Source organism: Balaenoptera physalus (genome assembly GCF_965194825.1).
Source record: "Balaenoptera physalus genome assembly, chromosome: 2".
NCBI lineage: Eukaryota > Metazoa > Chordata > Mammalia > Artiodactyla > Balaenopteridae > Balaenoptera > Balaenoptera physalus.
In genome coordinates this window covers 141,061,835-141,202,999 of record NC_138883.1, presented here as the reverse complement: position 1 = coordinate 141,202,999, position 141,165 = coordinate 141,061,835, and the positions used below count along the sequence as shown (strand labels likewise).

At 45.7% G+C, this 141,165-nt stretch overlaps 4 protein-coding genes and 1 long non-coding RNA gene across 22 annotated transcripts; 2 read left to right on the top strand and 3 right to left on the bottom strand.

Annotated features, from left to right (window-relative positions):
* Positions 1-3,317: 3,317 nt before the first annotated feature.
* AEN (apoptosis enhancing nuclease) lies at positions 3,318-14,505 on the bottom strand. Of its 5 annotated transcripts, none has more exons than XM_082449933.1 (5): positions 14,358-14,445; positions 11,557-11,705; positions 8,620-9,196; positions 6,012-6,212; positions 3,318-5,422 (listed from the first exon to the last, which is right to left on the bottom strand). In XM_082449933.1, the coding sequence occupies exons 3-5, from the start codon at positions 9,130-9,132 to the stop codon at positions 5,186-5,188; spliced, it is 951 nt and encodes a 316-aa protein (XP_082306059.1). In that variant the 5' UTR covers positions 9,133-9,196; positions 11,557-11,705; positions 14,358-14,445; the 3' UTR covers positions 3,318-5,185. The 5 variants fall into 5 exon arrangements, with proteins under 5 accessions (XP_082306059.1, XP_082306060.1, XP_082306058.1 ...); XM_082449934.1 differs by lacking the exon at positions 14,358-14,445 and adding an exon at positions 14,069-14,154; XM_082449932.1 differs by lacking the exon at positions 11,557-11,705 and having other exon boundaries at positions 14,358-14,505.
* A 44,877-nt stretch (positions 14,506-59,382) lies between these two features.
* On the bottom strand, positions 59,383-62,151 carry LOC309655591. Its single transcript, XR_014260903.1, has 2 exons — positions 62,022-62,151; positions 59,383-60,988 (listed from the first exon to the last, which is right to left on the bottom strand). It is a non-coding gene; the product is annotated as an uncharacterized lncRNA (long non-coding RNA).
* On the top strand, positions 62,081-123,840 carry DET1 (DET1 partner of COP1 E3 ubiquitin ligase). 13 transcript variants are annotated; one of them, XR_014260898.1, is made up of 7 exons: positions 62,104-62,224; positions 68,666-69,758; positions 72,537-72,724; positions 79,698-79,889; positions 94,768-94,916; positions 95,559-95,921; positions 97,898-98,018. XR_014260898.1 is itself a non-coding variant. In XM_082450925.1 (6 exons), exons 2-5 carry the CDS (start codon positions 68,676-68,678, stop codon positions 94,895-94,897), a joined length of 1,593 nt encoding a protein of 530 aa, XP_082307051.1. In that variant the 5' UTR covers positions 62,104-62,224; positions 68,666-68,675; the 3' UTR covers positions 94,898-94,916; positions 95,559-97,888. The 13 variants fall into 13 exon arrangements, 11 of the variants coding, with proteins under 11 accessions (XP_082307047.1, XP_082307051.1, XP_082307046.1 ...); XR_014260899.1 differs by lacking the exon at positions 97,898-98,018 and having other exon boundaries at positions 95,559-95,719; positions 95,821-96,892; XM_082450925.1 differs by lacking the exon at positions 97,898-98,018 and having other exon boundaries at positions 95,559-97,888.
* MRPS11 (mitochondrial ribosomal protein S11) lies at positions 111,533-122,084 on the bottom strand. Of its 2 annotated transcripts, XM_082450947.1 has the most exons (6): positions 121,754-122,084; positions 121,493-121,621; positions 116,254-116,352; positions 113,999-114,128; positions 112,710-112,775; positions 111,533-111,945 (listed from the first exon to the last, which is right to left on the bottom strand). In XM_082450947.1, exons 1-6 carry the CDS (start codon positions 121,816-121,818, stop codon positions 111,838-111,840), a joined length of 597 nt encoding a protein of 198 aa, XP_082307073.1. In that variant the 5' UTR covers positions 121,819-122,084; the 3' UTR covers positions 111,533-111,837. The 2 variants fall into 2 exon arrangements, with proteins under 2 accessions (XP_082307073.1, XP_082307074.1); XM_082450948.1 differs by lacking the exon at positions 112,710-112,775 and having other exon boundaries at positions 121,754-122,065.
* Positions 122,163-132,879, top strand: MRPL46 (mitochondrial ribosomal protein L46). The gene is made up of 4 exons (XM_082450946.1): positions 122,163-122,434; positions 123,786-123,975; positions 124,734-124,907; positions 132,514-132,879. Exons 1-4 carry the CDS (start codon positions 122,207-122,209, stop codon positions 132,762-132,764), a joined length of 843 nt encoding a protein of 280 aa, XP_082307072.1. The 5' UTR covers positions 122,163-122,206; the 3' UTR covers positions 132,765-132,879.
* The last annotated feature ends 8,286 nt before the right edge of the window (positions 132,880-141,165 follow it).

Below are 141,165 nucleotides of genomic sequence, written 5' to 3'. Positions count from 1 at the left end.
CCAAGTGACATCCAGCTTCATTGAACAGACCTCAAAAAGAAAACCAGATACTGAAGTATGTTTAAAGGATAAGTCATTGTTCCTGTTTGTCGTTCAACTGGTGGGAAGTTGAGTTAGAAAAGGTTATTTGGGGTTCCCATTCTGAATGAGCTACTTTTTCTTGAATTCAGGCTGTCTGGGAATTTTTTGTTTCTCAAACGCATAAAGGATTGTCACCCTCATTTAGGGGGAGATGAAGCAAAATTCCCATTACTTTAAATGAACATGCATTGAAAAAGTAACCCCCCAAAGATCCAATTGGAGGTTTCTGTTTCTACAGTCCCCGTAGGACCCCATGCACCCTCTGGTGATCGGCCCACATCAACATCCCCACTACAGGCCTCACCCCCTCTCTTCCACTGGCCACCTCAGGACTCAGACAGAACACGTACTCGCCCCTGCGATTCTTTTCCCCACGGGTCCTAAACCTGCTCCGTGGTCAACTCCAAACCTGCATCTTCCAGTCTTCTCTGCATTTCTCCTTTTCTACCCACACCCTACCCCAGTCCTCACCTGCCCTACCTCCATCTTCATGCCCTGCTCTAAATTATCCTTCAAATCTTACCAGATTAAGTTCTCCAAAACTGAATCTCTTACACTGTCATGGCACTTTGCTCAAGAACCTACAGTGATTTCCTGCTGTCCAAAAAAAAAATCAAACCTCAATCCCACGCAGTCCCCAAGACCCTCTTACATCTGTCCCACCTGCCTTTCCAATCTCATCTTGCACCACTATCCAATCTAAGACTCTTTTTTAGGTTTTGACCTAAATCCATGGCCTTCCGTGTATTCACACATTGACTCCTTCAGAAGAGATCAGTCATTCCTTAATTCATTCATCACGTGCTAGGCCCTAGGGTTAGCAGGGGTATAATCAGGTCTGCGCCTTCAGGTCAAGGAGATGTACAGTCGTGCTACAAGGTCAGCCCCTCTCCCACACCTTCAGTTAGCACCCCCTTCTCACCTCCTTCCCACACACTGGCTTTTTCTCTGTCCCCAGAGCCTGGGCATTTGCTGTGCCAGTCTGGAAAGCTCTTCCTCCAGGTTATCTATCCAGTTTTCTTCCTTTCCCTCAGGTCTCCCACCAAGGCCTTCCTTGGCCTCTATTTAAAACTACACCCTCATCCCCTTCCCAGGTTTCTTCTATAAGAATTGATGCCATCTGAGATACCACAAATTGTACTTGTTCACTTACTGTTCCCCCTCCCACTTGCCTGGTTCGCTGTGGGGGTCCCCCAGCACCTGGAACCCTGCCTGGATCACACTGAATTTTTTCAAATGTATTGTGTGCTCTGAGGTTGGACACAAGCATTGGTGAGTAACAGCCTAGGGGAGGAATCCCTGACCCCAGCCAGGGGGATGGGCTGGGGATTTCCTAGTGGGGATGCTTCCCAGGTTTAACTGGTGTCACTCATTGGCCAGACCAATCCACAAATTTCCTTGGGTCAGGAGGAAAGTGAGTCATTCAGGGCAAACCTCAGCCTTACAAGACACGCGTCCTGCCAGTTGGCACCTGCAGTGCCTTTGGCAGGTTCGAAGGCTGCCACTGTATGGCCTTCTCTGAACCCCCAGCACAGGACACAGGCTGAGTGGATGAATCATAACAGTGGGTCAGATACCTCTCCCTACAGGCAACCTGCCCTTTGGAATCCAGCTCAACTGTCTCCAACCTCAGCTGGTCACGTACCCCTAAAATGTGTATGTGAATTTCTAAATTATATACCACAGATGGAAACACCTCAGTCAAATATCAGCAATTTAAGGTGGTTCAGCTTAAAACATGTCAAACTGTGCTATGGAATACTGTTTTTTTCTTTTTTGGCTGTGTCGGGTCTTAGTTGCAGCACACGGGATCTTAGATGAGGTGTGCGGGCTCAGTAGTTGCGGCGCACGGGCTTAGTTGCCCTGCGGCATGTGGGATCTTAGTTCCCCAACCAGGGATTGAACCCGTGTCCCCTGCATTGGAAGGAGGATTCTTAACCACTGGACCACCAGAGAAGTCCCTGGGATACATTTTTTAAAACACAGACATAAAAAAGAATGAGTTAAAAATAAACTATATACCAATAAATACATGAAAAAGATACTCAACATTACTAATCATCAGGGAAATGCAAATCAAAACCACAACAAGGTATCACCTCACACCTGTCAGGATGACTATTATCAAAAACACCACAAGTAACAAGTGTTGGTGAGGATATGGAGAAATTAGAACCCTTGTGCACTGTTGGTGGGAATGTAAAATGGTGCAGCCACTGTGTAAAACAGTATAGAGATTCCTCAAAAAAATGAAACACAGGGAATTCCCTGGCGGTCCAGTGGTTAGGACTTGAGCTTTCACTGCTGTGGGCCAGGGTTCAATTCCTGATCGGGGGAAACTAAGATCCTGCAAGCCACGGCGTGGCCAAAAATAAATAAACAAACACAATTACCATGGTCCAGCAATCCCACTTCTGGGTGTATACCCAAAAGAATCGAAAGCAGGGTCCTGGAGAGACATAGTAGCATTACTCACAATAACCAAGAGGGAGAAGTAACCCAAACGTCTGTTGATGTATGGATGGATGGATGAACAAAAGGTGTCATATACATCCAAATGAATTACTATTTAGCCTTAAAATGGAAGGAAATTCTGACACATACTACAACTTCAGGGACAAACTCTGAGGACATTATGTTAAGTGAACTAAGCCAGACACAAAAAGGCAAGTACTGTAGGATTCCACTTACGTGAGGTACCTAATCAAATTCATAAAAACAGAAAGAACAGTAGTTGCCAGGCGTTGGAAGGAGGAGGGAATGAGGAGCTATTGTTTAATGAGTATAGAGTTTCAGTTTTGCAAGATAATACAGTTCTGGAGACGGGTTGCACAACAATGTGAATATATTTAACACTACTTAACTCTACCCTTAAAAATGGCTAAGATGGTAAATTTTATATTGTGTATTTTATATTTAAAACCAAAAAAAGTTTTTAAAAATAAAAAAAGTGAGTACATACCTTCAAAGAGAAACAAGTTTAATAAACTTGTGCTCTATACTAGGGCAGTTATAAAATTTTCAAAAATAAACTATAGTGGGAAGCAGCTGCATAGCACAGGGAGATCAGCTCGGTGCTTTGTGACCACCTAGAGGGGTGGGATAGGGAGGATGGGAGGGAGACGCGAGAGGGAGGAGATATGGGGCTATATGTATATGTATAGCTGATTCACTTTGTTATAAAGCAGAAACTAACACACCACTGTAAAGCAATTATACTCCAATAAAGATGTTAAAAAAAAATAAAAAATAAAGGAAAAAAAATAATAAACTATATAAATTCTGTAGTATTTTCTTGCTACATCCCAAAGCATCATCTTGAAAGCCGCCCACCTCAAAGGTCAAAGCACCCAGCAAGACTCAGCGCCCCAGCATCTCCACAATCCCTCCCCCAAGCAACCCTCCCACCCTAGCTAAAGAATTCAAAGAAAAGGCCGCTTTACCCACTTTTCAATTGAGTTTTTTTCCAGGTTTTACAACAAAGCTGATTTTAAACCCAGTACATCTCCCCACTGCTAGCAGCTCCATCCTTCCTCAACCCACAGACCAAAGAACCAAAGCTACTTCTCAACTGAGAGTGTGGCTTCAGCTACAGACATTTAAGGAACCCAGAACAAAGTCCTGGAGCCAGGCCAGGTGTGGTCAGTGACTCAGCCAGCTCCCAGAACAATCTGCGGCCCTGCTTTCGCAGTTGCGTGGTTTCAGTGTCTCTCCCTTCCTGGCCCTGCTGCTTTGCTCAGACTGACGTGAAATCCACACATCACGGGGAACCGTGAGAGCCCGGAACCTCTGAGTTGTCCTCAGAGGCCTGTGACCCACCTGCTGGAACAGCCACGAGGACAGTCCTGTCTGGGTCAAAGCCACTCAACGCAAGGGCGTGTTCAGGTGTTACCCGGAAAGCCCAACACTGATCCTTAAAACACAGCCGCTCGCACTGACCTCGGCTTACTAGGCGCCAGGCACTGGGCCAAGCACTCAGCACTTCATCCTCCTAACAACCCTGTGAGGTAGTGGTGTCATTATCCCCATTTTACAGACAAGGGAACAGACTCAAGAGTGAAGTCACACACTTGCCTAAGTCTCAAAGCTATTGAGTGATGAGCAAAGATGGGGCTCAAAGGTTCTGTGTGACCTGAGCTCTGGGTTACCCCAATACCCCCAAACTGCCCCTTAGGAAACAAGGAAAGAGGGGTAGGGGATGAATCCCGACACAGAACATTTTTAGAAATCTGGAGAAAACCCAACCACCACAGTGATTGGGGGCACCCACCCGAGTGCAACAGCTGCACAGCTGTCAATGCCCGGCCCGGCCCCAGGGGACCCGCCCTCTGCTCCCCTACAGACCCGTAGCCTTGCTCTCAATAAATAAAGATCCCTGTGGGCAATTCTGCACAGGGGTCCCAGAATTCAAACCGCTGTCTTGTTTCTCAGACTTTTGCTTAAGAGAGCCTAGCGCTGGGTGGGCAGGAGGAATGCCTGGCTTGGGTCAAAATACATATGCCAGTCTCCACCCAAAGCCTATCTGCCTTCCCTCCTCCCAGAATAGTGCCTGGTGACTTCTGGTGGTGAGCAAGTGAGGACCCAGCTCCCCACGAGCTGTGGTCTCTGCTATTCCACTGTAGCCTGGCAGCTCCTACGATGGCTACAGCCACAGTTCCAGTTCTGAGAGAAAGGGACAAAATGACCCTTGAGTGGCCTTAACTCTGTAGCTTCAGGGCGTAGTTATTCTCCTGAAAATGACTGTGGAGGAAGAGGTAGATGGTGACAACAGGAAGAGAGCTTTACCCCAGGGCACTGGGGCGAGACAAGGGAATTCTTGAATAGGGACACCCACACCCCCCGCCCCCAAGCAGGGAGAGATCATCCCTTTAGAGAGCACAGCCTGGGGGTGGGAAGTCTGCCGCGCATCCCCTACTCCTGCTGGGCTCTGGCAGCTAGCCCACCTGCCATTTTCATGGTGCCTATAAAGTGCCATCAGCAAAACCACAGAATCGGGGACTGTGCTGTGGGCAGATGGTCCCAACACTTTAGGCCCTGGGGGACACTGGTGGCATCTGGCCCCAGCCACTCCTGGTCCCCGCTCCCCAGTGGAGCTTCTCCTGCCTCACTCCGTTCTGCCCGGTGCCTCCCCTGTTCCTCTGCTGGCGCCCTGGGCCGGGTCCTCCGGCCAGTACTGGTCCTCCATGTACTGCTCCATGTCTGTGCTGCTGTCGGGCTCTCTGTCCTCAGGGTGGGGTTGGAGGCTGCTGGCCTCCTGCTGTTCCCACTGCACCTCCACCAGCCGGTAGAGCTCCATGGCCGTCACGGCGTCTTCCACCGACGAGTGCCCGTGCTGGCCCACCTGCGGACAAGAGCCCACGCATCACTGTCCGCAGTCCTGGTGGGGGCCCAGCGGCCCGGGCTGGGTCCTGGCCCAGAGACGCATACTCTCAGAATGCGGGTGTACAGCCTGGTACAGTGGGAAGGGCATGGGTCCTAGTCACACAGACAAACGCTAGAATCCCAGCTGTACCACAAGCCTAGTTTCTTGAAGCCCGTTTCCTCAAATAGAAAACCTGGTTAAAAATCCCTGCTTCAAAGGCTTGAGGAGCAGATGGAATTATGAATGTGAAGCACAGCAGGAGCAAGAGCGATCAGCTGCCCCTGACCGAAGGCTGCAGGAGATGGGGTTCTACATGCAAGCGTGGGGACAGAGCCAGGAACTGGGTGGGAGACAGATCTGAACGACAGCAGCCCGGGAGGGTGTGGCTGGCTGTCACAAAGCGCCGGGGAAGGAGGGCGGTGGAGAGAAAACACCCAGGGCTGTGTGGACACGCGGGAGCCCCAGGACTGGGACTGGCATGCTGGAGGCACAGCCCCCGGCCTGTCCGTGGCCAGGCCAGCATGGAGGCCAGGCCCTCTCGCTCCCCCAGCCCCCCTGCACCATGCACCTGGATCTTCTTGTGCAGCAGCTGCAGGGCCAGGTCCTTGAGAGAGACGCGGGTCCGGGCGTGGAGGCTGGGCTGGCTGAGGAGGCTGGGGACATAAGTGGTGTCCCGGGTCTGGCCCCGAGGGTGGATGTACTTGAGGGCCTGGAAGTCATTGTGCAGGGCGTGCCCCACCAACACCTTGCCCTTCAGGAGCTTGAGGATCTGTGAGCAGAGGAGGAGTCGGGAAGGCCCCACTGTCAGGCGGGCACAAGACACATCCTGACACCCTGACCAGTGGGTGCGGGGACCCCTCTGGAGTGAGGCAGCGCAGAGGGGCGACCACGGGCTCCACTGTCAACCAAGTTGCCCCGAGTTTGAATCCAGACCATCTACTCACTACTTGCTATAATCAGGGGGCCACTTAAGCTTCCCCCACACCTGCAAAACAGGAAAGCTGGCGACGGCATTGGTGGGGTGGTAGTGAGCATTAAGGGGCTCTTGGACGGGTAAGTGACCCGATACAAGCACTCTTTCCTGCCAGCACAGGCTCTTCTCTCTCAGCCCGGAAGACCTCGCCAGCCCCCCGGCACCCGCCCCCCACCAACTCCTCTCAGGCAGGTCTCAGCTTACACATCAGGAGGCCTCCCCCAACGCCATCAGGACCCCTACTGTTCTCTCCTTCGGGGGATTCACCACATTTTCTAAGCACACATTCAGCTCTGCGTGGCCTGTCCGGCTGCCCCCACTGTGAGCTCATGGTAACACGCAGGGACCATGTCTGCCTGGACTAGTGATGCTCTGTGACAGCTCAGCACACGGGAGGGGGTCAGGGTGAAGTCCCAGAACTGTGCCAGGCACTGGAGACGTATCACCAACGGCAGCTTGTACAGCATTAATGAACGGTCCTTATCTTCAGGATTCTGTCCCTTTGCCCCTCTGCTGTACAGGACTCCCGCTTCTCACCCTCGAAACATGCTCTCTGGCTCAGCTCTGACCACCTACACAATGCGCGCCTCTCTTTCCTGCCTCCCGCCCTCCTCAGGCCCTAGGGAGGCCACGGGCATCTCCTTATCACCCGCCACCAGCCTCCCACAGCTGCCTCTGCTGGCGACATGTGGTTTATCGCTAAACTCAGCCTTCACGGCGTATGGATAAGGTGCATTTAGACTTTAGTGGTAGGGACGGGCCACACCACTCTAGTCACCACCCCCCCATAACACACACACACACACACACACACACACACACACACACACACACACACGCCACGCGGTGGGAAGGCACCCAGCACACTCCACACTGGCTCAGAGTCCAGGCAGATCCAATGTGGTCCAGCTCTTGGCAGGCTGAGGGAAGCACGGGGGAGCTGGAGGGCTCACCACCTACCTCCCTTCCTGCTGCTTCTATTCCTGATCAACCTGCTTGATAAATAACCTTTTGAAAGAAATCCTTAGGGTGTATCTTATGTGAAAAAGGAAGACACAAGATGACTAATATCAGTATTTCCTAAATGCACCTTATCTCAAGAATAAACCAGAAATGTTAAGTAGTTCTGCTACAACGCTTGGTTTGAAAATGCAAAATGTTCCAACACGGTTGATATATTAGGATGTGACTTGAGAATAATGCAAATTTCGCCCTTGAGAAACAGAAGGGTGAAAGTGAATGCGGAAACCTCACCTAGCTGAGCAGAGCCACTGGGGAATCCAGAAAGCGCTCACGCCTTGCAAGCCTACCAGCCAGTGCAGTTCACCAGCGTGCTGCCTGCACCTGGCTTCCCACCTCCTGACTTCGGGTAACTCCCTCAGCCCCTCCCACAGCGCAAGCCGCCACCCGCCCCCCCCCCACCGCAACACCCACTTCCCCGAGCGCTCCAGGTCTTTTCAAGGCAAAGTGCCGTACTTACGCATTTCTCAACCACTGAACCTGTGCAAAACTGTGCTCCCACTGTTATAAGGTTTCTATCTTTTTATTTTTGGGGTGTCATTAATGAAGTTTTTTGGGCATTGTGTCCCTAACCCCTTTTTCCCCATCAGCTCTGGGGTTTTTATCGTGCAAGTTTACACAGCATGACGGGTTTTTAGGAACGCACACACCAGAGCCCTCCCAAGGCCTAGAGACCTGCAGGATCAGAATCTCTACGGAGGGATCTGAGGACAAGGATCCAAGATCGTTAACAAGGATTTAGGTGTTTCCTATGCTCGAGGACGTTTGGGAATTCCTGTCATGTCAGTGTGGTCCCAACACTAATTTTTTTCAAAGCAATGAAAAACTAACATTAAAAAAAAAATACCAAAACATTTAACACCTGAAGGTGACAGCACTGTGGGCCTTACAAATTTTACTCAGACACATAGTGCTTTTATAACAGAAAAGAAGCCGTTTCGCATCTTACAGTTGGCGCGGCCTCTCCACAAACACTATCACGTGGGACACCCCAGCACCCCTTCCACGCAGGTAGGGCAGGATTTCTATTCACCCTTTTCTATGGAGAGGAAACCCAAATGTTTGGAGAAGTTAAGTAACTTCCCCAAGGTCTCTCGCTTCTAGTGGCTAAGTGTTGACTCAGACCCGGGGCTGCTCTTCCCAGCCCATCACACTGACCCCAAGCCCCCAGCCCTGCCCTCACCTCTTTCTGGGCCACCTGGAAGGGGATGGCCTTGCGCATGTGCTGCCTGGTAATGCCGCTCCAGCGAGTGCGGTAGTCCACGATGGGCATCTCAGGCTGGATGTACTTGTCGTAGAGGACCTCACCGTAGTAACTCACCACGGAGCAGCGGGCCAGCTCACTCACCCGCCCTCGGGGTCCCGTGCCCACCATCTCACAGTCGATAGCCACGCACTTGCTGGGCAAGGGCCCAGCAGATTCTCTGGGGGTGGGCTTTCTGCTGCATGGGGCACCTCCAGATTCAGCCCTTGGACGCTGCCCCACACTACTGGCGGCTTCGGTGCCTGGGGAGGATCCTGGCTCCGGGGGTGTGCTCCGCAACCCATGCTCCTGCAGCAAGGCCTTCCGGGCCAGGAACCGCTGGTGCTGTCGGCTCTTCCTCTTGTGTTTCCTCCGAAGCACATCCTTGGCATTCAGGCTGGCCAGGGAAGGGCACAGGCACTGGGCAGACTCTGGAGCTTCCCGGGCCACCATCCCAATCAGCTCACCGCTCAGGGCAAGGGAGGTCTGGGAGGTAATCTGCCTACAGGGCAGCAGCCTGGGGAGAGAACACATACGGCAGAGGGGCTGAGTGAGGAGTGTCCCAGGCCAGCCCTGCCCCTCCATCCCTCTCTTCCTCCCTCCCTGCAGTGCTCTACTGCCAGGCTGCCCCAGAGCCCTACACTTTGTCTCAGCATCCCAGATGGAGTCAAGGACCTATTTCAATAATAATTGCACTCATACAATTGATACCACCTGCAAAGCCACTGTTTTAAGTACTTTACATGGAATTACTCAATCTCCCCAACAACTTGAACAAAGCATTATTATCCTCATATTACAGGTACAAAAACTGAGGCATAGAGGTTAAGTAACTTGCCCAATTAATACATAGACAAAGGCTGATGTGAACCCAGAATCCATGCTCTCAACCTCCAAGCCATAGCTTACCTCCAATACCATTAGCATCAAAACATTTTAGAGGTATGGCTACGAGAAAATAAAGGTTACAGAAACGGCATATATATGATATCTTATTTTAAAAAAACAAAAACAAAAACTTTATGAAATGTGAACGCAAGACGCACAGCAAAACCTGGAGAAAATATTTCACAGGAAGCCCACAATAGTTGTATTTTTGGTATGTGTTAACTAAAATGATGTAATCTAGTAAATGACTTTCTTCTAATTCACTCATCACAACACTGTCTACAAACATTTAAATACAGTTGGACATGTAGTTTAATCACTGAAGCCTCCAGGCACTGGTGTGCTGGTAAACCAGCTCAACTCTAAAAGAGAAAGAGAAAAAGCCCTGACCTATAGTGCTGCAGATTCCTGTGGTACCTCCCACAAGCTCTCCATCCCTGAACGCTGGGTTGTAAAGAGATGCTGTCACACACCACTGTCATAGGAAATATTTGTTGCTCACATGGGTTTGCAAATCCCATGCAATAAGGATGGCATCTTCCCAACAGTGAAGGATGTAGCTTGGAAAACCTCATCTTGTTTGCTGTACTAAGTCAGCCAGTATGTTTTGAACACACCAGAAAACCAGCGCTTTGAAGTAGACAGAGCAGGGGCTAACTCAGCTCTGTATAAGTTACCTAACCACTGAGCTTCAGGTTCTTTGCATGTAAAATGGCCCTACTACCCTTCCCGTGTGAAGAGGAAAAGGCACAATCCATGTGTGCTAGGATCTGCATATATTTTTTAAAATTATTATTCTTTATTTTTTAAAATTCTATTGAAGTATAGTTTATTTACAATGCTGTTAATTTCTGCTGTACAGCAAAGGGACTCAGTTACACGTATATATATTCTTTTTCACAGTCTTTTCCATTATGGTTTATCACAGGATACTGAATATAGTTCCCTGTGCCATACAGTAGGACCTTGTTGTTCATCCATCCTATACATAATAGTTTGCATCTACTAATCCCAAACTCCTAATCCTTCCCTTCCCCACCCTATTATTATTAAGAATACTAATTATTAAAAAAAAAAGAATACTAATTATTACAGTCATTTGGTTCATTGATCTCTCTTTAGTCAAGACTATATACCTTGATGTAGCCTTTAAAATCCTTATAGATGACCAATTTTAGTTGCATCTGTATTCATGAAAATGCTATTTCCTAGTACATCTGGGTAAAATTTAGCTGCTCATCCTTAACTCCTGAATCAACTATTCTTAATAGGAACAAAGGGATTTTCTGTGGAGTCAGCAGTGTCATGTCCCAAGTTTCCCTTGGTTAGTGTATATTTGGATTGTGGCCAAATCCCCATTAAACTGCATATATTATATGCTCCCTGCATATATATACATATATATATATATATATATATTTAAAGGACTTTATCTTTTTATTGTTTGCCTTTTATTTATTTATTTATTTTGGCTGAGCAGCATGCGGGATCTCAGTTCCCCAACCGGGGAGCAAACCCGTACACCCTGCATTGGAAGCATGAAGTCTTAACCACTGGACTGCCAGAGAAGTCCCTTTTGCCTTTTTAATAATTTGCTTTTTTATTTTATTTTACTTATTTATTCATTCATTCACTCATTTTTGGTCACGCGGCTTGCGGGACCTTAGTTCCCCAACCAGGGACTGAATCCGGGCCATCCATCCATCCATCCATCCATCCATTCATTCATTTATGGCCACCCGGCTTGCGGGATCTTAGTTCCCCAACCAGGGACTGAACCCAGGCCACGGCAGTGGAAGCGCCGAGTCCTAACCACTGGACCACCGGGGAATTCCCTCCTGGCGTGTATTATATGCTCCCTTTCCCCCAGAGGTGAAGACTCCTGCTCATGGTTGGTAACCAGTTCTTCCCAGGCCAGAGCTGCCTCAGCCTGGACTCCCAACCCACAGGCCTTCCTCCTGCCTCCCTTCCCACTCACATCCCCCCTACCCTTTCTACATCCTCCAGGAAGCCCTTCTGGAACAATCCTCCGGGTTGCACAGGCCAATGTCACACTGAGGCCTCTGGGGTCCCAACTGTGGCAAGAGCTGGGCAGAGAGTTACAAAGAAAGATCCTGGACTCCAAGAGTTGAGTCTCACTGCAGAGACAGAAACGGAGCAGAAGGTGTGTGAAGGGCTGCGTGAGAAGTGCCAGGGAAGCAGGACAGGCTGAAGAGGTTAAGTCTGCGTGAATGTGGAACAGTAGTCCTCCAGGTAGAAGGGAGAGGAATCAGTGGACATGTTAGGGGCAAAGGCCTGAAAAAAGTACCCCACCTTCAGCCTGATGCCATTTGGGCGTAAGGCACAAGGTAGGGCTGGCTGGAGGAACTGCCCCTGTCCGCTTTTTACCACTCCACCTTCTGTCTGCACTCTGGGAAGCCCATCACACTCTGGTGGCTTTTCCTACCCCAAGGTGGTGTCCCTATACTGGTCTCGGCGGGTCAAGCGAGGGAGCCCCAAAGGCACCTAGGGAGGTCACTGAAAGTGACCTTCTCAGGCACAGTAGCCCTGACCCCGGACAATTACAGTCTAACTGGGGAGCAAAGAAGTTCACCCCTCTCTGCTCTGGCAGCACAATCAGAGAATTTACTGCACTCTTCAAAGTCAATAGTTACATACAGCCTACCTCAGAGCACTCTGAAGGCAGGGAGAGAGCTTTGTTTGTCTCTGTCCCTTCCCCTACAGCCAGCCCGGGACCTGGCATGGAGCAGATCCTCTCCAGAAGCTGACACCAGGCCTGCTATCTGCCAGACTGTGGGGACTACAGAGCTGGAAGTGACCACATCCTCAGGGAACTCTGGTTTGGTCGGGAGAGAGATAGTCAGAAACTTACAAGAGTGTGCTCAGGATGGGAGCAATGGACAAAGGACCCATGCCTGAGTCACCAGGCCAGGTATTTAAAAAGCAGAAGCGCTAGGTTAGAAAAACCCTGGCAGTGGAGGGGACACTTTGAAGGGTTTCAGAAAGATCCACCAGGGAGCCCGGGAAGGGAAGGGCATCCAGACTGAAAAAAACACAGACACAAAGTCCAGGAGGCAAAGCACATCCATTGTGGGAAAGCAAGGAGTTTGGTGCAGCAATTGGAAAGCAAGGAGGTAAGGGGCGAGGAGATGGGTGCGGTGTGGACAGTGAGAAAGAACTGTTCCTGGAGAGTGGTAAAAGTTTGGGCTTAATCCAGAGGTGGATGGGAACCAATCTCCCTAGAGTTCTAGCGCGAGGGGGATCACAACTGCCATATAGGAAGAGACCTGGAGAACATACGAATCTGCGCAATAGCAGCAGAGACTAAGAGAAATGGGAGGGGAAATGAACTGCCATTTGGTGATGCCTGGGCCAGGGGGAGGCACGGTGACCCATCCTGCCTCACCCTCCCTCTGCTTGCTTATCCCTTCCCCAAGAAGTCTTCTCCTTTTTAAAAGGGCTCTTAACTGTAATCACCTTCTTCATATTGACAAGTCACATATTAAGGCTGACAAATACAGAACCTCAATTTGTCTCAGCCCAGTAATGGGGAGGCCTAAGAAGACAGAGACCCACTAATAACTGACTTTTGTAGGGGAGGAGGGCCCTTTCCCTTCTCTGAGACGGCTAAGGACCCTACAGGTCAGGAGCTGAGGCCAGGACAAGGGTCAGTGGCCTCCCTAACACTGTTGGCAAGGTTTCAAAGAAGCCAGAAATTAGGATCCCCGAGAAAAAAGGTCTCTGTGGCCCTGGCCCTGTGTTGCAAGAGATGAATGCAGTTCTCTGCATGCCCTGACCTAGCTGACACGTCAGAACCAACAATTAATCATCAAGGGCACACCTTCCTCATCCTGGGCTCCCACATGGAGCTCAGGGAAGCTCAGGAGAAGTTTTGTTCAAATAAAAGTATTTCAGTGAGGCAAACAAATCTCTCTCCAGCCCAGAACCAGCACTTTGAATCAGCAGCCACCAGGCCTTTGGGCAAAGGCCCAAAGGAACCTCAAAGTCAGAATCCCCAGTGGCCTCAGGGCCACCAACCTGCTGGCTGATCAGGAAGGTGGGCAGTTCTAGACCCCGCTCTGGCCCTAAAGAGCTAGATCAACTGGACCAAGGCACTGTCTCCTAACTTAAAACGAGGGTTTATGAAGTCCAGCACTGAACTAGGTTAGGGGCTTCCCCAACCTAGTCTGTTTAAACGTCTGTTTAAAAGGCTGATTTCCAGGCCTACTCCCCACACCTTCGTAACTGCCATTTGGGGAAACGTGGCCTGGAATCTGTATTTCAAAGAGTGCGCGGCCCCACCCCCTTGCCATGATACTAATAATCGCCCGAATTTGAGAAAAGCTGGCTCGATAAGATCCCCTGTGCTACTAAAAAGTTCACGAGACGAGAACAGTCAGAGGAGAGCCCTGCACTATCTCCCCCGGCGCCGGCGTTCCGAGGAGTGACGTGTGGGAGGCCCGGCCTCACCCAGGGAAGGACTGAGGCACTGGTCACTCACTGGTCGCGGCGGCCGGGCAGACACCCACCAGGCCGAGTCCCATCGTCCAGCGCCGCCCACTCAGGCCCGAGATCCGCGAGCAGGGCGGGATGGGGGCCAGGCGGCGCCCGGGGCCAGGCGGCGCCCGGGGCCAGGCCTGCACTTCGGAGAGCCCGGGAGCCGGCCCGACCCGGCCGGGCGTCCCCCGCCACAAGCCGGGGGCGGACACACCGCGCGGGGCCCTGCGGCCGGGGACACGTCGCGCCAGCCTACCCGACCCCGCGATCCCCAGCATGGTCCCCGAGATCACCTGAAAGCCCCGCGAGTCTTCTCACGCCAGCACGTGGCGTCCAGGGAACCTGCAGCTCCAACACGCCCGGGCAAGCCCTCCTCCGGCCGCCAGCCTGTTGGCTTGCTGAACCGCAGCGCCCGCCTAAGACCTCTTCTGATTGGCCGGGAGCCTGGCTCGCTGCGGGTTGGCGCTTGGGAGCGTAAGGGGCGGGGACTCCTAGAGGGGTGTGGTTTGTGCCCAAGGCTGGCCCAGCCCGCGGGAAATTTTAAAGCGGTTGGAGGGGATCGTGGCCTCCTATCGCCCACTTCTGCTCCCACTTTTGTCCAATCCATCCCGCTCCCTGGGTCGGGATGTGGGCTCCTATGAGCTCCGTGCCACTAAAGGCAGGCTGACTTACAGAGTACACACCCACATTTGCAGAATAGGAATAACCCCTACCCCCTCTGGTGTCGAGGGGTTTCGGTGAAATAATATACACGATGGCCACTAAAAATAAGATTTTTAAGTCAGGTTTGCTCCTTCGGCCCTACTTTTTCATTTATCCTTTTGCGATACTTTACTCATAAGTAATAAGTTCCTACTATGGGCTCGGCATTGGGATACACAGAATAAGAACAATCACTGGGGACTCTAGTTGCTCATGGTTTGGTGCAGTAACAGAGGTTAACAGATAACAGTGCAACGTGAATAATAAAAACAATAACAATGAGTTTGCATTTATTATGTGAGCATTAACAGTGTGCCAGGCAATACACCCCTTTAATCTGACGAACCCTTTGAGATTTGTACTATTATTTCTGTTTTACGATTAAGGAAATAGACATTTCAAGAAATTAAGGGAAAACAGCGAGGGTCCAAACAAAGACCAACGCAGTCAGATTCCTTCTAGCTCCATTGTGCAAGCAGCAGTGGCATCGCAAATGTACCCAGAAGGCCAGGGGTACATGTTCCAAAACTTGGCTCTTTCTGACCAGGGTACAGATTTGAGGGAAGCAGGACAAAGGAGAAGGCCACTAGAGGGATAAGGCTTTCCACTCAGATTCCTGAAGGCTTGGGGGAGCTGGAAGGAATTCAAGCCAGAGCTGGTTCACCAGCGGATTTGCGTTTGGGGAAGCTCACTCTGGCTGCAGCAGGAAAGGAATGGACCCGGCCTGGAGAAAGAGGCGTAGGTGTTGGGGTGATTGTGGACATTCAGGTGGAATAAGATCCCGGTGGCCAGAGTGGTAGAGAGGATAAAGAGCTTGGGACAGATTCCAGAACTCCTTCAGAGGCAACATTGAGAGGACAGAGAGCAGAAGGGAAGGGGATGCAGAGCAGCTGTTTTCAGACATGGAGACTTTGTCAGAGGCAACTCTCGGGGCAAGGAGGATTTTAAGAGAGTCAGTAACCGGATCCTCGACTCCCATGGGACTAGACCTGGGAATGGACCTGGAGTCCTTGGAGTCCAGCTTCCCTCTCCCTTTTTATAACCAGCTGTCTCCCACTTTACAAAGGAAAGTCACACACACACATTCTAAATCTTGCTCTGTGGTATTACCCTGGGAAATAAAAGTAGTCTTGGGAAAGAAGAAAAATAATGATAGGGATTGAGTAGGATAATCAAATAGTCAGCTTAGAAACCCCATTAGGGGACTGTAGATAGGGAACTTTAGGAGGTTTTGGGAGACCACAGTAAGATTAATGATCACTCAAGAAAGCAGGTTTACTTAACCACAAAACCAAGCAGGCTTGCCTGGCAACAAAACCATGTGACAGAAGCACGAGACATGCCCCAAAACAATAAAACAATGGTGGCATTAGACCCACATCCTGCCCAGTGAGCTCAGTATAGAAAGGTGCTCATTGTACAGAGACCTGAAATAATTTTTAAAGTCCTGGCTTGACTATGTAGGGACAAAAAACTCCCCTGCCCAACCTGGACGAGGAGTTGATGATGGAAGCATGACGTCTACTCAAGAATGAAAAAGAAAGTGGTCTTTTCCCCCTCCCCACTTTTCCTTTGATTATAAATCTAAGTTCCCACTAAGTTCTCGGGCATGGCACCCTCTTGCCCGCCCGCTTGTAAGCCTCACAAGCGTCCCATTCTAATAAATCACTTCTTATCTATCACTTTGCCTCTTGCTGAATTCTTTCTGCACTGAGACATAAAGGACCAGGCTTTTCGGAGCCCCCCCCGAAATGACACCTATCAGTTTCAATAAGACTGTTCTAAATATGCGTTATTATTGAGGACTGGGCAAGAAACCCTTCTACAAGTCTGGTGGGTTTCTGATTCTTTGCTTTCGCTATGATCCGAGGAGGGTTTAATTATGTTGCCAGCTAATGGGTCATTTAAAAAATTTTTTTGAGGCTAGATAATTATCAGGAATGAAAAGAACTGACATTGCCAGAGAAAACTGCTTCCACTTCTATCTGCTTTTTATGTGAACAATGTTTTTATCAGTGTTTACATCCATAAAAACAAAACAGAAGGCCCAACTCTTTCCCATTCTTGCAAAAAGTGATATTCATCCCCAGATTTATAAACTTAATGAAAAATAACTGGCTCCATCTATCTCCTAAAGAGACATGTTTCCAATGGCATTTCTAATTAAAACTCACTTTTTATGTGTAAAGATGATTGCTCATATAATGAAATGCTGTATATTTATCATGTGCTCACTTGTAATAGAAATAATAGCAACAATGTCTCAATCCAGAAGGAAAAAAAATAACACGTAGAACCTCATGGGTCGCAGGACATTTTTCTAGAGTTAACAAGTTCAAATTGATATACATAATTTTGTGACATAAAAGTATGATCAGGTTCTCCAGAAAATATTGCCAAGCATGAAAATAGATTATGCTAGGATAAATCTCCATAGTGGAAGTTGAATGGAAATGTAAGTTGAAGAAGAAAAAAGAATGTTGCATGTAATAAAAAACAAATCCAGATTTAGTAAGGAGAGACTTTATTTGAAAGGATTAGCCAGGTGGGTGTTTGGGAGGGGATATTTATTGCAATAGAGAAAATGCTCTGCTAGTTCTCAAGCGTAGGCAAAAAGGATTTTCCTTTATAGGGAGGAGTAAAGGGGGCTAGAAAGAACAGGATATGGGGGTGGCAGTGACCAGATCCCAGATCCTATTAGGTTAGTAGATTGATATGGTATTAGATATGGATATTGTTTTAACCTGAGGCCAGCCTATTCCCTGGAGAGGTCATTAAGGAGGGATTGTAAACTGGCTCTGGCTGAGGTTGAGTTCAGGGACCTAGGGGAAGAAAAGAAGCTTAACCAAAGTTTGGTTAATGAGCGTTTTATTCCAATTGATCCATGGGTCCAGCAGTTCAGCTAATCATCAATGAGGCAAAGAATGGGAATTTGGAGTGTCCGTGCCAGGACTTGTCATAGGTAAACAATGGGGGAATCCTGGAGTCTTATCAGTCATATGGGGCAGGGTGTTTCTTTGCAGTAACTAGTTTCTGGAACACAAAAGGATGGGAGAAATTTCTTCACCATTGCTGCTTTCCAGGAGCATAGGACTCAGATAAAATTTAACATTGATGGTAAGAGTTTTTTCATGTATTTTAAAAATGGTTAATGTTAGTATCAAATTGCTCTGCTATATATGTGTCCACTACATTCATTTACAGACACATTTTTTAAAAAGATGTCAATATTTACGATACATCATTTGTAACTATCACAACTTACGATAGAAAATATTATCAAGCAAAAAAGTTGAAGGTCCACAAGTATACAATATGGATGGCCCAGTACTGGCATCTTGACTGTGAATGGCAGTACCTCCAACCCCAACCTTTAGGGACTTCACCTTCCCATTCCTGAAATGAAACTATCTCCTCCTTCCACAAAGACTGGGGCTCCTCTATAACAGACCCTTTTGAGTTGGGGCTTGGGGGGGAAAGCCCATGATCCAAGCCCTGCCCCCAGGGACCCCACCCTATCCCCCCCAACCTTGTCAATCCAGAAGCACTTGAGACATCGGACTTGACCTGTGCTTTGTGCTTACAAATCATTATGCCACACTCGAAGCACCATTCTGCCTTCCTTGCATGCCTGTTTTGAGGACTATTCGGGATGCTACAGGGATCCCCATGTTGCTGGACCAGGTGCAGACCTGAAGGCGGGTGTCGATCTGGCCATTTTTTGTAGCAGCGATTCTCTAAGTGTGGTCCTAAACCAGCAGCCTAGGCATCACTTGGAAATTTGCTGGACCTACTGACTCAGAAATTCAGGGGTGGGTGGGGCCCAGCGATCTGTGTTTTAACAAGCAGATTAACAGCTTCGTCATGCACGCTCAAGTTTAAAATACGATGTGTTAGAGGGTATGAAGCGGACACAACCTGGGAGCCAATGTAAATAACTTATTTTATTCAAGCACATTCCCGCTCTACTAGCACTCTTGATCCAACAGTGACTTTGAACCTACCTGGACACAGCCTGTCACCAAGACAATTACGGTATTTTATACCTTCTCCCAACTCCTGAGATTTTCCGGGATTTTTAGAACCATGTCAAGTCTCACATGACTGACTTTTTGTGGAAAACTGGCAAGATTTGATCCAGGGGAATTTTATTCTCCACCGTTAACTTTTTCCATTCTACACTACAATTTCTTCACATATAAAATTAATCTGTAATTATTGCTCAATCTTGGCTGAACATTAGAATTGCCTGCGGAGCTTTAAAAAATATTGACACTTGGGTGACACCCCAAGATTCTGATGTAACAGGTCTGCAATGTGACCTGAATGTGGAGATTTTTAAAGCTTATCAGGTGATTCTAGCTTGCAGCCAAGATTGAGACTGGGCGCTAAGGCGCAGCTACCTACAGGATCCATCAGAGGGCGCTGCCTCCTTGCTCATCCCTGGAAACGCGCGCGCAGATCTGGCTGCTGGCTGCTGGCTGCCTAAACCCGGGGGGTTCCAGTTGAGGTAAGGGGACTCCAGATGCCTGACCCTTGGATCACCAACCATTTTTTGTTCTGAGACTCCTAGAAAGTTACCTTAAGAAGTAGTAAGCTGTCTATTTTGCCGAGTGACTTAGAGGTAAATCATACAACCTAAGTCTTGGTTTCTGCATTTTTAAAACGGAGAAGTGCGGGGAGGAAAGAAAAGGAGGGGGGTGAGGGCGGGGACACTTGGTCTATAATCATTCTTTAAATATATATTGAGCCTCCTGAAGTGGACAAGATACTGATCTGGGGAGGGGAAGGATAAACGTTTAAATGGGATAAAACTTCCATGCGATGTGGGAGACTAATAGAGAGATGGTGGTTCTCATTTGTTGCTACTTCAGGGAAGGGGACTTGTGGGTACCCCAGATGCTGGAAAAGAAAAACTATGAAAGAGGAGGCAAAAGAGACTACTGTTGAGTATTTACATATACCATTATATATTATTGGCACTTCTCTTAATTAACATATAATCTAGCAAGGTAGACGTGATCAATTCCATTTTACAATTAAAGAATCTGAGGCTCAGAGATGTTAAGTGACTGCCTCAAAGTCACACAGCTAGTAAGTGGTACAGCCAGGATTGGAACTGGGGTGTGTCTGACTTTGAAGCCAGGACTCCCTCCCCACCCCCCAGGGAGTGCCTTGCTCCCTCTATTTTGCACCTTGCTACATATCAACAGGGGCACTCTTGTCCATCTCTCCAATCAGGAGTGCACCCCACTACCCTCCCCAGATGCTTGTTTCACTGAGGCAGGATCTCTCTCCTTTCTGTCTCTATAGCAGCCCTGGATACTGAGGACTGCCTGGGAGAGATTTGACTCCCCTCCTCCCGTGTTCTCCACCTCTGCCCCCTTCCACCCAATCCAGGCCCCTTTCCTCCAGTGAAGGGCAGGCACCTGCTGAGTGACACCAATTTGCAGCCTTCTCAAGTGTGAATGAGATTTCTAACAGGACTGGCTGCCCACTGGTTTCAGGCAGGATTGGAGTAAAGAGAATTTAAGAGGCAGGAAATGGAGGAGAGAGCCAGTTTGGAGGAGCTGAGACACTGACAGCAGCAGCCTCTGGGTGGAAGTGAAGGGCTGATTGGTTCAGAGAGGTTGTGTCTTGCCGAAGGTCACACAGCTGGCAAGTGGCAGAGGCAGGGTGAGCTCAACCATGGTTGCATTTTTAGGGTTCCCCTAAAGGAGTACAACTCCCAACCCAATTTAAATTGGTAAGATATGTTAGTGTTCTAAAACAAACAAACAAACAAACACTTTCCCAGTCTTTTTTTTGCCTCCCGAGGCTGCTGACCAACACTTCCTTTCTGTGGCCCAAGGGCCCCAGGAGTGCCTCCTTCTCCAGGGTGGAGGAGGAGGGTGGGAATATACTTAGAAAGGACTGGGGAGGGCATTTGAGTTTGCTGCTTGAAAAATTTGTCCCACTGAGAGTCTCACCATTGGAACTTGGTGACCATCTGAGGGCAAGGTGTCCCCCACACGGAGGCATGGACAAAGGATGGGAAATGGTTTGTATGATCACTGCTTCTGCCATAGTGTGGGACTGGTTTCCAGGCTCAGTTGGGGGACTGGGCTTTCTCACCTCAGTTTTCCCTTGGTGACACCTCTGGGCCCAGCAGCACGGAGGCAGATTCTGGGGCCAAGAAAAAGTTCTATATGCACAAGTCCACTCTCTCCTCCCTGGGGTAGGCAAGGTGAGGACCGAGCCGGCCAGGGTCAGGCGTGTCCTCCAGGTGGCTGCCAGGGCACCAACATCACAGGCACCCTGGTCATGAGCACATGCCCCTTTGGGCCTGCACACGCTCTGGCTCTCTCCTGCCAGAGACAACCAGACGCCTGGGCCACTGCGGGGGGATTCTCTCTCCCTGCCCTTGTCAGTGTTGTGGAAGCAGCTCGCCGCTCCCGGAGGACTGAGACCCTGTCCATCCCTCCCACCCTCATGCTTCCCCGCCACACACACACACACACACACACACACACACACACTCACACACACACTATAGTCTGTCCTTGTTTCTGGAAGAGTCCGCCTGAGGTGTGCTGCCCAAGGGGGTGCTCAGGGTAGTTTCCAGAGGTGCTTTCTAGGAGACAGAGAAGGCACAGAAAGAACACACGGAGGGAGAGCCACAAAGGGCGCGGCCCGCCCCCAGCCCCAGCGCCCCGCCCCCGGCCCCGCCCCCCCGCCGCTGCGGCGGCCGGCACCATGCGGCAGACTGGGACTTGTTGTTGAGCGCAGGGAGACAACAACAAAATCACTAGTCTTCCAGATGGGGCTGGCTGGTCCACGGCCGCACCCGCCGCTCCGGCCAGGCGTTGGGTGACTTCGGACCCACCACGCGGTCAGCCAGCCCGACACTCCGACCGGGCCAGCTTGTGTCCCCGCCTCCACCCCCAAGGTCACCTCCTCCCACCAGCCCGCCACCCCTCCCCCACCCCAGAATTCTCCGGAGCCTCGGATGGGGATGGGGGGGTGGGGGATTGTTTTCTTATTTTCTTGTTTTTGGAGTGTTCCATTTTCTCTAATGAACGTATTTCCTTTAATAATAGGGGGATCTTATTTTTAAAGGGAGACAGCGGGCGGCTCATTTCTCTACCTTTTTCCGGGAATCACAAAGCGCTGTACTATCAGGGAGAAGGGAAAAGCGAAGAGCTCCAGGTCACGGTGACCCCTCTCTACCAGCCTCCCCCTTCCCATCTCCGCCCTAGTCCACGGTCAAGGCCCAGGGTGACAATGCACCCAGTGCTTACTGAGCCACGGCTCCGAGTGAAGGGGGGATGGGGGCTGGGCCTAGCAGAAAAGGCAGGAGAGGAAAAGGGACACCGGGTGTGGGCCGGGGGAGGGTGGAGTCCTGGTCCTGCGCCCCCGCCTCCACCCAGCCAGTCCCGGCACTGGGCTCCGGGCTGAATTTCCCCAGGCCTGGGCACTGATGGAGGAGAGGCCAGGCCCCCCGGCGCCTGACCGGCCTCTAATTGTGCTGCCAGGGCATATCCGCTTCATAATTAGCAAAAGCCACAATATCCTGGCGGCTAAGAGAGCACGGCCCTAATTGTATTTCTGCAGCAGCTGAAGGGTAATTACCCTTCCCTTTTGGTGCTGCTTTTAATTCTTTCTCTTTTTAATTACAACTCTTCCTCTGTAGCCCAGCCTGCCATCCTTGGGCTTGTTCTGTGCACCCGGAGTGGGGAAGGGCTGGCCCAGAGAAACTGAAGGTTAGAGGGGGGACATGGAGAAGACTGGCAGAACCGAGCTCGGAGGCCCAGCCCCTTCCAGCTCTCAGCTGGACGTAAGAGAGGGGTATACCTCCCCAGGAGGTTAAGACCCCTCCCATCTCTCCACTCCCCAGCGAGGTGCTAACTCTCCAACTCCAAGCTGCAGGGAGCTGAGGACTCCCACCCCCCCAGCTAACCCATCAAGGAAGAAAGAGGGGCTTGTTGCCTTTAATTTTTTGTAAAATGATAATGATAATAATAATAGGGACTTCCCTGGCGGTTCGGTGGTTAAGGCTCCGCACTTCCATTGCAGGGGGTGTGGGTTCAATCCCTGGTCAGGGAACTAAGATCTTGCACACTGCGTGGTGAAGCCAAAAAAAAAAAAAAAAAATAACAACCCCGTGTCTCTTTGGCACTGTTGAGAGAGGACTAGTTCATCATCCTTGGTGTATAGTTTCAGAGACAAGGGCCTGAGTGCTAATATCAGAGGGCAAGCCTAACCAAGGTGCAAGGTGTTCACTGGAGCGGCTAGAGCCCTAGTTGTTCCCAGGAAAAACAGGCCTTTCTCAGTGAGCTCTCAGGTAAACTTCAGGTGGTAATAGATAAGCTAATAGGTATTACAAAAAGAGTTTGGAGAGGCTCCTGACAGCCCTCTGGACACTGCCATGCAGGACTGTCCAATCCAGCCCATGTGAGCAACTCTGGCCCTAGAGCCACCAAGTGGCTGTCCTGCTATCAGCTCACCATGAGAGCAGGGACTGTTTTGCTGATGATTATTTTCCAGTGCCCGGCACAGCGCCTGACTCATAGTATACAAAACTGATTGGCAAAGAGGCAAAGTTCAGAAATGAGTATAATCATGAGGTGTGAACACAATAACTCCATTTTCATTGGCTTTTCCCTTGCAGGACTAATAAAGATGGACTTGAGCCTGACAGTGGCCCCAGTTTTCTAAAATTTTTTAACTCTGGACTCTGTCTGGGTTGGGGGAAGATGCAAGAAGTGAAAGAGGCTGCTGTAGCCTCAGAGAAATGTACCTTGAAAAATGACCTGCCCTTGAGCCCACCAACTCCCTCTCCCCACTTCTAGTTTCTTCCCTCTGAATTTAGAGCCATCCCCTTAGCAACGCTTGTTTCCATGGTTTCCTCCGTGACAAAGATCCCCAAACCCCTCCTCTCTTTTTCCTTCAGACAGTAAGGGGTGATAGGGATCCTCAGTGTGGCCACTTCCATGTAACCATGGAAACAATTAACTGAGCCTTCATTTATCTTTTGTGAAGACAGCTAGGGAATATGAAGCTTTTGGAAGAGATGGGTGGGGGAGGGTGAAGGGCTAGAGTTGCCACTGTCATAAAAAGGAAGTTGAGGGACTTGTCCTAACACGAGCCTGTAGAATTCAGTTCAAATATTTGCTGGGCCCCTACTTTAAGCATGACTAAGCTCCAGGGAATCAAAGGTGTACATGACATAGCCCCTAATATTGAAGGGCTTATACTCTGGTCATGGTCCCACTCAAACCCTGGCACAGATTGGGTCACTAAAGGAGGTGGCTCTTGATAGCACCATCGTGGTCAAGCATCTGTCCATTCCCAGCATGCCCTCCTGCCAAGAACAAGAAAAGATCGACCTAGGGGGCCTGTACTTACGTTAAGATTTCTCAGGCTGTTGTCAGACGGTTTCTGTCTTGCAAGGCAAGGAACTTTGATGCCCCCTTCCTTTTAGAGACGTGGAGACTAATGCCAGCATCCCTAAATAGGGCTGTTTGGTGGAGGGAGAAAGAAAATAATAGACCTGCCCAACTCCAGTGCCATGACAGACAGGGGTAATCTCCAGTTCCAGGGATCTCCACCACCTACCTGCCACAGCCTTCCTGGGAAGTTATGTCTTCTCTTACACCTAATTAGAAGGTCATTGTCTCCATCCATCCAGCTTTTCTATTTGTCATTGAAAATGCAGGCCAGAAGGGTAGCTGTGAAGAATTAAAATAGAAAAACAAAAAATAAAACTACCAGGGACACCAAAGTTGGACAGAATGAATCCAAAAGCTGAGATATCTGTTCATCATAAGTAACAAAGCTCTTCTCTCTTCTGACTTCCCATCGTCATCCTCCCAGATTTTCACCAAATCCCTAAGGGTGGGGACCAATTCTACACTTCTAAGGGAAATCAGAAAGATCCCTGGACCACTGGTGTGCTGATACCAATAATCTGCACTGACTTGGAAAGATGATAATAATATATTTTTAAATGAAAAAAAAGAGTCATAGAATAACGTGTAATCCAGCTGTGTTCAAGTAAGCTACAAATAACTGGGTAGTAAATTCATCATTGCAAGTCAAATGCAATCTGGATTAGTCAAAGCAAATAGCAGATCCTGGGTCTCAGAACTCTGAGTTCCATCCTTTGCTACTGGATGGTACTAAGGCAGATTCAATCATTCTGGGTACTCTGCTCACTTAGCTAGTCAGAAAAGGATAAATGGCATCCTCTGATTGGTTGACAAGGCAATACACACCAACCAATGAAAGAATGCTTCTTCCTTTCTGGCCAATAAGATCTCAGTTCTCTTCTTGAAAGGAAAGTAAAACCTTTGTCCATAAAGAAAATGAGCAGAAAGGGAATAATAATTTTAAAAAAAGAAAAAAGAAACCACTGTTGCTATGGGACATTATTGATGTGATCAATGATAGCTGCCCCAGAGAATTCATAAAGGAAGGCACTTCTTTGGGAAGAAAAGTACAAAAAGCAGACCAGCTGTCTAGTCTGGACTAAAAAGAAGTTTCTATAGTAACCTGTGAAGGAGAAGCATTTTAATGCAAATGTCCCCAAAACTATATCTAGCCAGCCCATGGAGGATAATTTTGGCCTTCAACTTAGTCTGAAATTATAATGATTTTTAAAAATTTTACATTAGCAATGAGTGAAGAAAAAGGTGAAAAGGAAAGATATGTGTGTTTGTGATGCAGGGCAACAAAGATAAAGATATAATAGTTACTGCCTGGAATAGAGATTTCCTCCATTCCTGGGTTGTCAAGTGATAGCTCAGTTTAAAACAAGGTTTTGTTGTGAAAAGAGAAAGTTCATGGCTCTTAAGAAGTGTTCTAGTTGAAGTAGTGCACAGAACACAGGTTGTTCTATTAACTTACTAGTGATTTCCGCTTAAATCATTCTGAGAATGTTACAGCTGCCTTTGGAAAATTATGGGTAAAATGATTTTCTATCCAGATACTACAGATGAATGCAGGCAGACAAGTCTGACAGGTGAAAAGTGGAATCAATGTCAATCCAGGGAAACGAAAAAGATCAGAGTATTAGAAGCTTCAAGTGCTGCATTCCCTAATTATGAAGGCAGAGCTGAAGAGGAAGAAAAGAGAATTTTGAGGAATCTGAGGCTGGTGATGCTAGTGGCTTTTGCTAAGGGAGTCCCGTTTCTACCTATCTGTGCTTTCTGTGTGGTCTGCGGGAAGAGGTGAAAAGAGGTGATGATCTAGAATTCACCCCTTCCAGCATGAGAGAGGTGCTGAGGGAGGGAGGAACCACTGCCAAACCCAGGAGAAAGCCTCTCTCTCTCCAGTTCATCCATGAGGAGCAAATGTGTCTTTCTCATTTAAAGGGGGAAAAGCAAAGCGTGCGGGGTGGGGGTAGGGGAAGCCCTTGCGTCTAAAGGACCACATGGAAAAAATAAAAGCCCTAATTGTAAATCCCGGAGAAAGGACAGAGTAGGATATGCTCACCTCTCTGAAGGGAGCAAGAGAGAGGGTGGGAAGGACTGCGGTGGTGGAAAGGTAGCTGCTTCGCCAGGCACCTTGACTTCAAAGGAAAAATTTGCCTTCCAGGATTTCCTCTTAACCCCCAGGGATTTTGCGGGGGCGGTTGTTGACTCACATCCACACGGGGGAAAGCTGGGGCTCCCCAGCAGATATTTTTAAGAATAAAGGTGCTCACGGATAATCAATGGCCAAAGCCCCTCCACTCACTGTAACCAAGGCAACAGGAGGCTGGGGCTGGTTGCCTGGTAACCACACTCTAGTGCCGGGGTCCTGTCCCCTTCTCCTCCTCCCCCACCTCTGTTAGCCCTTTTGTGATAACGTCTTCCCCTCTGCGGCTTTTTTGCTTCCTGGCAGAACAGTCATTCAGCTCCTCATACAAAGGGCACATTGGGCGCCTTTGGCTAAAAATGCAGACCTTGATGTTCAATTAGGACAGATTTCGTCTACACCGAGCTATGGCAACCCTGATAAAATGTGCTTTTTACCTCGACCTCAATATCTTCTCCCACATCCCACGCTTTTCCCTTCATTCACCGGCGTTAAGGCGTATGGAGATTGTGGGGAGAGAGGCAGGGCGGGGGTCGGGGTCGGGGGAAGCGGTAGAGAGAACATGACTTGGATGTGACGACCTTTCACAGTACACCAGTGCATGGGGTTCCCGGTAGAACCACTCTCCCGCTTGCGCGTAACTAAGCTCACCACTTACAGGCTCGCCTCTTTTCTCTTCGGCATCCTGCCTGCACTTAGCACCAAGTTATTCCAACTGCTCTTAGCGGAGGGGAGATAGAATGCCCTCCTAGAATCCGATTCCTAAGCTCCTGGAGAAACGGGGAAGATGAGTATCCCCACCCCCACCTCTTCCTCGGTGAACCCTGTCTCACCTCCTTGCCTCTCCGAGTGGGATCTGAGAGACTGCGAGCGGCGACGAGCTAGGAAGCGGAGTAGCCCGCGGGAACCCACCCTTGGGCGCAATTCGGCGGGGCGCTGTCCAGCGTCTGGTGCTGAAGCTGGAGCTTCGGACTCGCCGTGGAGGGGCTCTGGGGACCTTGAGCAGCTTGGTTCTAACCCCGAGGCAGGGAGCTGAAGTGCAGGCGCTCCGTCCACCGGGGTCAAAGGCGAGACTCGGACGTGTCTGCACCAGATGCTCTTTTTCAGCGGACCCGACTCCCTCCCGGGCTCAATCCCCCGCTCCTCTCCGTTTCCCTCCCCGGGTTAGTGGGATTATTTGCCGCAATCGCAGCGGGTACGAAGAGCCCTTTGCAGTGGGATGGCTACCCAGTTGCCTCCCGGCAGTCCTCCCATTTTCTCTTTCAGCACTGGGCTCTCTGGGAGTCTGCAGGCAAAGTCCCGGGACTCCCGGCGCTCAGATCTTGTGGCGGGCCATGGCGGGCAAGGCAGGGAGGAGAGGCCTGGAACACCTCACCCCGCCGCTTTTCTGCATGCAACAGGTCCGCTGCATCCGGAATCTGAAGGGCGAGCAGCGCTGGAGACCAGGCGGCGGCGCTGGGCTTGGGGAGGCTGGGTCCGGAGAGCGCCCACTCCAGAGGCTGTGGTGCTGCCCATGTCCGACGGGGTGCCGGACCGAGCCAGGAAAACGGCAAACCGGGTTTCGGCGTCGCCCTGAGAGTGGGTCCGAGAACTAGCTGTCCCCACAACTCGAGCTGGTCGAGCATCCCGTCAGGAGCGCTCGGGTGCCGGGCTTAGGAGCCGCTTCCCGCTTTCCAGGCGCCCTCACCGTCTTCCCTCCTCTTCGTGAATTTGGCGGCGGGCTCGACACCTTTAGCAGATGCCAAGCCCGACTGCCCCCTCCTCCGGCCTTCCGAAGCAGCCCCAGACTCAGCCTCGCGAACCTGACTCAGTTCCAGTCGGCTGTTCTTCCAATCCCGAGCCCTCGACCTGGGACAGAGAATCGGACGGGGGACCCTGGTCGGGACTTTACCTGGCATGGGTCTCCACGGTCAGGGAGAAAGACCGCTGCTCTCCACTTCTTTCTGTAAGAAAGCCCCTCAGCCACCACCCCGCCGCTGGCTCGTCCCTTCTCCCCCCAAGAGCTGCAGATCAGGGGCAAGGGGGAGGGGCGGAGAGGCGGTTGGGCTTTGAGGAAGATAATTTGTGAAGCATCCCTTGAATACTTGCCTCTCTCGGGTAATCAGTGCTGTCCGGAGCAGTGGCCGCTCCGCCAGGGCGAGAGGCAGGTCCAGAGTCCCGGCATGGTCCTCTCGGTGATGACACAAGTCGCTGCGGCTGCGGGGGCCGGTGAAGAAGAGCTGCTTTAAAGCGAGACCAACCCACAGGTGGCCTGTCAGGGCCGTGGACGTCCATGACGTCATCCAGAAGGCAGGCAGAGAAGGGAAGTGGAGGGGGGTCACGGCACTTCACATCAAAAGTCCCCTGTGGCCATAGCAACAGCTCGTGGAGGGCGGCGGTCCAGGAGCTCACCGCCTTTCCTGTCTCCTCCGGAGCGATTGGGCACCGGGATCCCGAGCCCCTCCGGGGTTGAATGCTGGAGTACGGTCCCGCATAAGTGCCCAAGCCAGCTTTACCCTCACGGGACAGGCACTAGAGCTAGACCCGGGTCCACCTGTCTGTCCTGGTCCTTGTCCCACTGCCCCAGCTGAGCAGGGCAGGAGAGGGGCCGTCGAACTCCAAGGATACTCCCAAAGGGCGATCCCGCAGAAAGCTTCATTTCCACAGGGACAATTCCTATAGCCCCACTTCCCCCAAATCGCCGCGCCTTGGCAGATCAGACCCAGGTCGCCTGACCACACGCAGACTACTTCTCCCTGAATTCAAGTATGCAAACGCTCACCCTTCTCACCAACTCTTCAGGCACGCGCATCCCTGCGCGAGCGCACCCAGGCAGCGCCGGCACAGAACCACCTGCCCCAATCCTCGCCTGTATACGTGGGTAAACCGAGACTCCAACCTTACCCTTTTGCTTCAGAAAACAGCCAAACCAACGGAGAAAAAACCATGGATCTAGGGTTCGCGAACCGGTGGTCGAGGGTGCCAGATGGGGCACAAAAGTGTTTACTGGGCTCTTATAGAATTTAAAAAATTTGAAGTACTTGTCTTCAAGATCGAAAATGTTTGTGCAGAAATCTGGGATTTCTGTGTCTCTTGAACATGGGAGCTGGCATTGTGCACGCCAAAAAACACTGACCCTATAGGAAAGGCTGGGGTCCCGTCCAACCTAGGCCCACCTCTCCTTTTTGTCAGTGTCACCAAGGCCATCTATAACCAACCTTATCTTTTTTTTTTTAGTAGTAGAGAGGAAAGTGAAATATTTTTGTCCCCACCTCACCTGCTCACTTCATTACTGTCATCTGTCAGGCCCTGCAGTCATGTGAGTTTTCTGCCCCCCTGTGTTTGACAAGAACTGATAATGGCTTCACTCAAGCTGAAATTTTTGCTTCACTACTGGCTGGCTGGTGCCCTGCAGGTCCAGACCTTTGACTGACACACAGACATCTGTGCTACCCACAACCAGACCACACAGAGCAGCATATTTCCTGCTAATAAGGCTGTTTTCCCCCCCTTCCATTTTCACATTTCAAACTATGCAGGTATTTGGAAACATTTTAAAAAATCATGTTTTTCATTGATCACCCAGATATTTACTCATACAGAACATTCTTTACATTTCTAAATCTAAGGACTAAAATATCTCATTAATAAAAATACAGAAAAATAAGGAGAAGAAAAAAACATTAATCACTCACCACCTAAACATAACAATGTTTTACATTTTCTGACTGGCAGTTTAAATGTAGCTGTAAAAAAAAAAAAAATTCTCGTGAACACAATCAACATACAAACAAACCAGCAAAACCCACCACCATCAACAACAGAGCCATATATCAATAGTTGTGTCTCAGGTATTCACACTTATACAGCCACACTTAATGGGACAGTCATTAAATGTGCATTTTGAATATATGCAACAGTTGGGAAGGAAGATTATCTTTTCTCTCCCTTAGCAGTAGAATTCCCCCTAAGGAGAAAGAGGTTTCTATTTATATGTACTTGCTCTCCTATCCAAGTGTCTGGAAATTTTAGTTGAAAGCCAAGGTAACTTTGTACTAGATCAACTCTAAATCTTGCCCAATATAGATTACTTTTAGCTTATTCAAGAAAATTAGGTCTGGGAAGAGATTCTGCATCTGTCTCTTGGTGGGAACCTGTTAGGTTTCTAGGTAGTACGTGGTGCCCTCCAACATCTCGTCATTTGGCCTGATTTTGCCCCTTCACCCAGCATATTTTTCTTAGCGCCATTCTCTTTGTGAATCATAGAACTCTAGGCTGTCAATGAATTGAGAGTAATAATATTAATTCTCTATTCATTACCTTTCTAAAATGCTTGAGAGTTCACCAAGCATTTCACATGGTGTATCTCTCTTGATTCTAGAAACTGCCCGTTTTATAGATGAAGAAGCAGAGGTCAAACTGCTTAATTCACCTTGAGTTATCAGTGCTCTTTCTGCTGGAAAGACCCAATTGTCTCCCTTATATGAATCATCAAAATTATTTATTCAGTGGTTAAGAGGATTAAACAGACAATTTACAAAAGTAGAAAAACAATGAATATACCAACATTTGGAAAAAATTTCTGCTTTATTTAATACAGAAATGTAAGTTTTTTTTCTTTGACCCCAAATTTATTCAATTTATTTGCACCTAAAATGGTAACCTTTCAGTGTTGTGTGTGTACGTGTGCACACACACATGCTCTCAAGTGGCAAGTACACATGTGTAACTATGTCCTGCTACTCCCTTCTGGCTTGCAGAGTTTCTGCTGAAAGATCAGCTGTTAGCCTTATGGGGATTCCCTTGTTGTTATTTGTTGTTTTTCCCTTGCTGCTTTTAATATGTTTTTCTTTGTATTTAATTTTTGATAGTTTGATTAATATGTGTCTTGGCGTGTTTCTCCTTGTTTATCCTGTATGGGACTCTCTGTGCTTCCTGGACTTGATTGACTATTTCCTTTCCCATATTAGGGAAGTTTTCAATTATAATCTCTTCAAATATTTTCTCAGTCCCTTTCTTTATCTCTTCTTCTTCTGGGACCCCTACAATTTGAATGTTGGTGCATTTAATGTTGTCCCAGAGGTCTCTGAGACTGTCGTCAATTCTTTTCATTCTTTTTTCTTTATTCTGCTCTGTGGTAGTTATTTCCACTATTTTATCTTCCAGGTCACTTCTTCTGCCTCAGTTACTCTGCTACTGATCCCTTCTAGAGAATTTTTAATTTCACTTATTGTGTTGTTCATCATTGTTTGTTTGCTCTTTAGTTCTTCTAGGTCCTTGTTAAACGTTTCTTGTATTTTCTCCATTCTATTTCCAAGATTTTGGATCATCTCTACTATCATTACTCTGATTTCTTTTTCAGGTAGACTGCCTATTTCCTCTTCATTTGTTTGGTCTGGTGGGTTTTTACCTTGCTCCCTCATCTGCTGTGTGTTTCTCTGTCTTCTCATTTTTCTAGCTTACTGTGTTTGGGGTCTCCTTTTCGCAGGCTGCAGGTTCGTAGTTACCGTTGTTTTTGGTGTCTGCCCCCAGTGGCTAAGGTTGGTTCAGTGGGTGGTGTAGGTTTCCTGGTGGAGGGGAATGGTGCCTGTGTTCTGGTGGCTGAGGCTGGATCTTGTCTTTCTGCTGGGCAGGACCGTGTCCAGTGGTGTGTTTTGGGGTGTCTGTGACCTTATTATGATTTTAGGCAGCCTCTGCTAATGGGTAGGGTTGTGTTCCTGTCTAGCTGGTTGTTTGGCATAGGGTGTCCAGCACTGTAGCTTGCTGGTCGTTGAGTGGAGCTGGGTCTTAGCATTGAGATGGAGATCTCTGGGAGAGCTTTTGCCATTTGATATTACATGGAGCCGTAGGGTCTCTGGTGGATGAGTGTCCTGAACTTGGCTCTCCCACCTCAGAGGCACAGGCCTGACACCTGGCCAGAGCACCAAGACCTTGTCAGCCACACGGTTGGTTAGTGGTCCTTGGGCAGCGGGGCCCTCCAGGCCTGTGGAGCTAGGTTCAGGCTCCAAACACCAGCAGAGCCTCCATGGTGGAGGCCGCCAACACCCCGAAAATCATTCTGAGGCTGCAGCTGCAAACTAACAACTGACAGTCCTCATTTAGACCTGCTGCCGGATCAGGGCTGGGGCTTCTAGAAATGTAAATTTTGACAATGTGGGATACCATTTTTCACATATGATGTTAACAAAAAATTAAAATGTCTACTTCTCAATGCTGGAGAGTGTATGGTGAAATAAGCACTAATAACTTGTGGAGATTTTAAGTTCGTTAAATTCATGGGAATGTAATTTTGCAACTTGTATCAAGATCCATAAACATATTCACTCCCTTTGGGCCAGGAATTTTTCTGTGGCTCTATTCTAATAAAATAATCTTAATTACAGGAAAATCTAAATGCATAACATTGTCCATTATAGCATTACATACTTTTTTAAATATGGCGGTGACATAGATATCCAACAATGGGAGACTGGCGCGTTGTCTATTGAATGGGTGGAATGTTCTACCAACTCTAAAAACCTATGTTAATGTTGAAACATAAGCAAAGAAAACACTCATGATATAATTTTAAGGAAGGAAATGAGTAGAATGTAGAATTGCCTTTACCATTATGATTAAACTCATGGCTTCATGCATTCAGAAAATACATGACAGAGTACATCAAAGTGTGATAAAGTTTCTGCTAAAGTGAAGAGATTGTAGGTGGCTTTTTTTCTTTTTTATCTAATTTTATTTATTTATTAAATTATTATTTTTTAATTTTTTTCTTTTTATCATGTTTTCCAAATTATCTGAAATGTGACTATGCAGTTTCTATAATTAACATGTAATATGATACAAATATAAGAGTAGGTGAAATTTATTAGGGATCTATTACTTCTCTAGCACTCTTCCAGACGGGCTTAACTGGGACAAATGTGGAGACTGTGTTTTAGACTCTATGTAGGTTACTTCAGACCTTGCCTGGGGTATTCAGTGACCACGAGATGGTTTGACCTTATCAGTAAAGAGCTGATACTAGACATTTGGTTGCTAGTAGACTCAGATGCATCATCAGCCGAGCTGGTTGGCCTCATCCTCCTTCCCAATAAGCTTGGTTCTGTTCCTAATATATACTTCCTGACCATGCGTCCTTCCAAACCTGAAGTAACAATGATGATGATGATGATAATTACATTTTCCGTACATTTTTAATAGTACTTCACATTTTTTAGTGCTCTCACATCCAATATTTTACATAAATTTATAACAGCTACTAATAAAAAAATAAACACTTAAATATTGCCATACTTAATTATCACAACAGCCCCGTTAGATTGAGTATTCTTTTCTCTAGCTTTGTTTAACATCTGTTTAAGTAACTTGCTAGAAACCACACAGCTGATAAGTGATGGCTCCATCCGGAATTTGACTTTTAGACACTCCCTCTTCACAGGAAATAGACATCTTCTCTATGGATAAAAATTCTTCTTTAGATTAAAATTTAACTGGAGGGCAGATTGGCAGCTTAGCTGACTTTAACTTCCATCACCACTAGCCAAATAAAGATAACCCTGGGTACTGCTAGATTCCTCAATATCCTCATCCATTTATTTCTTGGAATTTGGAAAACTTAGACCAGATGTCAAAAGATTATGGGAGGACTTCCCTGGCAACCCAGGGGTTAAGACTCTGCACTTACACTGCAGGGGGCGTGGGTTCCATCCCTGGTCTGGGAAGTTCTGCATTGCTGCACAGTGAGGCAAAAAAAAAAAAAAAAAAAAGATTATGGGAAGGTCAGGCATTCTGAAGGTGTTATTGAGTTTCCAGGTGGGTTAACATTTCAGAATGAAGCTTTTCAATCTTGTAATCTAATGAAATTAGATTACAGCTGCTGAGAGACTCACTTGCTATGGGTGGCTAAGAAGGCACCTGTCCCATGACAGCAACCACACATCTCAAATGTGGAATCAGAGAACAAGTACAGCAAACACAGTTATCTCACCTGCTATACACACGGTGGGTATCACAGCGAACTAAGGATCTCTCAGCTTTCATCCCAAATGAGTTGCATTTCTCAACCCTTTCTAGATTACCAAAAGAGTTTTAAATTTTAATTTCAAAGATTAGCCCAATACCTGGTGGGATGACATCATATCTAAAGATGAGAGATGACTGTTCTTTAAAGATAAAGTATAATATGGACAATGAACACTAGTTCTTTGAAAGGCAGTTCTAAAATTTAGACTATACTTACCTCTGGGAAATTAAAATCCAGTAATGGAGAATTATAAATATATAAAAGGTATAAATTATATAAATAAATATATGTTATAAATTTGATGGTTCAGCTAATCTGGGCAATTCTAAAAGTGACACAGGGTTATTATTGGATAATACAATACAAATACATTGTAAGGAATGGAAAATTCATCATTTTCCCCAAGTGTGGAAAACTGTGCAAGACCAGGATATTTTTTTTTAAGTTGAAAAGGAGATGATTATATATTTATACACCCATGTTTATAGTAGCATTATTCATAAAATCCAAGAGGTGGAAGCAACCCAAGTATCCATCAATAGATGAATGGATAAACAAAATGTGGCATATACATCAATGGAATATTATTCAGCCTTAAAAAGGAAGAAAATTCTGACATACGCTACAACATGGATAAACCTTGAGAACATTATCCTAAGTGTAATAAGCCAGTCATCAAATTCAAAAATAGTGGGACAATCGGTAAAACCTACAAATTAATATACTTAAAAATTTTAGGGCTTCCCTGGTGACGCAGTGGTTGAGAATCTGCCTGCTAATGCAGGGGACACGGGTTCGAGCCCTGGTCTGGGAAGATTCTTCCACATGCCACGGAGCAACTAGGCCTGTGAGCCACAACTACTGAGCCTGCACGTCTGGAGCCTGTGCTCCGCAACAAGAGAGGCCGCGATAGTGAGAGGCCCGCGCACCACGATGAAGAGTGGCCCCCGCTTGCCACAACTAGAGAAAGCCCTCACACAGAAACGAAGACCCAACACAGCCAAAAATAAATAAATAAATTAATTAATTAAAAAAAATTTTTTTAAGGTCTTGGGACTTCCCTGGTAGTCCAGTGGGTAAGACTCCATGCTCCCAATGCAGGCGGCCCAGGTTCACTCTCTGGTCGGGCGGGGAACTAGATCCCGCACGCATATGCCACAACTAAGAAGCCCACATACCACAACTAAAGATCCCACGTGATGCAACTAAGACCTGGCACAGCCTTAATAAATAAATAAATATCTATTAAAAAATAAAAAAGTTCTTAAAAAGGAGGAATAGAAACCATGATGAAAGAGTGGGCAATCTTTTTTGGGGGGGAGGGGCGATCATTTTTAAAATGAGCAAGTAGATTAGAGAGAAACAGAATTTGAAGAAATGGAACTTAGTGGGTAGGTAAAACAGCAGATTACTTTGAGCTGGAGAGAGAATTAGTGAACTGAATGATAGTGCTAAGAAATTATCTTGAATTTAGTAAAGAAATAAATTGATAGAAAATAGGAAAGATATATTAAGGGGCAAGAATGAATAAATGAGAAGGCCTAAGGTATTTCTATTAGCTATTCCAGGAGGAGAAAATAGAGAGGGAGGGAGAGGCAATATTAGAAGGGACAATAGCTAAGAATGCTCCAGAACTGATTAAAAAACCAAAAAAAATGACTCTTCAAGTTAAAGAAATCCACAAGTTCTGAGAAGAATAAATAAAAATAAATTCATACCCTGACACCTAATTGTGAAACTACAGAACATCAAACACAAAAATAAAATCATAAGGGTAATTAAAGATGAAAGACATTATTAATAAACAACAATATATGAATTTTTAAAATAAATTTATTTATTTATTTAGTTTTGGTTGCATTGGGTCTTCATTGCTGTGCGTGAGCTTTCTGTAGTTGCGGCAAGTGGGCTGTGGTGCGCGGGCTTCTCACTGTGGTGGTTTCTCTTGTTGTGGAGCACGGGCTCTAGGCGTTCAGGCTTCAGTAGTTGTGGCACGGGGGCTCAGTAGTGGCTCGCGGGCTCTAGAGTGCAGGCTCAGTAGTTGTGGCTCACGGGCTTGGTTGCTCCGTGGCATGTGGGATATTCCTGGATCAGGGCTTGAAGCTGTGTCCCCTGCATTGGCAGGCAGATTCTTAACCACTGTGCCACCAGGGAAGTCTCAACAATATATGAATTATTATTATTTTCAACTAGCTATAATTAAGGTCAAAAATGACATTTTCAAAGTGCTGCAGAAAAATAAATGTCATCCAGAATTCAGTACCCAACTAAACAATTATTCAAGAGTAAATTTGAAATAAAGACTATTTTAAAGAACCTAAAACTATAGAGTTTAAGTCTTTTTCACTGCAAGAGCCACAAAAGGATGGGCTTTGATAATGAAAATAATGAGTGTCAAAAGAAGGAATGAGATGAAAGTAGTAATAATTACAATAGAAATTAGAAAGTATGTTGGTAAATCCAACATTATAGCTGGCTATAAAAATACAGCAATAATAATTTGTAATTTGGAAGGGGTGGAACAAAAATATGAGAATAACTCTCAAGAAATTCTGAAGAATGAGTATCATACAGACCACATGAAAAATGGGAGGGTGGTTATAGAGTTTAAGAGTTCAGATTTCTTGTTTTATTTCAGTACATTTTATATTTATTAACTTCATATCGTACTACATCAGGTATAGATGTTAATGTATTAAGAAAATACTTTAAATTATAGAAATTATAAGTAACTTCCAAACTAGTAGAGGGAAAAGAAGGAATGAAGAAAACTAGATTGATCAAGTGGAAAGTTAGAAAGAAAAAGAAAAGAAGAAGAAAAAAACCAAGGTGAATAGAAAACAATAAATAAGATGGTAGAAATATACAGTGGAATATTACTCAGCCATAAAAAGGAACGAAATTGAGTCATCTGTTGAGACGTGGATGGATCTAGAGACTGTCATACAGAGTGAAGTAAGTCAGAAAGAGAAAAACAAATATCGTATATTAATGCATGTATGTGGAACCTAGAAAAATGGTACAGATGAGCCAGTTTGCAGGGCAGAAGTTGAGACACAGATGTAGAGAATGGACATATGGACACCAAGGGGGGAAAACTGCGGGTGGGGTGGGGATGGTGGTGTGCTGAATTGGGCGATTGGGATTGACATGTATACACTGATGTGTATAAAATTGATGCCTAATAAGAACCTGCAGTATAAAAAAACAAACAAAACAACTAATACTAAACTTTCATTGGGTTATTTGTATGGAAATATGTTAATATAAATGTTTCAGACATTACATGAAATTTCTAAAAATCTTATATTTGTATGTGTATGGAAATATGTATGGAAATATGTTAATATAAATGTTTCAGACATTACATGAAATTTCTAAAAAAAAAAAAAAAAGATGGTAGAAATAATTTTAATATTTCTAATCACAATAAGTCCGTGTACTATATCTTCCAGTTAAGAGACAGAAATTTTCAGATAGCTTTAAAAAAATCCAGCTATAACCAAATTTTAAGAGACATACATAATCACATAGATATAGAAACTTTGAATGTCAAGAGTTAAGAAAAAGTATATTTGGACAATACTAACCAAAACGAACCTGGTGTAACAATTGACGTAGAATTTATTTATTTATTTATTTATTTTTGGAATTTTATTTTATTTATTTTTTATAGCGCAGGTTCTTATTAGTTATCTATTTTATACATATTAGTGTATACATGTCAATCCCAATCTCCCAATTCATCCCACCCCACCCACCCCGCCCCCACCCCGCCACTTACCCCCTTTGTGTCCATACTTAACGTAGAATTTAAAGAAGAAAGCATTAAATGGGGCATGATAATGATTTTAATGATTAAGTAATTGGCCAGGAAGATATCATTGAACTGATGAATCTTTAACAAAAATCCACCAGGCTCTGCCCTAAAACACACGAACTATCAGGTTCAGATGGTTTTACATGCAAATTCTACCATAGCGTTGAGGAACAGAATAACTCTGTATTACATAACCACGCTTACCAGAAAAAGAAGGAAGGAAGGAAGGGAGGGAGGGAGGGAGGAAGGAAGGGAAGAAAAACAACAGCAACAAACCACAAGAAATATGGGAAATAAATGTATAGGCCTATCTTATTTACATACATAGGTGTAGAAAACCCAAAATAAATTCTTAGTAAGCCAAATTCATATAATAAGCAAGTAAAGTTTATTCAAGGAGTGTAAGAATTTTTTTAAAATTAATTAATTTATTTATTTTTGGCTGTGTTGGGTCTTTATTGCTGTGCGCAGACTTTCTCTAGTTGCGGCGAGCAGGGGCTACTCTTTGTTGCGGTGCGCGGGCTTCTCATCGCGGTGGCTTCTCTTGTCGTGGAGCACGGGCTCTAGGTGCACGGGCTTCAGTAGTTGTGGCACATGGGCTCAGTTCTCCACACCATGTGGGATCCTCCTGGACCAGGGATGGAACCTGTGTCCCCTGCATTGGCAGGCGGATTCTTTTTTTTTTTTTTTAACTTTGGGTTTATTTATTTATTTATTTATTTATTTATTTATTTATTTATTTATTTATTTATTTATTTATTTATTTATTTATTTATGGCTGTGTTGGGTCTTCGTTTCTGTGCGAGGGCTTTCTCTAGTTGCGGCAAGTGGGGGCCACTCTTCATCGTGGAGCACGGGCCTCTCATTATCGCGGCCTCTCTTGTTGCGGACCACAGGCTCCAGACGCGCAGGCTCAGTAATTGTGGCTCACGGGCCTAGTTGCTCCACGGCATGTGGGATCTTCCCAGACCAAGGCTCGAACCCGTGTCCCCTGCATTAGCAGGCAGATTCTCAACCACTGCGCCACCAGGGAAGCCCCATGGCAGGCGGATTCTTAACCACTGCACCACCAGGGAAATCTGAGAATTTTTAACATTTGGAAAAATCTATGTAAATTAATTAATTTTTAATAGATTAAAAGAAAAAATCTTATAAGCAACTGAATAAATCTAGAAGCATTTGATAAAATTCAATATTGATTTAAGATGAAACCTTTTAACCAACCTGGAATGAAAGGAAATTGCTACTCCTTAATAAAGGGTATCTACTCACAGCTAACATCACATTTAATATTGAAATATAAGAACCATTCTCTTTGAAGTCAGGAATGTGACTGCTTGTAATCAACATGGTACTGGATTGGACCATGAAGGTACCAAATTGTCCTCATTTCAGAATATAGGATCATCTATGTAGAAAATGTAAGAGAGTCTACAGACAAATGCTATGAACTAAGATCATTTGATAAAATACCAGTATCAAAAATCAGTAGCATAATTCAGAAAAATCAATGAAACTGAAAGTGGTTATTTTAAAAGATCATAGAAATTAACAATTCTCTAGGTAGCTTGACCAAGAAGATGAGAGAGAAGATTCAAATTACTAAAATCAGGAGTGAAAGAGGAAACATTACTGCTAACCTTACAGAAAGAAAAAACATTGTAAGAGAATACTATGAACAACGTATGCCAACAAATTAGGTAACATAAATGATATGGGCAAATTCCTTGGGATACACAAATTATTAAAACTGTCTCAAGAAGAAATAGAAAATCTGAACAGACCCTAACAAGTGAAGAGATCAAATCAGAAATCAAAAAACTTCTCGCAAAGAAAAGCCCAGGACCAGGTGGCTTCACTGTTGAATTCTACCAAATGTTTCAAGAAGAATTAACACCAAACCTTCACAAACTCTTCCAAAAAATAGAAAAGGAGGGAACATTTCCAGACTCATTCTCTGAGGCCAGTATTATCCCCATATCAAACCAGATAGAGACATCATAAGAAAAGAAAACTACAGATAAACAGTCCTTATGAATACAGACGTAAAAATCCTCAAGAAAATACTAGAAAACCAAATCCAGAAGCATATTAAAAGAATTATACACCATGAGCAAGAAGGATTTATTCCAGGAATGCAAGATTGATTTAAAATCTAGAAATCAATCACTGTAACACCCCATATCAATAGAATAATGGGGAAAAACCCCACAAGATCAATTCAATAGACAAGAAAAAGCTTTTGACAAAATTCTACACCCTTTCATCATAGAAACTCCCAACATGCTAGGAGCGGAAAGGAACTTCCTCAAACTGATAAAAGGTGTCTTAAAACAAAACAAAAAAACAAAAAACCTCATAGCTAACATCACACTTAATGGTGAAAGACAGAGTTTTCCTCCTTAGATCAGGAACAAGATGAAGATGTAAGGTCTCACCACTTATATTCTATATTGTACTGGAAGTTCCATCCAGGGCTATTCAGCAAGACAAAGAAATAAAAGGATTAGAAAGGGAGAAGTAAACTTCTCTATTTGCAGATAACATGGTCTTTTATATGAAAAATTATTAAGGAATCCTCAAAAATCAATTAAAACTAATAAACAAACTCAGCAAGTTTGCAGGCTAGTAATATACAAAATCAGTTCTATTTCTAGCAATGAACAATCCAAAAGTAAAATTAAGGAAGCAATTCCACTTGCAATAGCATCAAAAGTAATAGAATGCGAGGAATAAATTCAATGAAAGATGTGTGACACTTGTACCTCAAAAAATAGAAATCATTGCTGCAAGAAATATAAACATCTAAATCAGTGGGAAAATATCCCATATTCATGTACTGGAAGACTTAATATTGTTAAAATGACAATATACATAAATTGATCTACAGATGCAACACAATCCGTATCAAAATTCCAGCTGCTCTTTTTTGTTGCTGTATTTGCAGAAATTGACATGCTGTTCCTAAAATTCACATTGGAATTCAAGGGACCCAGAATAACCAAAACACTCTTGAAAAAGAAGAACAAAGTTGGAGGACTCACACTTCACAATTTCAAAACTTACTGCAAAACTACCCTAATTAAGACTACATGGTACTGGCATAAGGATAAACATAGATCAATGGAATAAAGTTGAGGTCCAGAAATAAATCCATACGTCTATGGTCGATTGATTTTCAACAACAGTGCCAAGATAATTCAATGGTGAAAAGAAGAGTCTCTTTAATAAATGGTAGTGGGACAACTGGATATCCATATGCAAAAGTGTGATTTTGAACTTGTAACCTCACACAGTATACAAAAATTTGCTCAAAATGGATCAAAGACAAAAATGTAAGAGCTAAAACTACAAAACATTGGTATAAGTCTGTGAACTTATACCCATGTGGCTTAGGCAAAGGTTTCTAAAATATGACACTTAAAGCTCAAACAACCAAAGGAAAAATAGATAAATTGAACTTAATCAAAATTAAAAACGTTTGTGTTGCAAAGGACACTACCAAGAAATGGAAAGGTAACCCACAGAATGGAGGAAAATATTTGCAGATCATATATGTGGTAAGGGTCTAGGATCCTTAAAGAACTTTTATAACTCAATAATAAAAACACAACTCAATTAAAAAATGGGTGGAAGATTTGAATACACAGCTCTCCAAAGAAGATATATAAATGTCCAACAAGCACACAAAAAGATACTCAACATCATTAGCCATTAGGGAAATGCAAATCAAAGCCACAATGAGATATACCCACTAGGATGGCTATAATTTTAAAAGCGTTTGAGAACAAGAGCGAGCAAGGATGTGGAGATTTTGGAACCCTCATACATTGTTAGTGGGAGTGTAAAATGGTGTAGCTGCTTTAGAAAACATTTTGGCAGTTCTTCAAAATGTTAACTAGAGTTACCATATGACCCAACATTTCCACGTTTAGGTACTTACACAAGATAATTGAAAATATGTTCACATAAAAACTTGTAAACAAAATGTTCATAGCAGCATTATTCAAACAGCGAAAAAGTGGAAGCAACCCAAATGTCCATCAACTGCTAAATGAATAAACACATGTGGTCTATCCAAATAGTGGAATATTATTTAAAGTCCTGATACATGCTACAGCATGGACAGATCCGGAAAACACTATGCTAAGTGAAAGAAGCCAGATGCAAAAGGCCACATACTGTATGATTACATTAATATGAACTTATTATTTCCAGAGGAGGTAAGTCCATAGAGACAAAAAACAGATTAGTGGCTGCCAGGGACTAAGGGGGAGTGGGAAATGGGGAGTGACAGCTAATGGTACAGTGTTTCTTTTTGTGGTGATGAAAATACTCTGGAATTGCAAAACCTTGTGAATATACTAAAAACCGCTGAATTGTACATCCTAAAGGGGTGAATTTTATGGTGTGTGAACTATTTCTCAATTTAAAAAAAATCAATAGCATTCCTGAGCAACACCTTACTCAAAAAGATAATTTAATAAATGAAGTTATTCAGAATAACAAGAAAAATTCTTAGGTACCTAGGAATAAATCTAATAATGATGTGTTACTTATTGAGGATATTCTAAAATTTTATTTTATTTTATTTTTTAATTGTTTGGCTGTGCTGCACGGCATGCGGGATCTTAGTTCCCTGACCAGGGATCAAACCCTTGCCCCCCGCAGTGGAAGCGTGGACTCCCAACCACTGGACCGCCAGGGAAGTCCCTATTCTAAAATTTTATTGAAAGTCAGAAGACCTAAATAAATGGAGAGACATGGCATATTTGTGAATTATGACAATAACATTACAATGCTAATTTTCCTAAGTTAGTTTATAAATTTATGACAGTTCTAATAAAAAGGGGATTTCTTGTGTGAACTTAACAAACTGATTATAAAATTTATATGAAGACAAAAAGCCAAGAATACTGAAGAGAATTATGAGGATTAAGGAGGGAGACTTCCCTATGAAATATCAAAGTTTATCATAAAGCTATTCCATCCAGTAATTAGTACTGGATGGAATAGCCATAGAGAAGTTAAAATATGCTGACAGACTTGACTAGAGAGCCCAGAAACAGACCCATGGATAACACAGGACACTGTTCTATGGGTGTTTGACAATTGAAACATTTATATGAAAACATTTATAAGGAAAATAAAATAAAATTAGTTTCTAACCTCGTATCATTTCCAAAAATAATTTACATTTAGGATTAAAAACAAAACTGTGAAAAACTTATAGAAAAAAAGGAAAACGTACAGGAGAATGCCCTTAGAACAGTGAATGATTTCTTAAACAAGATACAAAAAGCATAAATAAAAAGATAAATTCAATAACATTAAACTTTAAAACTTCAGTGGAGGCAAATGACATATACTAAGGTAAAATCAAGCTAGAAACTGGGAAAAGATATTTGGAAAGCATATCATCAACAAAGAATTAATATCTAGAATCCCTGAAGAACTTGTATACATCAATTCAAAAAGACAAAAATATTGAAAATTGAGTAAAGGGTATAACCAGGCAATTCACAGAAAAGGACACTCAGATGGCCAATGAACTTAGGATAGATGCCCAAATTGACTAGTCATGAAGGCAATGAAGTTAAAACAATTATAACAATCAATCACACCCATCAATTTGGAAAATTAACCATACTAATAATAGTCTGGTTAATAATAGTCTGGTTATAATAGTCTGTCTAAGAATTCCTGTTTCCCCATATCTTCACCAACACTTTAGGACAGCAATGACCTCTAGCAAGAAAGAGAGGAAGTGGGGAAGTGGGGTGGTGATAACTGTATCAGTATCATTTTATTTCTTCTTTAAAAGGGTCTGAAGGAAATACGTTAACAGCTGTTAAAACTGGGACATAGATAACGTGGCTTTTATATTTTCTATATTTTACATATCTTTGAAATATTTAATAATTTATTTTTACAAGTAGACACAATCCTTGCACAAGGTTGTTTGATGGTAGAAATTGATATTTGACCTTGGGGAGCCCTTTAACCTCTGTGTCACAGGTTCTCTTTACTCAGATAGGACTAGTGACCCTTCTTTTTCTCTCTAATAGCATTTTAGTGAGCATCAAATACACTTACACACAAGAGAGCACTTTGAAAACTATAAATTCTGCTTAATGCTGATACTAGTGTTATCACATGAAATGAAATGGCAAAAACATAATGAGCTAAGAGCAGCTTAATCTGAGATTTACAACTAGAGCACACACTAATTTTGAATTAGGTTATAGATGAAGAGATGGTACTCAATTTCCCCTTCATGTTTCCCCAGGGTGTTCTAAGTAGTGCCGATAAAGGCGTTTTGCCCAGGGAGGTGGGTGAGAAGGTCCTGGGTTTAACGGTGAGCATAAATCACTCCTTTGGCAGTCTCCTGGGCTATCCATCAGGGGAGCCTGTTAGTGGAAAATGCCAGAGGCGGCAACCGAAAGCAGCGTGTAGAAGTGATCAGTTAGCTCGTCTAGGAGACAAATCATTTGAGAGAGGATGCCAGTGAGTTCTTAGCATTCTTGCGATAGGAAGGTCTATAAGACTTGCCTCCGAGCCGCTCATCTTCTCCTGCCCTTGGGAAGGAAATTGATGAGTTAACTAACATGCACAGGGTATGCCAGCGCTGGCTGACTGACTGCAGCTGATCCTCACGATTATTACTAAAATGATCTCAGCCTTTCAGCTGGATGCGGAGAAACCAGTTTCCGGGGGAAATCTCAATAAGATCATTGTTTTCCTATCATCAGGTAGAAATCTTGTTAAGTGCTCCAAGCACCTTGGTTTTATCGGTTTGTGTTCCATAGCCCCTGGCAGCCTTGGCTAGGATTTCATTCTAAAATAACATTTCCTCTTGGTAAAAAATGTCTTGTTACTCCAGGCTTGGTGGCTCAATGACCTTTGTGAGTTTCTGACTCCAGGAGACACAGGGGTGAACTGAAGGTTTGCAATTTATGTCAAACACACATACACACCCTCCTAGTTGGCCTACAAAAAGAAGTGAAGACTCCTTCTGTGACTATCAAGACAGGAGAGATACTGTGTTCCTCTCAGTGTGTCATATCAGGGGGTACAAGGTGGTGTTATCTTATTACTGGCGATGTTAACCCTGATCACTTCATTAAAGTGGTGTCTGCCAGGTTTCTCCACTATCAAGTTATTTTTCCCTTTGTAATTGATAAATATCTTCAGAGCGATCCTTTGAGATGATGCTAATATCTGTTTCTCCTCAAACTTTTGTCCCCTAATTTTAGCTTCTATCTTGTCTGCAACAAATATTACTGCAGGCACATTATTTCTTAAAACAACCTTTTAAAAATTATACTTTTAATGCATGAATATATTCAGTTTACAGAGTATAACTTTAAAAGTTCCCCTTTATCGTTGCCACTCAGTACCACTTCCAACCCAGAGGGAATGTCTGTTCAATGGTGTTTGTCCAGGCCTTTTTCTATGTATATCAAGAAAAATCTCCATCCTGTTCCTGTTCCTCAGCCATCAAATGCTCTCTGAAGGCAACAAATGTTATCAGTTCCTTGACTATCCGTCCAGGGATATTTATGTATATATGAGCACTGTTTATATCCTTCCCCCATTTTTTACCCAAATGGTAGTATACCTTCCATACAGTTCTGCACCTTAATTTATATTTTTACCTAATATACACCTCAGAGATCATTCCATCTTAGTACATAAGGTGTCTCTTCATTAGAGCTAATGGTGGCAGAGCATTTCATTGTAAGTTTTCCATTATAAGGACTATTTAATTAATCCCCTAATGATGGATGTTTAGGTAGCTTTCGATCTTTTGATCTCTCAATGACATGGCAATGCAAGTATTATTTGTAAGGTAAATTTCTGGAGGTGGAAATGCTAGGTAGAGGGCATGTGCATTAATAATTTCCACAGATACTAATAATAAGTCATCTCCCTATCAAGATGCTATCAATTTGCACTCCCATTAGCAATATATGAGGGAGTTCCCTTTTCCACACTCTTATTAACACAGAGATCAAATGATTTGATCTTTGCCAGCCTCACAGGTGAAAAATTATATCAATGTGGTATTTTAAAATAAATTTTATTGACATTTAACATACATGCAGAAATGTGTACAAATCAGCTCCACCAATTTTCACAAAGTGAATTCATCTGCAAAATAGCACCCAGATCAACAAGTAGAATTTCACGAGCCCTTTCAAATCCCCGGCTCCATACCCCTCAAGATAACCACTACCCTAATTTTTAACATCTTTGATTAGTTTTGCCTGTTTTTGAATTTTATATAAATGTAATTATCCAGTATGTCTTCTTCTTTAACTCAATACCTTGATGTAGTCTGATTCTGCAATTAATTTTATTGTAAGTGGAATGAAATACCACATCACATGGTTTAAGAGTCATTTCTTTTTTAAAAAAAAATTTATTTATTTATTTTTGGCTGCGTTGGAACTTCGTTGCTGCGTGTGGGCTTTCTCTACTTGTGGCGAGGTGGGGCTACTCTTCGATGCGGTGCACGGGCTTCTCATGGCAGTGGCTTCTCTTGTTGCAGAGCACGGGCTCTAGGTGCGCGGGCTCCAGTAGTTGTGGCACACGGACTTAGTGGCTCCGTGGCACGTGGGATCTTCCCGGCCCAGCGCTCAAACACGTGTCCCCTGCATTGGCAGGCAGATTCTTAACCACTGTGCCACCAGGGAAGTCCCTAAGAGTCATTTCTTAAATTCCCTTTTCTGTGAACTCTTGGTACATATCTTTTGGCCATATTTCTCTTGGGCTGTTAGTCTTTATTCTTTTTTTTTTTTTTAATTGAGGTATACTTGATTTATGTTAGTTTTTATTCTTAACAGTTTATAGGAGACATTTACATATAAGGAAACTATTCCTTTGTCTGCGATATAGGTTGCAAATATTTTTTTCCCAGTTTATCATTTGCTTTTGCCTATGGTGGCTTTTGCCACATAGAATTTTTTTTTTAATTCTACAGTGGCTGAATATATTAGTCTTTTGGGGTATCTGAAGTTTGTGTCATATTTAGAAAGACCTTTCCTATGCCAAGATTATTTTTTTAATTGCCCGTAGTTTGTCTAGTTTTTGTTTACATTTAAATCTTCAAACCAATTGGTTGTATTTCATTTCTAAATAAATTATAATTTGATTTTTTTTTCTTTTTTCTTAACCTAAGAATTATTTAGGAGAATATTTAAATAATTTTTCTAGGCAGATTAATATTTTGGTTATCCCTTTAGAATTCTTAATTTTGAATATTATTTCATTGTGTTCAGAGATTGTGTACTCTTTATGATTTTTGATTTTTAGAATTTGTCCAGTTTTCCTTTGTAGCCTAAGGCAGAGTCAATTTTTTGAGATTGTTCCCTATATGCTGTGTATTGTGTGTCTTTTTATTGAATTTTGTGTGTACCTATGTACATACATACATGTATAATACATTTATATATGATCAAATTTAATTATGTTATCAAATCTCTTATTTTTACCTAGTATCTGATAAATACAGTCAAAACCTTCCACCATGTGGATTTATTGATTTCACTTTATTTTTCTATCCATTTTTGCGCTATGTATTTCAAAGTCATGCTTGTAAGTGCATAAGGAATCATGATTTTTATTTACTTTAATTTTACACACAAGTTAGTACATGAATGCATCCTCGTTGTTAAAATGAAAACAATACAGAAATAGAAGTGAAAGATCACTACTCAGTGTTAACATATATTAAAGATTGGGATTGATATGTATACACTAATATGTATAAAATGGATAACTAATAAGAACCTGCTATATAAAAAAATAAATAAAATAAAATTCAAAAATTCAAAAAAAATAATAAAAAAATAAAAACAAACAAAAAAAAACCCAACAACAATGAGATGCCATTTTCCCAGTAATAGGTTGGCAAATAGATTGGCAAAACTTTTAAAGATTAGTAACGTTCTCTGATGGCAAGTGTGTGGGACACATACATAGTCTCATGTATTGCTGGTGAGAGTGTAACTAGGAGAGTCCTTAGAGCATTGCCTGGCATGTGTTAAAGGTACAATGAATGTGACCTCTTATTACAAGTGAAATTACTGGGTGTGATACCACCAAGTTGCCCACCTAAAAAGCTTTAATTGCTCTACATCAAACCCACTCTGCTGAGTCCCCATCTGGCCTCAGTGTGAGGGAAATGCAATCTAAGTCATTGTTTCCTCTCCCACCATCAGGGTTGTGCAAAGGTTCTGGGTCATTGCGGATGCTAAGGCATTGAAGTGGCCGCTCTGCGGCTTGCCAGCTCACACGGGTTTCCCTGAAGCCATGCATTGCCGGCCGCCCATGTGGTTACTTCTCATCAGGAGGTGCTGAGCTACACGTGGGTTAAGGAACCCTTCGGTGCGGTTGGGATCTCAGGTGCCCAGACTCACCTGAAATTGAAACCAAACAGGACCCTGCTGGGCTTTCCCAGGGACAGACACTACCACCGCCCCCCCCCCACCCACCCACCCCCAGCCCCTTCTGAGACTCATCACATTATCCCTTGTTCTGTGGGTTAATATTTTACCAGAGGGGAAAGGCCTTTGCCTATCGGCTGTTTCTGCTTTCTGTCCTGTTCTGATTAAGTAATTGCAAGTCCTGCTCAGTTACTAGAATTGAGGAGGCAGGAAGGAAAATTAAAGCGTACACAGATAAAGTGTGATATTTCATAAATTATCCTGCCATGGTATCCTTTATTGTGATTCCATCTTAAAGACTAACACTCCTTTATTCTTTCCCAGCTCCCTTTGCATATGCACCCCCAACACACACACACACACACACACACACACACACACACACACACACACACACTCCATATAAAAAGACAGCTGGAGCAATGGGAGCCAATGCCAGCCAGGCCTTTCTTGCACCTCTCAGTGGAGCAGAGGCTCATGTTCAATAGCTGCTAACTAGGCTCTCTGGCCCTGTCGCTCTCGAGTTTGTCTTTCGGTAGGAGCATCAAGGTTGCCTGGCAACCACAGCCGGTCGGCCTATCACATGGTTCCCTTAAAGAAAATGGTAAAGCACTCGTTCCTGTCACAGTCCGAGCAAGGCCTAATTAGTGTGAACCGGGAATCAATCATACAGGAGGTTGGGGAGGGGGGGCGGTGCAGGATGGTAAAAAGGGTGTAAAGAGCACACAGGAGGGTCTGTGATGGGCACTTGGGAGCTGGAGTGAAAATAGGCATCATTTCTTAATTTTACCGCTTACTGCCTCCATGATGGAACCTGGGCAGGGCATAGCAAGGGGGTTCATAGCAAGGCTCATGTCTGAGCTACTGTTGAAGGAATAGGGCATGTTTAATCTGGAGATTCCTTTTGAGAATTGGAGACATGGTTGTCTTTAAATATCTGGAATCTGAGAGTGCAAAAAAGGGATTAGTCTGGTTCTAGGGGGCATGAAAGGGAAACAAATGTGAGTCCATTATGGGGGAGTGGTTTTGAAAATCACGTGGTTTGTAGAGGAAGAGGTTAGTCTTGGGGAGGCAATGACTCCCCTGCAGCATAGGCGTGCTTGCTGGGGACGGATGTGCACAGATGGACCGTGATGCCCTCGATGTGTCCATGCACATCCACGACACCTCACTTTGGAGAGGTCTGCACTCCTGAGTGGCTACAAGTAGCTCAGTGTGTGGGCACTGATTCTGTCCCACCCACACCCTGGGTCCTAAGAACCGGGCACCCTCTGGTCTCCATTGGCAAGTGCTGGGTATGCTGTTGACCTCCTCCTCATCCACCACGGGAATCCCAGCCCAAGGTCTCTTGAAGCCACAGGTAGGGTTGGAGCCACAGCTCATGTGGCCAGGGCTGCTGCTGGGGACACTGAGCACAGCAGTGGAGTTTGGATGGTCTCTCGGATGGACAGTAGAAAAGATTAACCCACTCTTGATGGAGCAGGTGGCAGTATGAGCAGGGGATGGGTCAAGGGTTATAAGCAGGACTTCTACAGTTGGAATAGGGATCGGAAAGTCATGGAGTGCATGAGAGGAGGTGGAGACAGAGAAGTTGGTGCCAACTGACATCAAAGTTCCTTTCAGGACTTCCCTGGTGGCGTAGTGGTTAAGAATCCGCCTGTCAGTGCGGGGGACACGGGTGTGAGCCCTGGTCCGGGAAGATCCCACATGTCGTGGAGCAACTAAGCCCTCAAGTCACAACTACTGAGCCCACGTGCCACAACTACCAAGCCCGCGCGCCTAGAGCCCGTGCTCTGCAACAAGAGAAGCCACCGCAATGAGAAGCCCGCGCACCGCAACAAGAGTAGCCCCACTCGCTGCAACTAGAGAGAGCCCGCGCACAGCAATGAAGACCCAACACAGCCAAAAAAAAAAAAAAAAAGCTCCTTTCAGATGTTGGGTGTGTCAACTTAAGAACAGGTAAGCGGGAGAAGCAGGCACCTGAGGGACCAACTGTTACACTGTGACTAGCGCTACCATTGAGCGTGCATCTGCCGTGTGCCAGGTGCTTTCCATTTAATGGTCTTTGAACATCACAACAACTGGTAATGCAGGCAATGTTATCCCCACTTTACAGGTGAGGAAACTGAGGCACAGAGGGGCCAAGTGACTTGTCCAGAGTGACTTATGAAACAGCGGAGTCAAGGTGCAAATACGGATATGCCCCCCCCCAAATTTCACCTCTTTCCACTCTGCTGCTGACCACCCTGCCCCCCACCACCCACCCCTCACCAGCAGGCAGAGATCCAAGCACTGAGGCTCCAGTTGTGCACGCACAGCCTGGGCTCCTTGGCATCATTCAGTTGTGCGTTCCTTTTTTTTTAATAGATTTTTTTCTTTTAAATTTTTAAGTAGAAGGATAATATAGAGAGAGTACATGAATAAAGGGCATTTAGGCATACAGCTGGATGACACTTTACATATGTATACATCTGTATAATCATCACCCAAGCAGCATACAGAATATTTCCAGCAGCTCCAATTGTGTTTTTCTTAACACTCATCAGAACTCTATTGGAACAGCTAAGTATATACATTAATGGGTCATGTGCCACTAGCTAGAGCCTAACAAGATTTGCTAACATAGGTACTGTGTTTTCTCCCCAAATGCTATGGTTTCCAGAGCCCAGGAGAGGTGGGAATGAGGCGACTGTACAGCAGATAAGATCCTGAAGCCCAGCATTTGAGATGATTAATGGTCCCTGAGCTGCAGCTCCCGTTTAGTCTGATATGGAGAGAAGGCAGCCTTGTTTAAATTCTCCCTGTTCCAGACGCTGTAACCACGCTGCTCTGTTATCTCAGCAAGGTCAGAATTAACCTGTGTTTAAACTACCAGGAGCCTCAGAGAGGGCGCATCATTGCTAAAAAAACCCATCTCTTAACGAAGTTAAAGAAGTATTCCTGAAGTGTTACCTGAGAACCCAGAACGCTGCCTTACAGCCCTCGGGGCTTTGGGGGTCTCATTCTCCCTGGCAGGTGTTTGGGACCCCTGCAGCCCACTGGCCTCGAGAAGGTGAGCAAGGACGCCCGAGTGGCCCTGTCTGGAGGATGAAAGTGCCAGATGGCGGGCCAGGTGTTCCAGCTGACTTAACAACCTTATCAGATGCTCCGAGGGGCCCAGCCCCAGCAGACAGTAATGTTTTGTGAAGGTGGCAGGGAAAAGTGTCCCCACTCCTCCCTCCCCTCTTCCCATCTCTTCAACCTGCCCCATTTGGTCAGAAGGCCATCCAGTGGTCCTTAGCTGCTGGTTGTCACTCTGTCCGCATTGTACCAGATCCCTGCAAAGGCTGCTGGCCAGGTCCTTAGAATGACTTTGGCTGTCTCTCAAACTCACTATTTATGGACTGGCAGGGGGATGGGCTGCAAAAATCCCTCCCTGGCTGGCTATGTGAGGAGATTCCTGTTGGAGTAGAGGGTGACTGATCTTACTCTGGTCACGCCGGTAAGCTTGGGCATCACCAGATGTCATACTCTAACTGCTCTGCCCTCCTGAGCTGGGACTGGGCTTCCAGCCTTTAGTTTTGTCGATGGGTTGGAGGGAAGAAGAGAGCAACTCTGGGTGGCCTCACCCATGGATGGGGTGACCAACTTCACATCCAACTACTGCGGTTATTGGTTATAGATTGCAAATGTCCGTTTCCAGTTCCAAATGCACACCCCAGCATCTTGGAACAGAACCCAGCTTCTTTATGAATATACTTAAAGTGGTGTCCTTTTCCTGTATTCAACCACTGTGGACCAGGGAGGCTGGATGTCCCCAGGGCCACAATCCTTCCCAGCACGTCTGCTCCCATAAGACAAAAGGAGCCTCCAGGCCAGAGTGGCTCCCCGCACACGTGTGCTTTCCTCCTGCCTCCTCTAAATCCCGTGGTGAAGGCAGTGATGGACAGAAGGAAATAAATGCATAGTGATGAGGAAAACAGGAAGAGGGATCAACAGTGGATTAAGTGACAAACAAATTTCTGGAAGGCAGAAAGTCATGGGTAATACTGAGCAAAAGTAGCTGAATATTCTCAACGCCGCTGAAGACACAGTTGTCACTTCCCCAGAAAACCTCCAAATCCAGAGTCTGATAAAGAGAGTGGTCTGCTGCTTGGCATCTATTCCAGAAGGAGGTGGGAGAACTTGTCTGGGGACAGACCCGTGAGGCTCTTGCTGTGTTGGATGATGCTCTGGAACAGTGGCTCTCAAATTCCACTGCACTTTAAAATCCTCTGAAAGCTCTGAAATATCCCTAGGCCCAGGCTGCACCCCGGATCAGTTAAATCAGAATACTTGCGGATGGGACCCAGGGCTCAGCATTTCTAAAGCTCCCCAGTTGTGTTCATCGGGCAGCCATGGTTGAGAACTGCTGGTCTAGAGGACACTCTTCTTTTGGGCACTGGGGAGGGGGTGATTCAGCTTGTTCCCTGCCTGCAATCCTAAAGAGAAGCCCGCTGGTCAATAAGGGGGGCTCCCTGGATACACCCCTTGGCCTGGGCTCTCATCACCTGGAAGGATGGCCCAGCCTCTTCCATCACTCAGGTCCCTGTCCCTACCCTCCCTGTCTGTCCTCCCACAGCTCCCTGAATGATCTTCTTAAGGATCAATGCTAATCCTGTCACCCCCTTTCCCTTCTCTCTGCAGACCAAGTCCAGGCAGTGGAGACCCTCCAAAGACCTCCATGCTTTTCTTTCTAACCGAATTTCCTCCCCCAGCCCTATACTCTAGTCACAGTGAGGACAGGGGCTCATCTTGTTCTTCTTGTTGCCTTCCCATGCCCCCCACCCTCAGTGCCTAGCCAGGCACCGTACAGAAAGATGCTCATGTAAAGAGCTCATCAAGCTGAATTTTTTAAAAAAATTTTATTGAAATATAGTTGATTTACAATGTTGTGTTATTTTCAGGTGTACAGCAAAGTAATTCATATATATATATATATATATATATATATACCTTTTCAGATTCTTTTTGATTATAGGTTATTAAAAGATACTGAGTATAGTTCCCTGTACTATATACAGTAGGTCCTTGTTGATTATCTATTTTATATATAGTAATGTGTATGTTTTAATCCCAAACTCCTGATTTATCCCCTCCTCCAAGCTGAACTGAGCTTAGCAGAAGGCAGTGTCTCTGGGCTGTAGAATGAAGGAAACATAATTTGTCCTCTCTGAGATGCTCTGGCCACAGATGGCATTGTTCTGAGGGTAAAAGGGGGGATTATAAGCAGCTTGAAAACCCAGCATTTTTCTCAACCTACCTTTTTTTTTTTGCTGTTATTTATGTTTTAATACCTAAGTATAAACATCTGTACTGATTTTGCTGATTATTAAAACAAACATGCTCAGTATAAATCAAAAACAAAGATGTGTATAAAGTAGAAAGTGAATCTCTCCCCATTATGCCTCCCAGGAATAACCACTGTCAGCAGATAAGTGTATAAACTTGCTAACTTTTTATTATCCATGTAAACTTTTCCCCCTTAAATGGGGGAAAGCATCTACATACTGCTTTCCTCGCTTAACGACAGTCACGAGTATTCTTTCTGGACAACACTCATCCCAGACCTTTTAATCACTGCTTGATATTCCACCGTTCTTTGTTTAACCGGCCTCCTCTTGGTAGCTGGTTACGTTGTTCTCAACCTTACCTATAATGTTTTCAGTTTGTGAAAATACACTGAAAAAAGTAAATCATAAAAATAATAGAAGGTATCTCTTGCCTTGTGCTTTCTCACCTACTGTCCCCTTCTGCTGCCTTCTCCCCGACAGCCGTGCACCAGACCTAGTTAGAGATCACTTCTTACCTAACTAAGGGACAGCGGGACTAACGACTAACTGTTGCCTGCTGTGTGTATCCTCATGGCCCGGTGCTTCCCTAACCAGCGCTTTCCGCACCCCATTTTCAGTTTTACTGTGTGAGTTACTCACCCAGATGCTCAGTGGGTGAAAGGGAGGACAAGAGAGGGAAAGGGAGGGAAAGGGAGGGACGGGATGCCTGCTCCTCCCCCACAGGTTGCTCCCTGGCTCCTCCCAGACCCTCTGGTGACCTGTGGTCTACAAGTTGACGGAAGGTCAGTCCTGGCTTAGCCACCCCTGTTAGCCTTCTGCCCCCAAGCAGGTCCCAGCTCACGATTCATGGGCTCCCAGACCCCAGGCATGGGGTGGTGGCTCGGGGGGAGGCTCGTGCCTTGTGGATGGCCAGGCCACCTATGTCCTCCACCTGTCCCAGCTGCCCCCATTACAGGACAGCGCCGGTGCGGGGCCAGGAAGGACTGTTTGTTCAATCGTCACAACAGAGGGGCGATTACCAGGCGCTGGAGGGGAGGACCAGCTGTTCCATCTCCGAATCCAGTCCTGGCCCCCCTTACCTGCTAGCCTCCCTAGGTTTTATCGAATCTCTGTGTCTCACAATTACCTCTAATTTCATTGCCTTCATGGGAAGAAGAGTGCTTTTCCCTGCAGCTAAGATTTTTTATGTTCCCTGGGTTTTGCCTCCTCGGCCCTCCAGCCTCTTTCTTTCATTTCCAGCAAGTAACTTGAGCAATTGTTTTCCAGTAGCTCTGCCTGCACATCCCCACCCCCAAACTCACACCTCAGCCATCCTCCCCTGTCCTGCCCCTGAGAAGGTGGAACAGGGTGGCCCTGTGGCAGGAAAGGGAAGGGACTGATGTGTTTCCCATTCCTCCTGCCTCTCCAGAGACCTTCCTCCAACCCCCTATCTCAGGTACATCTAGAAGGAGGAGAGAACTAGACTTTAGCTTTGGCTTAACTCATTCATTCATTCACTCATTCAACAAATATTCATTAGGTCTCTAATATGTGCTAGGCGCTAGACAATCAAAAACTTCTTATTTAAATCAGACTTTATTCTCAGCACAGTGCCCAGGTGAGGTGTAGCCCTAGCCATGATTTTAAGACAAAGTAACCGCCTTTGGGAAGTTTCAAATCTGCTTGGTCACGGAAGCGATTTTTGATTGAATACCTAACTGGATCTAGTATTACCTGTTGGAGGTAATACTGTTACCCCGGGTTTAGAGATTAGAAAAGCGAGCCTCAGGGCCTTTAGCCCTCTCTCCGATCCTGATCCCTGCCTACCTTACCCTTTCTGCTTCAGTAACGCCCAACTGTGCTTTGGTGCCTGCAGACACTATGGTATTTTGCATCTCATACCTTTGCCCCTGTGGTCCCTACCGCCTGGAATGCCATCCCCACCTCTCCTTCAGCATCTTCTGTAGCATCTACCCTTGGAGTCCTGGGTTAGGTGTCCATCCACCTACCCTGCACAGACCTCCAACTGAGTGCTCACTATATCATATCGAAATTAGCTGTTTGTGTCTTTCCGACTAAACTGCAGGCTTCTCTGAAGCAAGAAGCATGACTTATTCACCTTGGTCCTGCCACACCCAGAACAGCACCTGGCACAGAGCCAGTCTTCTAGAAAGATCAGCTGAACAAGAACAGATTGGTGAAGTCGCTTGTCTAAAGTCACACTGCGGGCATAGGGTAAAAATGAGATTTGAACCATGGTTGCTGCTACCATAAGGCACCTTTGTGTGAATTAGGACAAGGCTCCCTCTCTGAGCAGATTGACTGCAAAAAAGGCAAGTCCTCTGGGCGGACCAGAGGGGAAAAGACACTCCTTTCCCAGCTGCTGATGCAGCCCTGTGCCGAGGTCTGAGGGTCTCAGAACTTGGCTGAGCCAGTAAGAACTAGATTTTAGCCCCATTCTTGCTCCCCAGAGTCCCAGCCCAGACACAGCAAGGGACAGACTGTTTAAACCCAGATCAATCTATTCTGAAGCCCATACTTTTCTTCTCTGCCATGTGAACGAGAGAGAGAGAGAGATTGATTTTTGGTAAGAAATGGGTAAAATAGTGAAAGCTCCAAACAGCAGCTGCCATGTTCCTCTTGACCCAAATCTGGAAGTTATTCTCCCCCGCAACCCCAAACCGAGCAGAACAAAACTCATCCAGTTGCCTGAGCACTAAGTCATAAGTGCAAGAGGCAGTGGGAAGATGCCTCAGAAAGACCGAAGGCTGCAGCCTCACTGAAGATTAAAAAAAAAAAAAAAGCCCAAACCTATCTGTGGGTCAGGGAGCATTCAGCCGAGAGCACGGGGGGAAGGTACATCTTCAAACAGTTGGTAAGAACTTGGATTTGAAATCTGAAGGCTGAGGAACCGTAAGCAGAAACTGAGCACTTCTTGCAAATATCAAGAAAGGACATATGAAGAAGCGAGCCTTGTAAAGCAAGAATTGGGTGGCGTTTCCACAGGAGGGTCGAGTGAAACTTAGTCTCGGTTTCTGCACCTGTAAAGTGGGGATAATATCTAACACACAGGGTTAACCAGGGGAGTAAATGAGATCACCTAAGTGAAATGACTGGTATAGGGTCTGGCGTACAGTAAATATGTACTAAATGACAATTTCAAATTTTTTTTTTTGGCCACGCCACATGGCCTGTGGGATCACAGTTCCCCGACCAGGGATCGAACCGCGGCCCCTGCAGTGGAAGCACAGTCTTAACCACTGGACCACCAGGGAAGTCCCACCGACAATTTCAATTATTTTTTATTTATTTATTTGGCTGCTTTGGGTCTTTGTTGTTGCGCGCAGGCTTTCTCTAGTTGCGGCGGGTGGGGCTACTCTTCGCTGTGGTGCACGGGCTTCTCATTGCAGTGGCTTCTCTTGTTGCGGAGCACAGGCTCTAGGTGTGCGGGCTTCAGTAGTTGTGGCTTGCGGGCTCTAGAGCGCAGGCTCAGTAGTTGTGGCGCACGGGCTTAGTTGCTCTGCAGCATGTAGGATCTTCCAGGACCAGGGATCGAACCCATGTCCCCTGCATTGGCAGGTGGATTCTTAACCACTGAGCCATCAGGGAAGTCCCCAATTTCAATTAGTTTATTAAAGATCGATGATGATGATGATGGTGATGATGATGATGATGATGATGGGGTGGTGGTGGTGATGTGATACTCAGGGTAAGAAATGTCTGCCACTGAATATAGAGGTAGAGGAGCTCACCAGCCTCTTCAAGAAGGGGAGAAAGAACAAGAGCCTCTTGTCCTGCTTTTGTTCCCATCTCCTCCTCTCATGGCTAATGCAGAAAGCGAGCAGAGTTGCTAAAAGCCTTGGCAGAAGGGCGACAGAAGGACTGGAGTGAGGGGAGAGATGCTCTCAAGCCCTTCAGGCCCCCTCCCTATCACTCCATCATCCCACTCCCTTGGGGACCCTGTGTGTATGGAGACTCCCAGGAGGGAAGAAAAAGGCAGGGGCCTGGGGATGCAGCGGGGTCTCAGGACTTAGTGTTCTTCCCAGTGTGAGAGGACAATGGGAGGGAGCAGTGGGGAATTAGAAGCTGGAACATCTGGGAGAGGCAGGCTGAGCAGCTGTGGAAATAGAAAGTGGCACCCGGTATCCTTGAAGATGGCCCCCCTGAGGCATGACCTGCAAAATAGTAGCTGCAAAATAGAAATGATCCCTGTCCTCATGGAGCTGACTTCAAACGTAGCCCAATCCAAATATTCTATTACTTTCTGAACAAAAGCGTTCAGTTACTTAGGCCAAATACCTTGGGATATTTTTGCCTCTTCTCTTTCTTTCTCTCACACCACTTATCCAATCCATTGGCAAGTCCTCTTTACTCCATCTTCATATATTTAATATATTCCAAATCTGACCACTTCTCACCACCTCCACCTCTATAACACCAGTCCAGGCTACCAACATCTCTTGCCCAGACTATTGCAGTAGCCTCCTGACTGTCTCTTAATAGCCCCCTTTCCCCGTGGAAGCCAGAGTGAACCTTCTGAAACATGAGACTGCTTATGTTACTCCTCTGCTCAAATCCTTCCTGCAGCTCTTGATTTCACTCCAAATTGAAGGCAAAGTCCTTGCAAAGACCCACAAACAGTCATGGTCTTGCCTCTGGATGCCTCTTTAACCCCATCATACTCTGACAGCAATAACAGTTGGAAAAATGAAACAACATCCACTTCCTAGAAAAGGCAGGGAGAAAAGACAACCTTAGGCCTCCATTGCCACTAGCAGATTTTCCAGGAAGCACAGTGTGATGCCCTCCCCAAGTTAGACTCTGCATTAAATCGACAAATAGCAAGAACAGTAATGGAAGGTCGGAGCATTTTCAAGACATCACTATAAATAAAGTTAAAAATTAAAGACAAGTTTCAGACAGGAAGAAAATGTTTGCAGTCTTAACAAAAGATCAATATCTGGAATATATAAATAGCTCCTACATGTCAATAAGAAAAAATATCCCTGTAGAAAAATGGGCAAAGGATATGCAAAGGCAACTCATAGTAAAACTGTAAATGGCTAATAAATATCTGAAAAAATTAGTCAACCTCATTAGTAATCAGGAAAATTCAAGTTAAAACAACAAAATATCATATTTTGCTAATGCAACTGGCAAAAACAAGAAAGATTGATGATATACAGTGTGGGCAAGGATGTGGAGAAATAAGAGTGCAAATTGGTACAACCTTTTTGTAATTAGCATTCTCTATCAAAACTTTTTAAATGCCTAAATTCTGACCTAGTAATTTTACTGTTAAATATATGCCATATGTCATACTTGTGTCCAAAGTTATATATAGATTATTCACTGAGGCAGCTTATAAAGGTAAAAACTGCCAGAAACTTAAATGTCCATAAATAGGAGTATAGTTAAATCATGGGACATTCATACTGTGGGATAGTGTGCATGAATTAGACATCTATGTGCTGACATAGAACAAACTCCAAAACATAATGACAAATGTGTTTACTGAAAGAGCAAGTTACAAAACAATATTAAGGCAATGTCCATTCATGTGGAAAGAAAAAAGTGAAGCAAAATCCTATATATAGGTCTCTGTATGTTCATCCATTTACAACAATAATGCATAGAAAGGCCTGGAAGGATAGATATACACTTACTACAGTGGGAGAGGTGGGATTGAAGATGTGGAGGAGTTTCACTTTTTACTCTATTTCTACATTATTTGTAGCTTTACAAGAGTAGAGTGTTCCTGTATGATTTGTGTAATTAAAAGTTTGTGTAAATGTACTCATATATTATTTACTTGATTTAAAAATTCATGTAAAAATCAGGTCTTTCACAAACACAGTGATTTCCCCACTCCTTAACTCCCTCGTACACCCATTTCACAGATGGGAAAGCAGGCAGAGAAAAGTGACTTGCCGAGGCCACATAAGCCAGTGGCAGGATCCCAGGATGGAGCTGATATTCACAGGAAAGTTATATCTGTCAGTCTGAGGTGGGAGCATGAGGGTATGAAACATAATCTTAATTCTCAAGGGGCTTGCTTACAGCCTCACTGATGAGACAAACCCATAACATTCCAAGACAAGGTAGTCCAGCACGGTAAGAGCCAAATTAATGAGTTAACATTTATGGGTGCTAATTATGTGTCAGGCAGTACTAAGAGCTTTACATGCAATAACTAATTTTATTCTCCACTGACCCTATGATACAGGTACTACGATTGTTATCCCCATTTTACAGGTGGAGAAACTTGGGTACAGATAAGTAACTTGTAGGTAAGAAGTATTGGAGGCTGAACTGAACCAGTCTCACTGCCAAACTAAACCAGTTTTACTGCAAAACTCCCTCCTTTTTTTTTTTTTTTTAAAGTAATAAGCTCTTGGGGAAAACTTACAGGCCAATGGTCAGCAGAGAAGGGAAGGCATGGCCCCCATTCACTTGTCATCCCCATGCAGTGGCATGCCAGGGACAGGGCAGTACAGGTCTACATTCCAGGAGAGGGAGTTCCTTCCACTCCTCTCTCTTCTTGTAGGTCAAGCATGAGAGTAAGCTAATCGGTAAGTGTTACTTGAGTGCCAGGCAGGCTGCAGGGTAGCTTCACCTTTGCTGTTGTTGATGTTATGAAAAATTTCAAACCCATACAAAAGTTGAGGAAAGTATGATGAATTCAATGTCCTAGAATGCTTTTGTTCTAAACCACTCCACTCGACAGGAAAGGTTTTCCTTGAAGAAATCAGAGGAATTCGAGAAAGTCCTGCCTCCCCCATGGTGGGCAGGAGTGGCCAGGGAGGGCTGTGGGGGGGCGGTGAGAGGGTGCTGGGCTGACCCCTTACTAGGGGCATCATCTGACAAGCTGAATGGGGAAGGGGAAGGCCGGCAGCCCACTCAGAGTTGGCTCCATGGGCCACCCCAGCCCCGAAGCTGGGGACAACCTGAAATTTAGAGTTTCTTCTTCTTTTCCTTCTCCTTCTTCTCCTCCTCCTCCTTCTTCTCCTCTCCTTCTCCTTCCCTTTCTTCTTCTCCCTCTTCTTCTTCTACTTCTTTTTTCTCTACTTGAGATACACTCTGCATACCATATCTTCGTTTCCTAGAAGAAGAAATAGAGACTCTGGAGTCAGTACATTCAGCTTGGAAATGTCAAGACTGGACCAAGAACCCACGGTGTTTCCTTTTAACCACCCTCATCTCCAAGTCATGGATCCTCCTTGAGCCTCAGTATCCTCATCTGTAAAAGCCAATAAACAGTCTATGATATTTTGTTATAACAACGTCAACCAAGACAGTTAAGTTAATAAGGTTTCACTTAAAAAAAAATAGCCAATAAACATTCCTTCCTCATAGAGATGCTGTGAGCCCTACAGGCAGAGCCATTCATTCAGGGACTGAACCTTCCTTGAGCACCAGCAAGATGCCAAATCCTGGTCTAGGTGAGGGTAGAAAAGAAAAGAGGACGAAACCCATGCTCTCACGGAATTTACATTCTAGTGGGGGCAAGGGAAACAGAAAAAAGAAAGAAAACAAAACAAATGGGGGTAATATCAGATAGTGATGAGTGCTAGGAAGAAATAGCACGATGGTGGTGAAATGAGAGCGGTCAGACAAGGGTTCTGAGGAAGTGACATTTGCTCTGAGACCTGAATTATCTGAAGGAGGCTGACGCAGGGAAATTTGGGGGCAGGATGTCCAGAAATAGGACAAAGCAGAGGCTTTGGGGGAGGAACCAGGTTGTAAGAGACAATGAGATAACGTAAGTAAAAGTCAAGTAAAGGTTATAGGATTAATTTAATGCAAGAAGCTTTTACTGTAGTCCACTGTGTGCTAGTAAATGTATTAGGCACAGTGTTCAGAGACCAGTACAGCCTCGGTCTTTAAAGAGCTGACTGTCTAGGAGGAGATAACAGAAAACGGATAGTTTCTCAGCTGATGAAATGGTGCATTTAATCAAGAGGTGAAAACTTAATTTTTATTCATGTTTTTGCAAATGTGTCCAGCGGGTGCAGAGACACTGCCACAGGAGATCCCTCAGGTGCCGAGGTTACGGCGTCTGGTTCCATTTTTCCTTAGCAGCCCCTGGGCCTCTAGGGCTTCGATCCCCCTCCGGGCAGCAGGGTGCGCTGTACCGTCTCTCAGGTCAGGCCGGCCGGGTGCCGCGCTCTCTCCACTTTCCTTCTCGCTGCACCGCACTTCCGGTGGCTGGCGGAAGCGAGAGCCGGCAGCTGCGGGCACCAGGTCCCACAGCATGGCGGGGGCGGGGCTGTGGGAGGCGCGCGCCGAGCAGGCCGGGGAGTCCCTCGCCCCGGCCCTTTGATCCCGGACCGGACAGGTGAGGACTTCCCTTCCTTGTTCCAGCCTCCAAACCCGTCAGGCCCTCGCCGAGGCCTCTTCGAGTTACCGCCATGGGGCTGCCCCTTTCCCGCATGACGCCGAGGCCCTGCGGCCCCCGCCTTCCCTCAGAATTCTCTTCCCATTGAGGCCCCGCCCCGGCCTTTTCTTTCCGGGGGCGCCCCCTTGGGCGTGTGTGCCCGCCCCTAGGTATCCCCTTCCCGTTTAGGAAACCGTCAGAAGGAATTGAGGGTTACGTGCACCTGCCTGCCCGGGGAAACAGACCTAGCAGGGAGGAAGGTCTTGCTTAGTACCGCACGAGTTAGTGGCCCAGTTCAGTCAGGCTTTTTTCTTTCGTTCCATAGATAACGTACGAATGCATGCAATGGGGCAGCCCTAGTGCTAGGCTCTCTGAAAACTAAGGTGACTGAAGTAGCCATGGTTACGTCCTGCCTGGAGAGGATAGTTTACGGGGGAGTCGAACATGAAACACCTAACCATGCCGCTGAAAGTATAGATTCAAATTGTGGCAATGATTATGGAAAAGATGAACAGAAAAAGTAATGGTAAAGCAACAAAGTTCTCTTTCGGCAGGGGTGGTCAGAGCAGACTTCCTGAAGGAGAGGACACTCGAGCTGCGGCTTGAGAAGTATACCAAGGGGCAGAGGAAATACATGCTAGGCAGAGCGAACAGCCCCTGTGGATATTTGAATTGCTAAAGAACGTTCAGGAAAGGATGCTTTCTATGGGTCAAATGCTGTGATGGGCATACAGGATATAATGTTTGTGTACCGGTCAGGAGTTCACCATCTAGTGCCACAGACATAAGTAAAATGCAGAGATGAAGTTGCAAGCGTGGTAGGTGCTAAGAAGGAGACGTATGGCTGGTGTATTGGTGTTTTACCTGGTGGGAAAGGTTAAGGAAGGCTTCTCTCAGGAAGTGATGATTAGGCTGATAAGCTGAAATAGGAGTTAACTCGGCAGAGTGAGGAGAAGAGCTTTTTTTAAATTGAGATGAAGAGCACGTGCCAAGGTTCAGAGGCAGGAGGTAGGCCACTTGTTGAAGAAATGATTAGAGTAAAATGGGAAAAGATGAGGCTGGAGAGGCAGCACTGAGCCTTTGAGGCATCTGGTTGGCACGGTAAGGATTTTGATCCCGTATCATTAAGAACAATGGAAAGATATTTGTTTTAATCTGTAGGGGAAAGGATGTGATCAAAAAAGCATTTTGAAAAGATTGCTCTGGTAAGTGGATTGGAAGTGGATAGGAGTGGATTTAGGGAGACCACTTAGGAAGCGGTTGCAATAACATAGACATGAAGTTATAAAATTTTGGGTAAGGGTGCTGGCAGGTCATGATAGAAAGAAGGTGGAGCATTAGAGGACTGTTTAGGGGGTAAAATCTCCAGAGTTTGGTGACTGATCAGGTATGGGGGCTGAGGGAAAGAGGTATCAAGGGAGACTCTCAGGTTTCTGGTTCCTTTTAGCAGGTGAATGGCCATGCCATTTACTGGACTAGGGAAACGGGTCGAGGGCTTCTGGGAAAAATATAAATTACTCTAACGTTTTTCATAACTCCCACTCTGACTAGAAGGGAGTTTCATGATGTACTTTTTCTATATGGTTTGAGTTTATGAGCATGTATTTTATAATTGGAATAACAAGTTGAAAGAGACTAAGAATTCCATCATCTCTCTAAAAACCATAATTGTGTGATGTAAAATATGGAGAGAGAGAGAGAGAGAGCACACTGAGAGAAGGGTTAGGAAATTAAGTGTGGATTTTCTGTCCAATTTGGAGCTGAAGCCAGCAGGCCTTCACCTCCACCCACCCCACCCCTCTGCTCCCTCCACCACAGTACTGGTGGCTTTTCCCTTAAAAAGACAAATTGGAGAATTTAAGATGGGACTGTTCAAAATATATACAAATTTTTTTTAGAATTAAGCATCTGCTTTGCTTAAAATGATCAATGGCTCTAAGTCAAACAGCTAGTTCACTTTATCTGACTCAGTTATATGTGGTTAGTCTGCTAGATGGTGTGTGATGCCCACTCCTTCTTCCATTCATGGGCCTTACCTGCCTCTCTCATCCCCTTCTGGTCTCCCTCTCTGATTCCAGCCCGCATCTTAGGTTTGCAGGGTGCTAGTGGCAGAGGTGTCCTGGGCAGGGATTGAGGGAGGCAGTTTTGTACAGTACTTGGTATTTTAAAATGCTTAAACCTTACTGGTATGTTTTTTGGACTGTATCAAAATGGGCACATCAACTATGTCACTGTTAAAAGGAGTAGCCATGTGAAACTCAGCACTGTGTTTATTGTTCAGAAGTGGAGGATATTGCTCACTGTATCATGCCAAGGTCCTTTGAGAAAACTCATGAGAGAGATTTCTTTTAAAATCCAGTGATGGGTATTGCTGTGCTTCTTCCAAGCAGCTATTAAATTTTTATCTTCTTGGCAGTGCAAGTTCTGTAACTGGCTGTATTTTCCTCTGCCTTGTCTACTGAGAAAGTCAGAGCCAAATTAGAAGCTTGGCAGTTCTGCAGGTCCTGACGGTATGCGTTTTTGTGTACTTCAGGCTTCATTTTATTGACCTACCTTTGTTTTCCCTTCACAATGATTATTTTCTAATTAAAAAAATTCTGAGTAAGCACAAATATTACTTAAAAAACATATGTAATTTTAAAAGAATAACAGTACAATGAATGCTGATTGAAGGAAAAAAATATATACTTAAAAGTGCCAGTGTGTCCCTCCTACTAGAGAATGGACTTGAGGATATGGGGAGGGGGAGGGGTGAGATGTGACAGGGTGAGAGAGTGTCATGGACATATATACACTACCAAATGTAAAATAGATAGCTAGTGGGAAGCAGCCGCATAGCACAGGGAGATCAGCTCGGTGCTTTGTGACCACCTAGAGGGGTGGGATAGGGAGGGTGGGAGGGAGGGAGATGCAAGAGGGAAGAGATATGGGAACATATGTATATAAGTATAACTGATTCACTTTGTTATAAAGCAGAAACTAACACACCATTGTAAAGCAAATATACTTCAATAAAGATGTTTAAAAAAAAAAAAAAGTGCCAATGTGTCCCTAACTCCCATCCCATTTCTTACTTCCTCAGAGGTAACCACTATTTTGAATTTTATGTTTATGATTCCTTTGCTTTTTGTAATTGTATACCATATATATTTGTATTCTTATAGTAGAAGTTGTTTGAAGCTTATATAAAGGATCACATTGTATGTATTCTGTAGCTTGCTTTCTTCATTCAACACTGAGATTCATCTGTGTTGTTACACATAACTGTAGTACATTAATTCATTACTTCATAAGGTTACACTGCTTGGGGAATTGCCTGGCAGTCCAGTGGTTAGGACTCAGCGCTTTCACTGCTGGGGCCCGGGTTTGATCCCTTGGTTCTATCGCTGGTCCGGGGACTAAGATCCTGCAAGCCACGTGGCGTGGCCAAAAAACAAACAAACAAAAACATTAAAAAAAAAAAAAAGATTTCGCTGCATGAATATGCTTGGATGAATTTATCTAGTCTACTGTTGATGGACATTTGGAGTGTTGTCAGTTTTTGCTGTTGCTAACAGTCCTGCTACAGACATCCTTGTATATGTCTCCTGTTACGTATGTGCAGACATTTCTCTACATCAGGATTTCTCCACCTTAGCACTATTGACATTTTGGGCTGGTTGTGAGCGACTGTCCTGTTTACTGTAGGATGTTTGGCATCATCCCTGTCTTCTGTTTGATGGACACCCAAAGCACCCCTTCCTCCCTCCCAAGTTATGACAACCAAAAATATCTTCATATATTACAAAATTGCCCCCGTTGGGAACCAGTGCTCAAGATCAGGGGTTGACAGACTTTTTCTGCAAAAGACCAGGTAGTAAATATTTCAGGCTTGTGGGCTGTGTGGTCTTTGGTTTTAATAAATGAACTGGGCCTTTGTAGGGCAAAAGCAGCCATAGGCAAGATGTAAATGAGTGCGTATGACTGTGTTCCAATAAAACTTTATTTATAAAAATAGGCAGGCTAGATTGGTCTGAGGCTAGTTGTTTGCAGTCTTTTGCTCTAGATCAGTAGGAAATATATTTTATATCCTCACCCAGTGCATGTAACTCAACGTATGTATTGAAAATATGTGATACAGTTTGGTATTTTCTGTTTTATTCCATTTTTTGAAATGTCAATTAGTATATCCACTAAATTGATTTCAGGCCTCCATTAGTGAGTTGTGATTAGCAGTTTGAGAAACTTGATTTGCTCAATCATAAGGTATGCACATTTTTAACTTGACTGGGTAGTATATATACTTACATAAGGCATTTCAGATGTCTTTTAGGAGACAGAATATAAACAAATTCCCCATTGTCTGTATGTTTTTATTTCTAAAATATAGATTGGATAGAGTCACTCCTCTGCTTAAAACCTGTAATAACTTGCATGACATGGCATACAAAGAATTTTCCAATCTGGCTCCAATCTACTTTTCTAGGCTTCTCTTATCACTCTGTGTTTCCTGTGTTCTAACCACTTGGCATTGTGTTTCCCAAATGTGCCATGCTACACTCTTTTTAAGTATATTTTTTAAGCTACCTTCTTTCTGAAATGTTCCTCCTTTATTTTACCCAGTGAGTTCTTTATCCTTTAAGACCTTTGTCAAAAGTTGTTCCATTCATTCATTTAACATGTTTGTTAGCATTTACTGTGCCTCAGGCACTGTCCTAGGTGCTGGAGATTCAGCAAGGAATTAGTCAAGGCCCCTGCTATCCTGTATGGGGGAAAAAGATACTAAAAAGGTAAACAAATGGTTTCAGAAGGTGATAAGAGCTGAAGAAAATAAAGTAGAACAGTAGGTTGATATGGATGGAAAAAGTCATGACTTTAGGTAAGGTAGTCAGGCAAAAACTCTGAAGAGTTGCTATTTTGGCTGAGATTTGAATGATGAAACAGACAGCTGTTTCAGCACTTTAAAAATGTTGCTTTGCTTCTGTTTGGTCTCCATAGTTTCTCATGAGACATCCACAGATAAATGAATTGTTGTTCCCTTATAGGTAATGTGTTCTCTACGTGGTTGCTTTCAAGATTTTTACTTTGTGTTTTAGTTTTTCACAATTTGACTATGGTATGCCTGGGCATGGATTTCTTTATTTTTTTTAAAAAAATAAATTATTTATTATTTATTTTTGGCTGTGTTGGGTCTTCATTGCTGTGCATGGGCTTTCACTAGTTGCGGCGAGCGGGAGCTACTCATCATTGCGGTGCGTGAGCTTCTCATTGTGGTGGCTTCTCTTGTTGCGGAGTAGGGGCTCTAGGTGCACCAGCTTCAGTAGTTGTAGCTCGCGGGCTCTAGAGCGCAGGCTCAGTAGCTGTGGCGCACGGGCTTAGTTGCTCCGCGGCATGTGGGATCTTCCTGGACCAGGGATCAAACCCGTGCCCCCGCATTGGCAGGTGGGTTCTTAACCACTGCGCCACCAGGGAAGTCCCTGGGCATGGATTTCTTTGGGTTTATCATGTTTGGGGTTCTCTGAACTTCTAATCTCGGGTTTATATATGTGAGGGTTTATTTCTCAGGTCTTAATTCTGTTCATTGGGTATATTTTTCTGTCTTATGCCAGTACCACACTTTTTTGATTACTGTGGCTTTGTAACAGTTTTTGAAATCAGGGAGTCTGAATCTTCTAACTTTGTTCTTTTACAAAATTGTTTTGGCTCTTCATAGTCCCTTGAGATTACATGTAATTTTTAGGATGAATTTTTCTATTTTTGCCAGAAATGATTTTGGGGTTTTGATAGGGATTTTGGGATTTTGCATTGAGTTTATAGATTGCTTTGGGTAGTATGGACATCTTAACAGCCCAATAAATACATTTTTTAAATGAATGTACATTGAATGTGGTGTTTACACTGAACAAATTTGATGTAGTCCTAAGGTTTGTTCTGTTGAACATTCCCAACAGCTAAGCATGCTTTGAAGGTATTCCTAGGGAATAGGTCCTTCCCATAAACCTGTTTCTAGACTCAAAAATGTCCTGACCGCTTTCTAACTATAACTTAGGAAGGAGAAATGCTGATCACTGTCATCTTGGGAGCTCCTAGGTCCAGGATATATGGAAGGAAATCTATTTGACTTGTATATACACAGTTGGCCCTTGAACAACATAGATTTGAATTGTGCAGGTCCACTTACACATGGATGTTTTTCATCAGTGAATACTGCAGTACTAGACATCCCCGGTTGGTTGAATCCGTGGATGTGGAGGAACCATGGATAGGAAGGAACCATGTATACTGAGCTGACTATAAGTTATACTTGGATTTTCAGCTGCAGGGGATTGTTGTGCCTAACCCTTGCATTGTTCAAAGGTCAAGTGTGTTTATGTTTTGGTAAATTTTGTTTTATTTTCTTGACTTCTTTACTTTTCCATGCAGAGATGTGATAATGGATCATCATGTTTCCACCATCAAACCTCGAAGAATCCAAAACCAAAATGTCATTCACCGCCTGGAACGCCGGCGGATCAGTTCAGGCAAGGCAGGCACCCACTGGCACCAGGTCCGAGTGTTCCACCAGAATGTCTTCCCCAACTTCACGGTCGTCAATGTTGAAAAGCCGCCTTGTTTCTTGCGTAAATTCTCACCTGATGGACGCTACTTCATTGCTTTCTCTTCAGACCAGACATCTCTCGAAATCTATGAGTACCAGGGCTGCCAGGCAGCCGAGGACCTACTGCAGGGCTATGAGGGGGAGATCCTGTCCAATGGCAATGACCAGCGGTCAGTCAACATCCGTGGCCGGCTCTTCGAACGCTTTTTCGTCCTGCTGCACATTACCAATGTGGCGGCCAATGGCGAGCACCTGAACCGGGAGTGCAGCCTCTTCACTGATGACTGCCGCTGTGTCATCGTGGGCTCAGCTGCCTATCTCCCAGACGAGCCTCATCCTCCTTTTTATGAGGTATATCGGAACAGTGAGTCCGTGACCCCCAACCCCCGGTCCCCCCTGGAGGACTACTCCCTCCATATCATTGACCTTCATACTGGCCGCTTATGTGATACACGTACCTTCAAGTGTGACAAAGTGGTCCTGTCACACAACCAAGGGTTGTACTTGTATAAGAACATCCTGGCCATCTTGTCAGTGCAGCAGCAGACCATCCATGTCTTCCAGGTGACTCCTGAAGGCACTTTCATTGATGTGAGGACCATTGGCCGCTTCTGCTATGAGGATGACCTGCTCACTGTGTCAGCTGTTTTTCCTGAGGTGCAGCGGGACAGTCAGACAGGCATGGCCAATCCTTTCAGGGATCCCTTCATCAACTCCCTGAAACACCGGCTGCTCGTGTACCTTTGGCGCCGGGCAGAGCAGGATGGTAGTGCAATGGCGAAGAGGCGCTTCTTCCAGTATTTTGACCAACTACGGCAGCTGCGCATGTGGAAAATGCAGCTTCTGGATGAAAACCATCTGTTTATCAAGTATACTAGTGAGGATGTCGTAACCCTGCGGGTCACAGATCCATCACAGGTATAAGGTGCTCTGCTGCCCTTTACCCCTCCAGTCTCCTTGGCACAATGGGAAGGTTTCTCTCTTTGCCTATAGCCAGCCTCTCAGAAATAACACATTTTATGTAATCTTGAATTTTTGCTATCTTAGGGCTCAAACTTAAAACAGCTCGATTTTTCTAATCATTTCTCAAAATGATTTTTCTCATTTGGACAAATGGAAGCTATGTCGTAAGCCATTGACATGTAGGTAGTCAACTCTGTGATTATTACCCTAATTCTTCTGCAGAGCATTTTCAGTACCCTTGAGATGGAAGCCCAGATGCTACAAGGTCAAGGTTTGACTCCCTATGGATACTGCCTTGATTTTGTATAAGATTTTGCTTATTGGTCTGCTTAGTTCTGGCAATGAGAATGAACCCACCATACAAAAAAGAAAATCTTCTAAAAATCTAGTCTTTCTTTCCTACTTAAATGATGTCAGTATACTTCCTCACCAAATCTTCTTTAGAATGTAATAGGTAAGTTCATTTGACGGAATTAAGCTTTATGACTGTACTCTGACCTTGCCCATGTGCTGGAACATAGGTTGTGGAGCAGTGAAAAGATCAAAAGGAAGCCAAAATTTTTGATCTACCAAGTGAATCATCAAGACTGCAGGTTCTGAGGGTTTTTCAGTTTGGGTGAAAGATGTTGGTAGGGGAGAGAGGCATTTCACAAATAGGAATAACGTGGTGTTAAGAGCATGGAAACCTCTAAGACTTTTGGGTTGAAATACCATGCTGAAATTCAGGGTAATTTGGGCATTTCCCTTTGAGAAGCTCCCTACTTTAGTGTTGACCAAGGGAGAGACCTACCTTTCTGTATGTTTGTCCCCCCATTCTCCTATTTCCAGAGTGTCTCCTTAGATACTAGTCTGGAAATTTAGAACAGAACAAACCAGTAAACCACGAAGTCAGCTGAGTCTGGTTTTTCTCATTGACCTGCAGCTGATTCTGCCCGTAACAGAGACTGTATAAGGAATTGTCTCCTAAGACCTTACCAGCCATCCATGGTAAAATGTTTTCTGATATTTTTCTTCTGAATCATACCTTGTGTATTCTAAAAAATAAGGGGGGGAGGGTGAGTAAAATGGTTAGAGATCATTTTTTTTCTGAATTCTTTCTCTTCTCTATTAATGATGAAGTCACCCATTGAGCCATCATGGGTGAGCACATCTAGTTCATGTTATGAGTCGTGGGAGGTTGTCCGTGAAGCCCTTGACTTCTGTACCCTCCTGTCCTGTATTTCCCAGTCTGGCCTGGTGGGAAGGCTAGTAAATGTTTGTGTAATTCTATATTCACTAATTATGATGGATCCTGGTGAAGCCCTAATATGATCAAAGCGTCCAGGTTTATAGAAAGGACATGAATCAATCTTGTATTTAGGTTTGAGCTATAATTACCTTTTTATTTTGGAGGGAATATGTTGTGTGACTGCTGCATTTGAGATTATCCTTTTTTCCTTTGCTAAAACATGACCTACTTATATCCGGTAGCTACAGTAGGTTGTAGCCAGAAACATTACAAGGGCTCTATGCTTTGCTTACAGAATTTGTAACTTTAAACCCAATCTCTCTGCCCTAGTTGTCCTCCCCCCTCCTTTCCCAGTTTAATTTGATAGGTTCCAATAAGGTTAATGAGTAAAAAGTGCACCTAAACACAAAGCCTTGCTAATATTATGGGTATTATTCTCAGGTTACTCTCCAGCCTCTTTAATTTACAGCCAAATTTAATTTCCAGGTGACCGCAAAAGTCATGTAATATAAGCTTTGGGAAGGACTAATTACTATTAAAACAGGTGGGCCAGATGTCTCCAGAAATTGGTAATGGAGATTTAAATTCAATCATAAGAGGCGGAATACTAATCCTAGTGTTCTGAAAACTTCTAGAGTCCTGTTGGAAGCTTGCAGATTGACTCACACTGCCACATTCACTGTGATAAAAACTAGAGGTACCCGGCGCTTCCTTGTTAGGCTGAGCAGAACACTGGAGGTTTAAAGAAGAGGGCCAGTCACCCAGGGGCTCATTCAGAGAAAGCAGTAACTCTGCCACCTATGGCATTTGAATGGTTTTCAGGTTCCCCCTCTGAAATTAATTGTTACAAATCTCAAATGTATGTTACCAATGCTCTTGGTTGAAAGAACATTTATGAAGAAAGAAATGGAAAATGCTTCTCTGATTTTTCATTTGTTCAGCAGCAGTCCCCTGCTTGGTTACAACTTGCCTAGGTGGACACAGTGTACTTAAGATGTCTTTCTGCATGTTAGAAATATTAAGAGAGAAAAAGAAATGCCCCTAAATTGAACTTTCAACTGTACGTATACAAGAGAAAATAATTTGCCAACAGGCAGCTCCTGGCTACAAATCACTTTCTCAGCAGGAAGGAAAATTAAATCTAGCATTTTAAAAAAGTGGGTTGGGGAGTAAGTAGGGAATAAACACTTGGAAGGCAAAATATTAAATTTGCACACAGCTTGAAATGAAAGATTGAAAGCCTTTTTATACATATATGCTGAACAACAGTAATTCCAGCAGCACAGGTACAGTGGGAAATCAGGCAACACTGAGGCCCTTGATTGATCAAGTCCACTGAGGCTTCCTCCTTTTCCAGGACCTCTTGGCACCATGTTTCTGCCATAGTGCTGGATTGGAGGTGTTTGCCTGTTTTACTTGGGCAGCTTGATTTTTCAACCAAAATGATATTTGCTAGGCAAGGCATTATACTCAGCTATTCCTTAGGTCTGTCTGTTCTTCTGCAGGCATCTTTCTTTGTGGTGTACAATATGGTGACAACAGAGGTGATCGCTGTGTTTGAGAATACATCAGATGAGCTTTTGGAGCTGTTTGAGAACTTCTGTGATCTCTTCCGTAACGCTACCCTGCATAGTGAAGTCCAGTTTCCCTGCTCAGCTTCCAGCAACAATTTTGCAAGGCAGATCCAGCGCCGGTAAGCTGTTCCACTAGGCTTAACAAGCTTAATTTTTCTTCAGAAAATTTGTTGATGTGAAGCCAACAGTCATTTACTTCAGGAAACCTCATATTCTTTCTGCCCACCCAACCTTGGGTCAGTCTGCCTGTCGTAACTCATTGTGTCATCCTAAACTTCTCTTTTCTCTTTCTTAGCACCTGAGGAATTACTTGTGTGTTGTCCATGATTCCTCCTAGACTGTATGTTAGCTGCAGAAAGATAGAAACTCTGTCTTTGTTTAGTTCATTGCTATAGCTTCAGTGGTGCACTGTCAAGCACTTAAATATTTTTTGAATGAATGACTAAGGACATAATTTTTATAACTTTTGGTTAAACATGTGTGTTGAACACGTGCATTTATCTCTGTTCCATCCCAAAACCCCGCTAAAATGACAGTAAAGGAAGAAGAGGGACTTCCCCGGTGGTCCAGTGGTAAAGAATCCGCCTTGCAGTGCAGGGGATGCAGGGTCGATCCCTGGTTGGAGAACTAAGATCCTACATGCCACAGGGCAGCTAAGCCCATGTGCCACAACTACTGAGCTCACGTGCCTCAACTAGAGCCCGCGTGCCACAAAACTACAGAGCCCACGTGCTCTGGAACCCATGCGTCACAAGTACAGAGCCTATGTGCCCTGGAGCCTGTGCTGCACAACTAGAGAAGAGAAAACCCGCATGCCACAACTAGAGAGAAGCCTGCGCGCTGCAACTAAAGATCCCGCATGCCTCAACAGAGATCCCACATGCTGCAGCTAAGACCCGACGCAGCCAAAAATAAATAAAATAGATAAATAAATAATAAATAAATCTTAAAAAAAAAAGAAGAGTTATAAAGCTACAAGAACAAAATGGATTCTATTATAGGTTAGAATAAATGTTTAAGAAAAAAATGGACATCAGGGATCATGAGTCACTTAAACAAAGCCTTTATCTTAAAAGATAGAGACCAAATAAAACAAACAGTATAAAAAATAAAGAAACAACATGGTATTCACTGAAATAATTTAAACTATAAAAACAGGAACATTCCTAGAACAGTAATGCTAAGTGAGATGCTTTAGAAATTTGAACTTTGTTAGATATAGTTTAGGAACTCTCCAAGAAAGTAGAATAAAAAGATAAGAGTAGGAAAATTGGAGAGAAGTGATTAAAAAAAATTTAGAGGATTTTCCCAGGAAGTCCAATATCTGGCTAATTTCAGAAGGAGCAGTAGAAAAATGAAGGGGAAGAAATAATGTAAACAGTTTTCTTTTTCCTTTTTTTAAAAAAATCTATATATTTTAATTTTTGGCTGTGTTGGGTCTTCTCTGCTGTGCGTGGGCTTTCTCTAGTTGCGGCGAGCGGGGGCTACTCTTCATTGTGGTGCGAGGGCTTCTCATTGCGGTGGCTTCTCGTTGCAGAGCACAGGCTCCAGTTGGGCGGGCTCAGTAATTGTGGCTTGCAGGCTCTAGAGCACAGGCTCAGTAGCTGTGGTGCACGGGCTTAGTTGGTTCGCGGCATGTGGGATCTTCCCGGACCAGGGATTGAACCCATGTCCCCTGCATTGGCAGGCAGATTCTTAACCACTGCGCCACCAGGGAAGACCCTAAACAGTTTTCTAGTACTGAAAAATATACATTTCCATGGGCGTTCCCTGGTGGCCTAGTGGTTAGGATTCTGGGCTTTCACTGCCGTGGCCCAGGTTCAATCCCTAGTTGGAGAACTGAGATCCCGCAAGACGTGCAAATACACACACATACACACACACACTGTCTCTCTCTCTCTCTCTCTCTCCCCCGAGATTGGCAAGGACCATCCAGTGGTGTGCTGGAGCTGGCTCATTCTGGCTTGTGAAAGCCAACTGTTAAACTTTCAGGAGTTTCTGCAAGCTGTTAAACACAGCCATTATTAAAAATTAATTATTTTCTAATTATTAATTCATAATTATTTTACTGTCGTACTCTTGAGGTTATTTGTATCTATTTTATCTGGTAAAAATATTATATAGTGATGTGCTACTGCTCATCTCTTGACAACTCTGCATTCAGTGATGTCACTTTGGTACCTTGAAATTGACCACAGCAGGAGGATTTACACCACAGAAATCGGCAGCCGCTGCAAATCATGGCTTTTTTCCCTTCAGAGAAATAATTATTAAACTTATTAGCACATCACGGCTCCATCAAGTACCCAGTACAGTCAATAAATAAAAAATCCATAATGAGGCATATCATCATGAAATTTTAGAACACTGGGGATAAAGAGAAAATTGTAAAAACTTTCAGAAAGAACACTTACATTTTATATATAAAAAATTAAGTCATTAATGGTATCAGTCTTAATACTGAAAGCTTGAAGCCAATACAATTATATATCCTCAGAATTCTGTGAAAAAAATGATTTCCAAACTACAATTCTACATCCAAATAATAGGGTGTAACAAAGATATTTTCAGACACGTAAGGTCTCAAAAAATTACCTTGCATGTTCCTTTTCTGGAAGCCTCTGGAATATGTATTTTTCCCAGTAAACCATGAAAGAATGGTACAGGGAATAGAGTCTAACAGTGGAGAGAAGCACAGAGAATTCTGAGGATGATGGTAAAGGGAAGTTCCAGGATGACAGGCCACCAGTTGGACTAGGTGGAAGCAGGAGCAGGGAGGTTTCCAAGAGGGATGTATCCAATAAAATGTTAAAATTATTAGAATATCTGTTGGGTTTGAGGGTATTAGGAAGAGGTTGTCAGTTCTGTTCTAGTGGGGTTGTTAGCATAGCCTCACCGAGAAGGTGATATTTGAGTAAAGCTTTTGAAGGAGGTCAGGGAGCAAGCCATGTGGATATCAGGGGGAAGAATATATCAAGCAAAGGGAATATTAAATCTGAAGGTCCAGAGGTGGATCTCATGCATTTGAGGAACACCAGGGAGGTCAGGGTGACCGGGCTGGAGTAAGCAAGAGGCAGAGTAGTTAGAGATGTTGTCTGAGACAGGACCAGACACATAAGGCCATTCTAAGGCTTTGACTTTAACTGTAGATGAGATTTTGTAGTGTTTGAGCAGAGGAGTGATGTGGTCTCACATGTGTTTTAACAGGATCACTCTGGGTGCTGTTTTAAGAATAGACCATAGGGGGATAGGGTAGAAGTTAGTAGACCATTGCAATGATCCAATAAATAAAATTGCTACCTTTTGTTTCCTGACGCTAGGATTTAAGTTCTTTTGTGTTCATTTATAGTATCCTAAGCACCGAGAAGAGTGCCTTGCCCATTCTAGGCTATCAGTAATAATTTGTTGGTTGAATAATGGTGGCTTGGATCAAGGTGATAACGTTGGGGGTGGTAAGTAATTGTATTCTCAGTGTATTTTGAAGATAGAGCCCAAAAGATTAGCAGAGGGTGGGATATGGGCTGTGAAAGAGCAAAGTCAAAGATGATTCTAACATTTTTGGCTCAGTCAACTTGCTAAGAGAGTGTTACCATTAAACTCTGATGGTGAAGCTTTTGGGTGGAGCAGGTTTAGGGGAGAAGATCAGAAGTTCTGTAAGTGGAGAGGTCTAGTAGTTTCTCCAAGGAAGGAGTGTCACATCCTCCTGACAGGTCAAGTACAGTAAGGACTGATAATCAGCGATTAGAGTCATCAACATGGAGATCACTGGAGACCTTGATGAGAGTCGTTTCAGTGAGATGGTGGGCGTGAAAGCCTCTTTGGGGTGGGTTTAAGAAAGAATGGGAGGAGAAGAGACCGTAGGAAAAAGTGTTTTGAGGAGTTTTACTGTAAAGGAGAGCTGAAAAATGGTGCGTTAGCTGGAGGGGCAAGTGGTGTTAACTTTCTTTTATTGATATTATTTTTTAAATGGGAGGGGAAAATGGCATGTTTGTTTGCGAATGGGACTGATCTGTACATAGGAGGAAACTGATGGGTTAGGAAAAGTTGGGGTGGGGGCAGAATTGGTTAAGTATATGAGGTCAGAGGATAGAACCTAGTGCCCAGGTGGATAGATTAGGCTTCTAGGGCAGCACATACGGTTAAATAGGTACAGATGTGCTGATGGGAGCTTTAAAAAGTTTTCTTCTCGTTTCTTCTATTTGTCAGTTACAAAGAAGGCAGTGCCATTACATGAGGATGAACATGGAGGAGGGGGATGAAATAGTCGTCTAAGAGAGTAGGAGACTCGCTGGACTGTGGGAATGCAGCATGAGTGTCCTGCAGCATTAAGGGCCCACGTGAGTTCATGGATATAAATTTTGTGATTTTAATGACTGTGAAATTTAAGCTGGCTAAGGAAGTAAAAGAGGTCATGATGAAGGCATAGGATGGCAAAAAGTTGGTAGAATCAATGGAATTTAGGTCCCATTGGGGCTGAAGGCTGTTGAAGCTGGGATGAGTAGAGAGAGTTAGCTAGAAAAGTAGGAGAGAAGATAGTTGGAGTCTGTGGTGCTGCACCCTATTACAGGGGGGTGCAGTCATTGGTAATAGTGAGATTGAGGATATGACCATTGGAATGAGTGGCTGAGGCAGAAAGGAAGTCCAGGAACTAGGAAGCCGTGGTGTTGGAAGGAACATCTCTGAGAATTTTGAAATCGTGAATTAAGAGAGGCGTAGTTGGACAGAGTGACAGTGAGCTAGGAGTTAATCAGGTGAAGACGTCAGAGGGATGACTGCTTCATCTTTTAGTCGTTGGGGAGCCTGGAGAGTAGAGGTGATGGGTGCTGCCGGGGAATAGGAGCTGCTTCAGCCCGTGGATTGTCACGGAGGCTTTGATTTGTGGTCATCATGAAGCTGTGGGCCAGCCCCATCATTCAAAGCCACCTTTTGAAGCCAGTGAGTCAGGCAGGGTTGGAGTACTAGATCTTCACTGACAAAGGGCTGAAAACCAAAGAGCCCAGGATCTTTGATATCAGCTCAAATGAAAGGGAAAGAAATAAGTTCTTTGTGGCCCAGGGTTTAATTTTATGATTTACACTGAGGCTGTGAAAATTACTGTCAAGAGAAATAATGGAAGAGCAGTGTTGACACTAGGCTTTCTTCTGGGGGAACTGAGAAGTGTTAATGTCCATCCAGCACTGCAGATTAGCAGTGAAAACAAAAATCAAAACCCATCTAATCAATCTTTCTGGTCTCATCAAAGTTACGAACATTCAAGTTTGTTTGTTTGTTTATTTATTTATCTATTGCTGCGTTGGGTCTTCGTTGCTGCACGTGGGCTTTCTCTAGTTGCGGCGAACGGGCTACTCTTCGTTGCAGTGCATGGGCTTCTCATTGCAGTGGCTTCTCTTGTTGCGGAGCACGGGCTCTAGGCACGCGGGCTTCAGTAGTTGTGGCATGTGGGTTCAGTAGTTGTGGCTCGTGGGCTCTAGAGTGCAGGCTCAGTAGTTGTGGCACGTGGGCTTAGTTGCTCTGCGGCATGCGGGATCTTCCCAGACCAGGGCTCAAACCCGTGTCCCCTGAATTGGCAGGTGGATTCTTAACCACTGCGCCACCAGGGAAGTCCTGAACATTCAAGTTTTTTATTCCATTAGTTTCAGGGATGAGATGTTATATCGTATTTTCTCCCTTGGACTAAAAAAATTATTTTTCCCTTGTTTGTTAAACTATATGATATGCTTCAATATAGAAAATAAAAAAAAAAATCAAGCTGATAAACAGTTGACATATTTTCTAAGGAACTATAGGAAAGTGAAAAAGAAGGTTAAAAAATAATCTAAAATGTCATTACGCAAACACAAGTATTACCATTTTGATGTATTTCCACCAGTTGTTTTTTTAAGGCATAAATTTGTGTGTGTGTGTTTTTTTTTTTTCTTATTTATTTATTTATTTATTTATTTATTTATTTATGGCTGAGTTGGGTCTTTGTTGCTGCGCGCAGGCTTTCTCTAGTTGTGGCGAGTGGGGGCTACTCTTCGTTGCAGTGCGCGGGCTTCTCATTGCAGTGGCTTCTCTTGTTGCGGAGCACGGGCTCTAGGCATGCGGGCTTCAGTAGTTGTGGCTCAGGGGCTCAGTAGTTGTGGCTCGCAGGCTCTAGAGCGCAGGCTCAGTAGTCGTGGCACACAGGCTTAGTTGCTCCGTGGCATGTGGGATCTTCCCGGGCCAGGGCTCGAACCCGTGTCCCCTGCATTGGCAGGCAGATTCTTAACCACTGCGCCACCAGGGAAGCCCGTGTGTGTGTTTTTGATCATACTATACATACAGATTGTAGCCTACTTCTTTAACTTACCATTATGATAAACATTTCCTCTTTTACCATATAATCTTTGAAAATTATGGTTTTCTATTAGGTTTTAAATTTTTCTCTCAATTTTTCATTGTCATAAACAGTGCTATATTGAACATGCACAGGGATTTTTCTTCCTTAGGGCAAATTTCCAGAAGAATAGAAATACTTGGTCAAAGGGTATTAAATTTAGTATTCATTATAATTGTGAGAAATAACTGCTCTATTGTTATTATTAATGATAAGTCAGATAGGTGATTCTGTATCCATGTTACTGTTCTTCTAGATACTGGTGTTTCGGCAGAAGTATAGGTAGCTAGCTCTCAAACTTTATTTAAACAAAGAATGAGTAATTTGTCAAAAGGTTTGATGTAAGTTGGCTTATAACTGATCCCAAGAAGAGTCAGCGGCTGTGTCTGTTCAGGATTCTCTGCTCTGTGTAACTCCTCTTTAATGCACTGTAAGGCTGCTATTTGGGGGAAATAAGTTTGAGTAGAAATAGTTGTCATAGATTAGTCATACTATTTTTAACTTTTGTAGAATATTTGCTAACTTTTCTAAAGTAAATTAATGTTCCCAATTTCTCATTCTGTTTTTTGCTTTTTGAGAATATTTGTAGCTAGGCAGATTTGTGATGTGTCAGAATTCAATATCTAGATTTTGTTTTCAGAATGAGTTGTTCTTAGATATATGTTTGTCAATTTAAAACCCAGTGCAGTTTGTGTGCCGCTAACACAGCCTTCCTCACTGGTGCTTTATTTTAGGTTTAAAGACACTATTGTAAACGCCAAGTATGGAGGGCACACGGAGGCAGTACGCCGGCTGCTGGGTCAGCTCCCCATCAGCGCCCAGTCTTACAGTGGTAGCCCTTACCTTGATTTGTCTCTCTTCAGCTACGATGACAAGTGGGTGTCAGTCATGGAGCGGCCCAAGACTTGTGGAGATCACCCTATCAGGTACACCATCCCTGCTTCAGCTGCACACTGCCTGAGGAGGTGGCCTGCTTTCTCTTTCTCTTCTTCTTAAACATCATTTCACTGTGACTCTGTCCACTTGTACTCATGGGTTGAATTCAGAGGGTAGGCTATTTCTATAATGTGGTGGGTACTTTGATCATTCAGGCACTAATCTCATAAATTAATTAGTTCTGCTCTTTGCTTCTCATCAAAACATCCAATTCAGATAAGTGTTGTTCCCTTTTCAGGGTATCCAGGGAAGGAAACCATACTTTTCAATTTAATAATCTAATACCATTTCTTAATAGTGTTTATAATTGAGACTTAAATTTTATCCAGCTCAAATTATTTTATCCTCTCATGTTACCTAATAGAAACGATAGCAGAGACGGTTTGGGGAACAGGCAGGTTTTGGAGAAACGCATGCTTCCTCACTTGGAAGAATTTTGGAATGCAGATTACTGTATTATTGCTAGAACCTTGAAACTAACCTCCTGTAAGCAATGCCTTCCTTACGGATGTCCAATTCACAGACCCACTTGTCTGTGCCGGGAGCTTGGGTGGTTCTGTGTGCTGTAATAGATACTAGGGAGAGGAACTGGCGCCACTGCCACTAGTGGAGTTATTTCAAGGGAGGTGTGTTCCTGGAGCCCTGAGCTGGATTGTGGAAGGTCTTTTTCACATAGAAATAGTGGTAGATAGTATTTCATAATCCAGCTTCATTGTGTATTAAATAGGCTTGTGTAACATACTCTGAACACTTAATCACCATTTGTAATACTTCCTTTGAGAAATTGCAGTCAGGTTCCAAAAGCCAGTTAAAAAATTTTTTTTATTATGGAAATTTTTAAACATATTAAAGTAGAGGAGTATAATGAACCTCCCTGTACCCATCACCCTGCTTCAACAGTTATCACCTCATGGTCAGTGTCGTTTCATCTCTTTCCACTACCACTCCTCCCCTCCCAACTGCCACCCTGGACCATCACCTCCCAGGTGTCATAGCATTTCACTTGTAAATATTTCAGTATGAATTTCTAAAAGGTAAGGACTTAAAAACATACAACCTTAATACCATTATTCCATCTTATGAAAATTAACAAAAATATATTAAGATCACCGATATCTGGTGAGTTTTCACATTTCCCTATTGTCTTGTGCATAGTCTTTTTACAGCTTGTTCCAATCAGGATCTAAACAAGGTGTGTATGTTGTATTTGGTTGCTATCCTCTTAAGTCTTTTTTATTCTATGAGCTCTGCTTCCCTCTTACTTTCTTTGCAGTGAAATTGTTGAAGAAACCAGATTGCTCATCCGGTAGTATTCACCACATTCTAGATTTTGCTCATTGCATCCCTGGCGTATTTACTGTCTTTCTCATTCCCCCATATTTCCTGTAAACTGGTAGTTAGATTTAGGAGCTCAAACAGCTCACTTTAAATTATAAGCCCTTTGTGTGCTGGGGACTATGTGGGTAAGGTGAATGTGTTTTTCACACATAAAAGCAGATAATTGGCCTCATTTGATATTGTCACGAAGCACGAGATACATTTCTCTCCTTTTTTACTTCCCTGCCTTTCTGATTTGAAAAGATTAAACAAATCTGGAAATGCCATTGACCCTGACTTAAAAGATTTTCCTTGTAGTTCTTTATTTTTAATTTAAAATGAGAAATGTAAGGATATAAAAGTCATTTGAAGAGGTAATGCCGTTACTCTAACACACACTGTATATTCCATTCTAGTCTTTGCCAGTATGCATGTTTACGTTTACACAGTTGTAGTCATGGTTGGCATAATACTTTGTAGCCTGCTTTTATTTAATAAACATTTTTCCATGTTGTTACATAGTCCTCACGGTTACAGTCCTAATGGTGGCATATTATTCCATCAAGTAGGTGTAGCATAATTGATTTAACTATTCCCCTATTAGTGAGCATTATTCTCTCTGCATTTTTACATTAGAGCTAATGCCGTAGTAGGCATCTTTATTCAGGTCACTATTTACTGCATTTAAATTAAATTCTGAGGATATAAGTTCTTAGAAATGGGATTGTTGAGTCAAGGGGTATGAATATCTTTACGTCTAGTATATATTTGCTTCCCAAAAGGGAAATTATAGAGCTCTTTATTTCAGAGCTCTTTATTTTCTAGAAGTTCCCCCAATTCAGCCCCAGCCCTGCTGATCATCTCTAGTTCCCAAGTTCACAGGGTACTTACTTTGCATGTGGGAAAAAGGCATTTAAGTATTGGGATGGATGGAAGCATCTTTAGTCTTACTGTGTTAGATGAAAAAGTAAAAACTACTTAGTATTTTGTATTTGTGTGTGAAAAAGAAGAACCTTCTAAAGGAATTTATTCTTAAAAGTGAAAAACTCAAATATAGGCCTAGATCTGTACTGTTCTATAGTAGCTACTAGCCTCATGTAGCTGTTGAGCACTGACATCACTAACATGTGACTAGTCCAAGTTGAGATGTGCTCAAGTGTCAACACACATCAGATTTCAAAGGCTTAGTACAAAAAAAAAAATCTTTTTAGTATCTTTTATATTGATTATAGGTTAAAATGATAATATTTTAGATACCAATATTGGGTTAAATAAAATATTATTAAAATTAATTTCACCTTTCACCTTTTACTTTGTTTAATGTGGCTACCTAAAAATTTAAAATTACGTACGTGGCTCACATTTCATTTCCAGTCCTGGCCTAGGCAATCTTGGGCAGGTAGCTACTGGAAAAGGGGAGGCTGTAGTTAAGGCTGTAACTAAGGGTCATCTTGGGAAAGAGAAATGACCCAGTGACTCAGGACAGCATAGGGAAGTTCATAATCACCTTGCCCGTAAAATGAGCTGATCAGACAAAGGTGATTTTGCAGTTCCAATAACCTGGGGCTGCTGTTAGAGGAGATGTCATCAGTGAGGTTAAATAACAAGTTGGCACATTTTCCTGCTGTTCAGGTTTCAAGACGGTGGTCAGTATCTGTCCCATCCTCTCCTTCTCTCTTGTTCTGTTTAGGTTCTATGCCCGGGACTCTGGTCTGCTCAAGTTTGAGATTCAGGCAGGCTTACTGGGCCGCCCCATCAACCACACGGTGCGACGCCTTGTTGCCTTCACCTTCCACCCTTTCGAGCCTTTTGCTATCTCTGTGCAGAGGACTAACGCTGAGTATGTTGTCAACTTCCATATGCGACACTGCTGCACGTAGGTGCCTCACCAGAGCGGGTCATCTGGTCTTCCAAGACTCTGCCCCCTTCATATCTCAGTGGACTCAGTGGAGCAGAAGCTCCTGACTCTCAGCCTTGTCGGTTCCAGACTGTATACCTCAGATGGGGAGAGCCAGGTGGCTCAGCCTGACGGAACTTTTTTGTCGTACACAGTACAACTACCGATCGACTTAAAGTCCTCTTGCCTTTTCCCTGTGGGAATGCCCAGCATTAATTAAGTCCATTTAAGTTTTGTTTTATTTTGCATTTTATTGCTATGAAGATGAGAGCATTACACCTCTGCCTCCTTCATGTCACTTCTTTGGCATTATGGTATGCAGCCTGAAGCAGGTAAATCTTGTTTACTCATGAGAAATGTGTACATCTTTCCACTTAGCCAACAGCAGGGCTGTCTTTATAGGAAAAAAAAAAATAAAGCCTTGGTATTTTCTTACTTAAATATATCCTGTTTAATGACTGCCTTATGTTCTGATCTCACCAAATGTTTTTCAAATACATGGGTTCCAGGAAGGACTGTGAAAGGGACTAGAGGCCATAGATCCAGCAGCTGCTCTTGGGAGGACTAAGTGGTGTGTGCCAGCGTGGAAGACAGCTATCTGCCGGGATTGTTTCCTTCCCTTGGGTGTTCTCCTGGTAATTGTTACAGCTGGAGGAACTGGGCATAATTGCACATCCTCGTGTGGAAGCACGCTCCCATCTGCACCATCTGCGTGTGCAGGTGGAAGAATGAGCGGTTCTCACTGCCACAGCAGAAACAAACACTGTGCAGCACTTACTGTAATTTGGGTAGTGGGAGCTGGCAAGCTCCAGGTGTCCCTAAAGAGATCAGACGGGTTGTTCCTGGATGGCTGAGCCATCACTGCCCTCCTACAAACACCTGCTAGCCACCAGCCAGCATCCTTCTGTCACTTTCTCAGCTAGCCTCCTCCACAGGGCTTGTCAGGATGTTTATGTTTCATATTCATACTGTGCCCACCACTTATGTAGTAAGCTTGTTTAGTAGCCTCTGACTTTGAAGGTAGCTTTGAAATGTTGGGTTTCAGAGCAGGCTGGGGAAGGAGCCGTGGATGCAGACAGCTGGATCCTATATCCCTCTACCGTCTAGGTACCGACTTCCCTTGGGAACATAATAAACGTGATATGAGATGCTGAGCCCCACCAAAAACAGTTCAGCTTATTTCATCATCTTCAACTTTGAACAGTTAAATTAATTCTCATTCAGCATTCAACATAAGATTTGAGCACGTACTGTGTGTCAGGTAGATGCTGTGCCAAGATGTTGAGGGTGAGGAGAGAAATAGGCAAATAGAATTATAATGCAAAATGGTAAAAGCCCCAATAGTGTATCTGGGAACAGTGGAGGGGGCTGAAGGAGAGGCAGAGAAGGAAGGCTATACTGGGGAAGGGACACTGAAACTGGGTAAATGGGAATCTGTCATGTGAACCAGGGCAGAGGACATTTCAAGGAGAGATCCAGCATGTGCAATGCCATGGAAGCATCAGTAGGGCTGTCACGGTTGTGAAATGGTGAATAATCTAATGGCTACAGCACAAGACGTGTGGGGGGCCCAGGGGAACAGGACTGAGTCACGAAGAGAAGCCTTGTGCACGGTGCTAGGGTGTTATGCAGTGGAAGGCGTAGTATGAATTTCACAAAGATAATTTTCAGCGGTCTGGAAGGTTGCTTGGAGGGAGTAGAGATAGGCCAGACAAGTCAGTGGTAATCCAAAGGGAGAGCTTGAACACCATCACTGGCCATCTGGTTGGATGAAATACTGAAGCATTCTCCCAGATTCTGTGTAGGTCATGAGGAAATCAGGGTCCAAAAGCTGTCACATGTTTGTGGAGCTGAATGAACCTTTCTTGGTAGAAGCCCTTTACCTGTAGCTTTTTCTTTGTACCAGGTTGCGTGATTGTACCTGAAGACTTGGCAGAGCAGAAAGAGCACAGGGTGTGGAGTTACTCGGGCCTCACTGTGAATCCTGGCTCTTCTGCTCATTAGCTGTGTGACCAGTGGCCAATTTCCTAGCCTTTCTGAGGCTTAATTTACACTTCCCTCCACCTTAGTCATGCATTCCCTTGGTCATATCTTAGATCTTTTCATCACCTCTAACTGCTGAGCAACCCTCATATACTTTTCTTGTCTAATTTCCTACTCCCTGAAATTGCTGTTCTCATTTCTTCGTTTCACGTCTTCATTTCTCTTTAAAGCCCCTCCTTTGATTTCTCACTGATCACCTTGCCACCTACTTCATGGCAGAAATAGAAACGATCAGGTGGGGATTCCTTATCTTTCCTTTACCATGTCAACCATGTGACTTGCCTCTATGCCCATTCTCTGCCTTTCCTCCTGAATGAAATAGGCCTGCTACTATAAAAGGCCAACCCCTCCACCTGTTCACTGAATCCTGTCTCCTTTTGACTTCTCAAGGTCTTTGCTCTTGCAATTATTTTCTGTCTCCTCCATCTTTCTCTTGTTAGGTCATTCCCATTAACATAAAGATATGTTCGAGGATCTTTCTTCTTTAAAAACTCCTGCTTTGGCCCCATTTCCCCCTTTAGTTACTGCTCATTTCTCTGGGACCTTCACAGAAAAACTTCTCAAAAGAGTTGTACATGTTTTCACTTCCCCACGTTTTTTCCTCAACCCACTCTGATAGATTTTTGTCCCCATCACTCCACTGAAGCTGCACTTGTCTGAGTCACCAGTGATTCCATGTTGCTAATACAGTGCTCACCTCTTGTCCCTCTCTTAGGAAGCCTCCCGACATTAGGCATAATTGATTTCTCTGTATATCAAGAAACACTTGGTTTCTAGGATAGTACGTAATTTTGGTTTTCTTCCTGTCTTACTAATTGTTGCTTCTTGGTCCTGCTTGGGCTGCTTCTCTGCTCTGTCTTTAGATGTTGGAGTGCCCAGCCCTTGGCTTTGGATCCTCACCTCTTTTTCTCTATATATTCTTTCTTTAGTTGATTTCATCCATTCCATGGTTTTAAGTTCTAGGTATAAGCTGATGATTCTCGAAATGATAATTCTGGCCCTGACCCCTTCCTTGAGCGCCAAATTCGTATATCCCATGGCTTAACATGGCCTCTTCGTTTGGAGATGTAACAGGCGTTTCAGAACTAGCATATTCAGAGCAATGCTCTTGATTCTCACCTCCACCTCCAACCTGTTTTTCCTCCAAGATTTCCCAAATGACTTCAGTGTCTACCCATTTACTTGAGGCAAAAACTTAGGAATTATTCTCAGTTTCTCTTTTTTCCATCCCCCACATATCTGACTTCACTCTAGGGGTGTGCCCTGAGCAGTCTAAACCAATCATGGTAGTCCCATACTCCTTGCTAGTGACTAGAACTAGACTAAGACCAGTCAGCATAAGGGGTTAGTTTAGGAATGTCATGTGGCTTAGTTCAGGTCAATGATACCATGAGATAAAGGTTTCTGGGGCTTCTGGGGAAACATTTCTCCTTAGAATATGTTAGTGAGGAAACATGTAGCCCATATTCCCACCATGCAACACCCTATGATCATATTCAGTAAGAATCAGCCTTAGGATGAAGCTGGCCTTCTGGATGGGAAAATGAAGAGGAAAGAACCTGAATCATAGATGACACAGTTGGCTGATTCAGACCCAACCCTGAAACCCACCCTACATCTGGATTTCCAGTTCGGTAAGGCAGTAAATTTCCTTACTATTTAGGCCACTTTGAATTGGATTTTCTGTTTCTTGCAGTTGAAAGCAAATTAATAGATGCAAAGAGAAAGGCAGGTTCGCCTGTGGAAAGAGTCATGAAATTCCTGCTGTCTGGGGACCTTCTTAGATTCAGTTCCAGTGTCCATGAGGCCCAATTATGATTCCTAGTCTTGTATTTCTCTAAGATTTCTGGCTCTCCTGTGCAGGCATCCCTGAGCTGGCCTGGCTGTTTCTTGTACCTAAAAGGATTATAGTTAAAATGGGAGGTAAAGCGCTCAGCCCATTGAGTGCTTGACCCATAATTAGTTCTCAGCCCCTATGTGTTTACATTAACTTTGTTTCTAAAGGATTTAAAGCTGCTTTAAGTAAATCCTAGTGTCTTCTCTCCACAAATGTCCATCCAATAAATCTCGAGAATCTTTGGAGAAACAAGTTCTTTGAAACCAAAATGTTTAAGAAAAGCAGAGACTTCAGGGGATATACCTTTCAGATTAAATACCTCTGTCCTCTCAGCCCTACTCGGCAGGGAGCTGGCATGTCAGCAATCAGTTTGAAGCTGCTCTGGACCTTTGAGAGAAAGCTTCCATTTAAATTTAGCAGAACCTCTTTCATTTAGAGTCCTTACAGAGAAGCACATAAATCTGTGAAAAGCCTAAATTAGATAATTTTTAAAAGAACGGTAGCTTCATTATTTTCAAGTACACAGAGTAACTCCATGTCAGCCATGAAGCGTTCCTTTGTAGAAGCCCTTAGGGACTTTCCTTAATGAGTAGATTATAATTATTGGTAATCAGCATAATGGTTCTCTGCAGTGCGTGCTTCCAAAGCAATGGAGCGTATTAAGTGGTTTTGATGTTCTGGGGGTAATTTTGTTTACAACATTAATCTGCTCAGTGTATACCCTTTATAGCTATAACCCTCTGTTGTTTTTTTTTTTTTTTTTTTTTTTAAATATTTTTATTTATTTATTTATTTATTTATTTATGGCTGTGTTGGGTCTTCGTTTCCGTGCGAGGGCTTTCTCCAGTTGCGGCAAGTGGGGGCCATTCTTCATTGCGGTGCGCGGGCCTCTCACCATCGCGGCCTCTCTTGTTGCGGAGCACAGGCTCCAGACGCGCAGGCTCAGTAATTGTGGCTCACGGGCCCAGTCGCTCCGCGGCATGTGGGCTCTTCACAGACCAGGGCTCGAACCCGTGTCCCCTGCATTGGCAGGCAGATTCTCAACCACTGCGCCACCAGGGAAGCCCCCCTCTGTTGTTTAAAAAGAAAACATTCTGAAGGCTCTCTCCATTGTACAGCATTTGATTATCAGAGGCAGAAACAATGTAGGAAGCAGAGAGATGCTAGTAGGACTCAGATTCTTTTTTTTTTTTTAAGATTTTTTTTGATGTGGACCATTTTTAAAGTCTTTATTGAATTTGTTACAATATTGCCTCTGTTTTATGTTTTGGTTTTTTGGCCGCGGGGCATGTGGGAATCTTAGTTCCCAGACCAGGGATTGAACCTGCACCCCCTGTGTTGGAAGGCGAAGTCTTAACCACTAGACTGCCAGGGAAGTCCCGGACTCAGATTCTTTACAGAGCATGCTCTGATAGAATTATGAGAACAGCTCGGGCTTGCAAATGAGGTCTGTGCTACTGGCTTTGTAGCCCTGGGGTTGATAATAAGAACTTGACCAAAGTCTCAGTTTATCCTCCTCTAAAATGGGGATAATTTCTCATTTGCAGGGTTGATGCGAGCACTAAATGAGCATTAACTAAACACTCCTCCTTTCCTTGGTGACCAAGCAACATGAGCTTGCCCTTCTCCAGGTCCAGCCCTGATCACCCACAGGAGACTGGTGGCATCACCTCTGTCCCCACTTACCCAGGTCTGAGAAGATCAGAACACCCCTAACCCTCTTTGCAGCCGGACACATTGGACAGAGGGAGCTTCACTTGCCGCGAGTTTGTTGTTGTTTTTGATCGTTCGTGTTTAGTAAGGGCTTACCATGGACCAGAAGCTCTGCTAAGCACCTTACACGGGAGGGTATTTACCTCACTGCATCAGTTCCGGGATGCATTTTTCAAAATCGGAGTGTATCTAGGCATCTTGTGAGTGTCAGCCAGGCAGCAGTTGTGACGTCACTGCTGTCACCACCTGTGCATGAGCACGTTGAGCATGCTCTTCGTATTGTCATCATTTCTGTCAAGTGATATGCGTTATTGATGCCACATATGTTAAATGTATGTGCTGTGTAAGATGTCTTCCAAAAGACTGCACTGTGATTTGATACTACAAAGAAAGGTTATTTTGTACTCAGAAAGGTACAGAAGCAGAGCAGTGGGGTTCATTTCGGTATTAGTGAAGCAAAGGTTTGCCATTGGAGGAATGAACACGAGGTCATATTTTTTGCAAAGCAGCAACTAAGTGCTGCTTAGAACTAAAGAAAGAAAGATACACACTAGTAATTGAAATTTTACTGACATGCTGAGATTGGTGTGAAAGGTTTGCCTATCAAACACCAAGCAAGGTAAATGAATGAAGGGGAAACTGTTCCATCCTTTGGAATAAATGGAAGAATTTCTTAATGTAGTGAGAGGTCTAGTGCGACCATTTCATGCAGATCACAGGACTAATCATTAAGGTGTGAACCAATTTGTCAGAAACTTCATGCTGACTTTGAGCAGAAGCTGATTAGCTTCTGGGGATATGTGATTCAATATAGGAAGAAAATGAAACTATAGTTGAAGTCAAATAGGAAACGATGATGAAGCTAGGTATTCTTCATCATGGCTCGGATGCCTCCAATCTAAAAAAGGCCTAAAATGCTCTTTGAATAGGTGTACAGTTTAAGAGTATCGAGATTTGTTTTAATCAGTATGGTAAGACACACAGACATGGAGATGACTGTCATGAGGGAAGTTTGTTATACTCAGAGGTCACTAGAAATAGGAAGCATAGCATAGGGAAGCACCCAGGTCAATCAGGAGTCAGAGAGAGCGAGGGGAAAATGTGTGCCAGAGCCTCTAGGGTGGTTTTATAAGAAGGAACAGGCAAGTCAGAGTGAATAGGCTTGGGATTGGCTAATTTGAATAATTTTGGTGGGCTCTGGGACAAAGGGCTGTCACTAGTTGTCTCATATCAGGCCCTGGGTAATTAGGGCAGCTGGATAGTGCCATAAAGGAGCTGGTGAGGTACTGACTCTGGATTGGTGTGTAATGAAAGGCACACTCCCAGGCAGGTTGTTTGCTAACCCTAGGAATTAGCTAACCCTGGGAGAGGCATTCCCTACAGCGTCAGCAAGGCCCCAAGATGTCAAAACATCAGAAAATAAAAGGCATGGTTAATACTGTACAAAATAGTAATTGCAAGTAATAAAAAGCATTGCCGTGGTTGAATTATCTGGGTTCTTTTTGTTAGTGATACATTGTGGTAACCAGCCTCCAAGATGGCCCACAGTGATCTCACCTCCTAGATTCATGCTCGTGTGTAGTCCCCTCCCAACATTGTATTTGGGTTGGTCTGTGTGAGCAGTAAACACAGCAGAAGTGGTGGTGTGTCACTTTCAAGACTCTGTTATAAAAGACATTTCAAGGCTTGGCTTTTGCATCTACCTCCCCCCTCTTGAATCACTCGCTCTGGGGGAACCAGCTGCCATATCGTGAGGACACGCAGGTAACCTCCTGGAGAGGCCCACTTGGCAAGGAAATGAGGCCTCTTCCTGACTCAGAAATGTGCATGTGACTTTTTAGAAGCAGATCCTCCAACCCCAGTCAAGCCTACAGGTGACTGCAGCATCATGAAAAACCCTGGTTGGCTTATTTCATTCATTTATTAAACACTTATGGAGGACCTACTAAATGCCAGGAACTAGGAATATGAGGTTGTGTAAGTCATAGTCCCAACCTTTGAGTTTCTAGTCTGGTAATGTCTCCGGATACCGATCTCCTGCTCTTTGAAAGAAAGAGGTGTCTTGCCTTCTCCCTGGCTCCCCATCCCACCATCAGTAAAGCGACCAGGTAACCAGTCTTTGAGTGTGTGGAGTTAGGAAGGAAGAGCTGAGTGGTGGACTGCTTTTTCGTGGGAGTCCACTGTTTCTCCTTGTTTCATTAACTCCCTGATGATGAAGTTCTGTCCCCTGCAGGCAGGGTTCCAGTGCCCCAGGAGAGCTGTTTGAAACTGCTGCCTGGCAGTAAGTAGTACACGGTAACTCTAATAGCAGAAGCGGGCTTCCGGGCTGGTCCCATTCGGCTTCCTGAGACTGGAGATTGCCTGGTGTTCAACTACCCTTTCTCTTCCAAGCTTAGTACTTAACTTTCCAAGATTAGAAGAAGAGGCTGTCTCTTATCCTTAGTAAATTGTTGAAAGAATAGAGAGGGGTCTGTATTTCTACTAAAAGAAAAGAAAAAAAAGAAGGACGGAAGGATGGAAATATTCTGAACCAGAGGAACAAAGAAGTAAAAGGTAATTTCCAGGCTTCCCCCAGCAGCTTTTGTTGGGCGTTATGAGGTTTGAAATATGTCCTTATGGAGGAATGTGTTGCTCAAAATAAATTGCTTCTGGATTGTTTTTCCAAGTCAATGTTTTTAAACTTTAAATGTCATTCTATTTATATTTTTTTAAAAATAAAGTTTATCTGAAAAGTGGTTCTCAACTCAGTGTAAGTTAGGGTTAAGATTGAAGTAGTGGGCATGCTAGAATCTTGATGGAGATTCCTTTTGAGAAAACAAGTCTATATCATTTTTATTGAGAAAATGAAAAAAATGCATACGTTTTCACATTACAAACTGCGGAGACATTGAAAAAAAAAACCTTATCTGATGAGGTTAAGCAGAAGACACAGGGATTCATAACCGGAACACATCCCCTCCCCTCAAAATCCTAGAGGGAGAGGGGATTTTCCTGGTTATCAAGTAGGGAGATGACTTTTGGAAGACTGGAAAACATTTTGTTAGAAAGATGGCGAGTTTCACGAAAAAGACTGAATGGAGAAAGTTGGAGAAGGAACATTTCTATGAGTCTCCTGAAGAGAAGACTCAGGGAGGGTCAGGCAGCAAGTGCCAAGGTTGGAGAAAGATAAGGGACACAAAATGGACCTATAATTGCTGAGGTGCCATTGTCTTCTAGATTTCTGTTTATAATTTTGCAGTGAGTAAGCCCCTTTTAAGAAGGGGGGAAAAAAACCTCCATAAAATTGAATACATACAAATGAAAACTTGGCAAAAAAATATCAAAACAAAATCAAATGGCAAGTGACAACCCATTTATCGAAGGATTGATTTCCTTAGCTTAAAACATTTAAAAAATATATAATAAAAAGATGAACAGGGCTTCCCTGGTGGCGCAGTGGTTGAGAGTCTGCCTGCCAATGCGGGGGACATGGGTTCGAGCCCTGGTCTGGGAGGATCCCATATGCCGCGGAGCGACTAAGCCCGTGAGCCACAATTACTGAGCCTGCGCGTCTGGAGCCTGTGCTCCCAACAAGAGAGGCTGCGATAGTGAGAGGCCCGCGCACCGCGATGAAGAGTGGCTCCCGCTTGCCACAACTGGAGAAAGCCCTCGCACAGAAACGAAGACCAAACGCAGCCAAAAATAAATAAATAAGTAAATAAATTTAAAAAAAAAAAATAATAAAAAAAAAATAAAAAGATGAACAATCCCAAAGAAAAGATGGGCACAGAATATTATAATCAGGGTGTTCACAGAAAAAATAAATACACGTGGTCAACAACTGTATGAAGAATGCTTATAATATTTATTTTTCACCCATCAGATTAGCGAAGGTTAAAGATGTTTGATGACCCAGTATTGTCAAGAAGGTGGGGTGCTCTCACCCACTGTTGGTGGGAGAGAAAGTTGATTCAGATTTCTTGAAAGACAAAGAGTAGTGTCTTAATAAATGTGCATATCTTTTAGCCCAGTTAAATTCTGTGTTATTAAGCCAAAACGTGTGCATATGTGACCAAGGTATATGCATAAGGCTTTTCATTGCAACTTTATTATGAAAAAGTGGAAACTACTAAATGTGTATCAGTAGAGATAGACTAAATAAATTATGAAATGTCCCTAAAATGGGGTCCGATACACCTGTCAAAAATAATGAAACAAATCCATACATATTGATTTGGAAAGCTCTCTGCGACATATTAATTGAACAAGTGTGTTTAGTGTGATGCTATTTTTTTTTTTAAACACATGGTTTTTTTTTTAAAATTATTTATTTATTTATTTATTTATTTTTGGCTGTATTGGGTCTTCGTTTCTGTGCGAGGGCTTTCTCCAGTTGCGGCAAGCGGGGGCCACTCTTCATCGCGGTGCGCGGGCCTCTCACTGTCACGGCCTCTCTCGTTGCGGAGCACAGGCCCCAGACACGCAGGCTCAGTAATTGTGGCTCACGGGCCTAGTTGCTCCGCGGCATGTGGGATCTTCCCAGACCAGGGCTCGAACCCGTGTCCACTGCATCGGCAGGCAGACTCCCAACCACTGCGCCACCAGGGAAACCCTGTGATGCTATTTTTTATAAAAAAAGAAAAATGACTAAAATCTGAAATGAAATTGAAATCAATAAAGACATAAATACATACATGCTCTTAGAGTCATAAAACATTTTTGAAGGCCCACAGAAGATGCTGTTAATGATGGTTCCCTGTGAAGAGTGGGCCTGGGGGTGAGGGAAGGTGGATATTTAATTTTTAGCTTTATCCCCTTTATCTTTGTGATTCTTTTACTGTAAACATGTATTACTTAAAATTTTTTAATGAGTTTTTTCCTAATTTGTAGCTGGTAAAAAACATGTGACATGAAATTTACCATCTTAACTATTTCTGAGTATACAGTCGAGTAGTGTTAAGTACATTCACGTTGTTGTACAGCCTATCTCTACAACATTTTAAAAAATTTATTTATTATTTATTTTTGGCTGCACTGGGTCTTTGTTGCTGTGCATGGGATTTCTCTAGTTGTGGAGAGCGGGGGCTAATCTTTGTTGCGGTGCGCGGGCTTCTCACTGTGGTGGCTTCTCTTGTGGAGCACGGGCTCTAGGCGTGCAGGCTTCAGTAGTTGTGGCACGCGGGCTCAGTAGTTGTGGCTCGTGGGCTCTAGAGCGCAGGCTCAGTAGTTGTGGTGCACAGGCTTAGTTGCTCCGCGGCATGTGGGATCTCCGCGGACCAGGGCTCAAACCCGTGTCCCCTGCATTGGCAGGCAGATTCTTAACCACTGCGCCACCAGGGAAGCCCACTACACATTTTCATTTTGCAAAACTGAAACTCTACAACTTTTTCAGCTTGCAAAACTGAAACTTCTATACCCATTAAACAATAATTCCCCATTTCCCCCTCACCCCAGCTCCTGGTAACCACCATTCTACCTTCTGTCTCTATGAATTTGATTACTTTAGTTACCTCATATAAGTAGAATTATACAGTATTTGTCTTTTTGTGTCTGGCTTATTTCACTTAGCACAATGTCCTCAAGGTTCCTCCATGCTGTAGCATGTGTCAGAATTTCCTTCCTTTTTAAAGGCTGGATAATATTCCATTATATGTATATAGTATTATACATTTTGTTTATCCATTCATCCATCACTGCTGGACACTTGGGTTGCTCCCACCTCTTGGCTATTGTGAATCATGCTTCTATGAATAAGTGCGCAAATATCTCTTTGAGATCTTGCTTTCAATTCTTTTGGATATATACCCAGAAGTAGGATTTAATGAGCTTTTGAAAAAGTGTTTAACCAATGAATTCTCCTGTAACAGCAGAAGTGGTATTAGGTAGCTACTCTGTGGGCTTAGTTGAGCTGAGTAGTCTGAGGCCAGGATTTTCTTTACTTTACCAACCTCCTGGAGGTTTAGCAATTTCACTCCTGTCCCCTGAGCCTTTCCGCTGCACAGACAGGAGGGGCCTTAACAGGCTTGTGAACCTGCTGCTCCCTGTCTGCTCCTGCCTGCATTGATTCGGCACATTTCTATAGCTCCCTGAAGGAAGAGATGCTGCAGCAGCATTTAATTAGAGGCCAAGAACATGCTTTCCGAGGGACACGACTTATTTCTCAGCCAGCTGTTACCAGTTGCTCCCTAGCAACATGCAGCACTCACATCTGATTGCTTCTCTCCAGACAAGGTGGGTGGCCGGCCCACCTGCTGTCACAGCCTGGGGTGGGGGTGACGGGGGGTGGTCCCTGCACCTAGGGCTGGCTCTCCAGGGGAAGTGAGTGATCTGAACCTGTTATTCCTGCAAAGCCAGATATGGTGCTAAAACTCCTAACCTGCCTACTCCACCCCGCTCCTTCAAGTTCATGATTAGAGCAGAAAGAATGTCACCAGCTATAATACAGACAGAGCAACATGGTCCAAAAAAGTCTGCTGGGATTGTGAAGTGCAGCTGGGAGACTTTGGGGGAAGAGAGAGATTTGCCCCACAGTAGGCGGAGCCTACCTTTCAGGAAGGACTTGGGGGGTGTTGGAGGCCCTGGGGGCACCCTGTCCCAGGCAAGGGGAAAAGGAAAGCCTCGTTCCTGGTGGCTCCAACTGCTCTGGGTTTCCAGGGGCTTTGGAAAGGGGCGTGGGGATGGAGATATCAGCAGCAGCCCCAGCCCCGAATCTGAACTTGCCACTCCTCAAGGGGTGTGAGAGACGGCTGCTCAGGAGCCAGACTCTGGGCCCCAGTTCTTCCCAAATGCTTCTGCAGAGGCTGCAAACTGGACGCCTTGAGATGAGATGCTGCTCAGTGACATGCCTTTTTGGTGTATGTGGTGTTTTTACAGATTTGAAGGTGTATAAAATATCCTGCATTTTCACGTTGCCGTCAGGAGGCCCGCAGTCCCACGGTTGGGGCCGTCTTAGACTGGGCGTGTGTGCCTCCGGCTTGCATAACCCACCTCACCGATCCATTGGCCTGTTTGCTGTGTGACCCCTGCACCCTTCTGTATCCGCGGAAGCGTGAGGGAGGCTGCTTCTGCAGGGGTCCTCTTGTGTTTACTCATCAATTCTTTTCACAAACATTTCTTGAGCTTCCGAGCATCGCAGCCTGAGCTAGGCACTGGGCTGAAAGGACAGTTAGCCATGGTCTTTGCAGACCTGAGTCGACAGACCAGATGGGGAGGCAGAGAAAGAAGCTCTGAGAGCAGGTGAGGATTCACTGAGAACAGGTGAGAGATGGGTGCATAGGAGCCAGGGGAGCAGACACCTGGGCACCTGACCTAGGCTGGTGGGGTCCAGGAAGGCTTCTGGCAGAGCTGTGGCCTGAGCTGAATTCTGAAGGATGAGAGGGGTTAGCCCGGTGAGAAAAGGGGAGAGGAGGGGAAATGGAAGAGAAGCGGACCCCAGCCAGAGGCATTGACCACTCCCTGCGGGAGGGAGTCCAGTGAGTGGCTGGGACTTTGGTGTCTAGAATTCTCATTCCACACCTTCTCAGCCTCTGACGCTAGAGTGTCGCCTCTCTGAGCCCGTTTTCTCACATATAAAAAGGCATGATAATACTGACTTTCGAGGGTTGTTGTGAGGATGAAATTAGAGACTGCACATGTGGGCCCCCTTTGCTGTGTAGCTGGTGCCCAGTACCCATGGCAGAAAGCGCTCGTCAAGTGCCAGGCTAGGCAGCCCCTCTCCCAGGGAGCACACACCCTCTCCCCAGGCTTGGGTGGGCGCAAGTGAGTGTTTGAAGGGTTAATCTGGCATTTTCAAGTCATTCTACCCGTGGTGAGAAAGGACTAGCTTTTCCGTTTCTAGAGAGGCCGTGGGGGATGGCAGCCCTCGGTTCTGGCTTCCCTTCCAGCTGCTGCTTATGGAGGAAGTGAAAATAGGAAGCCACCCCCTCCCAGTTCCCCCACTGCGCAGGCAAAGGCCAGCTCGTCTCCGCCTGCAGACACCTACCAGCTATGTGTTTTCTTTTGTGCCAGGCACAACACAACAGGACGCCTGCTCAGGGGTGGGTGTGGAGGAAGGCGGGGGGAGTGCATGTCCTCTGCACACCTTCTCTAGAAAAGAGAACAGAGAGACTGGGCTCGGGCCACCCGGTGCTGCAAGGATCCCAGGACGGGAGGCAGTCGTGCACTGCAGCATCACCGCGGTGAGGCATCACCGAGTCAGAGGCCGTGCAATTCAGAAACGCCCAACAGTTTCAGGTTCGAGGCCTCCATTCACCCTTACATTGCCTTTAGTGGGCTCTCCCCCGCAGTTCTGCTTTTCAGACCATTGAGTGCCATTGTCATTTGTTTGCTTCCCCCAGCATTGGAACCTCTTTCTGGGTTTGTGGGATTCTATATTTTCTGAGTTCTAATAGGGAGCAAAGGCCAGCTCCCCCTACAGGGGCCTCACAGCTGAGGCTCTGCCAGTCGGCCCACCGGTGGCAGACTTCCTAGCCCGCTGGACAGGAGGGGTACATGGGGAGCCCCTTTCCTAGGGCAGTGGCCCCGAAATACTGATATTTTAGTATAAAACGGTGTTTTCTAAATCCAGTTCACATCTGGAAACAGCATACAATTAGTGGGATTCTGCTGCTGGAGTAATGAGGATTAGGCAGCATGATTCCCAGGTTATGGACTAGGAAACCAACTAGAGAACAAGAATAAGGGAGTCACTGACAGAGCCAAAATTAGCGTGCAGGCCTTTCCACTAGACTCTGAAGGTCCTCATAGATTTCAGGACCCTTTCCGAAGAGGGTTATAAAGGTGCTTCTTTAGCTTTCCTTATCGAGTGCAGACAGATGGAGTTGAAGGCTCTGTTTGAGTTAAAGGGGAGGTCTGCTGTCGGGATGACTTCTGGAGGGTCCGAGGGAATGCGGGGGTCTAAAAAGAGCTAGTTGGGACTTCCCTGGTGGCACAGTGGTTAAGACTCCGAGCTCCCAATGCAAGGGGCCTGGGTTCGATCTCTGGTCAGGGAACTAGATCCCACATGCATGCCGCAGCTAAGGAGCCCGTCTGCCGCAACTAAGACCCAGCACAACCAAATAAATAAATAAGTAAATAAATACAAAAAATAAAAAAAAAATAAAAAGAGCTAGCATTTCTCGGGCACCTGAGTCAGGCACTGTGTAAAATTCTTTATGTATGTTGACTAATGGACTCAGCTCAGCTCTCTGAAATGCTTTGTCCCCATCTTATAGATAAGGATTCAGGCACAGAGAGACTAAGTAACTTGCCAAAGGTCACAAAGCTGGAGCCAGAATTCAAATGGGCTTCAGAGTCTGCAGCTCAGCCCCCTGCACCCCCCGCATGTGGTAAGGGGCCCTGGGGAAGGGCGTGGGATAGTTGAGGGCAGATGGCATATCCGGGACTCACTGCTGGCAGCCGGCCTCGTGGGAAGGGTGGAAAATCCCCATCCGAGCCATAGAACCAAGCCACGGGGATGGGAGGGGTGGTGCTGTGAGGGATAAGGGCCATCTTGAGGACACCTGAGCATCTCTGGCCAGGGAGGGCGGGTGGCAGATGGGCAGCCATGGAGCCCAGCCCCGACCAGCTGTTGTTTGCAGAGGAGGGCAAGTGCGTGGTGACAGCTGGATTAGGTGTGCCCAGCAACCTCAGTGACCACCGGGTGGAGATGCACTGTGGGCCCTTCTGGCTGCCCCTTCCAGCACCTCCGAGCCCGGGGAGCTTAGTGCTTGCTAATCTCTGTCCCCATGGCAGCAGGAGGTGACAGGGCCATCGCTAAGGCCGCGGAATCTTCCACCTCTTGATGGCCAGGGAGCTTTTCCAAAGGATCAGAGAACCTCCTCCCTTCTAGAAAGTGAGATGTAAAACTAAGATGATGGGCCCCGTGTCTGTCTGTAACTGTGGTGAATGGTCTCTCTCCTGTCCTACTCGGTCCCCCTCTTGTCTACGTCCTCTGTATCTGCTTTGATTTGGGGCTGCTGGTTTCATTGGTTTTGTCTGCCCTTCTGTCTGTTTCTTGCCTCATTTCACAAAGGATTTGAAGTAGCTCTCAAAAATACATTGAAAGTAACAGGACAATGAAATATATATTTGAGTAGCTTGGGGCCAGAGGACTATATGGGTAAGCCACTGGAGGAGTGTATGGAATGCCGTGGTTCCTTAGGGACCCCTTTCCAGAATATGGCTTCTGGAACCATTCTAATGTCTCATACTTTAAAACTTAGAATGATATTTTGGGAATATTTTCTTTTTCATATTACATAGGCAGTTGATTCATTCAATAAATATTTATTAAGTACCTATTTAAAAAAAGAAGAAGAAAAACATCCCCACTGTTTTCATTTCTAAATTCTTTTGTCACATTTTGGGGACATCAGTATGGTGTCCTTTCAGAATCAGACACTGGCTAATGTTTTGAATTCTAGGTAACACTCCAGAATCCACTCCTATGTATCATTTTAGTTGTTCATCTTGTTGGTAATCCAGAGTCTTCTCCTTATCGTTTTGGACCATTTCTCCAGAAATGTTCTAGAAAACTATTTTTAAAAATCACATTTTCTAATGCTCGCCAACATTGTCATGGCATTATCTGGAATGTGGCTGAGTTTGCAGCTGGGTATCGGCTTCCCTGCAGTATGGGCCAGTCAGGGCAGCCTGGGTGACTGATGTTGGAGGTGAGGCCCTCACTCCAGCCATTGGCTCAGGCTCCTTCATTTAGTGAGATTTACAGGTGTTTACTGAGCACTTTCTTAGGCCCTGGGCACTGCAAATCCACAAGTCCCTGCCTTCATGGAGTTCCATTCTAGCAGACAAGACAGAACATAAACTAGGAAACTGATAAACAAGTGACATCATCTGGTTTATGTTTTGAAAAGAGCCCTCTGGCTGCTGCGTGGAAAATGGGTTGTGCTCAGGGGAAGGGGTGGTAGGAAACAGGGAGGTCACTTAGGAGGCCAAGGCAACAGGCCAGACAAGACAATAGGCATGTGTAGCAGTGGACATGGTGAGAAGTGGTCAGACGGGGACATATTTTGGAGGTAGGGCCAGCTGGACCAGCTAATGAGTTCCCCATAGAGGTAAGGCAAAGGAATCCAGGACGCATCCAAAGTTTTTTGGCCGGAACTGGGTAAGTGGTTTCATTAGCTTCCTTACGTTAGACTGGGAGAGGGAAAGGGTTTCTGGGGAGGGGATGAGAATCAAGAGTTTTATTTTGGCCATACTGAATCAAGATGTCATGTCAGTAAAGAGATCTGTAAACTTCTAGTGATCAGTCAGCACTTCAGTGAATCCGGACCGGGTGTGCCGGAGCAGAGGGATGGTCCTAAGGAACAGGCTGCCCAGTGCCGCACTGCCTGTGATCAGGGCAGCCCTGGACTCCCCTGGAACCCCCCCGCCCCCGCCCAAGGCAGCTTGCTCTAGGCTTATACATTCATTCATGCATGTGACACATTCAACACATATTTACTCTGAGTGCTATACTGGCTGTTTTCCATTTGCCCCTCAAAAACACATGCTTTTGGTGTGATCTAAATGGACAACATGTTCTTTTCTGGTGTTCCATTTAGTGTTCTGCTTTTGAAGAAACATGAAAGCCAGCTGAGTGAATGGGTCTGTTTATAAAAGATAGTTAATAAGGCCCACGGAGCTGGGCTCCTATAATCCGGGGCTGGTGGGAGGACATGTGAACTTGGAACCCTTTTATCCTGTGTCTCTGCTCCTCGGGCCACCACCTCCATCTCCTCCCGATGCTGTCATGCCTCTGATTAGAGCCCTGCTCAGGATCCTTAGGGGCACCCCAAATTCCCTTGCAGGGCCTTCCCAGTCTGGCCTCAGCCCCTTGTCAGTCCTTTCCCTCAGCATTCCAAGCCCGACCCTGCCCCCACTCTGCCCATCCTGACCCTCGCATGGCTCAGGAGGGCTGTTTACAGAGCATGCCGCCCAGCCTGGCCTTCCAGCAGTGGTTCCGCTGCTCCTCGCCCACCCATGATGCCCTCACCCTGTCACTGGGGCAGAGGCCCAGCTCGGCAGCTGCAGCCCCCTGCGCCTTCCTTCCTTAGTCCACTGCTGGGGTGAGCGCCTAGCCCCACCGTGCTCCTAAAGTGCTCGTCCATTGAGGAACGGAAACCCTTGTCCAACCAGGAAGCACTGCTGGCTTGTGCCTGGGGAGCGGGACAAATCCTTTAGTCACCAGGCATGGAGAAGGCGGGAGGCTGTGTCCCCATGGCCCACCGGGCTCTGTGCCCAGTAGGAGAAGGCTCACTGATCCTGGAGGCCCCGAGGGTGTCTGACTCCTCTTTGCACCTCCCACGCACCTGGCCCAGGCCCCGCTTATGCAGGATGGTAAAGGGGCTTCTTCCTGCTGCCTTGGAACTTCCGCTAATGGCCCAGCTGAGGAGCACAGATGCTCAGTACCCTCACAAACTAAAGCTGTGCTCTTGAGCATGTCTGGGGTGGGAATACTGCAAAGGCATTACCTGGAACTTGTCAGAAATGCAGACTCTCGGGCCTCACCCAAGACCCACCGAATCAGAACCTGTATTTTTTTTTTTTTTTTAAGTATTTTTTAAATTTTATTTATTTATTTTTGGCTGTGTTGGGTCTTCGTTTCTGTGCGAGGGCTTTCTCTAGTTGTGGCAAGCGGGGGCCACTCTTCATCGCGGTGCACGGGCCTCTCTCTGTCGCGGCCTCTCCCGTTGCGGAGCACAGGCTCCAGATGCACAGGCTCAGTAGGTGTGGCTCACGGGCCCAGTTGCTCCGCGGCATGTGGGATCTTCCCGGTCCAGGGCTCGAACCCGTGTCCCCTGCATTAGCAGGCAGACTCTCAACCACTGCGCCACCAGGGAAGCCCAGAACCTGTATTTTAACAAGGGTCCCCAAGGATTTCACATGCTCAGTCGAGGATGAGAAGGGCTGATAAAGAGAAGGGCTAGTCATATCCATGCAGGACTTATAAGATGGCAAGACGAATCCAACAATCGCCACCCCATCCAGGCGAGGGAAGAGATTCTGAATTTGAAAAGGTGTCTGGTGCCAGTCAGGTTCACAGTTGCAGGAAACAGAAACCACTTTGGCTGTTTTAGGTAGAAGAGGATTTGTTACTGGAAATTCAGTGTTTACAACACTGTTGGAAGGGCCCAGAACACCCCTGCAGACCCTCTAGAGAGCTGCTGCCTCTGCCCAGTCAGGAAGGCAGGGCTTCAGGAGTGATTGAGGGCGTGGGCGACCCCAGACCACTGCCTCTCTTTGACCCAGAGCTGGGGACGCCGCCGCGGCCACTGCCGCAACTGCCTCTCCACACTGACGAAAAACCCAACATCTCCCCAGCCAAAGCAGCAGGGAGGCCATGGTCTCTGCCTCTCTTCTTCCTTCCAAATCTAGTGCAAGCACAACTAATTCGCAGGACTGCTTTATACAGCCAGGACTGCTTTCCCCTGCTTTGAAGTCAAGTGATGGGGGAAGAGCTTGCAGAGTTTGGGGCACCTATCAGAAGGGGAGGGTGGTGTCTCATGCCCTGGCTGGGAGCACACTGAGCTGCAGAAAACCAGAACCTGCTCCATGCCACCGCTAAGGCAGGGTTCAAGAGAGTCCTTGGGAGCAAAACATTGATGGTATCTCACAGGTAGTGGGGAGGGCATATACACGAAGACGGAGGGTGGTGCCTGCTTCCAGCCGGGAGAAGCCTGGAGCGGGGAGGCTGGCAGAGTGGGGCAAAGCGAGATGGGCAGCAGCTGGGTAGGCCATGCTGCTGGCGTTTGGTGGGGCAGGAATAAGTGGGGCGTCCCTAAGGTCCCTGTGGCTCAGTGGGGACCGTGGGGGGAGCTGGGCTTGAGCCAGCATTGCCGGTACCCCACTCACCTAACGGGGCTCAGGGCTCCCCGTAGCAGCACCCTGGGTGGGGTGGGCCACAGGGCCAGGAGCTGAGATGGGTGGGGAGGGGTCAGCCTGAGTGCATGTGCTTCTTGCTAAAGGGGTCATGTGCGGGTTCTCCGGGGAGCAGGCTTGAGACACTTGTGTGGCCCAGGAGCGGCCCTATGGAAGGGAGGGGAGGAGGCAGGGTGGGCAGAGGGAAGCCGAGCTGTGCTGCAGGCCTAAACCGACCCGAAGGTGCCTGTCAGAGCTGGCCAGGCCCTATGCCCGGGCCTCCATCAGCCATCGGTGGACCTGCCGTTGGAAGGGTGACAGCTCTCTGTGACTGTCCCTGGGGCTGACAGCAGCTGGGCAACAGGCCCTTCCTTTGGGGGGGTGTCTGGGCAGCCATCTCCATGTCCACCACAGACGGCCCAGGGCAGAGGTCTCTGCGTGGGTGGCGGGCTGGGGACTGGTTCCAGAGAACCCACCACGGGCCCACACGAGAGCCAGCCTGTCAAGACGAAGGTGTGACGGCCGGTGTTGGCCAAGAGAGCCCCACGGAGAGCAGGACGACTTTGCACTTCCCCCTTCATTCCATCCTCCCTCATACCAATCCTGGAGGAGTGAAGATGGGGTCTACAGAGGGGCGAGGGGAGAAGCTGTGAAAGGTCCGAGATCAGAGTTTTCTAATAGATTTGACTGGACTTTTAGATCCCTGGAAGAGAGTTGAACTATCAAAATGGGACTTATTCTTACAACTAAAAGAAGGCCATGGACTCTTCCTGAGATGGGGGTTCAGGGGTACAGAAAAGGAGCTCTGACACAGTTGATGCGAGGCAGAGATGGGAGAAAAATAAAGTTGTACCCTGATAGTCCAAATTCAGCCTGTTTGCTGAATTTGGCCGTCACTGAGGGGCTGCACAGAGCTGGCGATGTCCTTGGTGGGGCACAGGAGGGGGGTGGGCCTGCACTCTTTGCTTGTTGCATCCGAGAGGCTCTGGAGCCTGTGTGGTGACCCAGTTTGCTGCCTTGTCTGAGCAACATGTGCTCTGATTATAGGGGTGTGAGGGCCCTAAATGACTGCAAAGTACTTTTCAATCAGACAGAAAATAGGTAAGAAATGCATTTCCATTAATGCCCCAATTATCCCGGTCCCAGCAGGACAAAAACCTGTGCTATGCCGGCTCCCAGGGATGTGTCGTCAGGATCCCGACTGTCCTCTCCCAGAGGCAGCTTGTGCTCCGCTCGCACAGCTGAGGGGCTAGAGAGGGGTCCTAGCGATGGCTGAGGCTCATCCCTCCCTTCAGAGGCCCGGGTGCAAGGCCCAGGAAGGGAGCCCTGTCGGTCCCTCAGAGGCAGGGCCACCGGCCCAGGGTGTCCGTGTGAAGTGGGAGCTGCCGCAGCCCTACCAGTCCCTTTTGTTAGACATGCCCTGTGGCAGCTCTGGTGCTTCTCGGCCCCCTTCAACCCAGAGAGCAATTTTGCCTCGTAAACCTCTCTTGAATGGGCCCTGCGCAGCAGTCCTGACTGACTGTTCTCGGTCAGACTCTCATCTCTCATCTCATCTCCAGGGGAGAACCTTTTCCTTGCCTCTACCAGCTTCTGGTGGCTCCTGTAGGTCCTTGGCTTGTGGCTGCATCACTCGTCTCTGCCAACATGGTCACATGGCCTTCTCCTCCTCTGTGCAGTTACATCTCCTGCTGCCTCCATTTCTTAAGGGTACATGTGATCTCATTTAGGGTCCATCCAGGTAATCCAGGATAATCTCCCCATTTTTATATCCTTAACTTGATCACATCTGCAAAGACCCCGTTTCCAAATAAAGTGACACATACAGATTCCAGGGTTAGGATCTGTTATCTCTGGGGGCTGTTATTCAGTCTGCTACAGCCTCCCTTCCTCCCTCACATTATGTTCTAAACTGCTGGTAGTTTACTGCAGACTGTCATTTCTGCCCCCTGCCCTCTGTCCATGCGTGTATCCTCTCTGCTGGAAACTACCCCCCTCACCCCTCATCCCCTGCATTTGCCTCCTAATGCTTACTCTTATTTTGAGCTCAGGTGTCACCTCCTCCAGGAAGTGTTCCTTGATACCTCTTCTCATCACACACACCCCTGTTCTGTGGTAGCACCTGCAGGATTACAATGGATTTTTTCTGAATTTGTCTCCCCCACCAGCCTCAAAGCTGCTGAGGGCAGCTACCAGGTTCTAGACATATTTTATCTGAGTATGGATAGATTTTTGAGGAAGGAGGGATGGAAGAAAGGCTCTTGAAGGATAGATTCTAGAATCATTTGGCTTTTAAATTTAATTTAATTTTTGGCTGCAAATTTGTAACAATCTGGCTTAATCTACAATTGAGTGGGTTTAAGGGAGTAGGAGGATGGGTGGTTGGCTCCATCAGAACCTTCTCTGATTAAAATCACAGGAAAGAAAGCTTTGGGAATAGTAATAATAATAATGGCAGCAAGATGGGCTTGCATCTGCATCCACCACCGTTCTCAGCCAGAACCCCACAGACTGAGCCCAAGGGAGCAGTGTGGGGAGAGCGCAGAGGCATCCTTCGTGAGCACCAGCTGTGTACAAGCGGGTACACAGCTGTCTGGGCGAATGCTCCTAAGAGTCCCGTGGAGGTGGAATAGCTGAGCGTCAGACTGATGCCAAGCCAGGGTCTCAACCTGGCCTGGGTGTCTCCGAAGCCCCGGCCCTCCCCACTGCAAGCAGGCAGGGGGATTGGAGCCCTGGGGAGAGCACACGGGGAGAAGAGTGAAGGGCATTTCTGCGGCATCCAGTCAGGGCTGTGCCGCAGCCCTGAGGGTCTCCCCCAGTGTGGGCTAGTGCATCCGAACCCGGGCTGTTCTCCCAGCCACAAAGGAGCTGTGGGTTCCTGGGTGCCGGAGCTACAGCCCACTCAACCGCCTCTTGGTCCTGAGGGGGAAACTGAGGTCCGTTTGGGGAAGGGGGGTGTGGCTGACAGCCTGCTGAGTCTGTGCTCAAGCTGGGTTGAGACAACAGGTGTCCTGCCAGCCAGGGCCCCCTGTGACACCACACTGCCCCTCAGTTGACATTTCCTTTCCGTTCAAGGGGATTACGCAAATCCAAGGTGGTTAAGCTGCCACAGGGCACTATGGAAACGGGGCGCTGTGCTCTGTCTGCCCCTTCCTTCCAGCCAAGCAACAATGACACTGAGGCCAACTTTTCTGGCCAGACTTGTTAGGCTGAATCGCAGAGCATGTGTACAATTTAATTTGAACCTGGGCGGGCAGAGGGGAGAAGCCAGATTGATTACCAGAACAAATTTCAGAGCCAAGTCAGAAGTCCTCCCCCAAATACTGGGCCAGCTGCAGGGTGGGGGGGTGTTACAGATCTGTGTGTGTCAAAATGTCTATTGAAAAAATGTGATCTGCCCACTTGAGATAATTTACATAGTGCCTGACTCTGCAGCTTCTACGCATTTCTTATAAACCAGTTTTTTATTTCTATTTTTATTTTATTTTAATTGATTCATTAATTAACCCGAATAAGCAACAACATGGACAACTGACCCTTGAACAACACAGGCTTGATTTGCGAGGGTCCACTTCTATGTGGATTTTTTTCACTAAATCCGTTCAGTACTACGACACCCAAGGTTGAATCTGTGGATGCGGAACCATGGATACAGAGGGTCACTGTGAAGTTATACGTGGATTTGCACTGCACGCAGGGTGGGCGCCCCTAACCCCGGCGTTGTTCAAGGGTCAGCTGTACATGGCACCCTCTTCTGAAGGTGGAAAAGGTAAAAAATCTTCTTTCTGCCTGTTACCCAGTCACTGAGTTTCTCTCCCTGGAGGGAATGCTCCCATTTGGGGTATGTCTTTCCAGATAGTCAGTGCATCCACATTTATGTACACATATCCTGTCCTTTTCTACAGCAGTTCGTGACTGTACTCTGCACTGTCTTGCCTGTCCCGCCCCCCAACCCCCTTGTTTTTCACTTAGCAATACATCTTGGCTTGTTTCAGGGCTAACATTCCGTTATCCAGATGGGCTGTCATTTCCTTAGCTAGCGGTCTGTTGATGGACATTTGGGTTCCAATCTTCTTCCGTGACTCGCAGTGCCTCAGTGGGTATATACCTCTGCCTACTCCCACCCACGTGAGAGCCTGTCTCCGCTGCACTGTCCGAGACAGTAGCCACCAGCCACATGCTGTACTTACATTTCAGTGAATTTGAACTGGATAAAACCGAACTGCCAATTCCTCAGTCATGGTCCTGCCCGCCACATCGCCAGCGCTGGGAGTCCCGCGGGGCTGGCGGCTGCTGTGCTGGCCACGCAGCTCCAGGGCACGTCCGTGAGCAGGGACAGCGCTGCTCCACGTGGGAACTTCCTAGGAGGGAGCTGTGAAGGTCTGTACATCGTAAGTGGTGAACGATATTGCCAGATCTCCCTGTGAAGAGGCTCTAGCTATTTACATTTGAGAGCGCTTTTATTTCAGAACAACTTATGCAATATTGGGAAAAAAAGGAAGGTTCCCTGTGTACCAATTGCAAGGACGTTCTGTTTCCGTTGTCAGTGCCACGTTGCTGGAGTTGGACGCTGCTGTTCTCGCCTGTCACTGGAGCCCCACTCTGGCTGTCTCCCCCTGAGGCCTGGCCTCCTGCTGCCTTGCTGAGGTCTGCTTCTCCCCAGCTTGAGGCCTCTTCCCTCCCCCCTCCCTCAGGTCCAGGGCTCCTCCACACCCCGACTCACAGCTGCCATGTCTCAAGGGAGACAGCCCGTCTCCTCATCCACCCCTGTTGCCATGACACAGCCTCTACGGAAGACTTGGCATCCTGACTCTCTTCCACCCTCCTTCCCTTCGGTGAATGGGGACCTCCACGTTGCCAAATCCATGGCCATTGCCCAGTCCTCACCTTGCTTGAGCTGCCAGCTGACCTCTCAGCCGCACCGTGCACCCCGACTGTTCCCTTCTTCTGAAGTGCTCGGCCCTTTGGCTTCTGAGACGCCACACCTGCTGTCTCTCTGATCGCTGCATCCCTGCCTCTTTGCAGCCTTGCCCTCCTTGCAGCATTTAACACTGGGTCGTCTTATTTTCCTCATTCTCTGCTTTTTTCCTGGGAGAGCTCATCCCCACTGTGGCCTGGATCAGCATCATTTGGGGAGTGATGGTCATGCATTTTAATTCCCATTTCCTTGATTACTTGTAAGATGGGTCATCTTTTCATGGCTTCCGGCCGTCTGTATTCTTTATGAAAGCAGCTTAGAAGCAGAGCAGACACTGGACACAGGTTCCAGTCCAGACCACAGCCATGGCAGGTCCCTGCCCTCACCCCCTCCAGGCCCTCCCCGGCCTCATCTCTCTCCACACCCTCTCAGCATCTGCAAAGTCACCAGGCCGGACACCCCCAACCCAGCCCACAGCCTGCATTCTTCTCCAGGACTCTCATCACCCCGCTCCTTCTTCTGTGGTCCCCAGAGCTTGATTCCACTGAGAAGAGACAGTCTCTCATCACCACACTCCTCCCCATTCCTCCCCAACTCTGCACATCTCACCCCAGTGCCCAGGCATGGGGGTCAGCATGTGGCCAGTGCCTCATCTCCCTTCTGGGACATCGTTCTGCCACCTCCTCCCAACAGTCCTTCTCTTTTGAAGTTCATGCTGTTACTCCCCTCTTCCTAAACCCATATACTCCTTCCTGTACTCTGGCTGCTCTGTGTTGTTTGGGGACTTTGATTCTCCCAGACTTTTCTGTCCGCTGCCCTGATGCCCACTTTGGGGCTTCAGCATCAAGATTGACAGCTTTCTCTGTCCACATCTCATAGTTTCTTGACTTAAACCTCAGTGACTCTTTCTACTCTATTTTAGATGCCTACACATCTACCTTCACCGCCTGCAAATGAGCTTGACTGCAGCCTTCTACACGCCCACCTCCTTTTCTCCATCGCATCTTGTATGGCCACAGGTTTTTTTGCCTCCTTCCTTTTCTCCCAATCCTTTGGTAAGATTTTACCCCCATTTGTCTTCCTATCATGACCCACCACACCAACTAAGCCATATCCAGTAAACTGGGCCATGCTGCTTTGCCAGTTTCCAATCCTAAAGATACCTGGTGATCCTGCTGGGATGAACTGAGGGGATCATCCTTTCACTCAAACACCAATAACATTCATGCCTTGTATGGAACTTCCTTCTGACTAATTCAGCCATGTGCCTGTCCCGCTTTCTTGGTCTGTGAGCTCCAGGACAGGAATGAGAGTGCCATATCTGTTCTCCCTGTGCTCAGCCTGTGTTTGTGCAATAGCCCATGTTTGCTCACTTTGGCTGAATAGACATTTTCTGCTTTGGCAGTGACCACTCCATCACTGTGGGCTGATAATACTCAGATTTAAAAAGCAAGGTATCTATCCAGGGTAGGAAAAAATGACTAGAGAGAAAGAATAAAGGAGTCCGGGGGAAGCCATATATGCATTAAATGCCTTTTAATTTAATATGCATTAAAAAAAAATGGACATACGAGAGTCAGGTTGCAGGTAGAGGCGATTGCAAAATGGTTTCTCCTAAACTGCCAAGTTATATTCTGCCAGCATCCAGGTACTCTACTGTTAAAAAGGTTTATTTTGGTGGTGAAGGTACAGCTTGGTGTCGGGTGATGACCTTGGCCAAAAGAAGGGAAAACACTGCATCTATGCTGAAAGGAAAAAAATTATGTTTGCCTTTTCGCCTGCAGACGAGAGAAGAGAGGGGAGAGGGGAGGAGAGGCTTTCCTTATGCAGCTAGTCCTGGGCCACCCGCTTTGCACTTTGATGAACTCATAGCAATAACCCAAGGCCCTGCTGCCAGGAAACAAGGAAGTGTGCTGTCACACAAGTTGATGCCAACACTCTGCTTGTGCAAATACTCAGGACCCAGTGCCAGGCTCTGCATCTTCTCTGCCAGGGGGAAGTGCAAGCACACGGTCACCTGTGTCTCAGGACCGAGAGGCTGGCTTCAGAGAAGGGCTTGCGGCAGCAGGGGAAAGGGCAGCCTGGCATTTTGGGTGAACGATAACTGCCTTAAGTGGTCAGTGAAGGTCCTCCCCTGAGGAGGGGCTGGTCTCTGAGGCCAAGACCCCACGATTAAGAGGTGATAGAGTCTAAGAGAGCACAAGTTCACTGGCCTCTTAGAGCCTGGACCCAGCAGGGCACTGAGGCTCCCAGCAGCAAAGCTGTGTGCGTTCCCCCCGGGCGCCCTGTCGACGGTGCTCCCCCCACCTGGCTCCCGGCGGTGGTGCTGGGCTTCCATTTCTGGCCCTGAGACCATTGATCCTTTAGGGTTCCCTGTGTCCTACTTGTAGGCACTCTCAGGCAGTACCTTCCTTTTCAATGCTCTCTTGGGAATAAAATAACACTTTCTAAAACCACAGCGTACAGAGGATTTCACTTCTGGAATGATGGAGACCGCCTGTGCTTCCTCTTCTCCATGTGTCCCTCCAGATCTGTTCTGCTGCCTGGGAGGCTGGCCCTCCAAGGACGGCACCACCCTGCTCCCCTGCCTTCTGGTTCTTGTTGGGTTCAGCCACGGGGGACGTCAGGTGGTCAGAGGCTGGAGCCGTCAGGGTGTTTCTTTCCTCTCCCTCTGCCAGGCCGTGGCTTTGGCAGAGGCCGCATTCCTGTGACTATAGCTCCGGCCAGGTTCTGGGGACTGTTCCTTCCCCTGCTCCTGCTAGCCCCTGAGCACTCCAGCGTGTTTATCCCCTGACCCTGCCCACACCTCTGTAAAGGACTTTCTTTAAGCTTCTCTTTTGAACCGCCTGTTTCTTGCTCTGTTAAACTAATTGCTCCAGGCCCTCTGTCCACCCGAATAAAGGCCAAACCATATCACATCACAGAGCGGTTCTCACGAGCCCCATGTTTTTTACGCATCGTGTTTATATATAGTTTTAAAGTGTAACTAACTCCTTCCGTCAGTGGTTTCAACACAAGAAGCCTCCAGTTGGGTTCCTTTAGTCATTGGTCACAAGTTAACCTTCATAGGTCCTGCTAAGGATGGAAGAGAAGGCAGTAGGGAGACATTTTCCTTCTAAATTCACATTCAGGTATTGGTCCTTTCCCCTTCTCTAACCTGTGTAACTCAGCAGCTTTCCTATGTAAGAGGGCATTCGTGCACTTACTACACGGGGTTCAGGCAAATCGCAATGCTTGGCTGGCTGTGCAGGCGTGGAGCCCCTCGGTGGTCGGCAGGCCCTTCCTGCAGACTCCCCTCCGACAGACGTGCACCTTTTCATCTCCTGGTAATGCTCTCATCCTTGGTCCTCTCTGTCCAAGGAAGAGGGGGTCTCTCCTGCTGGGTCCCCAGAGGCCCCACCTTTGGCTTCTGTGTGGCATCCAGGGACCCCCGAGTCCCGGCTGAGCAGTCAGTCAGTGCTGCCTGGGAGCCCGGCTGAGCAGTCAGTCAGTGCTGCCTGGGAGCCCGGCTGAGCCCGCTGTGTCAGCACCACCCGGACTCGCTTTCCTGCACGTCTCAATTTGGGCTCTGCTCTCGCCCATCCCTCCATCTCCCCTAACTTCTAGAGAACCCTGTTTATACCGCTCCACCCTCCCTCCTTTAGGGTCATGCAGTCTCGGGTGTTGGGGCTGGTGACACCCACGGAGTGTGTAACGCAGCCTTGACTGTGGGGAGTCTCTGATGGTTCACACTTAAGGGAACCCGATTCCAGGACCACTCTCCCGTATTGTTAGGGCTGATTAACTTCAGACATGCCTGCTAACAGTGAAACCTGCTATCAGAATGCTCCAGAGGGAGGAGGCACAAAGCTGTCAATCTGGGGCCAAATTACAAGTTAGTAAGAAAAGTTGCTAATGAGCTCTGGAAACCTTGGTTAAGGGGCTAAAAAGGAAATATGTGAAACCAAAGAGGAAGGTGCCTGGTACTTAGCGGCCCACATTTACATCTTAATCCTTCCATTGAGGGCCTCACCTCAATTCACAATCTCATTTTCAGGAGGAAGTGGGGGGTTACTGTTTGCAACGCTGGAAGCAAAAAAAACCCACAAATTACTACAGATGGTGGAGATATTTTTATTTTTTTCAGAGCAGCTGCAGCATTTACTGGTTGGAGTCTGGGCCACAGCTGCCCCTGTAGCTCCCTTCCTGTCCAAGAGAGGTATGGCGTCACTTCTGGGCAAACTGGTCTCCAGTCGAAGAAACAAGCAAAGGCCATCACATAAGGAGGCAGAGCTCTCCCTTACTGCCTGAAGGGTCTCGAACAAGCCCTCCCTGAAGAGAGCTCTGACAGTGTGCTTTCCATGAGGTCCAGCGGGAGGCGGGACTTGAGGTCAGGTTCAGGTGCAGGCTTCCTGCCCCTCACAGCCTCCGAGCCTTCCTGGGGCGGCAGCCGTTGTGCGGGATGGGGGTGTTGTCTGTGATTGAGATCACTTCCAGGCCCCCCATGGTCAGTCCCTTGATGGCAGACTGGAAGGAGAAGGAATAGCAGGATGGCACGGTCCCAGAAACGATGGCCCAGTGTGTCCAGACAGGGCTCGGAGAGGAACCGGTCAGGGCAGGCGGGGGGCGGCGTAGGGATGAGAAAGCTCACTGGCTCTGATATCTACAGTACCAACGTGATGCCCTCACAGAGCTCTCCCTACCAACCCCTTCACCAAGCCCTCAACGCTGCCCATATCTCCAATCCCACCTGCCACATCCCACCTTGCGCTTTACAATCTAAGAACAAAGACTGCTGTAAATCTCAACGCATCTTAAGCATTATGCTTTTGTAGTTTCCTCTGCCTGGAATGATCCCCCCACCCCCAATCCCATACGAATACCTGGTTAGTCCCTCGTCATTCTCAAAAAATCAGTAGAGATGTCACCTCTTTGGGGACACTTTCCTGATCACACCCAACAGGCTCCCAGCACCCTGGGCACAAGCTTTACCACTGCACTCACTAGTCTGTACTGAGGGACCCATTTGTGACAGTCCCCCCGGGGCCACCTTTCTGTTCCCAGTGCCTGGCACACAGCAGGCACTCCGTAAGTGTCTGATGAATTGAAACTAAGGGATCAGGGCTTGCTTTGAGAAGCTTAGTAGATTAGAGGCAATGGAAAGAAACTTCAAGCCGTTAGGGAAATCCACTACAGGGTCCACTCTCCCTCCTCTGCTCTCACCCCCGTTTCTCTCACTAACTGAAGAAGCAAGCACACATGCTGGGCTGTGAAGAAGCGAGGTCACTTACCAAGCGCCCTGGCCCCAGGCCTTTCACCACAACTCGGACGTGGGTCACACCCTTCCCCGTAGCTTTCTGGAGAGGAGCAGCAAGTGGTTAGTGCTCTGAGCGAGAAGTGCGACATCCAAGCCCCTTGCTACTGCCACCTGGAGCAACAGGGTTATGAGCTCCATGGAACAAGCACCCACACATGTAAACAGGCAGAAGACAGGGAAGGAAGCAAAGAGCAGATGGCCGAGGTGCAGGACAGACACCAGCAGTCAGCTGGGATCTCTTTCCGCCCAGGACAGCACTGCCACCTAGTGGAGACTTCTAAATATCGCTGATTTTTCCCAGGTGGATAAATGCAGAATTTCAGACCATAAGGTGCCCTGGACTCCAAGGCTAAGCCTCAGTACCCTCTTAGAAAGTGTTATCTTATCATTTTAATCTTTAGTTATAGTTAAAATTTTCTTTCTTGTTTATAAAGGTAGTTTATTGCAGAAAGTCTGGAAAACACACAGGTCACTCAACCCACCATGCAGAAGCCACCGTTAACACTGACATATTTCTTTTAAGTGTATAAACCTGCCCATTGGTGGCCATTTAGTATGTTTTGATGATCACTGATACACAGCAATCAGTATTTTGGGGCATCAAGCTTTGTCTGAAGGTCAAGGTTTTCCTTCCAGAGATACTCCCGGTTTGGCAGTGAACCTTCGTGAGGCCTGTGTGGTAGCAGACAGTGCCCAGGCCCTGGTCCCAGACCTGGTGGGGTCACTTCAGAGAACTGGACTGGCTGCATGGCTCTGAGCAAGCCACACACCCTGAATCCCAAATGACTCTTAAAAATGTGGGCAATACCGAGGGTCTTCTGAGGATTCAAGATAATGAACGTAAAGTGTCTGGCATATAGTAGATACTGAATAAATACACCAGCTGCAGCTCACTGCCACCTTGCTTCTAGAAAGGTCCGCAACAGTTCACGCTCCCTCTGGTACTGCAGGAGAGTCCTCACATGCCACCCCTCCTCCAGATGGACCGTTACCACAACCACACCCCACACACCGCACTGGTCTTTAAATCCAGGAGGCTTCGGTGAGCCTTCAGCACCTGGCTCCTGCCTCTTCTAGAATGAACCGAGTGTTTCACTTCTACTGAAGCTGAGAGAAAGAGAAAAGAGAAGCCTTTTCACAAACACCTCTTCAAACCACCCCCAATGTTAGGGTAGCCGCCTCAAGGACAATTTTCCTGCCAGTGATCAGCCATGCAGAAAGTGGAGCCCAGCACAGAGGGAGCCGGAAAGAACACACACTTACCACCGCGGCAGCTATGCCCGCTGTTTGCGCTGCAATGCCCGTGCCCTTCTTGGCATTCTGAAACCCCTCCGTGCCACAGGAAGCGCGGGCAAGGGGCTGGTGAGCGGCAGAGACTACCTGGATCTGTGTGCTGGGAAAGGAGGGGAGGTGTACAGAATATAATGGCTCTTCAGGGGAGTAAGAGAGCGCTAACCCATGGCCAGACAAGCCCGAGTGTGAAAGAAAAAGACCGTTAGCTGCTTTCACTCTGAGCTTATCAGATGAGTGTTTTTTGAACTCCTGTAGGAGGTGCCAGGAAAGGTCAGAATCAACCCCTAAACCTCACTAAAAACTGACAAGTCGTATAATCTAAAGAGAACCATTATGCATGGTATGTTTGGGCTCCGCCCCCTAAATTCATGTTGAAATTCTAACCCCTAATGTGAAGGTATTGGGAGGTGGGGCCATTGGGAGGTGATTAGGTCATGAGGGTGGAGCCCTTATAAACTGGATTAGTGCCTTACAAAAGGGACCCCAGAGAGCTCCCTTGCCTCTTCCAGCATGTGAGGACACAATGAGCAGCCAGCCATCTGCAACCTGGAGGAGCTGTCACTAGAACCCGATCCTGCTGGCACACTGATCTCTGACTTGCAGCCTCAGAACTGTGAGAAATAAATGCTGTTTAAGCCACCCAGTTTGTGGTGTTTTGTTATAGTGGCCTGAGCTGACACACAGGAGCTCCAGAATCTGAGGGTGCTAAGTGTCATCCAGAGGAAAGGTGGCATATTTTCCTCCTAGTATCTTCCCTGTAGCCAGTGTTTTAAATTAGATTCAGGGTCCTTTCTGGCTTCTTTTTTTTCCCCTAAGAAATCAGATTTTCACATCAGGTAATTTTTAATGATTTTTCATTGGTAAAGTTTCAAATATACACAAGAGTGGATAGAATAATGTCTGAACTCCCATGGACTCACCATTCAGCTTCAACAATTATTAACTCATATCCAATTTGGTTTCACCTATAAACCCTGTTTCTACTCCCCTCTATCCCCTAACTAATGGATTATTTTGAAGCAAATCTTAGACCCATCATTTCATCTGTAAATATTTCAGTATATATCTCTAAAAGATAAGGACTCTTTAACAAGTTAAATTAAAATTAAGAATAACTTCAAGAAATCCTTAGACATGCTTTCCATTTCCCTCTTGATCACTGCCCAGTCTCCTGGTCTGAAGAGCTCCCTGAGAACTCACCACAGAGGGAAGGGGAGAGTGGTTATGGGGAGACCTGCTGGAGCTGGCCCTGGGCTCAGGCCACCTGCTGTTGGCCTGGCTATGGCTGCCATTTCCCTACCAGGGCTTCTTGGGTTTTCTACACTGAACAGAGTAGAAATAGACAAGAGAATGGCTTGTCCCTGAGACAACCTCAACAGAGATCTACAGAGTGGGCCACAGACCTTTAGAAAAGCAAACGAACAAAGAGAGCTTACCTGTGTCCTTAGCAGCCTGAGAAGAGAGGAAAATCCAGGGGCTCTCATTCTGAGCTTACCAGATGAAAGCTGAAATGCATCCTATGGCACCTCGCCTGTGCCTACCCTCTAGCCCTTACTACCAACAGTCTCTTGTATTGTTCTCTAAATTGCTTCATAGGCGACTGTTGACCAAACACCAATCCCATCTCCAAGTGGGGGCTGGTGTGCAAAGGTGTTACTGACGTCAGCAAGGTTTCCGTTGCCAACACACAGTTGGGAACTTACCCAGCACTGTCTGAAAGCCACACAGAACGCTAGTCTTCCAACCTTGTGCAGCCCTACAAAGGCAGAGGTCGGTGCACGGTGGCCCAAAGCGAGTACTTTAAAGCAACTCTTATTTGGAGGTTTCCATTTTGCTTAGTTTGTTAGTAAATCATATATTCTGAAATAATCTCTCTCATTTATTAATCACCCATTCCCAGTACTAACACTTAACAAATACTTTCACAGAGGGACTTTCTGGCCCTAAAATATACTCTTCTCCAACTCTTGAGCAGAACCAGGAAATACAATTCCCAAGGACAGCAATGAAATCTTATGAATGTGATATGCCTAACCTAGTTCACATTTTCATGAAATCTGAATAAACTATATAAAGAGAGAGGTGGTCTCCCCAAACCAGGAGGGAGCCCGGGGGACCTCTGCATCAGCGTCTGCGTGCAGAACGTGGCAGCCTGACTTGCCCGCCCCCTCTGAAGGGGAAAGAAGCCCACTCTAGCCCTACCAGGTGCTCCCTTCCCTGCTTACTTGTTGTACGATGCTTTGATGTGTGCGATTGGGATCTCCTCAAATTTCTTTCCTGCCCACCTCAGAGAGCTCTCTTGTCCTGGAATTGGAGGGTAAATGCTGCAATTAGAAGAAAAATTTTAGGTAAGGTTGTCCTAATTTTTTTTTTTTAATTAAAAAAAAATTACAAGGTTTAAAAAAAGCCAACAGTACAGACAAACTCATAATAAAAAACAGCAGCTCTCTCTCTCAACCTGCTCCTGAGGTCACTGCCCCCAACCCTTCTGGCGCTGCTGCCACATCTGGGAACACGGTGCTTCAGCAGCCGTTTCCTGAGTTGTTGACTCTAGACACAGCTAGTGACTTTCTGCTGGGAGGAAAGAGAATTTAATCCATGCTCCCCATCTTTCCCTGTCCCTTCTAGTATAATCAGATCACTCTTTCCAGTCCTCTATAAGCTACTCTTTCTGCATTTAAAAAAATAAAGTCGAACCTCTATTTCTTGTTTTATCAACCACAGATATCTTGACTATATTATTGTTCGTTTGTACAAACAATATGATTTTTCATATCATATTGATATGACAAAATTATCTTAATAAAAAAAGACAAAATTATCTTAATAATACTTATAAAAATCATTATTATAAAAAAAAAATCCAGTATTCCCTGGAATAGAGGTCAGCAAACTTTTTCTGTAAAGGGCCAGATAGTAAATATTTTAGGTTTTGCTGGCCGTAAAGTTTCTGTTGCAACTACTCAACTTTGCCACTGTGGTGCAAAAACAGCTACAGACAACAGTAAGTTAATAGGTGTGACTACTGTCCAATAAAAAACAGGAAACTGGCCAGATCTGGGTAGAGGCCAACTTGCCAAGCCCTATCCTAGACCAGCGGCTGTCCATGCTGGCTGAACAGCAGGATCACGTGATTCTTGCTTACACTCCACCCCAGACTTCTGGATGGCGCCTGAGAATCCATTTCTTAAGTAGCCCAAGTGAGTCAGAATGTGAACTCAGGGTTTAGCACACTGGCCTAGACATCACGTCGAGTTCAAGACCCCTCTCTATCTCAGTCCGATCTGTCCTCTGGCTGTCTCTCGGTCAGGACTCTTCATTTTCAGGTGGAGAAACTGAGTACAAATAGGGGAACAGGGTTAACAAGGGAAGCCAGGCCTTGGGTCGAGGGGCTCTACCCTGGTTCAGAGCTCTGCTCACCACCTGCGCTTTTTTTTTATTCTAGACTCGAGCAAACCTGCTGCTGCACCCTGCCTACACGTACAGATCAGATCAGTGTTTGTACCCCCTCGGCCACCTGAACTACAATGGGTTCTGATTTAGAGAATACACTATTATCTGAGCATTATCCTCCTGACTGGCTTTCCTAGAGAGATTTAAAAAAAACAAAACAGTAGCACAGTGGTATTCAAGAGCTGCAAGTGTATTCTTTCCTGCTTGGCCTGATCTTAGAGATGATTTAGCATCTCAGCAGGTTGCCAGCTTATCAGCCTGCACTGAGGTGGAATGTGGACGAGGCTCTGAGATGACATTCATATTTAAAACATTATCATTTCCCCATTGATAATTTCCCCTATGGACTTGTGGGTCAAAAATTTAAGCCTTCTAAAGTCTGAACATACCAGCATAATGCCTTTTATATAGGCCAAGATTTTTGAACTAGGAAGGATTTGGAGCTTGAACCATTTAACTGAAGGCGCAGACAAGATCAAGCTATTAAGCCTCCCAGGTCCAATGTACAAACGAACAAGTGGTTCACCCCGAGGCAGCCCAGACACAGGAAAGACAAAGCTTTCTGGCGCTGGTCTGCTGCCTCTTCATACCATCCTCAAACCAGGCCCGCACACACGGCATCTCTTGCAAATGGCTGACGAGGACTGAAAATAGCCTGCACAGTTGGGTAGAGAAAAATACACAGTAGTGCAGTAGTACCTACTGTCTGTCTCTCTATCACAGTTTCTTGACCTCGGTACTACTGACATTTTGGGCAAGAGAATTCTCTGAGGGGGGGGCTGTCCTGCACACTGTGGGGTGTTTAGCAACATCCCTGGCCTCTACCCAACTAGACATTGTCCCTCAAGTTGTGACAACCAAAAATGTCTTCAAACATCTCTAAAAGTCCCCTTGGAGGCACAGCCGCCCCAGGCTGAGAACCGCTGCTTTACTTTAATGACTTCTAACATCCAGTGGGCCCTCATTGCTGGCAATCATACAGCGCATCCACAGTTCAATTACCCTTTCACTGTCCTGGATGACTATTTTGTACCGTCTTTTGTCCTCTCAGACCTTCAACTCCTTCCTGCTTCCTCACTGCCCGCTGATGACCTTCACAGAGAAATAGAAGCAATCAGAGGCTCTTCCAGCTCCCACTACCAAACATCTGTGCCCACAATCTCTGCCTTCTCTCCTGTTATGATGCTCCACTTGTGTGTTAGCCCCTCAAGGACAGCAGTCCGGCATCCTCATTCTTTCCCCTCTCTACTGCATCATTCCCATCAGCAAAACATGTGGTCATTTCCCCAACCTAAAAACAAACAAAAACCTCTTGATCCTAAAGCCTCCTTTAGCACCTGCCCATTTCTATATTCCCGCTCAAAGAAATGACCATACCTGCTGTTTCTTCCTGTCTTCTATTCTCCTTGAACCCATGCCACTCAGACCTTAGCCCCTCATACCTCCACCAAAAATGCTCTAGTCAAGGTCACCAACCAACTCACAATGTTAAGTCCAATGAGCAATTCTGTCATCAGTCTATGGACCTATCATATCAGTAGCATTTGATATAGCTAATCTCTCTGCCTTTGAACCACATTAAAAAAAAAACAGAACCCTCCAGGTTTTCTTAGTACTTCTCTGGAGGTTTCTTCTTTCTCTTTTGCTGATCTTTCCTCATCTCCCAAATCTCTAAATGCCAGAGGCTCCAGGGTTCTGTCCTTGGACCTCTTCTTCTCTTTGTTTACCCTTTCTCTCTTGATGATCTTGTATCTTTTGGTTTTAAATATCATCTAGGGACTTCCCTCGTGGTCCAGTGGTTAGGACTCGGTGCTCTCACTGCCAGGGGGCCCTGGGTTCGATCTCTGGTCGGGGAACTAAAATCCCATAAGTCTTGTGGCAAAAAAACCCCAAAACAAACAAAAAATCATCTATATGATGAGTCTTCCAAATGTATACCTCTAGCCCAGATCTGTCCCCTGAACTCCATTTCTAATAGTCAATATTGTATCTCCACTTGGATGTTAATGAAGCATCTCAAACTTAACCACCCAAATCCAAGCTCCTGCAGTCTCCCCCGTCTTCATGACAACTCTCTCTTTCCAGTTGTTTAGGCCAAAGATTTTAGAGTGCTCCTTCAGTCCTCTCCTTTTCGCACATCTTACGTGAACAAATCCTGTTGGTCATCTTCTAGGTGTATCAGTCTGACCATTTATACTACCTCCACAGCTGCTACTCTGGTCCAGGCCAGCATCATTTCTCACCTAGATTACTTCAGTAGTTCTTTAGCTGCTTAGGAGACTTCGCCCACCTTCCATCCTCGCTTCCCTACAGTTCAATATCAACACAGCGGCCAAAGGGACCCTTTAAGATGTAAGCAGGATCATGTCAATCCTCCGTTCAGAATTCTCCAGTGGCTTCCCACTTCACTCAGAGAATAAGCTGAAGTCCTCACGATGGCCCACAAGGCCGACAGGATGTAGCCCTGCGTGCCTGCTGCACCCCTTTGCCCTCCTGCCCCCACCTCCTGCTTTTTTTTTTTTTTTTTTAACTTTGGGTGTATTTATTTATTTATGGCTGTGTTGGGTCTTCGTTTCTGTGCGAGGGCTTTCTCTAGTTGCGGCAAGCGGAGGCCACTCTTCATCGCGGTGCGTGGGCCTCTCATTATCGTGGCCTCTCTTGTCGTGGAGCACAGGCTCCAGACGCGCAGGCTCAGTAGTTGTGGCTCACGGGCCTAGTTGCTCCGCGGCATGTGGGATCCTCCCAGACCAGGGCTCGAACCCGTGTCCCCTGCATTGGCAGGCGGGTTCTCAACCACTGCGCCACCAGGGAAGCCCCCACCTCCTGTTTTTAATCACTCCACGTTGGCCTTCTTGCTGCTGCTCTCAAACACTAGACACACTCCTACAATCTGTCATATTGTTTTTCTTGTTTTCTATATACTGTCCCCTATCCACTCAAATTTAAGTTCTACGGGGGCAGGGACTTTTGTGTGTTTGGTCACCGATGCATCCCCAACACCTTGAATAGTGCCTGACGTTGCTGAGTGACTGTAACAGAATCTTGGCTTAAATTCCTTCGGCAGCTCCCCACTGCCTACAGTGGGGACTGCGTAAAAGCCCCAGTGTTACAGATAAGACCCTCAGCATTCGGATTCCCTCTCACCCTGCTGGCCTCATCTGCCATCACACATACACTTGAATACACTGCGTTCTTTCACAATGCATGCCTTACACAGACTGTTAGTTTGCCTAAAACGACCTTTCATCTTTTCCAGCTGAACTCCCATTCAGTTCAGTTCTTAGCTTCACATTATTTTCTTGGCACTCTTGCCTGATTTCCTCTGGAGTCAGACACTCTTTCATACTTCAAAACAACCATCTCTTACCTCCAATATACCACTGGTCAGATTATGGTGAAAACATTTGTATGTTTGTCTTCCGTGGTAGACTGTGAACTACTTGTGGGGAGGAATGATCTTCTGCATTTGTATCCCCAGCACCTAGCACGGTGCCTGGCACCAAGCAGGTTCTTAGAAAAGGTTTGTTAAATACAGTGAAGTACAAGTAGCACAAAGAGGCAGTGGCACTGTGGAAAGCAAGTTGCCAGTCGCTGGGGCTAAGCACAAAAACCACCCTGGACCTTAGACCAACTCAAAAAAGTGCATAATAACATACACCCTAGTGTAGCCACCCATCCCCGCCCCCTTTTGTGTCCGAGACCCAGGGAAGGTTGTTAGTCTGACGTGATCCCAGAGGGAAACAAAGGTGATATTTACTATACAACTTCGACGTTCACTCATTCATTCATCAAATGTTCATGAGCATTCATTTTGTGCCAAAGCTCATCTCATTTGATCCTTACAACCTCTTCCGGCGTTATTTCCACTTTTAGACGAAAAAGCTGAGGCTCAAAGATTAATCTGCATAAGGTCCCGTAGATGGCAAGTGACAAAGAGTTGGGAATTCACTGGTTCTCTGACTCTGGAGGGTGGTGCCAGTCTCCCGAGAGCTGGACCTAAGTGGCCCTCACCTGAAGCTGCTGCGGCTCGGAGCTGGCGCCGGAGCCTTCGCCTTCTCAACTTCCGGCTTGGCCGCTGCGTCTTGCATCTGCTGGGCGCTAGTGTGGATGGTGGGGGCCGGCACTCCGGCCACGGCGACCCTGTGGAGAAGGAAAGCTCGGTGAGGTCCAGGCCTAACCGAGTCCTAACTGGAGTCCAGGTGTCTCATGGGACACGGGCAGGAGCGAATTCCCGCGGGTGGCCGTAGGCTCGGAGGGAATAATCATTCTTACCTGGTCGTCGGTGGCCAAACCCATGACCGCAAGAGCCAAGACCCCGCGTTTCTTACAACCTGCATGACTTGAGTTGACCCCAGTCAGCTCCCGTCCGCGGCGACCGCGGAGCTTGGCGGGGCTGGAGCGGAGCCAGCACCACGAGCGCTTGTGGGGGAGGGTGAAGAGGAAAAGTCACCTGATTCCTTTTTATAACATACATTAAAGATTTTTCTTCCCATTTAAATAATGTATAATAACTATCGTTGAGAGTGGCCACTGGGAATCCTCCCCCCTTTTCCTAGTTTTCTAACATGAGATCTTCGCCCACCCCTCCATATTGGAATGGTTCGTTCTACTAGGTCCGGGGAACCTAGCTCTTCCCGTCATGCTGTGCCCGCGCTGCCTTGTGGGAATATAGGATTGGCCCAGGACCTCGCTGGAAGCCGCGGTACCTTGTGGGAAGGTTGACAGATGGCGGCGCCCGTAAGGCTGACTGTATTAGGGGTGGCGAGGGGCTGGCGGCGGTTCGAGGGCCCCTGGACCCGTAGACTGGGTTCTCGCAGTTTGGCCCTTGCGGCCGCACCCTCGAGCAGCTCGTCTCCATGGCGCTTGCTGGGCGCGTTGTGCCTGCAGCGGCCACCGCTGGTCTCGAAGTCGCTGACCCCATTGCAGGAAGAGATGAAGGCTCTGCTACAGCAGGTGGGATTGAGGTGCGGGTCGTCGCTTCTAGGTGCAGTTGGGGAAGCAGTAGAGGCACGCTGACTTGCGTTTGATCCCGATTCCGCCACCAATTAGTTTGTGTGACTTTGGGCAAGTTATTTCACTGCTGTGAGCTTCAGTATACTTACCTGCAAAATAGCGCCTACCTTACTGGGTTGTTGTGGTACGTAGTACGCGTTCAATAAAAGGTACTTCGTTTTCATTGATCTTTTCTGTTGTTACCGTCGGCAACTCTTTGGAGATGCTCTCCTTTTTCAGTCAATATACTGGGGATACGGTGGTGAACAAGAGGGATTTAGGCCTTATCATAGGTAGTTGACAGTTTAGAGAGGAGAAAGTCTTTGTTATGTGATGAGCATAAGGAAAAGGCAATGGGTACATCCGTAAGATGTCTGTGATAAAGTCTGTTTGTGTGAGGAGCAAGTGAAGAGACATGGGCAAAAACGGTGTAGTGGCTATGAGGATCTTAAATCCCCATAGATAATGATTAAAGGATATTATGTTTCCCCAGAACCTGAGACGTTTTTGTCTTGGCTACTGAGAGATAAAAACTTCACTTCTGTGCTTTTTACTTGGCTTATTACTCTGCAAACATTTTATTAATCGCTTTATAGATAATCATATAGGACCCACTTTGTACAGACACTGCTAAGTGCTAGGCATGCAGTGGTGAATGAGACAGACATAGCTCTGGTTCTCAGAGCACTTCAATTTGGTGGAGGGGGCAGCAGTCAGTAACCAAATAACCACGTGATTATGGAATTGAAGTCTCTGGTAAGTGTTGTAAAGGAAAACACAGGATACTGTAATAGTGTTTCACAGGGACATTAATTTGATTTTAATGGGAGGTGTCATAGAATATCATTCTTAAGAAAGTGATATTAAAAAAAAAAAAGAAAGTGATATTTAAATTGAGATCTGAAGGATGAGTAGGAATCTCCCAGGAGAGCATGAGGGAAAGAAAACATTCTAGGAAGAAGGAATAGCATCTGTAAACTCCCTGAAGCAGGAAAGTTCATGGTGAGATTCTGATCAAAGACTGGCCTGACTGGAGGGAGGTAAGTGGGCAGGCAATGCCTGTCCTAGTCCTCTGTTCTTTGTGGCAGTCTAGACCTCCAAACACATTCTAATGTTTTAGCAAATATAACTCAAGCCCAAAGTGCAGGTGATCTTTTTTTCTCTCTTTTCTCTGTGGTGTTTTGGTTGTATGCCTGTTGGGTGGTAAACTTCTGAGTCTGTCAGGTGCACTGTAACTCTGTTTTATTTTGTTTATTTTGTCCTTTTAATTTTCCCAGTTTGGGGTAGATTTTTGCTCTTTTAATTTTCCCAGATCGAGGTAGAGAGAAGCCTGTATTCAGACCATGAGCTTCGTGCTTTGGATGAAGCCCAGCAACTGGCAAAGAAGAAAAGCGACCTTTATGGTGAAGAGGAAGATGAGAGGAATATATTGCTGTTACAGGATTTGGAAGACATGTGGGAGCAGAAATTCCTACAGTTCAAACCTGGAGCTCGAATAACAGGTTTGTGGTCTTTTCAGGCCAGTTAGAGGTAGAAAAGGGGGGTATTTTGGTTCCCAAACAAAGGATTCTTGCTTAACCCCTGCTTGTGATTTAAGTAACAAATAATTTCAAATGATAGAACTTCTTTCACGTGGGAGAAAAAGAAATTCTTTTCCCTGTTCCTCACATCCACCCTAATATAATTTTTTCAAGGTCTATGTTATTTTTGAGTGGGATGTAAGGGTATTGGGATAGCCTTATCTGTCTCAGTTAAGCCTCAGGAATGTTATCTGGGTTTAACTCCTAGTTTGGGACTAAGAGTGGGGGAAATTAAGTGTTTCCCACTAGTTTCCTGTATTTTATCTGAAATCCCTCCCAAAGCAGGGCATTGAGTTCTTTTATTCTTATTTCACGATAAAGACTGAAGAACAGAGAAAGTAGGGGCTGGTTAAGTCGGTAACAGTGTCAAGACCAATGAAATAGTAGTGTCTGGGTATTGCTTTTTTCCAAAGGCTCAAAGTACTTTGTGTTTGGCTTTTCAAAGGAGGAGTTCAGCTTTTGGTTTCTTCTTGTTAAATTTTAGTTTCCTCAAGATTGTGAGACTCTGTCCTGAGAGAGGTCAGGGTTAAAGAGACGGGTCAGGGTTCTAATTTGATTATAAGTTCTTTGAGGGCAGAGGTTGTGGCTCTACCTTAAAGGAGGACTCTAAAACTCTAATCTTCTTGGTTCTGGCAGAACACGGTTCTCTTGTCTCCTGTGACCCCCTCTTTTCTTCACAGAAGCCGATGTAAAGAATGACCGAACCTCACTGCACCGGAAGCTAGACAGGAACCTCATTCTGTTGATCAAAGAGAAGCTTGGAGACCAGGATGTTTGGATGCTGCCCCAGGCAGAGTGGCAGCCCGGGGAGACCCTCCGCCGAACAGCTGAACGAACCCTGGCCACACTCTCAGGTGAGTTCTCTGCCTCCCTCTAAACCCCACAAGACACACTTCAGACTCAGCCTGAGGATTTGCAGGCTGACTGTGGGCCTGGCTTTAAGGGTAGGAGGTTGGAAGGTTAATGGAAACTTTGATATTTATAAAATTTCAGCTAGAAAAAAATCTTAGATCAAGTGAGAGTCTTTGTGCCACTGAGATTTTTTTTTGTTTTTAATATTTATTTTGGCTGCGCCGGGTCTCAGTTGTGGCACGTGGGATCTTTAGTTGTGGCATGAGGGCTTCTTAGTTGCGGCATACAGACTTCTTAGTTGCAGCACGCATGTGGGACCTAGCTCCCTGACCAGGGATCGAACCCAGGCCCCCAGCGTTAGGAGCGGGGAGTCTTACCCACTGGACCACCAGCGAAGTCCCGGCACTGAGATTTTTAAATTTTATTTTTATTTTATTTCTTTTAAACTATTTTCTTTTCTTTTTTTTTAAAATAACACATTGGTTTTATTGATGGCAGAAGAAAAAATTCTTTCACTTGTAAAAGGTAGTTGCTTTATCCGAGTCCATATTTTTTCCCATTCTTTGTGTGGGTTGATTTATTTTTCCCCCTAAAATCTGTTTTTTCATTCTCCAAATAATAATATCCACAGTGGCTGCATTTTATTCTAAAGGGAAAGTAGGAGGTCTAGTCACTGGCTTGTTTCTTCACAAAGACTCTTGTCATACTCGTTCTGAGCCCGGGGAGGTTGGTAAAGCTGCTGGGTTGGCTGAGTGGATCGTCCTGGCTGGCCATCATCTCCTCTACAAGGCTCAAGAGTTTGGCTGTAGATGCTGTCTTCCTCCCATCTCCCTATCTGAATGGGCCTGATGTTGTTCAGAAGCGGCTTCTTCATAGTTCCTGTACTCAGTGAATTAACAACTGCTGTTACACCTGAAGGATGGAGAGTTTCCGCTTCTGATCACTAAAACTTGTCTTCCCAACAGAGTGCAAAACATTCACCTCCTGGTTTCTACAGTTTTGCATTCTCCATAGGAATAGGTGATTCTAGTACTTTTTTTTGGTTTAATTGGCCCAGATCTTCTTTGGGGCCCAGGATTGTAAAATATTTTGTCATTATAGGGTGTAGCTATGAGGGGTCCTGTTGGCTTAATAGGTCCTACTCGCCTTCCCTTCAGGCATTTCTGTCTCTCCACTCAACACCAGTGATACTATTCGTTCCAGTGGGATTCTGGTAATTAATACTTACATTAAAAGGTGCTTCAGTTTTTACGACACTGAAAGCTTCATTATTTATTGTTCATGGTTTCTTGTCATAAAAATGATCAGGATTAGCTGTTTGGTTTTCTCTCTTTTTAAAAATAATTAATTAATTAATTAATTTTTTGGCTGCGTTGGGTCTTTGTTGCTGTGGGTGGGCTTTCTCTAGTTGCGGTGAGCGGGGGCTACTCTTCGTTGTGGTGTGTGGGCTTCTCATTGCGGTGGCTTCTCTTGTTGTGAAGCACAGGCTCTAGGCACGCGGACTCAGTAGTTGTGGCACGCGGGCTCAGTAGTTGTGGCACATGGGCTTAGTTGCTCTGCGGCATTTGGGATCTTCCCAGACCAGGGCTCGAACCTGTGTCCCCTGCATTGGCAGGCGGATTCTTAACCACTGTGCCACCAGGGAAGTCCCTGGTTTTCTCTTTTCCTACATTTTTGATTCTTATAATTTATGGATTCTTCAGGAAGTGGATTTTTTGTGTGTGTGTGCCTCTGCATAGTATGAATCTTTTACTTTGCACAGTTACTCCCCTTCCCTTTTTTTTTTAAAGCAGCATTGTTGTGCTAAGAACTTAGAGGATATGGAATTTCTTTAGTTCTGTCGCATCTAGAATATGGTCTGTCCACAGTTGATTTTCTCCTCAGCTCATACTTCAGATCCTGAAGAAGTACTCAGTTTTGCAGAACCTGTTTCTAGGTAACCCACTGCCTTCTAAAATTGACTTTGAATTTTGGGTCTCTTTGAAAATGAGGTTTTTCATTTCTTGGCCATCTGGTATCATCTTGAGGAAGATACCTTGGTTGGTTATCATATTTTGCTCCATTTTGTTCAGTATTTGACAATCTGTGTTATCCCTGACAGACCTATGATTTAGGTTCTACCCCAGAGCCCAGTGCAGAGGCAGCCAACTGAAAAACACCCAGCCTTTCTATGAAAGAGGCTTGTTTGTTTAACATAAAGCATCGGCCTGGGGGAACAGGCATCCAATTCAGCACACACCTAGGGGCCTGTGGAAGTATCCTGCGGGGACAGAGGCTGGCAGATGCCGTCCCTGTGCTCTCCCTCACCCCCACAGAGATTTTAAAATTTATTACATTTACAGTTGATGCTCCTGCTAGTCTCTCAGCCTGCTTCTCTTTTGGTCCTTGCAGGCTTGCTTATTGGCATCACCACTTACCCATTCACCCAACTAGAAACCTCAGAGTTATCCTTGACCTCATTCCAACATCCATAAGTTCTTGAGTCCTATCTGGTCTGTTCTAAATAGTCCCCTCTTTATTCCTGCAGCTTTTCTGGGAGGCTTTTCACTTCTCACTAGTCCAGATTTTCTCAGCCTTGGCACCATTGAAATCTGAGGCGGGATAATTCTTTGTGGGGGCTTCTGTGCCTTGTAGGATGTTTAGCAACATCTCTGGCCTCTACCTGCTAGATGCCAGTAGCACTAACCCATCCGCACTCCCACTGGCGTGACAACCAAAAATGTCTCTCGACACTGCCAGACATTACGTGGGGAGTGGAATCACTGTGGTTGAGAACCACTACACTGGACTATTGAGGTAGATGCCAAGTGAGTTCCCCCTTGCTTTTGTGTTGTCCTCTTCAGTGCTGCCAGAATGAGCCTTCTAAAATACAAATCCCTTGTCACTTCTCTGCCTCAAATTCTTGAAAGATTCCCCATAAAAGCAGACTTTCAAGCAGGGCCTACAAATCCTTTTTGCTTTGGTCTCGAGCTCATCAGTCTTCCATCTTGCCACTCGTTAATGTATATTCCAAGTTCTAACCTAGCAAACCTTTTGCATCCTGTGAATAATGTGGTTTTTCATACATCCCTGTTTTGGAACCTGCTGGTCCCTGACTGGAATGCTTTACTCCTCCCTAGTCTGACTGCGCAGTACCTCCTCCCTTCTGTGGTGGAACTTTCTGGGTAGAGAGAGCTACTCCTCCCTCTAGGCTCCTGTAGCACTTGTGTGTGCCCTTACTCAGTTTATGCAGCAAACATTTACTCTCTGCCTACCATTTGCTGGACACTCTCCAGGCAGTGGGGTCACAGTGATGAACAGAACGCTACCTGTGCTTCCTGGGAGCTTATGTCCTAGTGGAGAAGACGCTGTTCACGTATTCCATTGCCGTTTAATTGTTCATTAACACGTTGTCCCTCCCCAGCCAGATTTCTGACTCCCTTGAAAATACAGGTACTATCTATTCCTCTCAGTCATCCCAGCTCTCAGCAAAGTATCTGGCACATAGTAGGTACTTGCTGAATGTTTATTGAGTAAATGATCTGGTTGTATAAGTGCACAGCCACTTTTCTGGCTCTGCCACCAGCGTAAGTACCTGCTAACGAAACGTCAGCAGCCAGTGTGCACCCCCTTGATCCTTTCCCGAGAGCGACCTGTGTGGCCTGCAGGAGAGGGAGCAAGACAGAATGGAATGGGAGGGGACTTTGCTGCGTTCTTGGTTTCCTTAGCCATCACACAAGAGTTGGCAGCTGGGTTTCTTGCCAGGATCATTGGACTCAGATGCTTAGCTTCCCTCGGTCAGTCGTTCCCGTTCACGACTGGTGCTCAGCTCCACCTGCTGTGCACCACGTGGAAAGGGGCTCCCCTTGGCACCACGCTTTTCTCCTTTGAACATTCCCGTTGCCATAAATAAGTGTGAAAGGATATATTAGTATTTTATAGGTGCATATAAAATGAAATATGTTGATTTATTTCAAATTCATTGAAATCGTAAATAAAATAATTAAAATGGCAAAGAAAAGCTCAAGCAGTATAAAAGTATAAATATAAAACAGTCAAAGTCTATTCCTTTCCTCCCCTTTGGTGCACTTCCCGAGTAGTTCTGCAAGATGGAATTCCTAGAGGTGGAATTAATGGTCAAGGATGGACATATTTATGTTTTTGATAGGTGCCACCCAAGTTCCTGCAGAACGTACATAGCATGTGACATTTTCAGGAGTGGGGTATAGGAGTGCCTGTTTGTCTAGACCTCACCAACATGTGAAATAGTCTCTCTTTAAAATTTTTGCCTGTCCAATCAGTAAAAAAAATTGATCTCTTTTGGATTAGCAGTTTCCTGATTGCTAATTGATCATCTTTTCATATGTTCATATGTTTCATATGGCTATTTGTATTTCTTCTTCTGTGAACCGCCTGTTCAGATTCTTTGCTCATGTTTGTAATGAACTGTTTTTTTCTTTTTGATTTAATTATATTTAATCCATTTCCCCAGATTATAGAAAAGTAATATGTATTCATTGAATTAAGTGGAAAATACAGAAAAGTATAAAGAAACATGCCAGTATAATTCCACCACCCACAGATCCCCACTGCTGACATTTTGTATCGTAGGTGATTTCACATCATACATGAATTCCTCATCTAATGCTGATGCTGTTGTTATTGTTTGTAATATTGAGAAAAGCAATTCATTGTATATGGTGAAAAAATATCAAACAGTGTCTGGTAAATGTAGTTCTATAAGAAGTAATAAGTAATTTTCCCATCTTAGAGGCAATCACCATGAACACTTTGTGTATCCTTTTAGAAACTGCAAGCACATACATATTTTATCTGTTCCTTTTTTCCACACAGTGGGATATACATGGTTACATACCTTCCTTTCTCTTCTTATGCACAGCTTTTAAGCATATCTCTATATCAGCAGGTGAAGATGTATCTTACACTTTCAGCGCCAGTGTAATATTTCATACATGTATGTACTGCAGTTTGTTTAACCAGTGTATTGCTTTTACAAACAAAGGTGCAGTGAACATCTTTGTACACTCCACTGTGCTCACATGGGCAAATAACTATATCCAGGAGGATGAATTCTGGAAGCAGATTTGCTAAATCAAAGGGTTTGTATAATTAAAATTGGTATCTCTCGCCAAATATAGCACTTGTACTAATTACACTCCCACAGTATGTTTGAGAGATCTCAGTTTTCCCTTATCCTTGACAAGCAGTGTACAGCTCAAAGTTTTTTTTTTTTAATTAAATTAAATTAAATTAATTTACTTATTTTTTTAATTGGGATATAATTGTTTTACAATGTTGTGTTAGTTTCTGCTGTACAGCGAAGTGGAGTTGCCTGTGCTACACAGCAGATTCTCATTAGCTGTCTATTTTATACATATTAGTGTATATATATGTCAGTCCCAATCTCCCAATTCATCCCACTCCCCCTTTCTCCCCTCTGTGTCCATACGTTTGTTCTCTACATCTGTGTCTCTATCTCTGCCTTGCAAACTGGTTCATGTGTACCATTTTTCTAGATTCCACATATATGTGTTAACATATATTTGTTTTTCTCCTTCTGGCTTATTTCACTCTGTATGACAGTCTCTAGGTCCATCCACGTCTCTACAAATGACCCAATTTCTTTCCTTTTAATGGCTGAGTAATATTCCATTGTATGTATGTACTACACCTTCTTTATCCATTTACCTGTCAGTGGACATTTAGGTTGCTTCCATGACCTGGCTATTGTAAAGAGTGCTGCAATGAACATTGGGGTGCATGTGTCTTTTTGAATTGTGGTTTTCTCTGGGTATATGCCCAGTAGTGGGATTGGTGGGTCATATGGTAATTCTATTTTTAGTTTTTTAAGGAACCTCCATACTGTTCTCCGTAGTGGCTGTATCAATTTACATTCCCACCAACAGTGCAAGAGGGGTTCCCTTTTCTCCACACCCTCTGCAGCATTTATTGTTTGTAGATTTTTTGATGATGGCCATTCTAACCTGTGTGAGGTGATACCTCATTGTAGTTTTGATTTGCATTTCTCTAATTGTTAGTGACGTTGCAGCTCAAAGTTTTTGAACTTCAGTAATATGATGTGTTTTACACATCAAATAGAAAATAAATTTGTACAAATAGAAATAAATTTTATTTCTACAAATAGAAATAAATTTGTATTTCTTGAATTATCAATAAGATTGAGCATCTTTTTTTTTTAAATTAATTAATTAATTAATTAATTTTCTTTTGGCTGTGTTGGGTCTTCGTTTCTGTGCGAGGGCCTTCTCCAGTTGCGGCGAGCGGGGGCCACTCTTCATCGCGGTGCGTGGGCCTCTCACCGTCGTGGCCTCTCCCGTTGCGGAGCACAGGCTCCAGACGCACAGGCTCAGCAGCCGTGGCTCACGGGCCCAGTTGCTCCGCGACACGTGGGATCCTCCCAGACCAGGGCTCGAACCCGTGTCCCCTGCATTGGCAGGCAGATTCCTAACCACTGCGCCACCAGGGAAGCCCCTGAGCATCTTTTTATGAGTTTATAGTTCATTGATAATTACTTTCATGTGAACTTCTTGTTCATATGCATGGTTCATTTTTCTTTTAGAGTTGTTTTTTTCCTCATTGATTTCTAAGTACTACTTATACCTTAAGATATTCCTTTGTTGAATGTGTTGAAAATGTTTTTCCTAGTTTGTCATTTTGTCTGTGACTTTAGTATGCTTCGTTTTTCCTTGCGGAAAGATTTTAATTTTTATGTAGATAAATGTTTTTTCTGTTTTGGATTTTTGAATTTTGTGTCTTGGTTAGGACTTCCCCTCTCAAAAATGATACAGAAAATATCCCACATTTTTTTTTTTATAGTACTCTTATGGTTTCTTTTTTCTTTGTGAAAAAATTTTAAATACAGAAAAATTCAGAAAATATTAAACATCCATGAAACCATCAATCCAGAATGAACAAACCATTTATGAAAATTTTAACTTACTGTTAAATCTTTGACCTGTATGGTGTCAATTTTGATGTGAGGAGTGAGGTTGGGATCCAGCTTTATTTTTTCCTTTTAGCTAGTCCATTCTCCCAATGCCATTTAGTAATTAATCCATCATTTTCCCATCCTTTGAAATGCTGGGTTGGGGTTATTAACCCATTGTTGTAGATTGCAGATGTTGTCTGTCCATCTGTCTTTGCCTTTTAACTTTCGTTTTCACCCTGCAGCCGTCAAATTGGGTCCTTTTTATACTTTCCACATGGCATTGCGTTTAAAAGCCTGACGAACTTTGCTTTACAGATACCAAGTGTCTTGGTCCTTCATCAACAGATGGTGACCGGGCTGAGTCTAGAAGCTCGGTGCTCTGACTCCCAGGTAGTGATATTTGGGCTGCATTGCTGATTTCAGTCTGAGAGCAGTAGCTTGGCACGAGGAATGGACCCAGTGAATCTGGAGCCTATGGGCCAGGAGCCTTTGGATGGAGAGGAGACAAGGGTCTTCAGGAATGACACTAGTTCTCACTCTCAGGGATTGCTTTTACCTCAGGCTGGAAGTGGCTCTCACAGAGACCCCCAATGATTTCAGGCGCCATAGTAAACAGGTGGGTGTATCCTCATCTTCCGATTCTGTTCCCCCCTTCTCAGAGAACAACATGGAAGCCAAGTTCCTGGGAAATGCACCCTGTGGCCACTACAAGTTCAAGTTCCCCCAGGCAATGCGGACAGAGAGCAGCCTCGGGGCCAAAATATTCTTCTTCAAAGCACTGCTGCTAACTGGAGACTTTTTCGAGGCTGGGAAGAAGGGCCATCATGTGTGGGTCAGTAAGGAGGAGCTGGGTGACTATTTGAAACCAAAATACCTGGCCCAGGTTAGGAGGTTTCTCTTGGACCTCTGATGGACAATGCTCAGACAGGTCTGCAATCGGGCCTCAAGGACGTTGCGTTGCCTCTTCTCTGCAGGGAATATCAAGCAGCAAACTAAATTCTGAGAAATAAACAAGTTTTTCATTGTGTGGGTCTCTGTTGATTTGTTCCTTGAGGACTACTGGCTTCTTTCTATCAAGAGAGAACCATCTCTTAGGCTGCCTTTCCCTTTTTTTCCCATGCTCATAATTGAGTAGTATTGCATTACTTTGTAGTGAATCAACTGGCTTCATGGACCCAGGAAGAAAGAACGGAAGGAAGTGAACCAGCCTTCTAAAAGCCTTGAGTTCTGTGAAAGCTTTTAGGCCCCTGAAAAAAAAAGCCTACTGCTATGTAGTTTCTTAGTCATTTTCTGTTTTGTATTTCTCTCCCTTTCTACTTGATATGAGAATGTATCAATCTAGCCTAGGAAATGATTCCTTCCTTGTTTTCTTTGCTTTGCTTTCCTTTCCTTCCCTTCCCTTCCCTTTCCCTTCCTCCCTCCTTCTCTCCCTTCCTATTTTCATTCATTCTTTTTTTTTTTTTTAAAGCATTTTATATTTAAACAGAATATAATCACTTCTTACATGTTTTGAAACAGTCATGTGAAATAAGCAGGGTCAGCCTGTTATCTCCCGTTTTAGAAAAGGTGGCTGGATGTCGTGGCCAGGTGTGATTGGTTGAGTCTTAGGGCAGGTCACTGACGGTGCAGGAGGAGACTGCTGATCTCGTGCCTCTGGGTTGGGGCTCTTGACCCCTCACCAGGTTGCTTGGGTCACCGCTGGGCCCGGTGCCTGGCACAATGGAGGGCACTCAGTGAGCATTTGCTAAAATGAGGGGAAGGGAGGGAGGGTCTCAGGCATGCTTCTTTCTGCCCAGAATAGTGGTTCCAGTAGCAAGACTGCAGTCCTGGATCCTATCAAACTAACTGGTTTCCTCTCAGAAGGCCTTCTGGGTTAAACAGTCTGGCCCCTAGCAAATTAATTGTACACAAGAGGGAGTCCTTGGAACCTCTGATTTATAACCAGTTGGTCAGAAGCACAAGTGACCACTTGGACTTGTGGTTGACACCTAAGGGGGAAGAGGAGGAGTCTGGTAGGATGGAGCCCTTAACCTGTGGGAGCCGATGCTTTCTTCAGGTAGATAGTGTCAAAATTGAGTTGAATTGTAGGACATCTAGCTGGTGTCACAGAATTGCTTGGTGTGGAGTTGATACCAGAATCTTAATGGCCATTCATAAGATGGTCTGTTTTGTTACAGGGTTGTTTCTTTAAAGGGAAATAGCATATATAAAATTGGTAAGTAGAGAAATGGTGTCAGGATAACCTGGAATGAGGTTGCTTCCTGTGAGGTTTTCCCCAGACTTTAATATTTTGAAGTGATCAGGGGCAGATAGAATACCTTAAGAAAAAAGCTGAAAATTGTGTAGAAGTGACTTTCTTTATTGCAAGTAGTGGCTAGTTGAGTAGCTTTAAGACTCACCACTAGCTTTTCCACTGTGTTAGGCTGTCTGGGGAAACTGAGTGGAAAGGAAGACCACTCCCCACCCCCGCAATCCTGCTTTGTTTTACAAAACTGATGAAGAAAGCCCTGTCCTGGATCACATTTTTGATTTTGACGGAACTAGTCTCTGCTAGGACCTGCATCTCAAAGACCTTACATCTCAGGAAGAAAAAAACCCTAGGATTTAAGGCTGCAAGGGACCAGTGTGCGTGCCAGTGGAGGTTTAACTGTGTTAGCATCATGTGGGGCTGGATTCTGTTTTGTTGGTGACCTGGCTACAAAATTCTGGAGGTTTTGAGTGGTCTGCCCCAATCCCCTTTCCCCAGAAGCCCTGTTATTTTGGGAGTGTGATTTTGCAGAATGCAAGTGTTTTTTGGCATTATAGTAGAAATGACTGTATATGCTGAGTGCCAACCTGAATTGTCCATTGGCTGCCAAGCATAACCAAAAAACTGTTTCTAGTGTGTCCTTGGGGGAAAGGTTGCCATGGAACAAAGTAAAAGGTGATGATCTCTGTATTTTAAGGGATGTCCTTAAAACAGTGAGAGGAGGAAGGAATATTGTGTGTGATGTGGGTGTTAGGAGTTGCAATTTGAGGTGTGTTTGTGTGCTCTAAGAAGAGAAATGCTGCTGTGTGTGTGTGTGTGTGTGTGTGTGTGTGTGTATCTTTGTGTATAACCTGAAAAACAGACCACCTCACTAGAAGTCTCCTCCAGAAGTTTAGCCCTCACCTGGTCATTTTCTTCCCCAATGATTTCCAGTCACTTGTTTTTCCCCTTTGCGGGGACTATGGAGAAAATATCACTTTTATAAACCTGTTTTCCTGATAACGTATCCTCAAGAGTCACCTCCTGCTGGGCCATTTCTGCACCTTGAACATGCCTCTACACATAGCACTTGATAGGACAATGGTCTGTCCCCCACACCTAACTGAACTTCCAAATCCTAGGGCAGGGCCTGCCTCACAGCCATACGAAGACATATTCAAGTGAATCAGCTTCTTTCCCTGTGAGCGCTGAACTTGGAAATCAGAAAACCTGGGTTTGAATTTGTTTTATGACCTTAGGCAAATTACACCTGCTGTCACTATTTACAACAGTGGAATGACCCCTGAGTGCCAGGTACTGGGCTGGAACCTGTACCTACAACGTACATTTCTATAAACTCAAAGAGGTTAGTTAACTTGCTTAGGGTTACTCTGTAGTAATTTGAACCCAGATCTGTGTACAAAACTAGCTCTTAACCTTTCTTAATTTTTGTCATCTGTAAGATGAAGATGATACTGTTTCTCAGGTAATGTGATAATTTATGTAAAAGTACTTAGCACCATGCATGGCTTATTATAAACACTCAGTAAATGTTTCCCTCCTTCCGACATATTTAGGCTGCTAAATTCTCCGGAGTTCAGCTGTATCATCTTTAGCTTTTGCAACTCCCATTCTCACCTTTTCCAGGTTATACATGTGACAGCCAAGCATTTCTGACCTATTTGGAGAGGAACATGGGTAATTTGGACATTGATGGATTCCATCAGCCCATCTCAGAGTGAGTGGATGGCAGGTCAGTCCCATAACCACATCCATCTGGCTGGGCATGATTCCCACCCTGGGCCAGGAAATCCAGAGCTACTGTTAGGTACAGGCTTGGGGGCACTAAAACCAGAATGGACTGGCTGACCCATTCCGTTACCCCAGCAGGGGGAAAAGGAGCACAGTGGAAGGGCCAGCAACCCAATTATTAAGAGCTCACAGGTCGCTAAGCTGCAAGCACACACAGCAAGTTAAAGCCTGTTTGCCTGGAATCTTAGGGCAGCCTCGGCCCCCCGCCCTTCTCTGCTTTATTTCCTGGAAGCCTGGATTATAGCCAGTCACTTCAGGCCATCAGTCACTTCCCACCTGCCTTGGAATCTCAGTGCTTAAACCACAGGACATGAAGGAGGAAACTGTTCTTGTCCTTGCTTCCAGAAGTATCCAGAATAGGTGCCTCTGTAAAGACTCAGGGCTGGGTCCAAACAGTGAGTCACTGCTGCAGCTGAGGGGCTGGCACTGGGATGGGAGGCCATTACTAGCCCACAGCAAGGATCTCTCTCTCTCTCTCACTCTCTCTCTCTCTCTCTCTCTCTCTCTCTCTCTCTCCCCCTCTCTCCCTCTCCCCCCTGCCCCAAGCCATCCTCAAATGGGCCAGGGGAGCCAGCAACATGTTTTGTTCAGAGGATTTGGCAGTACGGGCACACCATTGATCATTGAAAAAATCAGATACCCAGGCCTCAGGTAGCTGCTGAGTGGATGAAGAAGGGATGGAGATGGGGGCGGGGAAAAAGCCCCAGTTTCTCTTTGGGCCCAGGAGGGAGAAAATGGCCCTAATACAGTTAGATGAGGACCATTGAGAGTAGGGCTCTGAGGATGACAGGACTGGTAGTTAAACTTGAGAACACCCTGGGACTAGGGTCTTTGGGAGGACACGTAAGGAAGCCTTGGGGTGGCAGAGCTGAGAAGAGGGGAGGGGACGCCCCTAGAATAAGAAGACGGCTGGAGGCGGAGGGGGTGAGGCGGGGCTTCAGGACGGGTAGGATGGTCTCTTATGCACGGGCACCACAAGGTGGCAGGATTTGCCTGACAAACACTTTGTCCCTTGCAGCCTCACCAGGCCCGGCCTTAGGCCGCTGCCTTGGAGAGGCTTCTTTTCCCAGGCTCCGCAGAGCCTTCGGTACCCGGTCCTCTGGGGTGAGACATGCACTGGCCAGGACAGATGCCGGGGGTGTTCGCATACTCTGCTTCTCTTGATTCTCGTGTTAGCCCTGTGTGGCAGCTTTTACTTTCGCCGTGTTTTGATCAGCAGACAAGCTTGGGGAGGTGAGGGGACTCTGTGAAGGTCCCATAGCCAGCGTGCAGTGGAGCCAGGATTTGAACCCAGAGCTGTGTGATTCTAAAGTCACCACTGCCCCGTGCTGCCTGGACGATTACCTTTGTGGCAGAATTCCCACACCTGTTATCAAGGGGCAACCTATCACAGGCCCATGGACCCCTGGAAAGGCCTGAACGGGGACAATTCGGGAGAACGTGAAGAGGATTTGGAGTGGAGAACAATTGAGACTAAAGAGATTGAAGTTGTTGAACTTGGAGAAGAGAAAGATGAGAGTCATGGTCTTCAAATGTGTATATTACTTATTCAGGGCACTGAGCTTGAAATGCAGCACATGGAATTTTGGGAAATTACAACACGGGAAGAATTCCTTGACATTTAAGATTATTAAACATTAAAGTGAGTTCCTGAGACATTCCAGTCACCATTCAACAAATGTGTGTGGAGGAGGTGCTTTGACTGCCAAGCGCTGGGGATAAAATGGTGATCAAAGTTCTCCCGGCGGATGTCCTCCTGACGGTTTAGTGCTGAGGATGGGGGCAGGAGACAGACCCGTCGACCAGCAGATAGAGCTGTGCCATTGGAGGACATGTGCTGTGCACCCAGCGCGGTCAGTCGGGGGCTCAGAGAACACCTCCTGGACAGACAAGGCTAAGCTGAGACCAGAAGAATGAGAAGGAGTGAGCCAGGGAGGAGCGGGGAGGGAGCGCCTGCCCGCAGAGGTCTGAAAGAAGTTCTGTGGGGCCAGAGTGCGGCACATGTGGGAGTTATTTTACAGTGTTTCGCATTCTTAACTGTCCAGTACAGCTCAGGAGTTGTTTTGTCCAAAGGCAAATGAGTCCCATGATTTCTTATTACAGTGGAGCCATATCTTACCTGGGGGCTGAATTCTAAAGTCAGTGCTTAGGGAATTCCCTGGCAGTCCAGTGCTTAGGACTCAGTGCTTTCATTGCTGTGGCCCCAGGTTCAATCCCTGGTTGGGGAACTAAGATCTTGCAAGCTGCAAGGCGCGGCCAACGAAACAAAACAAACAACAAATAAAGTCAGTGCATACGTCACAAATCATGTACAGTTAAAGCTACCATTGAACTGTCCCTTAGAAAGGTGTCACATATATGACTGACACAGGTCTGTTGGGGGAATCCAACATGGCCAGTGTTTCACCCAGCGATGGAACCAATCATGGTTTATTTGGTTGAGCACAAGATTAACCAGTTGGCTTGTGTTTAGGGGCTATATTGTATAAAATACTAGGGTTTCCGTACCTGTCACTGAGGGGCAATTGATTGCAGGTCCGTGTCCTCCCCAGGAAGGGCCCGTATTGCGGCAATTTGGGAGAATATGAAGGAGATTCAGAATCACACTCAGCATTATGAGATGCTCACACAAAGATAGGCATTGGGGACACAATGGAGTTGCCTCACCCATCTCAGGCTCATTCCAGAGCAGGAGCCCTGGGAGCAGCAAGCTCATCAATAGTGGATGGAAATGCCTGCACGATTGGCAGATTATTGGTCTTCCCTTTAAAAATCCCAGTATAATAGTTTGAGTTCATAAGAGTTAACATGTGCGTATGATGTGATTCTATGGTATTCATTTGGTTCCCAGTTGTTTCTGTAGCTCCCAGTATACTCCCATCGGCAGAAGCTAATTATCAAGCAATGACGCTTATACCCAAATAACCAATATACCCAAAGGAAGCTTGGCCTCAAAGGTGACAAATTAACATTTTTTTTTAAGGTGAGAGATTTGCATTTTAGGAAAGTTCTAAGTCAAGCCAGTGATGAGAGTGATTAAGTGATTAAAGTTGGGTAATTCTAGCCTCAGCCAATAAGAATAAGTGATGATTGTAGTAGTGAGTGTAGATTTTATGTATGGCATACAAACCGACTGAAGGCAGGTCCCCAAACTTCATTGCACTGTGACTGTGTCAATAAAATAAGAATTTAAATTTTTTTCTTTTCTTTTTTTTTTAAGAATTTTATTTTTTAAGATGACTGCTCTGAAGCAGGTGACACTCATTTGGATGGAAAAGTGTGTTTGCTAAAGAAGTACGTTTCTTTCTTTCTTTCTTTCTTTCTTTATGGCTGTGTTGGGTCTTCGTATCTGTGCGAGGGCTTTCTCTAGTTGTGGCAAGCGGGGGCCGCTCCTCATCACGATGCGCGGGCCTCTCACTGTCGCGGCCTCTCTTATTGCGGAGCACAGGCTCAGCAATTGTGCCTCACGGACCCAGCTGCTCCGCGGCACGTGGGATCTTCCCAGACCAGGGCTCGAACCCGTGTCCCCTGCATTGGCAGGCAGATTCTCAACCACTGCGCCACCAGGGAAGCCCAAGAAGTATGTTTCTTTTAGTCGCACCTCATATACAACCTTCTCTGAACATCATCCTCCCAGCCATTGTATGTCCATAGGCGAGAATGAAAAGTTTTGATTACATCTCTGTCCCCAACGAAGACACGTGGCCCCATCTTCTCCCATGTTCATAGAGAACATCTCTGTGCACTTCCGTTCTCCCATCCCCACTTCTCACCAGTCTCTCACACACACCCTTACACATCACATCACACACCTGTGAATTCACATCACACAGCTTTGAGCATGCACAGCACACATCCACCTCCTTGAACATTCACAGCATACACCACCCCCCCCGCACCCGCCAAGAGCTTTAAATATTCTCATCACATATACACATACCCTTGAATGTTCACATCACAGACAAACCCTTGGATGCTTGCTCCTATCACACATTTATACAAACCCCTGAAATCCATCTGATACATATGTACCCTTGAACAGTCACACTGAAACACACACTGCACATTCTGCAAGCTCACGCCTTTGAAACTGATAGCAGAATACACATGCAAATTCTTGCAAGTTCACATCACACACAGACTCTTGAAGATTCACCTCACGTGCTGTTCTCTGTGCAGGTCATTTGCCTGTTGCTCTCAGATTTATCCCCTGCCTTTCCCCTGCTCTGCTCTGCAATATGTGTGTGTGTGTGTCTGTGTGTCTGTGTGTCTGTGTGTCTGTGTGTTGAGGGGGGTGCTGACCCCTGAAAATTACATTTTCCAAGCTTTCTTGCCACTGGATTCCAGTTGGGTTTGGCCAATAAGAGTTACCAGTGAGAGGTGGGAGGGTGAAGGGAGAAGCCAGGTATTTCTCCTCCTTCTTTGCTTGGGTGGCCTTCCCAGCGTCCCTCTGTGGTCCCGTCTCCCGCTAGCAGACTTACTCATGATTCCAGTTCCTGCAGGATGGCAAGGGTCCAGGCAGCACCACCTCTTCGCTCTGTCCCTCCAGCTCTAGGGGTGGTGGTGGCTTCTACTCTTGCTAATCTCTGCGTTGCTTCATCATCCTCTGTTTTTGTTTTCCAGACTTTCCAACACTTCTGTAACTGCTTTTCTGTATTAAACTCCCTCTTCTGAACTACCTGGCATGGGTGACTTTTCCCTAACTGGACCCTGACTTCTGCTTCTCTAACACCCACCCTTTAAAATATTCTCATCCCTGACGGACACTTTCCTCCAACTGTGCTCAGGTCTTTGTTGGATGGAATCCTGGTACAGAGTAGGTGTTCAGTATTTGTTGAATGCATGAGTACAGTGCCTCCTTCACCGTTCCAGGATTTTTCTGGGACAGAGCTTGCTGGACCCCGGGACTAGATGGCTCAGGGGCACGTTCAGCCCTCTCTAGATGGACCACAAGCGATGACAGTGAGCGCAGCCTCATGAGGGTCCAGGCCATCTCAGACGGAGCCCATTTGGAGAACGGAGGGTAAATGGCCTTCAGCTGAGTCGTGGGAGCTTTCGTGGAGCCTCACGATTTTGCATCACGGGGCCAGACGTGGTTTCAGAAGCAAGGGGACTCTCAATGCCTGAGATAAATAGGGAAGAATGGGAGTGTCTGTCCCTCACGACTTGGGTGCACCTGTGGTCTGAGCAATGCCCCCAAATCTAAATTCCTAGTCGTGAAACTGACTTGGGCAAGCTGTTCCTCATCTCAGCATTCTTGCTTATAGAATCA

Excerpts from the sequence above, each read along its gene's own strand:
- DET1 (XM_082450921.1), top strand. The coding sequence starts at position 68,676 with ATGGATCATCATGTTTCCACCATCAAACCTCGAAGAATCCAAAACCAA. Across the intron at positions 72,725-79,697 it reads GCAAGGCAGATCCAGCGCCG|GTTTAAAGACACTATTGTAA; the intron begins GTAAGCTGTTCC and ends GCTTTATTTTAG. Across the intron at positions 79,890-82,906 it reads TGTGGAGATCACCCTATCAG|GTTCTATGCCCGGGACTCTG; the intron begins GTACACCATCCC and ends TGTTCTGTTTAG.
- MRPL46 (XM_082450946.1), top strand. The coding sequence starts at position 122,207 with ATGGCGGCGCCCGTAAGGCTGACTGTATTAGGGGTGGCGAGGGGCTGG. Across the intron at positions 122,435-123,785 it reads TGAAGGCTCTGCTACAGCAG|ATCGAGGTAGAGAGAAGCCT; the intron begins GTGGGATTGAGG and ends TAATTTTCCCAG. Across the intron at positions 124,908-132,513 it reads AACCCTGGCCACACTCTCAG|AGAACAACATGGAAGCCAAG; the intron begins GTGAGTTCTCTG and ends CCCCCTTCTCAG.
- MRPS11 (XM_082450947.1), bottom strand. The coding sequence starts at position 121,818 with ATGCAGGTTGTAAGAAACGCGGGGTCTTGGCTCTTGCGGTCATGGGTT. Across the intron at positions 116,353-121,492 it reads CCGAGCCGCAGCAGCTTCAG|CATTTACCCTCCAATTCCAG; the intron begins GTGAGGGCCACT and ends TTCTAATTGCAG. Across the intron at positions 112,776-113,998 it reads CGGGCATAGCTGCCGCGGTG|AAAGCTACGGGGAAGGGTGT; the intron begins GTAAGTGTGTGT and ends GCTCCTCTCCAG.
- AEN (XM_082449932.1), bottom strand. The coding sequence starts at position 9,132 with ATGGTGGCCCGGGAAGCTCCAGAGTCTGCCCAGTGCCTGTGCCCTTCC. Across the intron at positions 6,213-8,619 it reads TCCAGGTGGCCCAGAAAGAG|ATCCTCAAGCTCCTGAAGGG; the intron begins GTGAGGGCAGGG and ends CTCTGCTCACAG. Across the intron at positions 5,423-6,011 it reads TGCTGCACAAGAAGATCCAG|GTGGGCCAGCACGGGCACTC; the intron begins GTGCATGGTGCA and ends TCTTGTCCGCAG.